The sequence below is a fragment of the Asterias rubens genome, chromosome 14 (assembly GCF_902459465.1).
Source record: "Asterias rubens chromosome 14, eAstRub1.3, whole genome shotgun sequence".
NCBI classification, from domain to species: Eukaryota; Metazoa; Echinodermata; class Asteroidea; order Forcipulatida; family Asteriidae; genus Asterias; species Asterias rubens.
The window spans coordinates 2,926,470-3,070,648 of NC_047075.1; the positions used below are offsets into that span (position 1 = coordinate 2,926,470).

At 39.2% G+C, this 144,179-nt stretch overlaps 7 protein-coding genes across 9 annotated transcripts; 1 reads left to right on the forward strand and 6 right to left on the reverse strand.

Annotated features, from left to right (window-relative positions):
- Positions 1-33,187: 33,187 nt before the first annotated feature.
- Positions 33,188-74,329, reverse strand: LOC117299602 (ligand of Numb protein X 2-like). The gene is made up of 12 exons (XM_033783150.1): positions 70,234-74,329; positions 65,688-66,063; positions 45,463-45,668; positions 43,106-43,215; positions 42,290-42,561; positions 41,568-41,598; positions 40,446-40,562; positions 39,473-39,643; positions 38,572-38,694; positions 37,211-37,398; positions 36,576-36,734; positions 33,188-36,034 (listed from the first exon to the last, which is right to left on the reverse strand). Exons 2-12 carry the CDS (start codon positions 65,969-65,971, stop codon positions 35,899-35,901), a joined length of 1,797 nt encoding a protein of 598 aa, XP_033639041.1. The 5' UTR covers positions 65,972-66,063; positions 70,234-74,329; the 3' UTR covers positions 33,188-35,898.
- A 1,596-nt stretch (positions 74,330-75,925) lies between these two features.
- LOC117299603 (integral membrane protein 2C-like) lies at positions 75,926-99,970 on the reverse strand. Its single transcript, XM_033783151.1, has 7 exons — positions 99,524-99,970; positions 82,863-83,030; positions 80,207-80,272; positions 79,565-79,684; positions 78,395-78,499; positions 77,653-77,902; positions 75,926-76,273 (listed from the first exon to the last, which is right to left on the reverse strand). Exons 1-7 carry the CDS (start codon positions 99,614-99,616, stop codon positions 76,137-76,139), a joined length of 939 nt encoding a protein of 312 aa, XP_033639042.1. The 5' UTR covers positions 99,617-99,970; the 3' UTR covers positions 75,926-76,136.
- Positions 99,971-106,398: 6,428 nt separating this feature from the next.
- LOC117299419 lies at positions 106,399-114,724 on the reverse strand. Its single transcript, XM_033782955.1, has 5 exons — positions 114,333-114,724; positions 111,653-111,829; positions 109,839-110,064; positions 109,190-109,248; positions 106,399-106,515 (listed from the first exon to the last, which is right to left on the reverse strand). The coding sequence occupies exons 1-5, from the start codon at positions 114,426-114,428 to the stop codon at positions 106,504-106,506; spliced, it is 570 nt and encodes a 189-aa protein (XP_033638846.1). The 5' UTR covers positions 114,429-114,724; the 3' UTR covers positions 106,399-106,503.
- A 1,619-nt stretch (positions 114,725-116,343) lies between these two features.
- Positions 116,344-120,561, reverse strand: LOC117299593. The gene is made up of 4 exons (XM_033783141.1): positions 120,457-120,561; positions 119,692-119,865; positions 118,723-118,774; positions 116,344-117,170 (listed from the first exon to the last, which is right to left on the reverse strand). The coding sequence occupies exons 1-4, from the start codon at positions 120,529-120,531 to the stop codon at positions 117,133-117,135; spliced, it is 339 nt and encodes a 112-aa protein (XP_033639032.1). The 5' UTR covers positions 120,532-120,561; the 3' UTR covers positions 116,344-117,132.
- Positions 120,562-122,440: 1,879 nt separating this feature from the next.
- Positions 122,441-125,299, forward strand: LOC117299288 (ficolin-2-like). The gene has a single exon (XM_033782776.1). It carries the CDS (start codon positions 124,116-124,118, stop codon positions 125,229-125,231), a length of 1,116 nt encoding a protein of 371 aa, XP_033638667.1. The 5' UTR covers positions 122,441-124,115; the 3' UTR covers positions 125,232-125,299.
- Positions 125,300-125,589: 290 nt separating this feature from the next.
- On the reverse strand, positions 125,590-131,687 carry LOC117299289 (TATA-binding protein-associated factor 2N-like). 3 transcript variants are annotated; one of them, XM_033782780.1, is made up of 4 exons: positions 131,450-131,687; positions 128,854-128,997; positions 127,219-127,516; positions 125,590-126,659 (listed from the first exon to the last, which is right to left on the reverse strand). In XM_033782780.1, the coding sequence occupies exons 1-4, from the start codon at positions 131,537-131,539 to the stop codon at positions 126,625-126,627; spliced, it is 567 nt and encodes a 188-aa protein (XP_033638671.1). In that variant the 5' UTR covers positions 131,540-131,687; the 3' UTR covers positions 125,590-126,624. The 3 variants fall into 3 exon arrangements, with proteins under 3 accessions (XP_033638671.1, XP_033638669.1, XP_033638668.1); XM_033782778.1 differs by having other exon boundaries at positions 127,219-127,513; positions 128,854-129,000; XM_033782777.1 differs by having other exon boundaries at positions 128,854-129,000; positions 131,450-131,682.
- A 4,245-nt stretch (positions 131,688-135,932) lies between these two features.
- LOC117299362 lies at positions 135,933-142,531 on the reverse strand. The gene is made up of 4 exons (XM_033782892.1): positions 142,209-142,531; positions 139,518-139,715; positions 138,656-138,875; positions 135,933-136,225 (listed from the first exon to the last, which is right to left on the reverse strand). Exons 1-4 carry the CDS (start codon positions 142,293-142,295, stop codon positions 136,173-136,175), a joined length of 558 nt encoding a protein of 185 aa, XP_033638783.1. The 5' UTR covers positions 142,296-142,531; the 3' UTR covers positions 135,933-136,172.
- Between the last annotated feature and the right edge of the window lie 1,648 nt (positions 142,532-144,179).

The following is a 144,179-nucleotide window of genomic DNA, read 5'->3' on the forward strand; positions in this document are numbered from 1 at the left end:
TACGCATGACGTACTTCCTGAACAAGAATCTGTGCAAGCGATTAGCCCATCCCAGCGGTCCTGGATTGACTGGCCGCTGGGGCCGAGCGAAAATGCCACCGTGCCCTCAGAAAAGTTCACGTACATTTATACTTTCTTCATAGAAGTGCCCCTTACCAGAACAAAATTTGTGTGCCCCTTGAAGAGCGAGCCCCTTTAAGGCCTGAATAACATCATAACTGAACAAATAGGAGACTTTCCAACGCTAGGTGGCAGCAGACATACCGGGTAAATTTCCATTGTTTACGTAGTTCTGAACATGCGCATAATTCTGAGAACAATGGATTTACCCGGTAAGTCTGCTGCCCTCTATCGTCCCAGAAAGTCTCCCATTGCGACATCCTGAGATGGTTCATTTGTTTCAGTGGTTATAATCACACAACACACGAACAGCGGAAACTGAAACTCCCTCTTTTGTCTTTTCTCCATAGGGTTATTATACTTCAGAGTAAATGAAACGAACATGAAATGCTATGAACTGAAAAGAAACAACTCTCGGTGACTAATATTGTCATTTCTGTCAACCATGCAGTGTATAATACCTTTAAAATATTACTTTAATATGATAGTCATCAGACGAAGCTCTCTGCTAAATCGTTTTGGAATAATTCAAGAGTTTTGGTGATTTACGGAAGTCAGTGAACATCAGAATGATAATAGCGCGGAAACCGATTGCCTTTAAAGGGTTCCCGAGGGGCGTTGACATTGCATAAGCGCCACATTTAATAAAAGCATCTCAATTACAATATTGTAGATCAATTCCATCCTCTTATCACAGGAAACATTATCATGAAGGCCTTGCTAGGAGTGGTACATCATTTCTTTTGTGTGTGAGTGAGAGAGAGTGAGACATGGAGAGAGAGGGGGAGGGGGGGGAGTACACCCTTCCAATCCTAACAAATATTACAAAGGAATACATCAATGTTTTTGGGGAGATTCATTCCAATCCTCTAGCTTTCAAGGCCTTGCCAGGAGTGGTACATCATTTCTTTTGTGTGTGTGAGTGAGAGAGAGTGAGACAAGGAGAGAGAGGGGGGGGGGAGTACACCCTTCCAATCCTAACAAATATTACAAAGGAATACATCAATGTTTTTGGGGAGATTCATTCCAATCCTCTAGCTTTCAAGGCCTTGCTAGGAGTGGTACATCATTTCTTTTGTGTGTGAGTGAGAGAGAGTGAGACAGGGAGAGAGAGGGGGAGGGGGGGGGGGAGTACACCCTTCCAATCCTCCAGGAACAAATATTACAAAGGAATACATCAATATTTTTTGGGAGATTCATTCCAATCCTCTAGCTTTCAAGACAAAATTTATAAAGTGATGTTATACATCAATGTGTTTTTTTTAGACGAGTAGGCCTACATTCATTCTAGTCATCTAGTTTAAGATCCTTTGGTTTTTTGAAGAGTCAATTCATTAAAATCCTCGAGCTATCACAGAATCATATCTATAAAAGTGATGGCACATCATTGGTTTTTAGAATGGAACATTCATTCAAATCCTCTTGTTTTCAAGAAACATCATAAAGGGATGGTACATCATTGGTTTTTGGAAGAGTACATTCATTCCAATCCTCTAGTTTTCAAGAAACATATCATAAAGGGATGGTACATCATTGGTTTTTGGAAGAGTACATGCATTCCAATCCTCTAGTTTCCAAGAAACATATCATAAAGGGATGGTACATCATTGGTTTTTGGAAGAGTACATTCATTCCAATCCTCTAGTTTTCAAGAAACATCATAAAGGGATGGTACATCATTGGTTTTTGGAAGAGTACATTCATTCCAATCCTCTAGTTTTCAAGAAACATATCATAAAGGGATGGTACATCATTGGTTTTTGGAAGAGTACATTCATTCCAATCCTCTAGTTTTCAAGAAACATATCATAAAGGGATGGTGCCTCATTGGTTTTTGGAAGAGTACATTCATTCAAATCCTCTAGTTTTCAAGAAAAGTATCATAAAGGGATGGTACAACATTGGTTTTGGAAGAGAACATGCATTCCAATCATCTAGTTTTTGAAAAACATACATCCTACGGTAAGGTAAATAGAGAGCGTCTGTTTACATTTTACAGCTGAATTCACATGATCGAAATTATTATATTATTCCTATAGTCAGTACAGACTCAGAAACATCTTGCATAAAGAGGCTGGTCACACATTATTTCGAGTAGGGAAAACAAATTCATTCCACGTCTCTAATCAAGCTAACCGCTAATGGGAAAGACTGGCGACTGAATAATTAAGCGGCAATCGTGTGTCTGTATACGCACAGACGATATTTTGTAAGAAAAGGAATACAACTATTTAGACAAGAAGTGTAATGAGATGGAAGAATAAAAGGAATTGTACTATTGTATTAAATTTTAGTCTGAAAGCTTTCTAATTATGAAGTTCATAATAGAACCATTTTTATATGTGATTTAAAAATACACTGTTTTATCTGGGAAAAACAAATTCACTGCATAGCGGTAAACGTGTGTCTGTACACACACAGACAACACTTTGTAAGAAATGGATAGATAAAAGGTGTAATGAAAGAGGTTTGCCACACGATAGCCAGACCACTCTGGCCAATCAACAATTCCAAACACACAACAAACATCGGCAGAGCAATTAAAGGTATTATACTAGTATATTCAATCTCGGTCTGAAAGCTTTCTGATAATGAACCATTTTAACTGTGAAATATTTTCCTCCGAAATGATGATGTAGAAACACATTGTTTTGTCCGGGGAAAATGCATTCATGGCGACTGCATAAGCGTAAACGTGTGATTGTAAGCAAATAAGAAAAGGAATAACAATAACTAGACAAGAAGTGTAATGAAAGAGGTTTACCATCCAGACGATGGCCAGACCACCATGGCCAATCAAGCAATACCACACCCACAACAAACATTGAGCTGTATTTGAATTATATAAAGACAACATCGTGGAGCAAGGCATTACGAAATTTGTGATTTTAATTGATATTAAAGTACACTGTTTTGCTTGGGAAAACAAATTCATGGCGACTGCATATTCAACTGTAAACTTGTTTTCGATACACACAGACAAATAGTTCGAAGAAATGGAATAATAATAAACTAGACAAGAATTGCAGGGACAGAAATCTGTCAGACGTGGACAGACTATTCTGGTTAATCGAGCAATACAACAGAATCGGCAGAGCTCTTTGGAATTATACGAAGACATCATGGAACAAGGCATTAGGATTTGGCTTTTTGAGTTATTTGAAGACAACATCAAACAGGGCATTAAGAAATTTGTGATTTTAATTTGATCAGTGCGGGGAACATTCTGTGGATGCCATTCGCAATAGTTCAATTAAGATTCATTTTGATTTTCTGATTAAATTTTCTGTCCATGGATGAAAACGTCGAGACATGGCAAGATTACTTGAAGACTACATGAATTCATTTAAGCATTAATAAAAGCAAGTAAATGAATCAGACATATATAGAAATGCCGGTAAACAAATCAAATATACTTGTATTACGAAATTAATTAGTTATTTTTATTATGCATTTCTAATAATAAAACCAAGGATACCTCATAAGTCAACTTAATCACTGTAGCTCGCAAGCCTGGGGAAAACATGTTTTGTAAACAAGGGTGTTTGTTTATGTCAACCAGAAACACCAGGGTTAACCCCAACTCTTTCACTGTTATAGCTTGCAAGCCTGAGGAAACCTGTAAACAAGGGTGCTTGCTATGTGAACCAGAAACACCGGGGTTAACCCCTACTCTTTCACTGTAGCCCGCAAGCCTGAGGAAACTTTTAAACACGGGTGCTTGCTATGTGAACCAGAAACACCAGGGTTAACCCCCTACCCTCACACTGTAGCTTGCAAGCCTGAGGAAACCTGTAAACAAGGGTGCTTGCTATGTGAACCAGAAACACCAGGGTTAACCCCTACTCTTTCACTGTAGCTCGCAAGCCTGATGAAACCTGTAAACAAGGGTGCTTGCTATGTGAACCAGAAACACCGGGGTTAACCCCTACTCTTTCACTGTAGCTCGCAAGCCTGAGGAAACCTGTAAACAAGGGTGCTTGCTATGTGAACCAGAAACACCGGGGTTAACCCCTACTCTTTCACTGTAGCCCGCAAGCCTGAGGAAACTTTTAAACACGGGTGCTTGCTATGTGAACCAGAAACACCAGGGTTAACCCCCTACCCTCACACTGTAGCTTGCAAGCCTGAGGAAACCTGTAAACAAGGGTGCTTGCTATGTGAACCAGAAACACCAGGGTTAACCCCTACTCTTTCACTGTAGCTCGCAAGCCTGATGAAACCTGTAAACAAGGGTGCTTGCTATGTGAACCAGAAACACAAGGGTTAACCCCTACTCTTTCACTGTAGCTCGCAAGCCTGAGGAAACTTTTAAACACGGGTGCTTGCTATGTATATTGCATTATTTGTATATAGGACTAGTCCTAAGTTAGGACTAGTCCTATGAACCCTTTGTGAAATCGACCCCTGGGTTCTTGTACGTGCACTACAAATCCTATTACATGGGACCTAAGTCTTAATGTCCATCCAAAGGAAAAAGCATGGTAACATTGTTGACAAAATTTAACAGTTTTGCAAACTTTCACTAAAATAAAATGTTTCCCATGATTTCCAACGAGTCCAACACTATGTTTGAATAGTTGGGTGACATAGTTACAAAAAATGTGGCAATCTGTTATTGTTTTGCATTTATGGCGTTCCATAGTTTTCCAACCTCGGTTGGTAAAAACTCGGGATGTGCATTGCAAAAGACGAACGCAAGGCTTTCCGCATGCGCAGTGATTGGAGGGTTTTACTTTGGATCAGTCTCGGGCAGGGAGATGACTTTTGAGAGATTGGAGATAAACAGAAGCAGACAAGATGGATCAACAATAAATCCCAGCAAACTATAGTTCAGCAAATGACCTTCTATCATCATGGCACCATGCCTGACATGTCCCCCGACTGCATCAATAGAGAAGGACACTTAATCTAATCACATCAAAATGGGTACAGACTGATTTGCTCGACGATTGGAGTTAAACAGAAGCAGACAAGATGGATCAACAATCAATCCCAGCAAACTGAGTTCAGACTCTTTCCATAAACCCATCCTAGAAGAAGTAATCGCCCGCCCGAACAGTGGGGCAAATGACCTTATTATCATTGCACCATGTCTATCAGGTACCCTGACTGCATATATAGAGAAGGACACTGAATATAATCACATCAAAAAGGGTGAAGATTAATTTGCTCTTTGAACAAGTTGAGTTTGGTTGACGCTGAATGAAGTGAATGAAATAAAACCCGTCATGTACCCCGACTGCATCCACATAAATAAACATTGGACCTATGTCACATCAAAAAGATTACAGACTAATTTGTTCTTCAAATAAGCTGAGTTGGTTTACGCTGAATGGAATGACAAATGAACACCGTCATGTAGCCTGACTGCATCACCAGAGAAGGACACTGAATCTAATCACATCAAAAAGGGTGCTAACTAATTTGACCTTTGAACAACTAGACGGTGAATGAAATGACAAATAATCCCGTCATGTACCCCGACTGCATCGACAGAGAAGCGACACTGAATATATTCACATCAAAATGGGGTACAGACTAATTGTTATTTGAACAAGTTGGGTTTGGTTTACGCTGAATTGAATGAGCAATAAACCCTGTCATGTACCCCGACTGCATCGACAGATATGGACACTGAATATAATCACATCAAAAAGGGTACAGACTGATTGTTATCCGAAAAGTTGGGTTTGGTTTACGCTGAATTGATTGAGGAACAAACCCCTCAGTTTAGGTCTCGAATTCAATTCAAAAATTTGAGTGAGAAATTACTTCTTTCTAAAAACATTACGTTACTTCAGAGGGGGTCGTTTATTACAATGTTACATACTATCAACATCTCTTCGTTGCTCGTTACCATGTAAGTTTTCATGCTAACAATTATTTTGAGTACTTACCAATAGTGTCCAGTGCCTTTAATTGTAATAAGTAAAGCAAATAATCAAATGACCTTTATATAGAGCTTGAAACAAAGTCAATCTGCGGTCAATGATTACCAATGAAGTACGTTTTGTCTTTAACGATTACGAGACGATTATCAACAGATCTTCCAGACCAATCAACCAACCAAGCCCAAATGTTCACAGGTTTGTTACTTTATACATATTTTGAGACACACCAAGTGAGAATACTGGACAATTGCCACAAGAGTCCATAATAGTGCCTTTAATAATCAGAGAAGCAAATGACCCTGTCCAACATGAAACATAGTCAATCTGCTGTCGACGGTTCTAAATGAAGTACGTTTTGTCTTTTACGATTACTATAGAAGTGACTCGACCTGTCCCAACTCGAAGATTATCAACAGATCTTCCAGACCAATCGACCAATCAACCAACCAAGCCCAAATGTTCTCAGGTTTGTTATTTTATACATATTTTGAGACACACCAAGTGAGAATACTGGTCTTTGACAATTGCCAGAAGAGTCCATAGTGCCTTTATTAATCAGAGAAGCAAATGACCCTGTCCAACATGAAACATAGTCAATCTGCTGTCGACGGTTCTAAATGAAGTACGTTTTTGTCTTTTACGATTACTATAGAAGTGACTCGACCTGCCCCAACTCAAAGACTATCGACCGATCTTCCTAAAGCCATCTGGTTGTCATCACGCTCGGAGAGGTATTTTGATGGCCGACCCAGATCTTCAGAGGAGAAATATTTCTGGAAGCGTTTGATCAAAACATTTCCTCGAAGAACACATTTATCATCTGGAGTTGTGTGGTTAAAATAAACAGTAAATCAAAAGTAGATAACAATAAAAAATTACAAATGAAAAAACTCAGTGCATTTCAAGGAGGCGATCGAAGGAATCTACGAAATGTTCAGTGTTGACCGGGAAGGATGGTTATCACTCTTAAAATAATTGGCAATAAAAACTATTGTTCGAAGCCTACAGCATTATGGGATTTGAGGCATTGCATGTTTGGGTATCAATATATATTTGGGTTTTTTTTTGCGGTAAAACCATGTGTGTATCTTGCTTGGTTGGTTATGATCTTTTAAGAACGTGTTATAGCAGAATAGAGTTTTGGAATTCGGGAGACTTCTCACTTCTGAAAACAACTGCAGCAGTTTTTGACATAATAAAGCATGTTGAGAAACATTTCAGAATAAAAATCCACACCATTGGGTGTTATAAAAATAACAATAAATTATGCCAAACAACTACTTGACTGAAACGTATCTGAATGAGACAAAATACATCATGTGTGCACTAGAGCGAAACAGATTGTAATTAATAGCTTAAAGGAACACGTTGCCTTGGATCGGTCGAGTTGGTCTTTGAAAAGCGTTTGTAACCGTTTGTTAAAAAATACATATGATTAGAAAGATAATTTACAAGTAGAATACAATGATCCACACAAGTTTGCCTCGAAATTGCGTGGTTTTCTTTTTACTTTGCGAACTAACGGGTCGGCCATTTATGGGAGTCAACAATTTGACTCCCATAAATGGCCGACCGTGTCAGTCGACGAGGTAAAAGGAAAACCACGCAATTTCGAGTGATACTTGTGTGGATCATTATATTCTACTTTTAAAATATCTTTCTCAACCATATGCATTTTATAACAAACGGTTACCAACGCTTTTCAAAGACCAACTCGACCGATCCAAGGCAACGTGTTCCTTTAAAGAAACCCTATGCTAAAGAGAACGTGTGTGAACTTGAATTCGTGATAATGAATTAAATTGAATGACTTTTTGCCGAAATTGGCTGGAAAACCTTTAGCAGGCAGAGTAACACCCAACAACAATATCCCTGACCAAACTTCGAGAAGGTGACCTTTTTAAAGTGATGAACGTACTCTCAGGTTGTTTGGTTTGGTCCAGGAATCAATATGAGCTCCAAAGAAACCCAATGATCAGCAAGCCCATTAATTCAGCAAAACAGGCCTATACTTACCAAGGTGGGATATGAATATTAATGGATACTAAGAAAGTGTGATAAAATGTAGGGTCGTAAAAATCGACCGAGGATCGGGAAAGAGATATTCATTATGTATGAACCTGACTTCGATCAGAGAAAGAAAAACAACTTCGGGAAGTGTTTTTCTTTGGATCGCAAACTCTAAATTAAACTGGCATACGATTGATTTGTCTGTGCCTTTCTGTTTCTCTGTCAAATATAAATAAACACACTTGTTTTTCTGATTAGTACACGCGCTGCATTTCTTTATTTGGTTTATGGAACAGTTCGATTGTTTTAATCCTAAATGTCGGATGTCACCATTAAACCCTTGATGTTTTTCTTTAAAAATCTCAAAATTCTCTTGTACTTTGACTTTAAAGGATGTGGGTACTTTTTGTAACACAAAACACAATGTCCACAGATTTACATTAAATATTTCAAATATTTTAGTAAGCAGTTACGATGTTACTTCAGAGGGGGCCGTTTCGCACAATGTTTATACCATCAACCTCTCCCCATTACTCGTTACCAAGTAAGGTTTTATGCTAATAATTATTTTGAGTAATAACCAATAGTGTTCTGTGCCTGTAAGGAACTTGAAATAAAAAAATGTATAATTTATTTTTCGACCTTCGATGGTGAAGAAAAAGGTGACTAACCGTTCGTTTAAATTCGTGGGTGTTAGAGCTCCGGATAACGGTACACCGTGTCGCACGGACTGTGGTCAGCCCGGTAAATTTGATTAACTAGCCAAATGCAATTAGTTTCACAAAACTCCTTCGGGGACTATCCCACTGCAGTTGACACAATTTGTTAAATTGTGAGAGAATTGGATGAATACAAAGAGCTTAACTTTTTTCTGTCATCCCCTTTTTGCCACGACTCACTCATCAGAGTGTTGTTGTTAGATCTAATCTGGGTAGGATTTAGAGTTTGACTTGTGGAGAGTAAATCGAAAGATTCGTGAGGTCTGTGCAAGTGGACACTATTGGTAATTAATCAAAATAGTTATTAGCATAAAACCTTTCTTGATACGAGTAATGGGGAGAGGTTGATAGTATAAAACAATGTGAGAAACAGCTCCCTCTGAAGTGACGTAGTTTTCGAGAAAAAAGTAATTTTCATCGAATTTGATTTCGAGACCTCAAGTTTAGAGTTTGAGGTCTCGAAATCAAGCATCTAAAAGCACACAACTTCGTGTGACAAGGGTGTTTTTTCTTTCATCTCGCCACTCCGACGACCAATCGAGCTCAAATTTTCACAGGTTTGTTACTTTATGCATATTTTGATATACACCAAGTGAGAAGACTGGTCCTTGACAATTACCAATAGTGGCCACTGTCTTTAAAATAAAAAGAAATGATTGCTGAAGAACAAATGGACACATTTTCGTAATTGACGGAATTTTAGAATGTTTTATCGTCTACAAAAACTTGGGGTCTTAAAATTGATACCATATGTCCCAAGAGATAATCAAATTTTGACATGATTATATGGTGTTAACATAACATTAATGTAATTAATGTTGGCAGATATATAAGAGTTCATTTTACACCCAATAATATTGAGGTTGATTTATTCATCATTAACGAAGCGATTGTTAATAAATACATAAGTAACATTAAGTGCTACATTAAGTGCTACAAACTGTTGTTCGTAAAAATGGACATGAAGAAAATGTGTACCAATTATTGTAATGTGACTCTCTTCTACTAACATCAAACTAACTTTTATGCTAACAATTATTTTGAGTAATTACCAAAAGTTTCCAGTGCCTTTAAACTGTTGTTCAGTAAGTGGACACGAACAAAATGTGTACCCATGACTGTGGCTGTGCATAGCTGTAAATTACGAAGATTTTCAAGATCGTTTGCCATTTTTGTTCAACTTCAAACAATGTTAAACCACTAGAGTCCCCTTTTATAAGTAGCTATTTTTAACTCCACAGGGAAACCTCAGAAGACATCACGAGACACACAACCCCTATAGGGTCTGTATAAAAACATCTCAGAATAACAGGGATACAGAAAACACACATCGAGTAAAGCACACTTTTGACTGCAGGCGAAGAGATTCGAGATATAATACGAACCGAAGATGGAGTTCAGTTGCAACAACTACTTAAAGGAACACGTTGCCTTGGATCGTTCGAGTTGGTCTATCAAAAAACGTTTGTAAACGTTTTTTATACAATGCATATGGTTGGAAAGGTGTTTTAAAAGAGGAATACAATGATCCACTTAAATTTGACTCAAAATTGCGTGGTTTTCCTTTTACTGTGCGAACTAACACGGTCGGCCATTTATGGGAGTCAAAAATTTGACTCCCATAATGGCCGACCGCGTGTTAGTCGACGAGGTAAAAGGAAAACCGTGCAATTTAGAGGCATGTTTGTGTGGATCATTGTATTCTACTTTTACAGCATCTTTCTACCCATATGCATTTTATATAAATAAAAAAAACGGTTACAAACGCTTTTCAAAGACCAACTCGACCGATCCAAGGCAACGTGTTCCTTTAAAACAATTGAACAGTATCACAAAACAAATGTAGACTTTGTCTTTAAGGTTTCTAATGCAAAACATACACCCGCAGGTGACGTACAATGCATCATGAGTTTGCTGGCGACATCTGACCTCTAATTACGAGGCATCTGCCACCGTAATTTCTGAGCGCGCATTCGCAGGAAACCACAGAGCACATGAGCAGCACGTATTAGCGGCGCGAAGAAACGTAGTCTGTGTCTAATTTTGTCCGTTTTGGATTGGCTGGAGACCTAGGATCGTGTTTGTTTCTAGCCTCTCTCACGTGCGCTGTAAAGCAATATTGTTTTCGACGTGCTTTGAGTTTTGGGTTCGGATACAAGTTGCATAGACTCTTTGCATGGTTTGGTTTAAAGGGAAGGTATATACGTTTGGTAATAATTGCAGTGAAAACTCCTAGTTAGAAGCCTACAGCATAGTTTTTCCTTAGAAAGCATTTTGAGAAACATTTCTTGCAGAAAAAGATGTAACTTTTCGTTAGCCTCTATCATGTGTGTTGTAAAGCGATATTGTTTTCGATGCTTAGAGTTTTAGGTTCGGATACAAGTTGAATGGACTTTTTGCATGGTTGTTTTAATGGGAAGGTATATACGTTTGGTAATAATTGCAATGAAAACTCCTGGTTATAAGCCTATAGCAGCAGCTAGTCGTTAGAAAGCATTTTGAGAAACATTTCACTTCAAAGTAGGCTTGCTACGGGTATGGAACAAGATGACACTTTTTCCAGCCTCTATCACGTGCGTTGTAAAACGATATTGTTTTCGTGGATTTGGGTTTTAGGTTCGGAACAAATTGCCTAGACTCTACATGGATTGGTTTAAAGGGAAGATGTACGTTTGGTACTCACCCTTGAAAACGAATGGCAATAAAGACTAAGTATTGTTTGAAGCTTTGCATGTTGTGGATAAATAGAAAGACACTATAAATAAGTAGTAAACGTGCGGGTACACTGAAAAAACTGGGGTGTTAAATTGATTCTCTTGGTATCTATGTGACAACACCGACACGGTGTTAATTTCACCAACGGTGAAGTAATGGGGGTACATAACATGTTGGTGTTGTCACATATATTATATCAGGAAGAATCAATTTAAAGACAGTGGACACTATTGGTAATTGTCAAAGACCAGTCTTCTCACTTGGTGTATCTCAACATATGCATACAATAACAAACTTGTGAAAATTTGAGCTTAATCGGTCATCGAAGTTGCGAGATAATAATGAAAGAAAAAAAACACCCTTGTCATACGAAGTTGTGTGCTTTCTGATGCTTGATTTCGAGACCTCAAATTCTAAATCTGAGGTCTCGAAATCAAATTCGTGGAAATTTACTTCTTTCTCGAAAGCTACGTTACTTCAGAGGGAGCCATTTCTCGCAATGTTTTATACTATCAACCTCTTCCCATTACTCGTTACCAAGAAAGGTTTTATGCTAATAATTATTTTGAGTATTTACCAATAGTGTCCACTGCCTTTAACACCCCAGTTTTTGCAGTGTACAACCATGTTTGAATTTATGTTGTGTGAGTGTTGGCTCTTATTCATTTCTCCAGAAGACGAGCAGAGTAAACGGTTCGAAACGTCGAGACCACAATGTTGTGCATTTATTTTTTTTCTAATTGCAATGTACTTTTTTGAAGGTTTCGTGTAATTATTTTAATTCTGTACAGTGGCAAACAAATTGCATGCGTTTTTAAATGATAAATAAGTAAATTGAATTGAAGTTGATTAGATTTTAATTGCATTACGTTTGAAAAGCAGGGTATACCTTTGGCAATTTCGTAGAAGACAAGCATCTTCACTTGTTCTATCCCAAAATAATACGTAACAAAACAAATTTTGTGCAAACTTGGGATAAATTGTGTATCAAAATATAGCAAGAGAAAAAGCAAAGAAAAAAACACCCCATGTTGCATAGAATAATTGTCTGCTTTCAGATGCCTGAGAACAGATTCACCAGGCCTGAAGCCTTTCTTGGATTAAAACTTGAAAAGTTACCTGTTTAGTCTTTCTCTAAAACTACATTACTTTAAAGGGGGTCTTTTCACACAAAGTTTTAAAATATTAACAGCTCTCCAGTGCTCTTTACCAATACTTTACTTTTTATTTTATGGTCATTAACTTATAGAGTAACTAACAAAAGCAAAAGATGCCTTTAATAAACGAAGCACGGCGTTCCTGACTCTCAACATTTTTTTTAGAGTCTGGCAGAGTTGACTCTCACGAGAATGCCCCAAGATATTAACTCACCGTCTGAAATTATCCCATGTGTGCTTGAATTGTGTAATTTAATTTGGTAAGATATTTTATTTGTTTTACCTCGCTGGATAAATAAAAAACAAACGATCGAAGGTTTAAGAAGGAGGGTGATGGGTCGATAAAGGTTTTTGGTTTGCCGTGTGCCATGATGCAGATGTAACGTTGGTCGATGTTATAGCGCGTGGTGTATTGGATACCATTCTTAAAAAAAAGAATCTTTCCCGACGTTTCAATTAATAGCCGAGTCTGGTCTTCAGCAAAATAAACTTACATAAATTCCAAAGGTATTTATACCGGATTGGTTGACCTGACTGACAAAATAGTCGTAGACAGTGTCCATGTTTTGTGTGATCAACCATTTACATGAAATAACAAACCTGTGAACATTAAAGCTTCATCCGTTATGCGAGTCAGGACTGAAAAAAACATGCACAATTTTCAGCTTAATAAATACATTGTCCTTAATTTTGGTTGCAACAGCCGAAATCAGTTTGTAGGTTTTTGCATATTATAGTTTTCTCGAATATGACTTCAATTTAGAGGGAAATATTTTACACTCCCGCAAAATGGTTCCAGTATGAACTTCCTAATCAGTAAGCTACTCCAATTAATGATAAGTTTCCACACTAACATTTCCAACAACACCGCAGGCTAATTTTGTACCATGCTCTTGTATACACACGCCTTTCTCTATAGTTGAAACGAACACTCAAATGCAAACATACCATTAGAACAAACGTTTTCGATCTAAAGTCTATTGACATTTCACACGTGTTAGTTTGTACGGTTTTTTTTCTCCTGGACTTGGAGAATAATTTATTGCAGCAGCTTTGTTTGTATTTAGTTTAATGATGACTGGATGGTCGCAAAGTGGTTGGGGTGTGGGTTTGAATTTGTGTCATGACACGAATGTGCCCTTAAATAAATGGGAACCTGTGATGGAATACAGATGGTTCTTGTGATTGATTTACCCGAGTGTGCCATGCTTGGCACCACCGGCTGTATACTCTCATAGGCCAAGTGTGTCAAACAATTTGTGATTTCTTACACGACAGACCAAGGCTCGTTTGTGTACGAGTCAGTGGAAATTCCCTTTGAGATAGCGGACTAGCCTATGTTGTTAAAAATCCAGCGTATAAACGACCTTGCCACGGCCACCCAAATGTTACATAACGAATATTCCTAGAAAGTCAGTGAAATTGGATTTGAACTAAAATTAATACGCAGAGTAATTAATTGGGGGTGAGAGGGGAGGATGAGGACCGGTTCTTTTTTTAAGGACACAAATATTTGTGTATAAGAGTCAATGTAGGAGTTCTATTTAAACAGCGGACTAGTCTATCTTGTTAAAAATCCAGCCGGTAAACGACCCTACCCTTGCCACTCAAACTTTGTTTCTCAAACGTGTTCTCTTATAAGTCAGGGAATTGAACTAAATTCATTAATAATTTATGAGTGGAGGGGAGAGGGAGGGAAGGGGAGTAGGAGAAGTTTCCTGCTGAAGGATAAGCATTCATCACTTAAAAATCTCCTCAACTAATGCGTTCCTAAAAATACAGCTGAAGAGCACTAACAACCCCAAATAGTACAGTATTCCATGGTATACAACGTGGAGCTATCAAAGGTCAACACATCGCATTTCAAAGTTACAAATGGCTCGATCCATCAACAACACAAATCACTGCAACTTTTTCATTTGCAGTTTGCAGTTTGCTGCAGCACAGAATGGACGAGATGAAGACGTGAGACATGACATTCATTGAATTGATGCATTCGGTAAACTGACTGTTATTAAAAAAAAAAACGAGATGTAATAAACCCATCTCACTCAGGGTTTTCAATCAAACTATCCCTTCCAGAAGTGTTACTATAATACTGGAAAGTACAAGGAAAACGCTGTACAATAATGAAAAATATTGGACAATACCATAAAATACCAATCAATACCGGGAAACACCGAACAATTCCAGAAAATACCGAACAATACCGAGTACTAATACCGAACAATACCGGGAAATACCGAACATACAGGAAAATACCAATCCACACCAGAAAAACTTTTAGTTAGAAATGAATGTTATAATACAATTCAGCTCACAAGAGGGTGCACTTCTCAGGACACTTTGAATCAAATTAGCAGGGCATTGGTAGTACACCTTTAAGCTTAACTCGACTCATTATCCCTGAACTGTGTGTAACATTCTGTATAACTACTCCAGGCTAAATACAATATTAAAGCAAACTCAACAAGAGCCTGTTATTAAAGGCACTGGACACTTTTGGTAATTGCTCAAAATATATTTTAGTGTAACAACTTTATCTTGGTAACGAGCAAAGTAACGCTGGATAGAAACGACTCCCTCTGGAGTAACGTAGTTTTTTAGAAAGAGAGAATTTCCCACTAAAATATTTGAATCTGAAAAGACTTCAGGCCTGATGCAATTTTCAGGCAATTGAAATCACCCACATTATCGTGCATAAAGGGTGTTTTCATTCCTTATTCTCCTTCAACTTGACCAATTGAGTAACTGTTTTCATATAGGTTTGTTATTTTGTGCATATGTTGAGATACACCAAGTGAGAAGACTGGTCTTGACAATTACCAATAGTGTTCAGTGTCTTTAAACACATTATCAAAGCGTACTCAACAAGGCCCCTATAATAATCCCCTTTGAGATGTGTGGGACACTTTCGTGTAAAGTTTGGGTAAATTTGTCTGTATACACCCAAATCAAACAGTGCAGAACTGAATTGGCCACCATATCTCAAAAGGGCTTACTAGCGTTGTTTGATAAAATAAAATAAAAAATAGACTCACCCCAAGTCGCTATGTTGTCAATAAATTAGTCACTTCCGGGCTCTAGATGTATCCCGGTGCTAAATTTCACCCTGTCGTTGAAACATTCATTGTGACGCCATAAAGTCACACGGGAGACTCAGCAGAAATTGACGGCATATAGTTTTCAATTTCACGATGAAGTGACAGCAGAAACACTTTGCTGGTGGGGGTGGGTATTATGCTCAGCTAATACGGTGCTCCACTTTTTTTTATATGGATTGGGTAGGTGCGTGTCCTGCATTGGTAAGAAGGGGAATAATGGGTGAATACAGAACGGTTGTGACGGTGTCATTTTCTGATCGTGAGTTCTAATTCAGGTCCTCAATCATTAGATAGTAACATTGACAGTGTATGTCCTATCTTGTGCAGTGTGCTCTTGAGGGAAATCGGATAGCGGCACCGTAATTGTGTTCTATTTTGTGTCATGTGTTCTATTTAGTGTTCTAGTTTTCCCAAGTGTTCAACTGTCAAAACTTACTGAAAGGGTGTCTAAAATTTGGAGTATGAGACTATTTGAAGAAAAAAAAGCAAGATGTTAAAACAAATATTCTGTTCTATTTTTTGTTCTATTTTGTGTTCTAAATGTCAAATTTGGTAAAAGTGAGTCTGAATATTTACAGTACGGGTTTAATTTGGAGAAGAAAAACACAGTTGTTGAAAACCGTTATTGTGTTTTATTTGTGCTTTATTTTGTGTTTTAATTTCCCGCGTGGTACAGGTGTTCAAGCCTTGGTAAAATGGTGTCTAAAATTTGTAGTATGAGACTTTTTGAAAAACGAAAAAAAAAAAGTTGTGTGCGTTTAGATGGTTGGTTTCGAGACCTTAAGTTCTAAATCTGAGGTCTCGAAATCAAATTCGTGGAAAATTACTTCTTTCTCAAAAACTATGGCACTTCAGAGGGAGCTGTTTCTATAACAAGGTTTTATACCATCAACCTCTCCCCATTACTCGTTACCAGGTAAGGTTTTATGCTAACCATTATTTTGAGTGATTACCAATAGTGTCCACTGCCTTTAAAGGATGTTTTCGAATGATCATTTTGCTGCAGACATTTCAGCAGTTTAAAACTATTGGAATAGGCCTACTGTTTTTAGGTAAACACAGACACCGCACAAACAGCAACCCGTGATTAAAATGCAAATACCTCGCCAGCCGGCGACACAAATATACTTAGGACTATTTACCATCAAATTCTGAGTTATCACTTGGAGACTATAAATAATATAATGCATGTGGCATGAATATCAATGCAACTGGCATTGCAAAATAGTTGTATTATAACTTGTCTGAAAGACAATGGACACGATTGGTAATATTGTCAAAGACCAGTCTCCTCACTTAGTGTTTCTCAACATATGCATAAAATAACAAACCTGTGAAAATTTGAGCTCAATTGGTCGTCGAAGTTGCGAGATAATGATGAAAGAAAAAACATCTTCGTCACACGAAGTTGAGTGTATTCAGATGCTTGATTTCGAGACCTTAAATTCTAAATCCGAGGTCTCGAAATTAAATTCGTGGAAAATTCTTCTCTCTCGAAAACTACGTCACTTCAGAGGGAGCCGTTTCTCACAATGTTTTATACTTTCAACCTCTCCCCGTTACTCGTTACCAAGTAAGGTTTTATGCTGATAATTATTTTACATAATTACCAATAGTGTCCACTGCCTTTAAAGACAGGATATACTTTTGTATCCTCTCTTGGTGTATCCCAACATTACGCACAAAATTTGTGAAAGTGTTTTCTCAGTTGGTCAACGAGGTTGCAAAAAAATAACATCGCTGAGAAAGACTTCATACCTGAAAACTTACTCAGAGTTTGTGAAAAGTTACCTTTTTTCTAGAACTACACATGACTTCAAAGGGGGGAGGGTCATTTCAATTTTATAACAAAGTTTTATAAAATCAACAACTATCCAGTGCTTTTCATCAAGTGTTTTTTATGATCATTAATCTCTCGAGTAATTGCCAAAGGCATACCCTCCCATTAAAGTATGTAAATAAACAGCAGTTTACCAAAAACAGCAGAATAACCAAAATCATTGTTTTATAGTGATGCAGATCAGCACTGCGTTTCTCTAATCTCAGCCTACAAGCCTACAATCACAATACGTCATCACTGACGTCAGAACACCCCTACACATAAATCCACTCACCTGCCGCAGCCCGTCTCCTGGAGATCGATCGCTTTCAGGTTTTTGGCGCCAAACAAAATGTCGTCTGCTCCAAGCTGTAAACTGCACACTATAAACTCCGCGCAATAAATCCCAACCGAAAAAAAATCCCCACACACTCTTCTTGATAAATCCTACACGAGGTCTGTAGAGCACTCTTAAGAAATTCCACACGCTAAAATGTTTTCAAGACATAAAATATCAGGATCACTCTTTCAAAAACTATTCGTTCGTTATCAAGTGGCACTTTTAGCCCACACGTGTTGAGTGTCTGATACAAGGGCCGACAGCGTTGCTATCGGCATGAGATAGCAAAGTAGTTTCTATGAAGAGCTTTGGGCAGATTCGGGCATTAAATGTATGCGTTGGAGGTGTCTTAAAATACAGTTATATGTACATATTTATGTACATTATGTATTAGATTTGCTGGCGTTAAACTCATTTGCAGTAACAAACAATGCAGCAGCAAACTTTAAGTGACCTTAACATGAAGTTTGTCTATAAACAGTGATTTGTTGAACACAGTGGATATACACTTAGCTGTTCATTAAACTTCACGCAAGAGAAGTTACCTTAACATGAAGTTGGTCTATCAACAGTGTTTTGTTAAATACGGTGGATATAAAGTTAGCTGATCAAACAAACAAGGCATCAAACTTCAAGCAAGAGAAGTGACCTAAAGACGTTGGGCTACAGACAGTGCTTCGTGGAATACAGTTGCTATATGGAGTTAGCTGTGCCTCGTTGATACGACATTTGCATCTGCTTGATGCATAAAATATCCACTAAATCGTACATGATATCGTCTGTGAACTCCATGTACATGATATTCAGATGATAATCGCTCAATTAAGATCCGTTCACAGACACAACAACTAGAAGGTTTTAAAGACGCACCCAAATGCTTCTTTTGTTTACACAAAAGAGATGCGACGATAGAATGCTCCAGAGAGACACGGCAACGGCAGATTTCGATCCTCAGTTATCCAGTCAGCGGCAGTTATACATCACATCCTTTTACAGTTATGGGAATTACTGATATTCGCAAGTGGTTTTCTGTTCACTTCTGCATAAAACACGCTGGCTGTTTAACAACGCCGGCTACTAATGTAGTACACTCGTTGCTCGATGCTTGTTTTTTTATATTATCGTCCGCGAAGCTTGAAGCCGTTTATATCCGTGAGTTTGCCACGGTGCCCCAACGACATTACATCTTTTAATCACTGATATTTATTTGCAAGGGGTTTTCACTTCGGTTGGTCATATCGACGTCGGTTGTATAACGATGTTAGCTGTATAACGGTGATAGCTGTATAACGATGGATAGACACTGATGTAGTACACTGCTCGTAGCTTGAAGCTTGTTGTCGATTATCGTCCGTGAAGCTTGAAGCCGTTTATATACGTGAGTTTACCACTGTGCCGCAAAAACGGCCTTAACCGCATACAAAACTGCGGCTTAGTTGTTCCAAGTCCACGGGTATAGAATAAAGTACCTCCCCCAGTTGACAGATGTGCCCACAGATGTACGAGGACGAAATGTCTCAATCGGAGTGGCGACCTTCGCCTCCACACCGGTGATTCGCGCTCCGAACACCGTACAAATCAACTGCGATTTGTCGCCTATTCTCGGAGTGGCTTTACTACTCTCGAAGTACACGCACACTTCTGTTGAGCTGCTGATCGTCAGTCACGCTAGACTTGACTCACGTCCTAATCCCGTGCCATGCCTGCATGCTGGCGAGTTACATGTGTGCTGTAGAGATCTCGCATGAGAAAGAGCTTGAACCAAGTCTACATGCTGCCTATTTATGAAGTGTACGCGATGTATTGATAAACACGAAGATGCGGTGCTGGAAAAGATGAACAAGATGAAAGTTTGCCACTCATAGATGGTAGTTCATGCTCAACTCGGTGGGGTAGAACTTAGCAAGAGGTAATGATCCAAATCTGGTGTGACGTCATGCTCCAAGTACACGTTGTTTAATAAACATCTGCTGATGTAAAAGGTGAACAAGATGAAAGTTTGCCACTCACAGACCACTCTTCAGTTGATGCTTTCTCGGTGAGGTAGAACTTAAAAAGAGGTTATGATCCAAAGTGGTGTGACGTCATGCTCCAAGTACACGTTCTTAAAAAAACTCTTCTACTGACTATAGTTGGTGCTGCCAGTTCACACTGACTGCAAGTTTGCCTAGGTTTAATTAAGCATTGTTAGCCCAAAGGTCGTCGGTTCGAATCCCATGCTGTCAAAAGTACTAAAGTGCTATTGTGGAGATTATTTCTGAATCAGTAACTGGTGAGTTGGCAATGCCGATTTATGACCAATGTGAAGCTCTTAAAGTCAGGTTAGTTGAGAACGATTAGCCCAAAGGTCGTCGGTTCGAATCCCATGCTGTCAAAAGTACTAAAGCGCTATTATGGAGATTATTTCTGAATCAGTAACTGGTGAGTTGGCAATGCCGATTTATGACCAATGTGAAGCTCTTAAAGTCAGGTTAGTTAAGAACGATTAGCCCAAAGGTCGTCGGTTCGAATCCCATGCTGTCAAAAGTACTAAAGTGCTATTGTGGAGATTATTTCTGAATCAGTAACTGGTGAGTTGGCAATGCCGATTTATGACCAATGTGAAGCTCTTAAAGTCAGGTTAGTTAAGAACGATTAGCCCAAAGGTCGTCGGTTCGAATCCCATGCTGTCAAAAGTACTAAAGTGCTATTGTGGAGATTATTTCTGAATCAGTAACTGGTGAGTTGGCAATGCCGATTTATGACCAATGTGAAGCTCTTAAAGTCAGGTTAGTTAAGAACGATTAGCCCAAAGGTCGTCGGTTCGAATCCCATGCTGTCAAAAGTACTAAAGTGCTATTGTGGAGATTATTTCTGAATCAGTAACTGGTGAGTTGGCAATGCCGATTTATGACCAATGTGAAGCTCTTAAAGTTGAAATAGTTAAGCAATGTTAAACCAAAAGGTCGTGGGTTCGAATCCCAAGCTGCCAATAGTGCTCAAGTGCTGTTGTGGAGATATTTTCTGAATCAGTAACATGTGAGTGGGCACTGCCGGTTCATAACCAATGTCGGTTCATGACCAAGCTCGTAAAGTTGTGCTCAGTTTAGCATTGCAAACCAAAGGTCGTGGGTTCGAACCCCATGTGCCAAAAGTACACAGTCCTTTATTTGGAAATACACATGTGCTGTTATGAAGATCGTTTCTAAGAATGTTGAAAGCCGAAGGAAGGGTTCACGGACTTAGTGTAAACACACACTAGCCCACACACAGTGCCCGCGAGATACAAAGCGTCAAGTCAAACGTACAGTCACACGAAGTTACTAGAGAATTAATGGCTTAAAAGATCAAAAATTGACCGAGCATTAAAAGTTCACTGGCAAACTCTCACGAACATCGGCCGTGAATTCATAATTACAGCCCGGCAACTTAGACAACACCGGAGTGGCCACAGGTCTGTTGGGACTGAAGACAACCTCAGACTACCCACGGCGGGCGCTTCTTTCAAGACTACCCTGGAATGGCTCAAGATACGCATGAAGCCGCGAGCATTATTTCCTTTATCCACACGGGCTCGATCACCCCTACTCACAGAATGTAGAGGCGATTTCAGCTGTTGGTGATCAACCACAGCGAGCGCGAAAAAAAGACGGAAAACAAAAAACTCAGTCTCTAAATCTGCTAATGCCGTTTGTGATCGTTCCCCGGGGGGGGGCTCCCCCGCCTATCTCTACTGTTGGACAACTCGCTACGGCCCGCCATCAATCAACATTGACTCGCAAGGGGGTTACTGTTCGATTGTGGAAAGCCATTATTACAAGACCAAGTAGATACTTGTAGCAATGTTTATACACAATTTGTTCAAACGTAGTGATTAATTTGTTGGAAACGAAACAACCAGTCATGGGAGATAGAAAATTTTGTCAGGTTTGTTATTTTATGCATATGTTGAGACGCACCAAGTGAGAAGACTGGTCTTTGAAAATAGTGTCCAGTGTCTTTAAACATAGAGTTGAATTTGTTGGAAACAAAACATCCAACACAACAGATTTTCTAATCGGTGAACCCGTAGTTGAGGGTTTGGCTACTTTCATTGCATTACATTACAGACAGTCTATACAAAAATAAAATAAAAAAATAAAAAAGTGTTTTGTTTTTAAAAACAAAATAATGTTCAAGTGGAAGATAAGAGTGAGTCCGTCACTCATTGCAAACCACTTCGGGGTAAATGCTAAACTGCAGAGTGAAGGACACACACAATGTGTGCATTAAAATACATTGCCGACGGGCACATCACCGGTCGTATACTATAAAGAACGAAGTACCAACAAAAAAACAGTTTAGCTTTCAAGGAACAAGCCCCCACCAAACTCATCACCATACTTTAAAGTTGCAATGCCTGATTTGTGTAACCTTAGAGGAACATTACAGAATTGTTTTTTGCTAACAAAACAGTTGCTGGCAGTGTAAGCACTTTATGTAATCCACCATACATAAACTGACAAACCTGTAGAAGTTTGAGATTGATCGGCCCTCCGGGTCACGGGAAAATAGTGAAAAACCGATTACAAATTTTGCATTGCATCGATGCCAAAATAAAAATGAATAGAACGCTCACTGATGAGCGATAAACTCCAAACGCGAAGTTAGATTATTTATTTCTCATCAAATATCACATTTCAGAATTTCAAGGGATATTTTCAACTAGCATCATCATTAGACAGTGTAAGTTTCATGTAACTCTGTGATCTTCACGATTGTTGTTTCTTACCAGTTCTGTAATTCTCCTTTAAGACCGCCCACACAAATGTTTTTGACAGATGGTGCGTTTTCAAAACGGAAACAACTAACTTATGTCAAGCAAAATAATAAAACCCTTAATATCATGCATTGGTTAACGACAGTGGACGCTATTGGTAATTGTCAAAGACTAGTCTCCACAGTTGGTGTATCTCAACAAATGCATAAAATAACAAACCTGTGAAAATTTGAGCTCAATCGGTCGTCGAATTTGCGAGATCAAAATGAAAGAAAAAAAAACCTTGTGTCACGAAGTTGTGTGCTTTCTGATGATGCTTGATTTCGAGACCTCAAATTCTAAACTTGAGGTCTCGAAATCAAATTCGTGAAAAAATACTTCTTTCTCAGAAACTACTCCACTTCAGAGGGAGCCTTTTCTCACAATGTTTTATACCATCAACCTTGTCCCAATTACTCATTACCAACTCATTAGAGATAGTCATTACGTGGTGTCACAGCAAACCTTTCCATATCGTATTTCCATCATGCAAAGTTTCAAATCGAACTTACTTGATATAAACCAACTAATCATTATTATGTTAAACCATTTTGGCACAAGACAGGCGGTGTATCTTTTTATAGGTTTCCGTTTCCAAAGAAGAAAAATCACTTCTCACCAAAATGTTTGGGGAAGATATCAACATTCAACAAGCAGGAACCTTTAGCTGTTAATTCTGTTTTCTCTTCTCTCCAATTTTTAAATTTCGGCACTTTTTTCACTAAAACGTTTTGGGAAATTGTTTGAGGAGAATTTCAACGAGGAGGAAAGAACCTTTTGGCTGTTACGACTACTCGTATTCTGTTTTCTCTACTTTTTTTTTTTTTTTTTTTTTTTTTACTTTAGATACTCGAATAAAAAGAAGCGGTGACATTTCGCTCCGGTAGGATCGGATCCGGTGATACCCTCAGAGATTGCAGTTGCACGGCGCAGTGCCATAAATCCTCGTTGCCCTTTTACCTGAGTCTACTGCTCGCACTAGTATTGGCTTCGCTCCGGCCGGATCGGATCCGGTGATACCCTCAGAGATTGCAGTTGCACGGCGCAGTGCCAATAAATCCTTGTTGCCCTTTTCAGGATCCGTCGTATTAGTTTTGCTCCGGCAATAAAACTTCATTATTACCGGAGGCTCCGGCAACTCTGCCCTAATACACGGCCCGTACAAATGAGTTATGGATATATGAAATAGTAGACTAGCTACCAAGTCGAGAGGGCGGGTTAATTTACTCAAAACCACTCGCCTTGATTATGGCTTTTGGCCGGGTTGTATATGAATAGAAGAAATTGACCCAATTTCACCCAACGTTATCACTTGCGACAACTATTGGTTGCGCCATCTTGGGAGTTGTGCTACAATTAACCTCGTTCCCAGTGGGGTGACCGATCTCAGTGCGCCATTTCTGCCCAGAATGCCCTTTTTGAGGCATTGATAACGGCGTGCTGCCCATGGTAGCGAGGTTGTTGTTTCACAGTGTGTATACCTGGCAGTGCACCTTACAGGCAGTGGACTCTTATTGGTAACTACTCAAAATAATTATTAGCATAAAACCTTAGTTGGTAACAAGTAATGGGGAGAGGTTGATAGTATAAAACAGTGTGAGAAACGGCTCCCTCTGAAGTAATGTAGTTTTCGAGAAAGAAGTAATTTTCCACGAATTTGATTTAGAGACCTCAGATTTTGAATTCTGAAAGCACACAACTTCTTGTGACAAGGTTTTTTTTTTTCTGTCACAGGTGACTTCGACGACCTATTATAGCTCAAATTTTCACAGGTTCGTTATTGTATGCATATGTTGGGATACACCAAGTGAGAAGACTGGTCTTTAACAATAACCAATAGTGTCCAGGGTCTTTAAGCGTGTGCGGTAACATGGTACACTTTCCTCATATGAAGTGCACATTGAGGAAAAAGCTGTGTCCCTCCAAGAGAAGTTGAAGGCCTGGGGTCGATTTCACTAACGCGTTTTGGTCATCGCAAACGCCGAAATCGATCACTAAATCTAAAATCCATCGCAACTTAGCGATGGATTTTTAGCCGACGATTTCACTAAAACTTAACGATGAATATACTCGCCGCAAAGTTTTATTTAGCGATGACAATCTTGCGATGACATGTTAGTGGTCGCAAAGTAAAAGTAAAATTGCGCCATTATGTGCTTATAGCTATAGCGGTGTACGTTTTGACTGTCCGTGATTTAGAGTAAAATGAGTGGCGCTACATTATTTTAGTCTTGCGGTCTTTTACCTGGTAGACTCAGATTGCCGATGACAACTTCAGCGACGCAACTGCAGCAAAGAGTCCCTTAATATCGGTAAAAAGGAGATACTATATAGGTTCGATTATTTTAACCATCATTTTTAGAAATAATGTGTAATGTATTGGCAAATTGACAGTGTGAAGCTTAGTATTATTAGACAGATATGTCAGTATTTTCATCAATCCCACCGTTACAACAGATTTACGAAAACTGTTTATTAAAATCTAAAATTATAATAGAGGCCATAGGCCTATAAATGCTTTAACCCTTTGTAAATGAGTGCCTAAACATCGTCCACAATAGTTCGTATGCGCCAACATGACAACGATTTACATATAAACTGCACAATGCCATTTCATTTCGAGCGACGACCGACGATTTTGTCGCGGGATGTCAAAGGTAACTACTTTTAGCCTCGTACAAAAACTTTATTTCCCTTTTAAAGTCATCGCAATTGCGATGACTTTAGTGAAACGCAGAATTAGCGACATCGCAATTGCGACGGATTTGAGGATTGCGATCTCATCGCAAGTGTGTTAGCGATGATCGCAAACATAGACGTTAGTGAAATCGGCCCCTGCACTGTATCTGTATTAAATTCAGCCGACACTCACATGTGACTTTTAGCGTATCTTTCTCGTATAAATTTGCCTATAAATCAGACTTTAATCCGCGGACAAAAAAAACAAACATTTTATATCCCGACCTTTAAAAACTTGAGCATGCTTCGGCAGTTTAATGAATCCACGCGTGATTTGCAACGTACTCTCGGGAGGTTAGAAAGCAAAGTGCACTTAGGCAGTCAACAACACACAGGGGTATACACGTACTTGACTTTACAACATTGAAAGATGTTTGATAAAGTTATCATATACGACACGATAAGTCAAAATGAAGGCTTATTAATGTCAGACTTCTCTGATTACGTTCATACTAATTTTGTGCCAATAATCATTCAGAGAAAATGCTTCCGTCTGAAACACTGTTCGATCAGGTGGAAAATAAGTGTTGAATGTGCACAAACACAAAGTATTCCGTTTTTCAACAATGTTAAATTTTGGTCGGGGTTTATAAGGACATACGACAACATCTAAACGCTAATGATAGAGTTGATTTGCTGTGCTTTTATATATAAAAGACGAGGTTCATTATGCTAAAATATTCTCGTATGAAAGGGATTTTGTTAAGGAGTTTGCGGGAAAATAAATGCGGTGAAGTGAACAAACATTTTCGGCTCTGCACAGAAACCTTTTCATTCAATCGCACTAAGAAAATTAAAAGTGTCCTGTCCCACACCCTTAGGCTTCAAATCCCCCTCCCCCACCCTCCTCCCCTCCCCCACACTCCTCCCCTCCCGAACTAAATGGCTCAAACTCCATAAGTGCAAAAATCCTGTTGACTCTATTAGCTACTGTTCGAGATGAAACTCTATCGCCGAGGATTAATATTCACAAAGTTCAAAGCAGGCTAAATTGCCGCGGGTCAAAAAAATACCCATCCAATCTCCGCCGGTGATCTGAAGCGAGCGTGATCAAAGGACTAATCCACCGGGCTCAAGCCTCGCTGTAACCGCCTAGCATACCTGGATCGACCCGCTCGATTATCGTCCCCCGGACCCAGTCGGACATCCAATTATGAAGTTGTTATTCTAAGGTCGGCGCAGTTCATCGGTGAAGAGCATTTCTAATAAAGCGCAATTATTGTAAACTCTAATGGAACTTTTCTAGTGTGAAATGACGATACGCATGGAAGTTCTATGGTGGACTTTGGAACGCTAGGTGACAGCAGACTTGCCAGGTAAATTGCAATTGTTTAGAGGATGCCCACATTACCGAGAACAATGAATTTAACTGCTTACACTAAGCTTCCAAAAGTCCCTAAATTGCCTAAATCGGGGTCCGTAAATAAAGTGTGATGCTATAATATTATTATGTCAATAATGTGCCAAAATTGACCAAGTGAAAACTGCAGTTTATACACCACTTGCTTTGCAGGTGATAAGCAGTGAACAGGGATAGACAAAACTAAACAATGAGGGCGCTGTACAACGAAATCACAATTAATTTGTAACGTCACTTGTACAAGATGAAATTGTTTAATAAAACAAACCAAAATTTTGAAATTAGAAAAGAAAAGGGAAACAACATGCTGAGCTTTTGCCGGGTAAAATGCAAAGAAAAGGGCCACGGCCCCTGACATGAAAAAAAGAGAACATTACCATACAGGGTAAACTAATTATTGAAAAACTACATGAATAAAATACATTAATAACTAAACAAAATGCATTTGTAGGCCTTTAAGTGCCCGAACATCCCATTAATTTTGTGTTCATTAATTTTGTGAGACTGTGGGTTTAATTGACTCTTAAAAAAACGCTACTTGGACTCATGTAGCTAGAATTACAACGACACTTTGGCCTGGGTCCAATTTCATAGAGTTGCTTTAAAGGCATGGTGTGCTTTTGGTAACCTTATCCACAAATTATTTGGTGAGCTGTTGATTTTTGTTAACCTTAAAACCCGGGCACTTGGACCGAGGAGCTAGAATTACAATGATATTAGCATGGTTCCAATTTCATAGAGCTGCTTTAAAGCCAGCCAGTGTGTGCTTTTGGTAATAATAACTACACAAAATATTGTGCATTTCTAGGATTTAAAGAAGGTGATGATTTCTTAGACTCATGGTTAAACCGGGCACTTTGACTAATGCTTACAAAGACAATGGACTGGGTCCAATTTCATAGAGCTGCTTTAAAGGCAGGGTGTGCTTTTGGTAATATTCCACAAGTTATATTGGAGAGCTGTTGATGTTTTACAACATTTTTATCAGAAAAGGTTCCCTTTGAAGTATTGTAGTTTTTGAGAAATATATAAATTTTCACCCTCAACATTTGACTCTTGAGAAAGGCTTCAGGGCAGGAATCAGACTCTGCCAACGGTGACTCGGATCTCGGACTGGACAACAGGAATTCGAATACAGCACTGAAACTTTCCCATTTTCCTTATACTTTACCTACAATAAGCAATTATACTAAATTGTTTGATAATGGTGCTTTTAAAGTTAAAAATATTTAAACTTTATAGTTTTTATATGACCTGGTCCCCCAAAGTTCAATACCATACAGGTCAATCTATTGCTCTAAACCCCTCATGGAAAAAAAGCAAGGTTTGTGACCATTCAACTCACAATAAAATATGAGCAAGTAACAAGTAATAGGCCTATGTATTCTTAATGAAGTACAACGTATGCATGCAATCAGACAATGAGGACGCTGCTAGATACTTGCAGACTGTCGCAATTATTTAATAATTTTATAAATTCGGTTTGCTGCAATGAGCTTAATTATGTAAGATCAGTCAATGCAATAGCATTAGACAGAACCTCAGAAGAAGAGATTTATTTAATTTACCGTATTTTGACCGCACGAGGGCGCTTTACACTGTTAATTTCCTTGCACATGACAACGATACAGTTTCAGTATCTTATTTTGACTGCCTGTACCTTAATTTCATTCATCACTGGCCATGTAATATTAATCATAGATCAAAGTCAGTGAAGGTAAAATCACTATCACAAGTGCACATGAAAGTGAAATTGTATGTAGTGTTGCTCTTCAGTGTAAATTTTAAGCCCTGCAGGGTGATGCACACTTTTGCACAGTGAAATTAGAACTATGTTTTTGTCAACTAGAAACGAGAAGAACTGCACAGTACAAGGTTTGAGCAAATTGACAAAAGTTGCAAGTTGTAATTTTGTCTCTACTATAGAACTTTTTTGTAAAAAGCAGATCCCGGTTTCCAGGCACCAACATTATTGTCAAGAAAGATTTGACATTCATCGAAAATTTTATGTTTTTGTCAACCATGAAACAAGAAGAACTGCAGTAAATTGCAAATTGTTATTTTGTTTCAAGCAACAGAAAAGTTTGCAAAAAGCAGACTCACAGTTCTTGCAAGGCACAAGTCACATCATCACAATACAAACAAGAAAGAGTTGACAATCAAAGACATGATTTTTAGTTTTTGTCAACCATGACAAGAAGAACTGTACAGTACATTGTTTAAAGAATTTACACAGATTGCAATTTGTAATTTTGTTTTAAACAACAGCACAACTGCCAGAAAGCAGACTCACAGTTACAAACAAGGCACCAAAACCCATCACAACATTGTCAAGTTGACATTCAACGACAATGATTGGAAATAAGATTACAGAAATCGATAAGGACAGTTAAAAATAAACTACATACTTCACACAAGGTCTGCATCATAGAATATTAACTCTTCAAAAACATTTGCAAGGCTTGACGGTTAAATCAATATGACATTACAGCAAACAGGCATCAAAGTGCTCTAATATGGAAGGAAATACACAAGACCAAGTTTTGTATTTCCTGCATTAAAGTGCAAGACTGCATCAGCAAGATTAATATTGGTCCTTGAAAAAACTACGGAAATTTGAGTACTTGGGGCTATTTGGGAAAATTTTGGGTCGAATAAAGATAAATTGACTCAGGTTGGACTTGAACCTGTGAGTGACCTCTAAATAATGGTCTCTACCATCATAACACATCAACTCTTCAGAAACATTTGCTATACTTGACGCTAAATCAATATGACATTTTATCTTCAAGTACGTGCTCATCCTCCAATCAGATTCGCAGAATGGAGTGGTGATAAAAACCTATAGGATATTGCACGGCTAATATCACTACCATGCGTCTTGTGTGTTCTAAGTCACGCGCCAAGTTTCCTTCGGCCTCGTTGGATATGGGATGCAGAAGCGCTATATTTTTCCGTATTCCACTCGCGCTTGTGTGATAACATATAGTAACATTACAGCAAACAGGCATCAAGACTTAAAATGTGGGTGGAAATCCACATGACTGCAGGGCTGGAAGCTCAAACTATTTACTGGACTCATATTGTGTACAATGCCAGAATTGAAATGAGAAGTGCAAAACATTCTTACAAAGTTTAACAATTTAACTGATTGAGTTTTAAAAAGCCCTAACTAAAAGAAGATTTATCTCATTGGTTAAAATTATTGGTTCTTCAATAGTCAATAATAATGTGGTCGTCTAGTTTAACTTCAAAGCACAACACACAAAAGGTGGAGACAGAAACCAGCTTTAATAGTCCCACTAGTGTGTAGACTTGATGACAAGTCGTTAGGCGCAGCCTATTTGTCTGCCGTTCATGCAACAGTCACAGTGCGATGATTGTATGCAACGGTCATGGGTAGCGCGTGGCAATTGCCACTGACTCACACACACATACTGGGATCGAGGATAAGTGTACCGTCCCCGTAGCTACGCTACACCGCGCTGTAACTACACCGCGCTTAACGATTACCGTCTTGACTTCAAGACTAACTATTAAACTAGTGTGCGGCATAGCACTAATGCCAGTGTTGGCACTTCTGCTACTACTGCTAGCGTGGCACTTGGCCACACTAGACTAGTACAATTGGTAATAGCCCACTCTACTTACTAGAGTGGGCTATTTACAGTGTAGCCAAGACATTGGACAATTTAGTACACTACAAAAATTTAGTACACTACAAAAATATGCTACTGGTGCAGTGGCACCAGTGGTGCTAGTACAATGGAACAGCGCTACTGTCTACACTAGCATGACTAGTGTAGTGTGGCCAAGCCAAGTGTCACTTGGCAATTATTAGACTAGGGTTAGTGGTTGAGTAATGGCTAATATTCATCCATGGTATAACCAGTGAGGAAGAAATAGAGGATAACTTTCCGTATGGCGCCACCACTTTTTCACTCATTTTTACAAAAAGGGATATCTCATTGAGGTAAATTAGATACTATATTATTTCATATCGAATGAAAAAGTGGTGGCGCCATACGGAAACTTTTCCGAAATGGACTACAGAGCAACCATTGTACCACCATTCTCAACCATAAAATAGTTGAAAATGGCACTGGTACCTTGCTGTAAGAGTGTTTCAAATAGTACCACATGTGTGCGGTACCAATGCAACTGGTCAGTGTTTGGAACGGTATGATGGTACGGTCAGATATCCAAAATTGCCAACAACTGCAGCCTAAAAAGACAGGCTTGGAAAGTCAAAATAAATCATAAAACGACTCACCGAATGCCAACACTTTCAACCAGGGTAGTCCATGGAATATACATGTAGTTGCACTTGGAAACTTAGCTGGCCATCCTCAACAATTTCAAGTTCTTTTGGACCATCCTCGAGAGACATTCTTCCTTTTTCCCGACTCGAAGTGCAGCATGACTGAAACTGTGGAGTCGAGACTGGTGCACTTCTGCGCACATTGTTTTTCAGCATACGGACAAAGATGGTGGGCGTTTCACGCACGGTCAATCGACGTGTTGCCATTTTTGAAATAGGAATGTTGTCAAGTTTTTTAAGAACAGACAAATGTACACTATACTTGACTTAATCCAATTTACCACCCGAAGAGTGTTTAACGTGCCCCTCTATTTATTGTCTTTTTTTATTGTAACAGCTATTTATTTATTTTTGATAGCAAGCACTCAATTTCCAGTGTGCTGTACGTATCGAACGCGTGCTCAAAATACGTCCCTGTGATTGGCCAGTTTTTTCCCCGCTCAAAACTTGCAAACTATCATAAAAATGTGTGTAGCGCTATTTCGAGACAAAACTTAATTTTTATTGAACACATTATAGCGTTGAGGAAAAAACCCTGAAACTCACACAATTCATTTTACATATCTGTACACAAAAATGCAAAAGGCTTTATTTACAAACTTCACAGTGATTTGTCCTATAAACATTACTGGAAATAAATATTGAATGTCTTGTTTAATCGACAAAGATATACCGACTGGACAAGTATAAAGAATTTGTGTTCTTTTAATATAAATAATATTGAATGAAGTTAGAATACAAACAAGAGCCCTCCAGAAAATAAGCCTCAAATTTGCTAAACGCTTTTCTTAAATTACCTGGGGCCCAATTTGATCAATCCTGTAGGCACAGAAACTTGCTAACTACAGACAAGTATTGCTTAAAAGAAATTGGTAACCAGCCAAAATTGCATTCAGCTAAGTTAACATTGTTGCAACTGGTGTCCCCTCAATTTGTTGCAAGCAGTAATTTCTGCTGAACAGCTTTTTGAAATTGGGCACTAGTTGAGACGAAGACTACCACAGAGTGAGTCGCAACTATTGACAACACTTGGACCCAGTTTCAAAAGGGTGTAACCCTTGCAAAGCTTACTAAGCATCAACAAATCTTGCTGAGCAAAAAATAGGTTACCAGCCAACTCTGTACATTGTTGCGACTGGTGCCCTCCACTCAATTGCTTAGCAAAGAAAGTGGCTTAGCTTTGCCTCAAAGCAAATTACTTCTTTAAGTGTGCATGTTGAATCTTTGTGTCTAGCCACCTTTTATGGGAACTGGGGCCAATTTCACAAAGAGTTAAGACTAGTCCTCACTTAGGACTAGTCCTAGGAGATATTAAAAACTTAAGGCTTGTCCTAAGTTAGGACGAGTAACTCGTCCTAACTCGGGATAATACTAGTCTTAACTCTTTGTGAAATCTACCCCTGGTCTCGTTTTACTGAAAGTATACATCTATGAAAGTTGAAAGAGAAAATGTAAATTACATACATAAAGAAGGATGACAAAATTCATGGTTCTATACAGTTTAGAAGTGAAGGCTAATATTGCAAAATGTCAGCCGTGAAACATCACACTGAAAAACATACCGTACAATTCTCCCGAACTAAAAGGATTGAAATGAATGTGCAGTTTCCAAAACAAATAACAATTTTTCCTTTAGAAAGGAACTGTGCAACAATGACAACATGTAACCTTATAATTTAAATCAGTACTGAATATCTACTGAATATAAATATTGTCACACATACCAAATAAAATATTTCGTTAATATTCCATTTTTCAAATAAATTACTAACAAAGTGTAGGATTAAACACACTGTCCTTAAAGACACACTATTGGTAATTGTCAAAGACCAGTCTTCTCACTTAGTGTATCTCAACATATGCATAAAATAACAAACCTGTGAAAGTTTGAGCTCAATCGGTCATCAAAGTTGCGAGATAATTATGAAAGAAAAAACACCCTCGTCACACGAAGTTGTGTGCTTTCATATGCTTGATTTTGAGACCTCAAATTCTAAATCTGGGGTGTCGAAATCAAAATTCGAGGAAATTTACTTCTTTCTCAAAAACTCCGTTACTTCAGAGGGAGCCGCTTCTCACAATGTTTTATACTGTCAATAGCTCCCCATTACTTATACTACCAAGTAAGTTTTTATGGCAATAGTTATTTTGAGTAATTACCAATAGTGTCCACTGCCTTTAAACACACTGTGGGTTGTCACACCCCAAATCAACTGTTGCACATACTTCGGCTTTCAAATAGTTTTCTCAAATATGACTTCATACCCGAAAGACTAAAATTAAGCAATGTTTTTTCCCTACCAAAACTGTATAAGACTTGATGTCAACTTACTCCATGACGGAGAAAGATCGGACATTTTTGCTAAGCTGATAAGTAAAAGGACAATTTGCATCCAAATAATTCATATCAATATCAATAGTGTACAATCCAATATGAGTGCATTGATGCAGTCATTAATATTAGCACAGAAAACATAGACATGAATATTCATGAAAATAATAACATTAACATTCATAAAAATTAATTCAGTTATTCATCAGAGTACTCTTTTTACAGATATTCAATATTTTCAGCGGAGAAAGAATTGCAAATACATCTTTTTATACAGAACAAAACTGGACGAAGAAAGCTCAGAATCGTCAACAATAAATACAGAGTTTTTTACACAGAGAAAAAAAATCTCATTTTGAAAGTAATAGCAACTGATTTCATCAGTCGGCAAACAGCACAGAGTTTTCACCCGGGAAGAAACTTTGTGGCATATTAAAATTATTTAAATCAGTGAAACCATCAACATTACACAGGTTTTTTTCCCATTAGGAAAAACTATGAATATTCAGTAAAAAAATATGCAAATAATAAAATAATTTGCATATTCAAATTTTGTTCTTTCAGATTTAGGCATGTTTGGCATAATTAGGGTTCCTTTATGTGCGAAAATAAGTTACTGTTGTAGAAGAATAATTTTTTTATTTGGGAGTATGAAAGGCTATGGTCCATTGCAGGCGTTAAGAGTGCGAGTTTCTTGACCACAGGAAGCACTACTTGGGTTTCGGAAGGGGGAACTGGGCTAAACCTGCAGATACATTACATGCACACTGGGGTAAACTGGGTGCCATTGGGTGGGATTGTGTGTCCTCCTTGGGAATCACCGGGTGCCAACATGAGGCGCAACTAGGAGAACCACATTTTGTCCTTGGACCATGCTGGATGGCATCTGGGCTAATCTAGCTTCCCTTGGGTGTGTCCTCCTTTTACAGGGTGCCAATCCGGGAACCATGAGACACAACTAGGAGAACCACATTTGTCCTTGGGACATACTGGATAACACCTGGGCTAATCTAGCTTCCCTTGGGTGTGTCCTCCTTTTACAGGGTGCCAATCCGGGAACCATGAGACACAACTAGGAGCACCACATTTGTCCTTGGGACATACTGGATAACATCTGGGCTAATCTAGCTTCCCTTGGGTGTGTCCTCCTTTTACAGGGTGCCAATCCGGGAACCATGAGACACAACTAGGAGAACCACATTTGTCCTTGGGACATGCTGGATGGTATCTGGGCTAATCTAGCTTCCCTTGGGTGTGTCCTCCTTTTACAGGGTGCCAATCTGCATGAGGCGCAACAAAGATAACCACATTTGTCCTTGGGCCATGCTGGATGACATCTGGGCTAAACTAGGTGCCATCAAGGAGGGGTGTGTATTCTCCTCTCACACAGGGATCCAATCGGGGAAACATAAGGTGCCTTTAAAGCAACACATGATGTCTCCATAGGATAGGCTGGGATACATTTCGGGTAAACTAGGCGTCACAAAGGAGAACAAAGCGCACCATCGGGGTAAACAGGTCGCCTCCAGGGGCATGCTGTTTTTTTTTAGGAAGAAGAGGTTTAACACAAGATGTAATCTGGGGAACAGCGTGCCACTGCAGGGACACACATTTCTGGGAGACATTGGGTACCATCAGGGAAGACATACTAGGTACCTTAAGAAAGGATAAAGGGTACAACAAGGGAGCCCATAAATGTAGTCTCAGGGTGATCAGGGCGACTACAGGGTGCCTCTGGGTGCCATCAGGTGTACAGTCTCACTGTGTGGTGAAAGATAGTTCTAGCTCCTTGCGCATAATCTCTGCTTGATGGATGTCATTAGAGTCATACTAGGAACAATCAGAGGTCCTGTGTGTAGGCCGACAAGAACCCATTCTGGGTGCCACGTCGGTACCATCAAGAGGTACACATACGTATAGAAGTGAACAGGGGTGGGGGAAAGCGCAGGGGTGGTTCAAAAGGGTAACACAGGGTCCGACCGGGAAGAACATCACCTTTGGAAAACCATTGCAGAACTGAGGGCATCCGAGTACAGTGTACACAAATGTAGGTACAGGTACATACAATAAACTAAACCTCAGTGATATCTGTTCGTCAACCACTGCCCTCGGGTGGCGAAAGATAGTTTTAGCTCTCTGCGCAAAATCTCTGCTTGATGGATTTCAGGGTACCAGACAAATGTTGAAACATGTTCAAATACATTCCTGCTGTGACGAGAGAGCGATTTGTTTCAAAATCAGTCTGTAAAAAGACTGGTGCCTTTTCTATACATTGTTCATCCCTCAACTGTCAGGCGGGTTACCAAACAAACATGGACTAAATTTTATCGATCTATGGCTGTGTCCGAAATTAGCGGCTACAGATATGGCTGCGGCTAGATTTCTGCATCACCATGCATTGAAGTATAGGACGTCCTTGGCAACACACAGTCATAGCCATAGCTAGGATATGCCCTAAGGAGGTTAAACAAAGACTAAGAACTGCGATTTGTCAGACGGCCGTTCCGGGCCACGACACCACCGTGAGATGTACCCTGCCGGGCGTGTTCTTGAGGATGGACACTGCCTTCGTGTGGTTGATATTGGTCAGGCACTCGTTGTTCACTTTCAGGATTTGGTCGCCGCATCTGGAGTGAGAGCAAAAATGATAGGAGAATATTGGAGAATGGAGGATGTATATAATTAAAGCTACTGGTTGATAACAAATGATCTTTGTGCTTAAGATTGAGTGCTTTTGTAAAAGACCCTTTGCACAACTTGGAGTGCACTCACACAAGCTTATCCCGTCCCCAATTTTGAGAGTCAAAATCGTGCGCAAACATGCACAAAAGATTCAACTAAAAAAATGATGGAAATGAGAGATGCGCAATGCGCGGAGGTGCTTCCATATTGTGTGAGAAGTCTATAGAAATCAATAGATCCCCTTGCATAACGAGAAATGCTACGGGGTATGCCGAGGTCATGCGCAAGTTTTTATGCACAACGAACAGGTATTGTCAAACGATCTGCCTCCTTTTGGCCTCGAAGATGGCACTTTTTGAGAGTGTGATGTCATATGCAAGGGGTCTACATGCGACAGAAGGTCATCAATGGTAAGAAAGAGGCGGTTTGAACGCAGCCCACAAAAGCACTGGTAAGGAAGATAAAAGACATGGTTGGACAACTTACTTGAGGCTTCCACTGCGTCCAGCCGCACCATTGGGCACCAGGGTCTTGACGAAGATGGGCTGGTTGCCATGGGTGCAGTCACATCCCCCGACGACGCTGAACCCTAGACTCGGTGAGGAGTCTTTCTCCAGAGAGAGTTTACTCTGAATCTGGCAAAACCTTCACAAAACGAACGAACAAACCGAAATATTTTAAAGGTATCATACAGGATTAGTCAGGATAAAAAACATCATTGCTTAATTTCAGGCAGAGAGCTTCAAATTGTAACAAGATAGGAAACTTTTACAAATCAAACCACCAGTCAAAAACTTTAAAAAGTAAAGAATATACAATTCACACAATAAATGTATGAATCAAAGCACACACTGTTTTAAAGGTCTATAGTTATATTCAGCATTTAACAAGATAAGTCTTAGGACCTGTGGGGCCTTTCTCAAACCTCGGCTTGGGTTCCGGGTCAGCCTTTGGCTCCGCGTGCTGCGTTTGCAGCTCAGCTTTTAACCTGCATTTTTGCGTACTGCGTCAGGAGACGGAGCCGGGAGCCTACATGTAAGCCTAAGCCGGGTTCGATAAAGGTCCATGGTTCAAAAACAGCTACGGAGTTTAAATAATCAACCTCAGAATGATCTACTTACTGAGGAAGAGTGAGCCACGTTAACCATGACGGGGAGTAACGAGTCGAGCCGTCTAGTGCCCTGTCTCCCTCTAGCACTTTGAGTGTGATTGCTTTGGAATTGGCATTAGCTTTCAGGTTGTTGACTGCGTCCGTGTGGGACATGTTCCATAGACTGGTGCCGTTCACTGTCAGGATAATGTCTCCTTTCTGAAAATAAATCACCCAAGAGAAACAAATGACCACCGAGAAATAAATGGCCAATGGGAAATAAATGACCGACTGGATATCAACAAGACACACAACCCAGGGCGCAATTTCGTAGAGCTGTTTAAGCACAAAGACAGCAAATCACAACAAAAATATTCTTGGCACCAGTCAAAGTACCATGTCACATGTCTCTGAGGATGGTATCCTGCATATTTGTGCTCAGCATTAAGTTTAAGCAATATTTGGGGTTTGAAACTTTGCAAGATAGAGATACAATCTAGTAAGGTTTGCAGTAACAAATTGACATGAGTAGGATTTGAAACTTTGCATGGTGGAGATAAAATCTAGTAAGATTTGCATTAACACCCTGTACATGGGAAGGATTTGAAACTTTGCATGGTGGAGATACAATCTACATGTAGTAAGGTTTGCAGTAACACCATGTACATGAGTAGGATTTGAAACTTTGCATGGTGGAGATACAATCTAGTAAGGTTTGCAGTAACACCATGCACTGAGTAGGATTTTAAACTTTGCATGGTGGAGATACAATCTAGTAAGGTTTGCAGTAACACCATGTACATGAGTAGGATTTGAAACTTTGCATGGTGGAGATAAAATCTAGTAAGATTTGCAGTAACACCATGTACATGGGAAGGATTTGCAACTTTGCATGGTGGAGATACAATCTAGTAAGGTTTGCAGTAACACCATGTACATGAGTAGGATTTGAAACTTTGCATGGTGGAGATACAATCTAGTAAGGTTTGCAGTAACACCATGTACATGGGAAGGATTTGAAACTTTGCATGGTGGAGATACAATCTAGTAAGGTTTGCAGTAACACCATGTACATGAGTAGGATTTGAAACTTTGCATGGTGGAGAAACAATCTAGTAAGGTTTGCAGTAACACCATGCACTGAGTAGGATTTTAAACTTTGCATGGTGGAGAAACAATCTAGTAAGATTTGCAGTAACACCATGTACTGTACATGAGCTGCAGTGGTTCTGAAACAAAACAAACCGTTGGTGTGACAACTCAATGTTTCAACCACGCAATTTCTTCATCTTGAAAAAACTAATCGGAAAATAAAAAGTTTTTGCATTCAAATTCCTTAGTAGTGATTTTACTATGCAAGTTGTCATCAACTATTTTGCTTAAAATTGTTACCTTCAACTGTCCCTGGCGACCAACACATCCATCTGCTTGTACATTGGTGACGAATACCGGTACGTCCCCTCTGGGTCCCCCTCTTCCCCCGCTGACGCTGATCCCAAGGCTCTCTTTGCTCCCCTGTAGAAGGTTAACACAAAGATAATATTAATACTGGGTTCTTATGTAGCGCTGTGATACACCTTTGGGTTAGGGTTTAGGTACGTCCCCTCTGGGTTCCCCTCTGCCCCCGCTGACACTGATCCCAAGGCTCTCTTTGCTCCCCTGTAGAAGGTTAACACAAGGATAATAATAATACTGGGTTCTTATGTAGCGCTTTGATACACCTATTGGGTTAGGGTTAGAGTACGTCCCCTCTGGGTCCTCCTCTACCCCCGCTGACACTGATCCCAAGTTAGGAGTTAAGACTAGTCTAGTCTCGAGATAGGTTACTCCTCCTAACTGAGGACCAGCCTGAAGTTTTTTAAAATTCCTAGAACTATCTTTGGTGGGGTGTCGTGGCCGAGCGGATAAGATTACCGAATTCAAGCTCTGGTGATTCTGTTCAGCGGAGTGTGGGTTCGAATCCCGGTCGTGACACTTGTGTCCCTGAGCAAGATACTTAACTTTAATTGCTTCTCTCCACCCAGGGGTAAATGGGTACCTGTGAGGGCAGAGATGGTTCTTGTGATTGATTTAGTCAAGTAGCGCATATTTATGTTGCACAGGCTGCATACTCCCCACCAGGGAGCTGAGAGTGTTTAAGGAGTGATTTAAGGCCCAGTGACCAAGGGTAATAGTGTGAAGCGCTTTGGGATGCCCTCCGGGTGTGAAAAGCGCTATATAAAAACGGGTTATTATTATTATTATTATTATTATTATTATTATTATTATTATTTAACCCTTGGTGCATTTGTACCTTTTTGATATTGATGAGTTTCTCCTGCCGTGTCTTGAGCGCTGAGGACTCGCGTGAGATTGCTTCTGAGGGGAACTCATTGAGCAAGGCTTGCATGGCCTCAGAGTCTTGGGAATCCTCAGGGGGTCTGGCGTGACGAAGGATCACCAACTTAATGCGGTCACCTGCATCCTGAAAAACAAGATAAGAAAATGGAATCGATCCATTACATACCGACCACCACACTTATAGTAATAATAAACAATTTTTATATTTTAATTGTAGTTTTTACCCTTTCACCGATGTGAGTAAGCACTGTATTGACCCAATTCACCTGACGTCCCGATCAGAATAATCTTGCATGCGCCATATAAGTGGGCAATGTCATTGTGTGTTTTTAAGTAAAGTGCACATTTTAGGCGACGCAGCGTTTACACATGAACCTATTGCCAACCAAAATGGTGAACGTGGCACAGTCGAGTCCTGTGAAAAAAAATCACAGAACTCGGGAAAGTACTGAGTATACAGTGCAAACACACACATCTGTGTATGGGTAAAACCAAAATTAATATTCTTTATCCCCGATGCATGTTTGAAGACACGGGACACCTTTGGTAATTTTCAAAGACCAGTCTTCTCATTTGGTGAACCCCAACATATGCATTAAAGTAACAAACCTGTGAAAATTTTTACTCAATTGCTCATCGAAGTTGCAGAAGAATAAAGAAAGAAAAAAACACCCTTTTTGCACAACTTTGTGTGTTTTAATAAAAGGTACATGCCTAATGCTGTAACTTTTTAAATACCTTTAAAAAAAAAAATGCCTAATAAAAGGCTTCAGGACAGAAGTCTTTTTTTATTTGAGTGGGAATTTACCCCATTCTTAAATACTACGTTACTTCAGAGTAAGCCGTTTCTCACAATGTTTTATACAATCAACAGCTCTCCATTTCTTGTTTACCAAGTAAGCTTTTAAGGTTGATAATGTGCTTACATTGATAGCGTGTGCCGCTCTGTCCGGTGTAGCCTGTCTGAGGTCCTGACCGTTGACCTCTACCACGAGGTCATCTGCTTTCAGTCGTCTGTCACACCACGCTACACTGTCCTCCAGCTAGAGTACAGAGACAAGAAGAAAACAAGGTTGAAAGTTTTGGTACTCTCACACCAATGTGTGATAAGAACTGGGCCCAATATACATGTAATGGCTCTGCTTACCGCCAAATTCTGCGCTTACGATCACGATTCCCCGCTTACTCGCAAGTGCGGAATTTCTGCGCTACCCTTGTAAGCGTAGAATGCCAAGTAACGCGGAATATGCAGGTGCAGAAGCCAAATTTTGCAGCTAACCTGTGAACTGAGTTTGCTGTAAGCTGTAAGAATTCCCTGCTTCCGTAAGCGCCGATTCTGTGCTTACAGTAAGCAGAGCTATGACATTGGACCCTGTAGGCAGACACTACTCAGGGATTAAATACCCACGATCCCTGGGCCCAATTTCATAGAGCTGCTAAGCACTAAAATTTGCTTTGCATGAAATTTTTGCCTTGATAAAAACAGGATTACCAACCAAATTTCCACATGATTTTCAGGTTAACCAAACAACAGCTGAATACCAGTAACAAGCAATATGTAACAAATGGAAATTTGGGAGGTAAACCTGTTTTTTTAAAGGCAGAAAATTTATGCTAAGCAAATTTGTGTGCTTAATTAGCAGCTCTATGAAATTGGGCCCAGGTCCCTGCATTGTGGTGTGTTGTGGCCGAGCAGTCTAGTTCATCGGACCTAAGTTCTGGGACTTATTGCATGGCTCTGCTTACTGCTAAATTCTGCACTCGCCATGATCATTCTCCACTGACCGTGCAAGTGCTGAATTTCTCCACTAGCTGAGTAAGTGAAGAATGTTTAGTAATGTGGAGTACGCATGAGCACAAGCAAACATTATCTGCTAACCTATGAAATACAAAGGGCGAAATTCCTGTGAGCGCCAAATCTTTGCTTACGGTAAGCAGAGCCATGAAATTGGGCCCAAACGTCATTGGTACATCCCACTCCCCCCCCCCCCAAAAAAAAAAAAAAAAAAAAACAACAACGACACCAAAACAACCCCCTTTATACTTACCACTTCCACAACATAAACACCCAGTTCGTTCCTAGAAAAAAAAGAGACAAGTTCAAATTTTGTTAAATAAGATCTGTTTGCATCAAGGTTTGCATTTAACCATGTTAACCCTTTACCACTCGTGCATTATGAAAATAGCTGCAGCATCATCACTCCTTACCGCACCACAGAAATTCACATGATTTTTGGAATCTTAAGAAGTCCTAAGAAATCCTGTTCGCTGTTTTTATTTTCTTGTCGTACAAGATCCGTCTATTTTGAAGAGGATGAGTTTTTCTCTTAAGTGATTTTCACAGTTGTTTTGTTTGCTTCAACAAATTGAAGCTTTGAGGTTGGAAACATAAGAGAGATCAACAAAAATTAAGTAATTAAGTAAAAATTTGTTCCATGGAAAATCGTGCACACAAGTTCCCTCAACTGTACTGACAGCTCAAAGGAAAACAAAGCTACAAAAGTGATTCAAAATAATCACACTAAACACACCGTGGACTATAACTGCTTCTCTCAACCCAGGGGTAAATGGGTACCTGTGAGGGCAGAGTTGGTTCTTGTGATTGATTTAAGGCCCAGTGACCAGGGGGTAATAATGTTGAAGCGCCATGAGCATCACTGCGTGACGAACCTGAGCGCTATATAAGAAGCCACTATTATTAAGAGAAAAAAGAGATATAACTTCTGTACCTAAAGCACTTTGTAAAATCCTTTCAAATCATGACTCCTACCTTTTTGCAGCTATCTTGATGCCCAGTGGAACGCCAGGCACTTTGGTCAGGTTGATCTTAAACATCTCCAGCTGACTAGTATTCTCCGCTTTCTCCCTGTAGATGGTGAGACGTACCGGGGACCTGGCTCGATGGAGTGCCATGCGGGCGACTTGATGGCTGACGTCCTTCAGGTCAACGTCGTTGACCTGGACTATTTGATCGCCCGCTGCTATCCGCCCATCTCTGGCTACGATGCCGCCTGCTGTGACTTCTTGAATGACAATACCAATCTGAAAACAAATATCATTGTTAACAATTAGTCTTTTTAATTGTGTGTCAAACTGTTAAAGGTGCTGGACACATTTGGTCAATGACCAGTCACTAATCAAAAGACGACAACAAACAACGAGACAACAATAGAACAGTAACAGAACACAAAACATTTCCAACAACAAACAGGTGAACATGAAAATACTTCACGAAATTGGGCCCCGGTACTAACCTGCATTCACGTACTGAAACCAACCCGCAGAAATATGAGAAAAACGACTCATGCATGTAAACAGCTAGGCTGTCACATAAATCGGGACAAGCTTTTTGACATTTAAGTGCATGTACTGCAGTTTTACGTGATGACATGGCGAACACAATGACACAATACTGAAATAAAGGTGTACTTTGGCACGGTATCAGGGTTCGCTCATAGCCTGAACATCTGACGACACACTTTGAGGCTTGTGATTAACACCAGAGCCTCGAAGTTTGAGGTCAGATCTTCAGGCTAGGGACCAGTCTAGTTAGGAGTTTGATGTACAAAACCATATCTCCACTCACCAGTGGTGTCTCATTCCCCCCAACGATGCTGATCCCAAGCTCCTCCTCCCTCCGTCTTAAGATCTCGATGGTTGTGAGTGTGCCGTCCTTAATCGGTACACCTACAGGAACTGGAAAGAAGGGAATCAAAAATAAAAACGGTTAAAAAACTACTATGAAGATCTGTACCACAGCATGGATTTCCTCTGTCTTTAAAAACCTTTCAACAAAAAACTTGTTTAGATTTGTGTGTACTCTCCAAACACACAGTTAAAGGAACACGCTGCCTTGGAATCAATCAAGTTGGTCTTTGAAAAGCGTTTGTAACCGTTTGTTATAGAATGCACATGGTTTAGAAAGATGTTTTAAAAGTAGAATACAATATTCAACACAAATTTGCCTTGAAAATGCGTGGTTTGACTTTTACTTTGCAAACTAACACGGTCAGCCATTTATGGGAGTCAAAAATTTGACCCCATAAATGGCCGACTGTGGTAGTCAACGAGGTAAAAGGAAAACCACGAAATTTCGAGCGATATTTGTGTGGATCATTATATTCTACTTTTAAAATATCTTTTTATTCATATGCATTTTATAACAAACGGTTGCAAACGCTTTTCAAAGACCAACTCGAACGATCCACGGCAACGTGTTCCTTTAAGAGGACGATACCCATGCGTAATATATGGACAATCCTTTATGAACTGTGAAGCCGTTACCCTGTTTCAACCCTGGGAATAGGTTTCTCCCTTAGCACTTGTCCACTAGCCAGAAAAAGCAGTTAAGGACCTAAATTCTGTCCAACTCGTCCCGCAGGCTAGTTTTAGAAGCATGCCTACAGTGTGAAAAAGGACTCTATGAAAAAGCTGGCACACAATAATAATAATAATAATAATAATAATAATAATAATAAGACATTTGTAAAGCGCCTAATGCAAAAGCCTCTAAGCGCATTAAAGAAACAATAAAATAAACAATTAGAGAATGATACAAGATACAAATAGGCAAATTACAAAAAAGAAGCTTTAAACAAATGACTTTTCAACAAGGACTTAAAACATTGTAAAGTATTAGCTTGGCGAATATGCACAGGAAGACTATTCCAAAGAAACGGTGCGGCGTAAGAAAAAGATCTGTGGCCATAATTAATGGAAAAAGCAAATGAAATTGGTCCTGCAAACGCTGTCTCACTTTCCCCAATGACAATATCATGTGGAATAACTTAAAGTTGCCTGGAACTGGTTGGACTGGGCTTTTCAAGATTGCCTGGAACTGGTAAGACCGGGCCCCTGTCTTTATCCACAAGGATAAAGACAGATACCTGCTACTCAGATCTAATGATTCCATTAGATGCAATGCTATCATTGGATAAACGTGCAGTGGCATGAGCTTTCCTGTCTTTATCCACAAGGATAAAGACAGGTACCTGCTACTCAGATCTAATGATTCCATTAGATGCAATGCTATCATTGGATAAACGTGCAGTGGCATGAGCTTTCCTGTCTTTATCCACAAGGATAAAGACAGGTACCTGCTACTCAGATCTAATGATTCCATTAGATGCAATGCTATCATTGGATAAACGTGCAGTGGCATGAGCTTTCCTGTCTTTATCCACAAGGATAAAGACAGGTACCTGCTACTCAGATCTAATGATTCCATTAGATGCAATGCTATCATTGGATAAACGTGCAGTGACATGAGCTTTCCTGTCTTTATCCACAAGGATAAAGACAGGTACCTGCTACTCAGATCTAATGATTCCATTAGATGCAATGCTATCATTGGATAAACGTGCAGTGACATGAGCTTTCCTGTCTTTATCCACAAGGATAAAGACAGGTACCTGCTACTCAGATCTAATGATTCCATTAGATGCAATGCTATCATTGGATAAACGTGCAGTGACATGAGCTTTCCTGTCTTTATCCACAAGGATAAAGACAGGTACCTGCTACTCAGATCTAATGATTCCATTAGATGCAATGCTATCATTGGATAAACGTGCAGTAACATGAGCTTTCCATAGATGCCCAAACAGTACACTCCTGTCACGTCCACCTTAGAATTTGACTGCGTAACTCTATGTGAAATTAATGTTGGTCAAATGCGGATGTACACGTCGGCTGGAGGCTGGTCTCTGGCGTTCGTCACGAGCCTCGAAGTGCGACGTCAGATATTCAGGCTAAGAACTTGTTACCTAATGGGGGACTTTTGGGATGTGGGTGGCAGCAGACTCACCAGGTAAATCCATTGTTCTAGGTAATTGAACATGCTTAGAACGTCATCGACAATGGAAATTTACCCAGTCTGCTGCATTCAAAAGCCTCCCATTGCCCTGTGTGACACATCATAGACTTCTGAGATTTTGCTCTCACCTGGCCTGGATCTGTAGGGGCACTCCCATACATGTGTTTCCTTAGCCTCTGCCGGCCCATGCCACGTACATCCCTGGGCTTCCTTGGAGCAGTGCGCTGCGTTCCCTGGGCAGCGACTCGTTAGGTGGGGTTCCAACTCGCACCGTGGCATGGTGGCGCTGCAGTAACTTGTGTTGGGACAGACGACGAGAAGGCGGTCTAACATTCTGGAAAACATAACAGAAATAAAAACATTATTTATTTTATTTATTTGTTTATTGTTTATCCAGAAGAAGCCTTTCGATGACAGATTGTTTCAAAGGTGCCCAACAATTACAACAATTATCAATATTAAAACTGGAAAATTGTTTGAGACAATACGCATAAATACCTAAGACAGTTTAATCCATTCTGATTGGTCGAGAGGGCATCACGTGGGGGTGTTTGAACGGACAATATAACACCAGTAAAAAGTGTTGAAACATTTGTACATTATACCACTACTACTACTACACTACACGGTTTTTATATAGCGCTTTTTCACGGGGTGTCTCAAAGCGCTTCCGACATTATTACCCCTGGTCACCCATGTACATGTATACATGTTCATACAGTGTACATGAATGTCATGCATTTCTTGTGTTAACTTATGTGAAGACAGTTCATTACTGTCGTGGCCGAGTGGATAAGAACACCAAACTCAAGCTCTGGTGCTTCTGTTCAGCAGAGTGTGGGTTCGAATCCCAGTCGTGAAACTTGTGTCCCTGAGCAAGACACTTAACTATAATTGCTTCTCTCCACCCAGGGGTAAATGGGTACCTGCGAGGGCAGAGATGGTTCTTGTGATTGATTTAGCAGAGTAGCGCATTATATTAATGTTGCACAAGGCTGTATACTCCCCACGGAGCTGAGATGGTTTAAGGAGTGATTTAAGGCCCAGTGACCAGGGGTAATAATGTGAAGCGCTTTGGGACGCCCTCCGGGTGTGAAAAGCGCCATATAAAAACGGGTTATTATTATTATTATTATTATTATTATTATTATTATTATTATTATTACCACCCCAGTCTACTCAATTAAAGAATACTCTACAACTAAAGAATTTACAAACAACTTTTCTAATGAATGTGGGCCTCTTGCCACACATTTCATATGCTAAATCTCCATTTCGTTAGAATGGCAACTAAATCCAAACATTGCAACATATACTGGTGCGAGTGTTTCTTCTAATATTATGCCAACAATCCATCAAACACACTCAGCCAACCCACGAAATCTACGCCTTAAAAATAAACTACTTTTGTCAATCTCCTGCCACGCATTCCATAATGCTAATCGAATTACATTCTACATTCTTCCAGCAGGAGGAATTGCAAACGAACTGTCACAAACGTAGAGTGTTTCAGAGATGCATCAAGCGGGGGATCTGGCGTTATGTGAGAGCGCATTTAGAGACCACAAAATTTACGCCTCGAAAAAAATAGACTACATGTACTTTTCAAATGAATGTCAACCTTCTGCCTGCATTACATAATGCTAATCTAATTTCATTCTACATTCTTCCAACAGGAGGAATTGGAAACGAACTGTCACAAACGTAGAGTGTTTCAGAGATGCATCAAGCGGGGGATCTGGCGTTATGTGAGAGCGCATTTTTTTATAGACCACAAAATTTACGCCTCGAAAAAAATAGACTACTTTTCAAATGAATGTCAACCTTCTGCCTGCATTACATAATGCTAATCTAATTACATTCTACATTCTTCCAACAGTAGAAATTGGAAACGAACTGTCACAAACGTAGAGTGTTTCAGAGATGCATCAAGCGGGGAACTGGCGTTTCGTAAGAGCTCACTCAGACTACGAAATCTACGCCTCAAAAATAAAACTGCTACATGTGTATTCTAATGAATGTCAAGCTCCTGCAACGCATTTCATAATGCTAATCGAATTAAGTTCACATTTTTTCAGCGGATTGGAGCAAACGTACACAGAGTGTGTCAATGAAAGAATCAAGCGGGGAATTCTGCCGTTTCGTGAGAGCGTCGTAGTCAGACCACGTGCCGGGTCCCCAGCCTGTCTCCCTCTACCCTCCCCTGGGGTACTTATTAATGCATGGTAATATTGTCGGCTCGCCTGCCAATTGTCCAATTAGGAGATTAGAAACATGAGCCGAGTGGTGGATGGTAGGCATTTACAATGGTATGAGTAAAATGTAAAAATTGTATTGGAACTTTGGTAAGGGCACCACAGTAAAGGCAGTGTAGGCACAGGGCACCAAGGCGATTGCTGTGGGTGCCGTTGGTTATTTCAAGTCATCTACATGTAGTTATGATGGTGTCATACAGTATTGTAAATACCACTTCATGGTTGAGAACAAAAATACAAATATGTATTCAAAAGAAATGTGAGAGTAATAATTGTTTGGAAAGCTTGTTGTACTGATACACATGCTGGCAGTCTCTATATGTTTTCAATAGCTTCATTCTGGGGTGCCAGTCAGACATGTCAGAAACCAAACAACTGTGACAACCCAACGTAATGTAAAGTTATGTTAAAATCATAGAGCTATTATATTGACTAGAGCACTAACACCCGTTATACATGTACACGCACTAAAGTTTTGAAGCCGCGTGGGCGCATCCATGTTTACATGTATGTACAAACCAATACAAAAGCAAGATAATTTGTGCAGCAATTGTACGGCTATTTGCATGATAGTGCGTTTGTTCTTTTCTATGTGTCATCAAACCAAAAAATTCAGCAAATGTAAACGCACAATCTGCTGATGAGCGTACAAACTGGGAGCGTCGTGTGCGTCATGTTTAAAAAGCGCGCATACTTTTTTAACTACGTCAATCAAGTCGCACTTACGGTTTTCGTAGCGCGGACAGACGCGAATGGGCAGTCGCGTACGTAAGCGCATATGGCGAATGTAAAAAAAAAAAACACCCGCCAATGTGAATTCAAATCGTTCCGTAGTCACGCAACACATCAAACATGTCTGCGCCCAGGGTGGCTTCAAAACGCAGAGCAAGTTAGCGCTCTAGTCAATATATAGCTCTACGGTGACAATCTGTGTACATTACAGTATGTTTTCAATCTTACAATGCTATTCATGCTCGATGACAGCCCATTGGGGAACTTACCATTGACGGAATTCCCTTTACAAGAATGAATTATTATTAATATTACATTACAAGTACTGTTCACACAATCCTACAATGTATTCCTACATGTACAACTGTAAATTAAGCTTGGGCGATATCGATTTATTTTATTCACGATATATCGCCGACAATATATATCGCGATATTCGATATAATCGTGATTAATGAAATTTGACATCATCAGTCTTAAAACTCCAAGTGAAAGTTGTAGAAGAGACAGTCATAGCTTAAGAGAGGTGTTCTAATGACCTATTCTTCTGGTTTTACTCCAAACCTATGGGGTGCAAGATGTCTCAGCTAGCAAATACATCGCGATATTTAATCGATACATCGATATATCCATCCGATATCGAAATCGTGTCCAAATTAATATCGCGATATTCGATAATATCGTGATATCGCCCAAGCTTAATGTAAATAACAATGTACTTGTACATGTATGTACCATCTTAAATGTTTCATGGCAAAAAAAGGAGAGGAAAATATCCGAGGGCGAGTTCCATTCATGAATCATAGTCAGCATGTGTTTCTGTTTTTCTATTGTGTGCCCCGAGAAAAACATGTGGCTTGGCAACAAAGGAAAATAGATGAGTCATTGGGTGATTGGGACCACATTCTTGTGATCTTGTCATGTCTGTGTGTCATTATCAAAGTTCAAATATAAAACTTTATTGACTTGATTTGAAAGTGTAAATAACATCGTAAGATTGAAAAATATGTTCACAGATTACACAATAATTTAAAGGCAGTGTGGACACTATTGGTAATTACTCAAAATAATTATTAGCATAAAACCTTACTTGGTAACGAGTAATGGGGAGAGATTGATAGTACAAAACATTGTGAGAAACGGCTCCCTCTGAAGTGACGTAGTTTGTGAGAAAGAAGTAATTTTCCACAAATTTAATTTTGAGACCTCAGAATTAGATTTTGTATTATTTCATTAGTATTTTAAAAGCATTTTGAGAATTATTTCACTTTGAGCGAGTAAGTTTTTATGACCCTAAGTTTGAATCCGAGAAGTGTTAATGTCATCAACACCCACTCTGTTGGACTCCCATTATCTTATGATTCCAAATTGCTTGTGCCACCCATCCACACATTCACACAAACTGTTCACTACATCATTATTCAGAATAGATTGCCATTCAAGGATGTTATGGTTTGACTGAGACTTGATTGATGACAATGACAATGAACGAGGGTCTGATGACAATGATGACTAAGACAGACCAGATACTGTCAGAAATGATTCCGATGATTGGAAGGTGGGAGGGGGGAAGGGAAACTACGACTGTTTCAAAGGGCAGAGGTAAGACACTTGCAAGAACAAGTTCAACATCAACATCATGGTATCTCAACACCTGTACACTGTTGAAATCACTGCCAAATTGCTAGAACCACACATACATGTAACAACTTCACAGAATGGACAATAAACTGTTCACTCCATCATCATTCAGAATTTGTTACAACTCAAGGAATTTACAGTTTGATTGAGATTTGATGATGACAATGACAGTGAAAGAGGGCCTGATGACAAATGATGAGTAAGACAGACCAGACACTGTCAGAAATGATTACGGTGATCAGAAGGTGGGAGGGAAGAAGATGGAGGACAGTGGCCCTGTGGAATGGCAGAACTGGTTGGAAGGTTAATTTTCTGTAATATTGTATAAAAAAAACCTCTGCACAGGATGTGTATGCTCTCTGCGTATACACACCGACATGGAGAACTTTTTTTCTATTCCGGGCCCAATTTCATGGCTCTGCTTACCGTAAGCACAGAATCGACGCTTACGGAAGCAGCGAATTCTGTGCTTACAGCAAGCGTATTTCACGGGTTAGCGGCGAATTTGTGCTTCTGCGCGTGCGTACTTCACGCTACTCGGCATTAAACGCTTACAAGGCTAGCATGTAAGCGGAGAAGCGCGATCGTAAGCGCAGAATTCGGCGGTAAGCAGAGCCATGAAATTGGGCCCTGATCAGCAGTATGTGAAGACAATGATTGGCCTACCATACAACCACATTGGTAATTTTCCGATTTGACTGTTGTACACAATTATCAAAAAATAAATAAACAAAAACAGTACTCCCACTTGGTGAATTCCAAATGTATGCATGAAATAATAAATCTGTGACAAATCTGACTCGGTAGTCGAAGTCACAAGAAATTATGGAAAGAAAAATCCCCCTTGTTGCACTAAGTTGGATACCTACAGATGCCTGAGAAAGGCTTTACTAAGTCCTGAAGTCTTTCTCAGATTTAAATGTAAATATTTGAGTGAACAATTACTTCGTTCTCAAAAACTACGTTACTTCAGAGGGAGCCATTTTTCACGATGTTTTTTTCTTATCAACAGCTCTCCATTGCTCACTACCAGGTAAGTTTTTATGCAAATGTATATTAAAGACAGTGGACACTATTGGTAATTGTCAAAGACCAGTCTTCTCACTTGGTGTATCTTATCATATACATAAAATAACAAACCTGTGAAAATTTGAGCTCAATCGGTAGTCGGAGTTGCAAGTTAATAATGAAAGAAAAAACACCCTCGTCACACAAAGCTGTGTGCTTTCACTGCTTGATTTCGAGACCTCAAATTCTAAACTTGAGGTCCCGAAGTCAAATTCGTGGAAAATTACTTCTTTCTCGAAAACTACGTCCCTTCAGAGGGAGCCGTTTCTCACAATGTCTTATACTATCAACCTCTCCCCATTACTCGTTTCCAAGTGAGGTTTTATGCTGATAATTATTTTGAGTAATTACCAATGGTGTCTAGTGCCTTTCCAAGTTCTAAATGAAAGCCTGAAGCTGGACGGGGGGATTACACCAGATGGCCTCATCAGCTACAATGTGAAAAATCAATTGTTCTCGGAAATGTGGGCTCGCCCCATGCCTGTAAATTTACATTTTATGTGAATACGCCTCCATGCCTCCTGGCCATTGCCTTGGTGCCCCTTCAATTGAAATGTCCCAGAACAAATGCCCTAATCTTAAGAGTGAGACAACCGACAAACAGGTCATAAATTTTGTATCTGAAGTGCAGTTAAAGGAACACGTTGCCTTGGATCGGTCGAGTTGGTCTTTGAAAAGCGTTCTGTAACCGTTCGTTGCATTAGGCGCTTTACAAATGTCTTATTATTATTATTATTATGGATTACTTGGACCCCAATTTCAAACCTGTTCTAAAGTGAAAATCCATCGCACATAAAATGAGCAACCTCAAAGTGCTCCACACACGCACAAGGCATTTACTACTCAGACAAAAGCTCTCTGAAAGCTAACTTTATTGTTTCTAATCTTTGCCATGAAAGAGGTATTGAGCTACAACATAAAAGCCCGGGGTTGATTTCTTCCCAAATTTCAACCCTTCAAGCAGTGGAAATCCATCGCGCCCAAAATGAGCAACCTCAAAGTGGTGCAAACACGCACAATTGTGCCATGTGCACTTGCGGCATTACTACTCAGACTACCACTACAGGCCTGATTCTTCCGGGAGGCAACAAAGATGATTGCCTCCGTGCCCTCAGATCATTGCCTTGGTGCCCTGGAAATGCTCACAGTAAAACTTCACAATTTCCTCATAGAGTGCCCTTAACCAAATAGAAAATGCCTTGGTGCCCTTGCCTTATTCAAAATCGAAGGCCTGCCACTAGATACACTTCATTTACTAATTGAAGCCTGCACCATCACCAACAACGCACCCTTGTCACAATAATTTCTCCATCACAAAAAAAAATTCATGTCATTAGAGACTGGTTTGTTGTCGAGTCTACAATCCCAGTGACTCACCGAATCAATATTCTCACACGTCGGTCGAACAGCGGCCAACGATTTTTCATTTTCTATCCACCCTCGTGTTTCCAATCCCTTGATGGGTTGAAACAATAGATATTTGACGGCCCTGAGCACTATCAGGCGTCGACGCTGCCACGCCCATAGGCGTCGGCCCCGGGAAAACCAAAACAAGAAGGCGACATCGGATATCGAGTTAAGTCCTCTAGGTGAGCGCGTAAATACTGAAGGGCTCCCCCAGGGGGAGCTCGTAAAAGTTGTTCGTTTAGCTGGTTTTGTACGTGTACAATAACACGTGTAATGGATAATAACTGGACATGAAGGGAAAAGGTAGAGAGTCCACTGGCAAGAGTGCATTGACCTCACTCATGTCGGTATAAAATGTACTGAAGGGACAGTGATTGCTGTACACAGTATGTATTCTGCCACCCTTATTTTCCAATCCGAAAACCACCTTACAAGTACACAAATAATTGACATGCTATAGGTTTAGGGTTACGGTTAGAAAAAGAACACAGGGGTGTCAGAACATACATTGTGTACGTATGTAGGGGTGTCGAAACATCTATAGGGGTGTAAGAAAATAGGTGTGTACCCGAACTTTGGGAACGTCATCCAGTAGGCCTAAACTCACACTCTGCTGAAGTCCAGTGACGTACACACAAAGGCCTTGTACTTTTAGCTTTCTGTCAAGTCATGAAAGTAGCCTACCGGGCTAGTCAACTGTGGATTCCACAGAAAGTTTTAGTAGCCCAGATATGAAACATGTAGGCCTATTTCATAAATGTTGTATACAATATTAATGGTTGTACAGCACTATTTGGATGTCCTTTGTTAGTGACCCTCTTCTACGGTCTTTTCTTGTCCAGTAGGAATTTATTTTGAGCTACAATTGTACAAGCCCTGCTTACATAAGGACCAACCAAAGTCTAGTGAAAAGCCACATTTTCCCCCACTTTTTTGGGGGTGTCCCCCTTTTTTAGTTTTTCCTCTTTTGGGATATCTACAGTCTGTTTGGATGCCTACTTTTTCCATATATGCCCTCTCTTGCCTTAATGTATTTTGGGGGATTTAGGAGACATACATCTTTTGGCAATAGTTATTTTTTTTTTACTTTTATGCTCTCCTGGGCACCCCACTGTTGTTTTACTTTGTTTTCTTAAATATTTTTAATGTATGTACATGTGCTTGTAAATGTGATTGCCCAAATAAATATTATTATTATTATTATTATTATTATTACTTAGTAAGCTTGGGCGATATCGATTTATTTTATTCACGATATATCGCCGACAATATATCACGATATTCGATATAATCGCGATTAATTAAATTTGACATCATCAGTCTTCAAGCTCCAAGTGAAAGTTGTAGAAGAGACAGTCATAGCATAAGAGAGGTGTTCTAATGACCTATTTGTCTGGTTTTACTCCAAACCTATGGGGTGCAAGATGTCTCAGCTAGCAAATACATCGCGATATTTAATTTATCGCGATATATCGATATTTTGATTAAAACCAAATCCATCCGATAGCGAAATCGTTTTCAAATTAATATCGCGATATTCGATAATATTGTGATATCGCCCAAGCTTATTACTTAGGGGGCTACCCTCTTTTGGGTATGTTTCTCTATTTTTGGGTGTACATTTCTATTTGTTTGTCCTTTTTAGGGTGACCCTCTTTTTTAGTCCTTTTTGGACCAGTAATAATTTTGAGCGACAAACCTTGCGGCCCTTCACCCCAAATTCAAGCCCTGATACGGAAGCCCCCTGCTGACTGGTAATTATACATGTAGACAGTCAGGAATCAAAATCGCCCTACAATTTCTCAGGCCTAGAGACACACAGGGCACCCACAGCAACAATCTGGTGTGCCCTGAGCTTTTGCTGAGGGCACCCACAGCAACAATCTGGTGTGCCCTGAGCTTTTGCTGAGGGCACCCACAGCAACACTCGGGTGTGCCCTGAGCTTTTGCTGAGGGCACCCACAGCAACACTCGGGTGTGCCCTGAGCTTTTGCTGAGGGCACCCACAGCAACAATCTGGTGTGCCCTGAGCTTTTGCTGAGGGCACCCACAGCAACAATCTGGTGTGCCCTGAGCTTTTGCTGAGGGCACCCACAGCAACACTCGGGTGTGCCCTGAGCTTTTGCTGAGGGCACCCACAGCAACAATCTGGTGTGCCCTGAGCTTTTGCTGAGGGCACCCACAGCAACACTCGGGTGTGCCCTGAGCTTTTGCTGAGGGCACCCACAGCAACAATCTGGTGTGCCCTGAGCTTTTGCTGAGGGCACCCACAGCAACAATCTGGTGTGCCCTGAGCTTTTGCTGAGGGCACCCACAGCAACAATCTGGTGTGCCCTGAGCTTTTGCTGAGGGCACCCACAGCAACAATCTGGTGTGCCCTGAGCTTTTGCTGTTGTGCCCTTTGCAAAGTTCCAATACATATATTAATAACTTCCACATTAAGAACTTTAGAAGAGCCCCTTTTTACCAGAGGAAAGTCATTGTGGCACTTCAAGAGCGAATTTCAATCATGGCCGGATTTCTACGCAATTTGGGTTTTGCGAGTAATATGCCCCGATTTTTTTCACCGAACTCTGCAAAGTACTGAGTATACAGTGCTCGTGCTACACATGTACCTGTATAAACACACATCAGTGTAACGGGTAAAACCAAAATTAATATTCTATCCCCGATGCAATTTAACATCTACATGTATTAGATTTTGGTTGGTTTAGATTTGTTTTTAGAGTTGGTACATCATGTACATGTTCACATGTGTAGTTGACAGCGAATTGAAGAAACCAAGCGTCAACTTTGACCGGCCTCGGAGCACAACAGACACAGGACATAGAGGTAATTCCCTGGTGTTTGTGTAGCTGTAAAGGTGTCTGGTCTGGTCCCCATATCTAGAGCTCCGTTCCCATTGTTGTTGTGTCAGGGTTTTTGTAGTCGAGGGGGGGGGGGAATTATACTAAAAGGGATTTAAAGGCACTGGGGTGGATTTCACAAAGAGTTAGGACTAGTCCTAACTTAGGACTAGTCACAGTAGTCCTAGGAGAACAAATTGCATCCTGGATAGTCCTAAGTTAGGACGAGTAACTGGTCCTACATGTAACTCGAGATAAGACTAGTCCTAACTCTTTGTGAAATCCACCCCTGGACACTTCGGTAAACTGTCAAAGACCAGTATTCTCACTTGGTGTATCTCAACATATGTATAAAATAACAAACCTGTGAAAATTTGAACTCAATTTGTCGTTGAAGTTGCGAGAGCAGAAGGGGAAGAAGGAAAAAAACCTTGTCGCAAAAGATGTGTGCTTTCAGATGCTGGAATTCGAGACCTCAGCTGAGGTCTAAAATTTAACTCAAATATTTTGGTGAGAAATTACTTCCTTCTCAAAAAATATAATGTTACTTCAGAGGTAGCCGTTTCTCGCAATGTTTTAGACAATGTACCATCAACAGCTCTCCATTACTCGTTACCAAATAAGTTTTTATGCTAACAGTTATTTCAAGTAATTTTCTGAAATTTTCTATAATTTTCTTTGATCAAGTTCCGATGCTTCTTCTCATTGAACCCAAGTCCTGACACTCATGGGGAGACAGGTCTTTTTCTTCAGCTGCGCCACACATCTGGAACTCTCGACCACTTAATCTTGGATCTTGTCTTTGTACCACAACATTCAAATCTCTTCTCAAAACTTGTCTTATGTCACAGGTTTTCAAGACTAATTTTGTTGTGTCTGTTTTTTTCTTTGTTCTGTATTGTTTTGTTTGTTGTTGGTTTGGTTTGTTGTTGGAACACCCAGCAGGGTGGATACGTGCGCATTACAAGTCTTATTATTATTATTGGTTTTTTTTTTGGTTTTTTTTACCCATATACACCGATGTAGCACTATATACTCAGTACTTTCACGAGTCCTGTGAAAAAAAATCACAGGCATTTTACTCGAGTGGGATTCGAACCCACGACCTTTGCAATTCTAGAGCAGTGTCTTACCAACTAGACCGCCGAGATTGCCCGGTAGCTAGAGGCAGTTCAAATCCCTTATCTCCGATGCAAATTTAACATCTATTAAATATTATTATTTTGTACTTGTTTAGTGTCCAGTGCCTTTAAAACTTGAATGGCTCAAAGAATTTGTAGTGGGGGGGGGGGGCTGGGTGTACTAAAATGGATTTTATGCCACAGGGCTTTGGAGTGAATTGGATTGGGGGATTTGATTATGATTGGAGCTGATTGTTGGTGGGATTTTGAGAATGAATGTGAAGGAATGTGTGCCCGATGACGTGACCTCACACATAATGTGTATCAAATCAAAATATGTAAAAGACATATTTGGTGCTTGGTGATGCTGAAATAAAAACTACAATGTAATTTTCCTATTCTAATAGGCCCATAATGTTACTTTGATACTAGGCCTATAAAAACAAAAGTTGAACAGGGTCGAAATAGGCTGGGACTAATACTTTAGCTAAATACATCATGTAGGATCGTGATTAACTGTACTACCGCGGAGTCAGTTCTTAAATTGGTCTCAACGATTCGACTAGCTTGCCCTAGTCATTGTCAGGAGACTGTAATACATGTCCCAGCCTATTTTCTATACCATCCGCCCGGGTAATAGTTAAAAAGCAGGACAGTTCTTTTCAGAACTGAGAAGTCTCCCGAACCCCCGAACATCTACTCCGCGGTAGTAGAATAAAGCAAGACAGTTCTCTGAGAACAAACTCTACCTGGCAAGTAGATACACGCATGGTGTTACCGCAAACCAAATGTACAACAATCAGGAAGATATTTAGAGCTAACATTCAAAATATACAAAGGCTCAATTCCCTCTTGCACATTGTCACCGCACACCTCACTAGATTGAACAACAGAAACTAACTGTTTGATAGGGCCTCAGTTTAAATAGTTTTTTAATTGTTACCATAAAAATGGCAAAACAAAATCTGGCATTGCATCTTAGGCTGACTCTACTTCAAAGCTGAGATGAATAGATTTTGGCTATTTCATGCAAATTTGACGTCGCAATTTTCAAGTGATTGTCTTGCAAGAGTCAAGCACATTTCAACTAGAGCAAAGCATTCGTTGTAAATTTTTAGTAGAGCCTAGATCCAAAAGTATTAAACCAAGGTCTTTATTGTACAGTGTACACATTGATATTTTATCCAAATGAATGTTATTGTTTGAGAATTTCAGGGTCATTCTTGGTCAATTTATCAGATCCTGTGTTTATTCAGTCAAGTGATTCTCTTTGGAAATAATCGACTAAAGAAAAGCAAATCCCGCGATCAGAGCTTATGAAACGGGTTTCCACAACAATGGAGACCTCCAGGGTTCAATTTCATCAGTTCATAGAGCTGCTGAAACGGAAATATTGCTTACAATTGTTTGCTAAGCAGAAATGAGCAGGATACCAGTTCAAATTGTACGCAAAAGGGTATTTTGGCTGGTAACCTTATTCCGACTATAGCATTAGCACAAATACTAGTCTAAGCAGAACAAAAATGTGCTTACCCGAATAAGATTACCAGCCAAAATATCATGCCACATGCAAAATTTGTGACTTGTATCTTGCTCGTTTCTGCTAAGCAGAAAATTGGTAAGCAAAATTTTCCGCTTTTGAAGCATCTCTATGAAATTGGGCCAGGAACTTGATAAGCAAAGAAAAGTATGCTTACATAAATTAGGTTACCAGCCCAAATTACATTAAGTTTACATCATTGTGACTACTGTTCCAATCAGTTTTTGCTTAGTGGAGAAGATTGGCAAGCATGGATTGACAGTTCCCTAAGAACAACTCTACCTGGCAAGTAGATACACACATGGTGTTACCGCAAACCAAATATAGTGTACATTGATACCTCACCATGCAATGCCTCAAATCCTATATTAAGATTGGCAAGCATACAATTTCCTGCTTAGCAGAAATGAGCAGGTAACCAAGTACAAATTGTACATGTGACATGGTACTTTGGCTGGAAACCTTAGTCTTGTAAGCACAATGTTTAATGTGCTTACTTTGTTGTGTGCTTTTAAAAGCAGCTCTATGAAATTGGGCAGTTGCAGGTGTTAACGACCAGTGCTCATTTATCTGCATGGATGAAGGGCTTTGTCAACTGTGCACTCTCCAGCTGTGTGACCTCGCTGAAGGCCAGTCGGGGAGGGCGTGTCATTTCTCATTTAGAATAATAATGAAAACTAAAAATGGATGCAGGGCTTGGGTTCTTACGCTGGACATTGCGGACATTGGGTATAACTCAGACAAGGAGTCAAATTGACCCTTAAACCGAGCACTAAAACCGAGCAATAAGGTTTTAGCCAGGACTTGGTAAAAGGGTTTTGACTCGACGTTGCTGAGTGCATGCATCTTCATTTAGAACAATAATGAAAACTAAGAATGGATGCGGGCTTGGGTTATTACTCTGGACATTGCGAACATTGGGTTCACTCAGACAAGGAGTCAAATTGACCCTTAAACCGAGCACTAAAACCGAGCAATAAGGTTTTAGCAAAGATTTGATAAGGGTTTCAAAATTTGCTTCCATGGTGAATGGTGTCCATTCTGTTCACGTACATCTTACATAAATACATGATGTGTATTGACAGATAAAACAGGGTTAAATTTAAAACAGGTTGTCTAAAAGACACCCAGACTCCCCTCTGGCTTTAACACACAAGACGCCCATCAGAGTGTGGAGTTAATTTGACCCTCAAAAAAACGAGCACCAATGACCAATGATTTTGTAAATTATGTGTTTCCAAATTTGCTGGGTGTCCAAATTGGTCACTTACACAGTAAATGACCAATAAAATAGGTTTTCCAAATTTGAAACAGGCCTGGTGTCCAAAAGACACCCAGAAACCCCTCTGGCCTAACACTTTGCCTATCAGACCAGGGAGTTAAATTGACCCTGAAACTGAGCACCAAGGTTTTTGAGCCAGGATTTAGAATTTATAAGGGTTTCCAAATTTTTTGTGTCCAATTTGTTCACTTACATTACAATACGCGTGTAATGACAGGTAAAACAGGGTTTTCCAAATTTAGAACAGGGCATCCAAATTTAAAACAGCCTGTCCAAATTTTGAAACAGTCAGGGTAATGGGCAAAAGACACTACATGGTTGGCCATTACCCTGGTTGTCCACAACATACTGGACAGATATTTTTGTTTGTTTTCAAGACGAAAATCAAGATAAAAAAAAACTTTATGCACAGCTTAAAGGGAAGGTACACGTTTGGTTATTGTCAAATACGTACCAGTGTTCTCACTTGGGGTATCCCATCATAACCATAAAATAACAAGCCTGTGAAAATTTAGGCTCAATCGGTCATTGAAGTTGCGAGAAAATGATGACAGAAAAAACACCCTTGTTGGACGAATTTGTGTGCTTTCAGATAGGAATAAAAGACTTCTAGCTAAAAAGTCTTTTATTATTTGAGTGAGAAATTACCTCTTTCTCAAAACTACATTACTTCAGAGGGAGCCGTTTCTCACAATGTTTTATACTATCAACAGCTCTCCAATCCTCAATACCAAGTCAGTTTTTTAAGTTAATATGTGTTCTGAGTAACTACCAAACGTGTACCTTCCCTTTAATCAGCACTGTATGATGTGTTTATGTATATTTTATATATATTTTTTTCTGTTATTTGAACAAGTTAGAGAAGTTTACATGTATCTGATTAGTCTCAATATGGAAAGATTATCCTGACTCAAAAGTCAACATTTGCATGGTACAATCATATAATCTATATTGTACGTATTCACAAATACCCCAGACAGTTTCTCTACGCCTATTGTTGGAGAGCGCGTCACGTGGGGGTGTTTAAACAGTTGATAATGACCAGTGTTTATAACCAGCTGGCTCCCGCGAGTCAGGCGCGCAAGATTATCACGGGGAACGCAATTCATAGCTATTAGTAACAGCGCGTAATCTACTTCTAAGCGCGCGCGCATAAACACAACCCACGCGCAACAGAGCGTCAAAGTGTCTGTAATTGTATTTTTTTTAACGTTTTTTAACAAAAGGGCATATTTTATGAATGGGAATAAAAGAGTTGTGACTCGTTCTTACACGTCCGTTTAAAACCTTGCCGTGTAAGAACTCGTCGCTACCCTTTTATTCCCTTAGTAATGTAAAGTTTGCTTTTGTTTATAAAGTACAGTACTTTGGGATATCGTGGCCGAGCAGATGAGAGCACTGAATTCAAGCTCTGGTGATTCTGTTCAGCAGAGTGTGAGTTCTCATTCCGGTCGTGACACCAGTGTCCCTGAGCAAGACAACAATTATTTTGTGACTTGTTTTTCTCATTTCTCAAAACCTATCAGCACCTCAGTAAGTAATGTAATATTTGAAGGGAAGCTTTCTACTATCATTATCTTCAAACCGTGTAAGTTTTAATGTAAATCTGTGGACATGTTGAAAAAGTACCCGAATCCTTTAAAATAGAAAAAGCTCTGTCTTTCTCGTTCTGTTCTCAACAAGGGAATAATCGACCCACTCCAGCCCGTTCACAATCCCATCAAAGTCTCTGGCCTTTTCTTCTCCACACAACAATGACTCATTCTATAACCATCGTGTAATTCCTCATTCACGCATCCCCAATGTTCTTACAAAAGCACTCTCCTCGGCGTCTTTTTACAATCACCAGGGGTAGGATTGTGTTTCGTCGCCGGACCGACTGTCGGCAAGGAAACCACACAAAAAATGAAGCTGAAAAAACATAGTCGGTTTGGATTCTTAGTTTACTGTCTGTTCGTGTCTGTGTGTGTGTGTGTGTGTGTTTTTGTTGGATGTCAGCGGACATTTAGTGCAGGTTATTAAGTGATTGGAATCGCTTTGCTCTGTTTTTCTACATCAATCTGTGCAAATATTGTACATGATGCATCTTACTATTAGCATGAAGGCTGCGTGTGTGGAATATTGAGTTATTGGGAGACAAATATAATGTCTGTGTTTCTAATTATATACCACCATGGTTTTAGTGACTGGCCAGCAAGAAAATACTGTAGATTGTCATTTCACTATTCCATCTGCTTTTCAACTACATGTACCATTATTATTTCATATGAAACAGGGATGCCTTTTCAACACTGAACAAACCTGTCAGACCACTTTGAATTGAATTTTGGCTAATAATGTTTGTGAGAACTCTTACTAGAGGACCGAAACGTCAGACTATTTTTTTGGATTATACCATCTACATGTTCCTCTTGGTTGGTAAGCAGTTGGCAATCAGCTAATCCTATTTTCTCATACAGCGTAGAGCAGCACATCCAATCCAATGAGAACTCTTATTCTGTTCTGTTCTCAACAAGATTCACTTCGCCCCAATATAATAAGGACAGCTGTGTATAGCCATCCTCCTCCTAAATGGATCCGCACAGAGTTTTTAAAGCATCAGGGAAATTGAATTGGACCATGAAACTAGATCAATAGCAGGTGTAAATCTGTCCTAAACATGATGATCCCCAACACTTAACCCATTAGATAAAGGATTACCAGACAATAAACTTCCATCAAAGAGAATGTTACTGTCCCACTTTAAACGCGATTTAGATTTGTAAATTTGTGTTATAAATTATTTGATTTCGTTACTTTTTTTGAGTGTAAAGTTTAGTTCAGAGAAACAGCTGGGCCCAATTTCACAGAGCTGCTAAGCACAAAAATTTGCTTAGCATGAAATTTCTTCCTTGATAAAAACAGGATTACCAACCAAATTTCCATGTAATTTTGAGGATTAGCAAACAACAGCCGAATGCAAGTAAACATGCAATATGCAACAAATGGAAATTTGTTGGTAATCATGTTTTTCTCAAGGATAAATTTCATGCTAAACAAATTTTTGTGCTTAGCAGCTCCATGAAATTGGGCCCAGCTAATAAAGAGCTTCCTCATAATAATAAGGAAAGAGCTGTTTATAAATTACAGCTAAGGGAATCAATGTGTGGTGACGAGGTTTTCAACTAGTGGTTTAAACCCGCGCCGAGGCCTGGACTTGATAATTTTACCGAGATGAAGTAAAGGTAAATTATCAAGAAAACCGATTCAACACACTTTGATTCCCATTCATACCTTTTCGGTCAAAAACTATCAACACTTTTTGGTCAAAAGGTAAAATAAATGCAAAAATGATAATTATTCAATGATTTCTTTCAACACAACACCCCTCCAGCTAGGAAATGGTTAGGCCCTCGGCCCGATCGGGTAAACAACTCCTTATTAAGGGAATGATAAGGGCGCACTGTGTATCGCATGATCTGGCACAACTGTCCCGGCCGTTGCTCTCGACCAATAGGAATGAAGAAACTGTCTTATACGCACAGGTGCAAGCGTGCGTGTCATGCCCATGTTATAACACTTTTTACTGGTGTTATATCATCCGTTCAAACAACACCTTGTGATGCCCTTTAGACCAATCAGAATGGATAAACTGTCTTAGGTATTTATGAATGTATACTCATCTCCTCCTAAATGGATCTGCGAAGAGCCCCAAGGAGCCCATGATCACTGGACCAAGAAACAAGATCAATAGTAATGTGTTAATCCATCCTACACATGATGATGATCCCCATTAAAACCCATTAGCCAAAGGGATTAGCAAACAATCAACTTATTAAAGGCAGTGGACACTATTGGTATACTCAAAATATTTATTAGCATAAAACCTTTCTTGGGGACGAGTAACGGGGAGAGGTTGATGGCATAAAACATTGTTAGAAACGGCTCCCTCTGAAGTGCCATAGTTTTTGAGAACGAAGTAATTTTCCACGAATTTGATTTCGAGACCTCAGATTTAGAACTTGAGGTCTCGAAATCAACCATCTAAACGCACACAACTTCGTGTGACAAGGGTGTTTTCTTCTTTCATTATTATCTCGCAACTGTGATGACCGATTGAGCTAAAATTTTCACAGATTAGTTATTTTATGCATATATGTTGAGATACACCAACTGTGAAGGCTAGTCTTTGACATTTACCAATAGTGTCCACTGCCGTTAAAATCCATTAGCCAAAGGGATTAGCAAACAATCAACTTATTAAGATCCAAGAGAATATATTACTGTCCCACTTCATGGGTTTCCAACAGTAATACATATCTGCCAAGCACACCAGCCCTATGCAATATGAACATGTAGCCTGTTCTTGTTTAAACACATACATGTATTCATAATTGCCCCAGACAGTTTCTCTACTCCTATTGGTGGAGAGCGCGTCACGTGGGGGTGTTTAAACGGTTGATAATGACCAGTGTTTATACATGTACATGTAACCGACTGGCTTCCGCGTGTCAGGCGTGCAAGATTATCACGCGGAGTGCACTTCATATTAGTAACAGCGCGTAATCTACTTCCAGGAACCTTGTTTCAATGCTGCCTCCAGGCAAAACTTCAACAATATTGGTCCAGAATGCCCCACAATTAAAAAAAAAAATCAGGAGAGAACCACGATGAATGCACACAACAAAAGCTCTTGTCAGAGCCAATCTCTTTCAAAAAGGAAAACTGTGCAATTTTGGGGCGTGTTTGTATTCTACTATATTACAAAATCTTCCTACCGATGCATTTTATTAAAAACGGTACAAACGCTTTTCAAAGACCAACTCGACCGATCCAAGGCAAAGTGTTCCTTTAAATGCCTTTAAATCCTAAAACAAAAAATCGAACACTCTTCTCTATTTATAATAATTCATCTCATACTGCAAAACTCATGCATAGCAAGAAAAAAAACGATGCCCTGAAACGGCACACAATATTCTCTCCACATCAGTGATTACCGGTCAAACCCTAGGGCTGCATGTTTAAATGTTTTTTATGCGTAATGGTATTCAGACTTGAAGCAAGAGACGGTGGTTGTAGGAGCTGAGTAGTCCTGCGGGAGATGCCTTGGGATTCTTTTTATGGCAATGGTGAAGGACAAACTATCAATCTTGAAGGAATTATATTCAGATCTCAAGAAAGCAAATCTAATTTATGTGTAGGGGGGAACATGTATCGTGTATTATGCACGTATCCTATGTATGTTAAGTGCAGTGGAATATTTTGTATCCTTTAGGATACATCCTGCATGTTAAGCTTGGGCGATATCACGATATTATCGAATATCGCGATATTAATTTGGAAACAATTGCGATATCGGATGGATTTGGTTTTAATCGAAATATCGATATATCGCGATATATCGCGATAATCGCGATAATCGCGATATATCGCAATATCGATTAAATATCGCGATGTATTTGCTAGCTGAGACATCTTGTACCCCATAGGTTTGGAGTAAAACCAGAAGAATAGGTCATTAGAACACCTCTCATAAGCCATGACTGTCTCTTCTACAACTTTCACTTGGAGTTTGAAGACTGATGATGTCGAATTTCATTAATCGCGATTATATCGAATATCGCGATATATTGTCGGCGATATATCGTGAATAAAATAAATCGATATCGCCCAAGCTTACTGCATGTCGTGCAGTCTTGTGTTTTTCAGTTGAAAAAACTGTTGTAATACATGTTGGAGCAGAAAGAAGTTATATTCGAATGTTGACTTTGAGTCTGGTTTAAAGGCAGTGGGCAGTGTCGGTAATTACACGTACTCAAAATAATTATCAGCATGAAACCTTACTTGGTGACGAGTAATGGGGAGAGGTTAATAGTAAACATTGTGAGAAACGGCTCCCTCTGAAGTAATGTAGTTTTCGAGAAAGAAGTAATTTTCCACAAATTTGATTTCGAGACCTCAAATTTAAAATTTATCCCCAATAAGCTAACTTGTACATGGAGCCCAAGCCAGGACAAAGTGTAAGTCAAATTGTGATTAAATAAAAATAATATTCGAGTTTATTCACTCCCGAATGGGCGTCTCAAAGCCCTTCAAATTATTACCCCTGGTCACTGGGCCTTAATTCACTCCTTAAACCATTTCAGCTCCCTGGGGAGTATACAGCCTCGTGCAACAAATGCGCTACTCGGCTATTACAATCACAAGAACCATCTCTGCCCTCACAGGTCCCCATTTACCCCTGGGTCGAGAGAAGCAATTATGGTTAAGTGTCTTGCTCAGGGACACAAGTGTCACGACCGGGATTCGAACCCACACACTGCTGAACAGAATCAGCAGAGCTTGAATTCGGTGCTCTTAACCGCTCGGCCACGACACCCCACAATTAAAAAGACAAGTGCCCCAAAAAAAAGGGAATGGCCAGACGTTTCGACCCTAGCAGAGTCTTTCTCAAAGGCTAAAAAACTAAAAACAGGACCAACCTTTTGACGATGAAACTGGATGGTCTGCAATCCTGACTCGTCAACGGCTTCCTGTCAATGGGGCACATCTTGTGGATGCGCACCGTACTGCGGATGCACTTAATACAGAACGTGTGCCCGCAGATCGTATCCGTTGGGCTGACCAACGGCTGCAGGCAAATATTACACGTCAACTCCTCGTCGACGCTCTCACAGTAGTCGTACAGGTGGTTGCCGTGTGCCTCGTGGACCTGCCCGCAGGTCTTGCAGAGGATTTCAGCGCGATGGCGCGACCGGGTGCTCATTTTGTTACCCTGCCGATGATGTCAGTCCTTTAGTGGGCGAGTTGTTGCCGGTAGATGGGGTCCTCTAGGAAAGTTTGTTTTCCACGACGCATCTGCAGAGACAACAAGGTACAAAATTAGTAGGTCATGGGTTCGAATCCAAGCCGAGTAATATGCCTGCAATTTTTTTCACAGAACTCGAAGTACTGAGTATACAGTGTGTATATGGGTTAGGGTATAAACTAAAATTAATATTCTTTATTCCCGATGCAATCTTGACATATAAATCGTTTGCAGTACCCGCTGCTAATCATAGGATTCGCACTGCCTCTAGCCACCTGGCAATCTCAGTGGTCTAGTTGGTAAAACACTGCTCTAGAATTGCAAAGGTCGTGGGTTCAAATCCCACAGAACTCGGGTAAGTACTGAATATACAGTGCTAACACACATCGGTGTATGGGTAAAAAACCAAAAATTGTCAACATTAAAAGAACTTTTATTTTTATAATAATCTGTTCACCCACTCCAAAAATGGATCTTTAGTATCAAGGGACATCACTTCGGTCATTTAAAAATACAGATTTATTTTTCTCAATTACAATCCTCATCTACTTCTGAATGTACACAGACATAAAAGGATCCAGTACACACTTCATTTTGTTATTTTGTTGTGAACCCCCCACTCCCCCCCCCCCCCAAAAAAAAAATATATTTAAGAGCACGCAATTTGTGTGTGTATCTGTCTGATAAATGTACACGCTATGTAGCTTACGCCAAGGGGAGAATCCAGAGTGCCCTTTTAAGGGGCCTTGAGTGTTCAGAATGTAATCAATGTTAAACAAATTAAATATTTAAAAAATTCAATATTTTTTTCAAACTTGATTTCACAATTTCACCCAGTGCCCAAGTTCATCATGATGTTGATAGCAGAAAATTCTGCTTCGCAAATTTCTTTGCTGAGCAAAAAATATTAAAGGGGAACAAGTTTTTGTACTTTATAAAAGGTTTTAGAAAATAGGCCCTGGTCCGCTACAAATGTAACTGCAGTTAAAGGAACGTTACAGAATTGGTAAAAAAATTAAAAATGATGATGAAAGTTGAAAACATCCCTTGAAATATTTCTGTCTGAAATTTCATATTTGATGAGAAGTAAATAATCAAATTTCGCATTTGGAGTTTATCGCTCAGTGATTTTTCACTATTCTCTCTATGACCTAGATGGCCGATCGATGTCCAACTTCAACAGGTTTGTCAGTAATGTAATCTAATATGGTGGATTACATAAAGTGCTTACACTGCCAGCAATTGTTTTGCAAGTAAAACCAACTCTGTAAGTGTATGCCCTACATGTACAATGTACTTGTGTTCACCGATGATTCAAAAGATGCTGGCATGGCAGCTAAGCTTAGGCGATATCACGATATTATCGAATATCGCGATATTAATTTGGACACGATTTTGATATCGGATGGATTTGGTATTAATCGAAATATCGATATATCGCGATATATCGCGATAATCGCTATATATCGATATATCGATTAAATATCGCGATGTATTTGCTAGCTGAGACATCTTGCACCCCATAGGTTTGGAGTAAAACCAGAAGAATAGGTCATTAAAACACCTCTCTTATGCTAGGACTGTCTCTTCTACAAAAAGTTCTTTCACTTGGAGTTTTAAGACTGATGATGTCAAGTTTCATTAATCGCGATTATATCGAATATCGCGATATATTGTCGGCGATATATCGTGAATAAAATAAATCGATATCGCCCAAGCTTAATGGCAGCCATTCACCCCACTGTTAAAAACTTGAAACGTGTTGTGACACGCTATACAAACACACACAGCCAATGAGTTTGCACTGCATTGACAGACACTAACTGCATAAATCTCCTGATACACTACACTCAACTCAACTGTCATATTAGGCAAAGTCAACAAACAGACTGTCATCATAATGCACGCTAAACTGGACTTGAGACTTGAGACTCCCCACTATTTACTTCAGTGTTGACAGATATATGAGGACCTTACATATATGTACAGTGTGTATGTAACACTAACGGGGATTTCCCTTCACTTTTTCTTCTCTGCAGTCCTCAACCCAACTATTACATTCAGTTCAATTCAATTCAATTCAATTCAATATACATTTATTTCCACAAAACATTTCCACAATATTATAGTAAATACATACAGGTATAATGATAGAACAAAAAAATACTACACTGGCGGAAAACGCGTGGAGGCAAGGCCCAAAATAAGCCAGGTAGCTTGTAGCGGCTTGCCTTTACATAACAAAATAGATAAACTACATGCTTAGGACAAAACACAGTAAAACAGACAGACAGACAGACAGACCATCAGACAAACAGACTGACAGACATACATACGAACGAACCACTGGAGAAAATGACAATGACAAAGTTAGCAAAAACTACAATGAGAATATAGGTATAAAAACTATGTCACATACTGGGAAATAAGGAACTTTTTATAAGATATTTTGAACCTTGCCACAGAGGATGAGGTTTGGATGGTCTGGTCAACCGAATTCACAGTGAACCAGGGCCCAAATGCTTACACTGTAGTGCCAGACAAATTTTGCCAAGGTGTACTTGTGTATTTCACAGGTTAGCAAGAAAATTAGGCGGCCATCATGCACATTCACCATTCACCAGGGTGTTTTTTTCTTTCATACATGTAGTTATCTCGCAACTCCAACGACCAATCGAGCTCAAATTTTCACAGGTTTGTTATTTTATGCATATGTTGAGATACACCAAGTGAGAAGACTGATATTTGACATAGTGTCAAGTGTCTTTAATTGCGTATAATAAATCGCCTTCACAGTTGGTGTATCTCAACATGCATAAAATAACAAACCTGTGAAAATTTGAGCTCAATCGGTCATCGAACTTGCGAGATAATAATGAAAGAAAAAATAACCAGAGTCACACAAAGTTGTGTGCTTAGTTGATTTCAAGACCTCAAATTCTAAATCTGAGGTCTTGAAATCAAATTCGTGGAAAAAAATACTTCTTTCTCGAAAACTATGTCGCTTCAGAGGGAGCTATTTCTCACAATATTTTATACTATCAACCTCTCCTCATTACTCGTTACCAAGTAAGATTTTATGCTAATAATTATTTTGAGTAATTACCAATAGTGTCCACTGCCTTTAACGTATTAAGCACATTTCTGTGCTAACAAATTTTGCTTAAGTTGTACTTACTGTACAATGTATTTCACAGGTTAGCAAGAAAATTAGGCGACCATCTTGCACATTCAACATGGATTTGAAGGTGGAAATTTAGAGCATTGTTTCTGAACTAATGACCCTTAACATTGAAAGAGTTGTGTTTCAGAAATTGTCAGGCCTAATACTTCACGGAGGCAACAAAGGCGATTGCCTCCATGCCCCCTGGTCAGGAAATCTTTTTACTTTTTGTGCATTGTCCGCGTGTCAAACAAATAATGTTTGTATTTAATTTTAATGTTTTTCTTTTTCTTTTTAAAATTCAGCAATCTGTCAACATTTGGAAAAGTTTCCGTATGGCGCCACCACTTTTTCATTCGATATTAAATAATATAGTATCTAATTAACCTCAATGAGATATCCCTTTTTGTAAAAATGAGTGAAAAGGTGGTGGCGCCATACGGAAAGTTATCCCAACATTTATTCAGATGAGAAAAAAAAACTAAAATGTTTTTGGGAAAAGTTCCGTATGGCGCCACCACTTTTTCATTTGATATGAAATAATATAGTATCTAATTCTAATTTACCTCAATAAGATATCCCTATTTGTAAAAATTAGTGAAAAAGGGGTGGCGCCATGCGGAGAGTTATCCTGTTTTTTAATAAACCAACCAACGTCAACAAACTAACTCAAATCTTCTCTTGCATAAAAATGTAAATTAAAGTTTAATAATAATATTAACATTGAAATATAAAAAGCCAGCTGTCCAACTGTGTGTAGTTAGACCATAGATAGAATACCAATCATGTTCCCCCACACCATGCAAAACCACCACCGCACACCAAATCAATGCATGTTTGGACTGCAAACTTATAAAGTTACATTACAAAAATCAATACGGATTCCAAAATACAATACGTTTTTTTTGTACACGTTTGTGGGCCCTAATGGGTCTATGCTACATGTATGCGACGAACGGATAGTCAAATTTTCTAAACTATCTCCGCTTTTATTCATTAAAAATCACAACTACCTACGCCAAAAACACAAATTAAAGAATGAAATATGTACACTTACCAGTCATCTGTTACCCAAACCATTTCGAGCCTCCTAAAACAGCAAAACAGCAAAATAAACACCAAATTCCTTCACAGATATTTCCCGTGAAGTGTTGCAATAATCCCTTGCTTTATGAATGAGAAATTTTAACTTCAAAACGTGTACTTGGTGTCAGTAACAAGTTATCAAATTAAACATGAGGTTATCGTTAGAGGCGATAGTAAACACTTCAAATACCCTTTTGCTGATCTTTGAAGTGATCATTTCAAAGATAAATTGAATTGTTTTTTAAAATGTTGATGCATTTTTTAAAAACATCAGCTGCACGTCAACAAATTAGGCTTTGTTTTTCTAAACGAAAACAAAACCCCCGCATACCTTTTACAAGAGAGGGCGCTAGTCAAAACCAACGGTCAACTTTTGCAGATTCTTTTTACACGTCTCTCAACTATCCATACGAAAAACTAAGCCCCAAACCTCAAGATTTTGGAGGGCATGTAGGCCTACATTGTACTTCTAGAAACTATAAGGCTCACCGTGAAATTTTCTAGAAGTAGAGGGCATGCATCTAATAGATTTCGTGCATCATACCCAAGCCTGGCGGACGTTGTACATAGTTCAAATTTCGAGGAGATTTGATGAAATTATTAGGCGCTAATGTGGTTGGCTTGGGAATTTAAGGAGTGGCTCATAAAAACTGGCAGCAAGTCGGTTTGGTAACCAAAAAACAACATTTTTCGGGTGTTTTCTTTCGATATTTAGAATTCTGCTGACCTGCCAAAAAAAATGAAAAGAAACTGATTGGAAAGACAGTTGTCTGTGAAAGGAGGCCTAACTATTTGATTGACTTCCAAGAGCTGAGGCCGAGAGACTTCAATATTACTTTTTTTTGAGTACTTTTTAATTTTTACCAATTAGCATCTGTGTTACGCGCCCGTGTAGGGATTATCATGATCACCACATCGCCGGACCGTATCATATTATATCCATCCCTTCTTCAAGAAACTATAAGGCTCACGGGGGAGCCTTATAGTTTCTAGAAGTAATCCCTCCCTCCCTGGTAAAAACAGAAACACTCTCATCAATGACGATAGAACGTGGACCAGTACAAGAAAATCATTTAATATTCCGAATATAATTTCAAACACTTTTTAACAACAAACTACGTGCAAAATCTATGGTGGGAATTATAGTTTCTTTAAAAAAAAGTTTACTTGCAAAATTCAACACAACATCGAACCTATAGTACTCAATGGACAAAAGTATGGTTTTGATAGAGCCTTTACCACAAACGTGGATAGCAGAGAAAACTCTTGCTTAGCAAAATTGATACAGTTACCATGCAGTTTGTATTTGACGTTTAACGATAATAAGTTCACCATAAACACCATACTTTTCAAAACTTGCTAACTTTGAAAATCAGAATGTGAAATGATTCTGAGGTCCTTTTTCATTTTTCATTCAAAGTTTAGGATACTATTAGACATGTATAAAGCGAGGAACAAACTTCTGATAATTTATGCATTGAAATAATATTAAGCTCATTTTAGCATTTAACATAGGTGTACAATTTCTCGACTGAATTTGCACATTGACTTCTGAACTTTCGGTTCTAAAACTTTTTTATCGCCTTTTCCGGCTACAAAATTGGCAATTGTTTTTCTCTGAGGGTCCCCAACGAAAACCAGAAAATAATAAGATTTGAAGAACATCATGCCATTATATCAATGATAGAAGTTATCATTTTTGTTGTCCCCTGTGGTTATTTTTATTTCCCCAGAGTGGGATAATAAAGTTCTTATCTTACCATCTTACCATCTTACATTTTCCAAATAATTTTTTTTAATAGAAAGTACTTTTACTTGGTATTATTTCTGTCTTTATTTCAATGGTTGTACATTGTTGAGATGTTGTTTCTATTGCCATTTAAAATAACAAACTTACTTATTCTGTCTTCCTCTTTCTTGCAATAGATACATCAACCGAATATTTTTTTCCTAGACAATTGAAACAAGTTCCAACGATCGATTCGCGGCCAACCCTAGCCTAGACTTGATTAACGTCCCTATATCACGCCAACTTACAATCCAACAGTACAGTGAGCATCACAGAACAGTAGTTTTCTGGGGATGGCATGGGATTGGGACTTGAATCAAGTCTAACCCTCTTCCTCTGTGTTGTATAATACGAAAGTGTAAGGCCGCCAGGGCTATAATTATGCCAACCATACTAATTCCTTTAGGAAACAACTTACATAAATTTAAAATGTTAACATGAAGAAAAAACACAAAGTCCACAAAAAATATGGTGACGATTACCAAGTTTTCCTCACACAAAAATCTACCCATAAACTACACTTTTATTAAACTTTTTACTTTGCAAGTGTAATAAATATATACAACAGCCAGGACATGGGCCCAATTTCATAGAGCTGCTTAAGCACAAAAAAGAAGCTAAACACAATGCTTACCAGAACAGGGTTACCAGCCACAATACCGTGTTAAACGTACACTTTATGACTGGTTTACTGCTCATTTCTGCTAAGCAGAGAATTATTAAGGAATATTTTCTGCTTAAGTAATTACTCTATGAAATTGGGCACAGACGGATACAAAAACTTGAAAGGACTAAACAGGGTAGGGTGGGGTGGGGTGGGGTGAGGGTAGGGTAGGAGTGGGGTGGGGTTGGAGTAGGGGTGGGCTTAGGGTGGGCTGGGGGTGGGGGTAGTGACGTCATCGAATGCTTATGGACATCATTTTCATTTACAGTTAATGCCTACCATAGTACTAGGAAAAAATATACTCTATTTATACGTATACACGGGGGCCTTATGGGCGAGTCCAAACGGCTTAAGGCCAAATAAAAATAAAACATGTTTAGTGTCCAGCCTTTTTGAAAAAAAAGGAGGGAGGAGGGCCCTTTTTTTATTTAATTTTTGTTCAAAATGGCCGCCGACACACTTTTTAAGGAAACCGGTTGGCCTTAAAAAAAAAAAAAATTGAATAGTTATAAATTTTTATGGGGAAATAAAGGAGGCGGCCTCTAAAACGGAAGCGGGCTTGGACGCTAAACAAGTTTTGTTTTATTTGGCCTAATGAATAATCATGACATGTAAACATGACAAGTTTTGACCAATGGCATGAATGGTACGTCTAGGACCGCCCGGAATACATATTCATAATCTATCGTTGTATATTCATAAGTGCATTGTTATGACTGTTATCTTTATTAGGAAATCTACATTACAGTATACAAAGTGCTACCAAAAGTTAACACCAGTTCTTTAACACAAACTGGTAAAAAAACAGCTTTCGCAAGTGCCCAAAGTGTTTAGTTGTGCTTACATCCCAATTTGCAGTACTGTCTTTTATTTTTTTACACAACAGTTTTAAAATAGTTGGGTACTACACAACACTTACTACAGATATAGAAATTAAATGTGAAAAAAACAATTTCTTTGTTTCTAAAAAAAAAAAAAAATGCAGAGCAACATATTGGACCCCCAGTTTTTAACTTTTCAGGAAATGTTAACACCTTTTCACCAAGCCCTGTCTAGAAATTTGAATGCATAGCCAGCCCACAACCAAAAATCACTGCAATTTAAAGTATATATCTGGAATATGAGCACCCTAAAAAAAAAATCCTAGTTAAATAAAGCTTATACAAAGGGCAACAAATATATAAGACTTCCGAGAAGCCCCAAATAACCTCAGCATCGGGCAATTTTATTTCTGTCAGAGAGAGCCTTCAGTTTACAGCATGCCATCTTAATTGCTCTCCGAATCTCCATGGTAACGATCTAATTAACTCCCCAAAAACAACCAACAGCATCAAGAGAAGATGTCGTTGTCGGCACATGCTGACTTATTGTTAATAGTATTTCCCTTTAATGTCTTAAAGTCAAATAAAAGCACTTAAATTTATGCAGGCATAACCTGGGCATGCAAACAAAGTACTAGATAAAGAAATCGCTGAGAATTAGACAAAACAAACCCTTGAATAAATAAAGAAAATTCACCATGTGCCGACAACATACCAGATTTAAAGGAACACGTTGCCTTGGATCGGTCGAGTTGGTCTTTGAAAAGCGTTTTGTAACCGTTTGTTATAAAATGCATATGATTAGAAAGATGCTGTAAAAGTAGAATACAATGATCTACACAAATATGCCTCAAAAATTGCGTGGTTTTCGTTTTACCTCGTCGACTAACACGGTCGGCCATTTATGGGAGTCAAAAAGTTGACTCCCATAAATGGCCGACCGTGTTAATTCGCGACGTAAAATGAAAACCGTGCAATTTTGAGTGATACTTGTGTGGATCATTATATTCTACTTTTAAAACATCTTTCCAACCATATACATTTCATAACAAACGGTTTCAAACGCTTTTCTATAGACCAACTCAGTGTTCCTTTAAGTTTGTCGCAATTATATTTGATACTAAAATATTTATCGCCCAGACATAAACATTTCTGATTAAGGACTACTTTCTCTGATTAATATAATATTCCTTTGCTTTCGAAAAAGCAAATAAAGATTAATGGTTGAAAATAATATAATAACACAACAAAACTGAAGATTGCTAGTGAAGGTCTGTGTTGCACTTTTGCCTTTTAGTACGGTCCCTTTTCAGGAAAACAAAAGAAGAGCAAAGCCATTCCATGGCAAAATGGCCTAATTTGAAAAAAATTAAATTTTGAGCAAAGCAAGTGCAGAGATAATCAATTTTGCCATAAAAACACGATGAAAGTGTTAAAAGAGGTCGATATAGGAAATGTTATAAAATGATTCACATCCATACAAAGTATATCGTTGAAACTTTGAAATGAAAAAAAAAAAACACGAACGCACTCAGTTTACCCAGAACTAATCTTACAATAAGTAACCAACAATTTCAAGTAAAGCCTGGGGTCGATTTCACAAAGAGTTAGGACTCGTCTTATCTCGAGTTAGGACGAGTAACTCGTCCTAACTTAGGATTAATCTTAAGGTCTGCATGCTACAGTGCAGGGTTGGGACTCGTCCTAAGTCCTAAGATTAGTCTTAAGTTAGGAAGAGTTTTGTGAAATCGATGGCTGGTTCATACTTCCTACAAATGCGAATGCGAAATTTGGCGATGCAATAATCGGTTAGCACTTTTTCCCCTCTTGTGACGCAAGAAACGCCGCTTCACACAAAGTATACACAGGAAGTATGAACCCGGCTTTAGGCTGTTTAGTTTTTCCATTCTGACAAATGTTTCCTTTAAAGAATTGGGGTACTTTTTGTAACACAAAAGACAATATCACAGCTATACATTAAACTAACTACGCTTGAAGATAGTGATAGCAGAAAGCTAACCTTAAAATATTACTAGCTAAGGTGCTGTAGTTTTTAAGAAATGAGTAAAACAATGTCACAATACATTTCACATGCTCAAATAGTTTTCGTCTTTGAAGAGAAAACTTATTTTTGAGACTTGTCTTACTCACTTCTCAAAAACAACAGCACCTCAGCAAGTGATATTTGAAGAGAAGCTTTCTACCATCATTATCTTCATACTGTGTGCGTTTGCTGTAAATCTGTGGACATTGTGTTTTATGTCCTACAAAAACGCACCCAGACCTTTTAACGCTCAGGGGCCAATTTCATAGAGCTGCTTAAGCAAAAAAATTTGCTTCCGCACGAAAATAGCTTGCTTACTTTACACATGTTACTGGCCAAATGTCATGGCATATATATTGCTTGTGACTGGTATTTAGCTGTTGTTTGCTTAGCATAACAATTGTGTGGAGTCTTGGCCGGTACCCTGATTTTACTTAGCAAGGAAGTTTCCGCTTAAGCAATTTTTTTTGGCTTAAGCAGCTCTATGAAATTGGCCCCTGATGTTTACAACAGTGCTCTGGAAACTTAGCTCTTGAATTAGTTCTTGTGAGGCATCTTAGGCCTTCAGTTTCCCCAACTCCTTCATCATTTGAACTGCCTGGGGGTTGAAGATGCGAACTTTCTCCACGATCTTGCCGGCGAAAGATGTGACCATGGTGCCCAAGCTCTTAATTCCTACACCAGCTTCTGCGGCTGTGAAGAAAAAAAACAAGAAGAAAATAGAATTAGCTGTTGCATATACGGCTTACCAAACCAAAAGGATTAATAGTAATATACAAAACAATAGTTAATGACATGACGTTTAATGTCAGTTTTGCTTATCGGACGAGACTTGACAGCTGCTAACTTAACTTAACTTAAAGGAACGTTACAGAATTTGTAAGAAACAAAAATCGTGAAGATCACAGACTTACATAAAACTTACACGGTCTAATGACGATGATAGTTGAAAACATCCCTTGAAATATTTCTGTATGAAATTTCATATTTGATGAGAAATAAATAATCTAACTTAGCGTTTAGAGTTTATCGCTCAGTGAGCGTTTTATTCATTTTTGTTTTGGCATCGATGCAATGCAAAATTTGTAATCGGTTGTTCACTATTCTCTCGTGACCAAGATGGCCGATCGATCTCAAACTTCTACAGGTTTGTCAGTTTATGTACATGGTTGATTACATAAAGTGCTTACACTGCCAACAACTGTTTTGTTAGCAAAAACCAATTCTGTAATGTTCCTTTAACTTAAATGCATTTATAACGCCCTGTAACAAAGTTTCAAAGCGCCGTACAGTAAAGAAAAACATTAAAATGCAGGATGAAAAAACACGAGCAGAAATAGCAATACAATTTTACATATACACAACAGTTAAAAAAGAAGCAAAAATTTAGTAAAAAATTGCATTTACAAACATTCATATTATACAGAATAAAATACAAAAATAGGCGTCAGGTGGACCCAGAGTAAATCAACACTATTTCTGATAAAAAAGGAGACAAAATTGAAAAAAGGGTAAGTTCTCCTATACACAACGTACACTTTAAAAGTTAACATGACAAAGGGTAAAATATACCAAACCAGTGAATTGTAGTCAAGAAAGTTGATACCAGCATTAGTAAATCTGACTCAAAAACCCTATAAAACCGGCCCAGAACATGAGTAATATAGGCATTATTAAAAAACAGAGTCATGCTGAAGAATGTCCATAAAGTGGAAATCAGAGTGCTCTGGTGTATAAAACAGATTAATTGGGAGAGGCATGTCACAAACCTGGAGCTCTACGGTGGACTACCGAGAGTTAGCACCAAGATTAGGACGAGAAGGCTGAGATTAGCAGGTCGCTGCTTCAGACATACTGAGCTGGCAGTGAGCAGGCTGGTGCTATGGGCCCCCTGTTTAACAGGGACACTGTTTCCGTGGCAGACCACAAACCACCTACGTGGACACCTTGTGCCAGGACTCTGAACTGATCGGGAAGAGCTGCGAATAGCAATGGAGGACCAACAAGTTTGGAGGGCCATCATCCGATGCTATGCATCAATTGAATGAATGAACACAACACACAGGACCTACCTCGACGACGGCGAAGCTCTGGGATGCCTTCATATTCATCATCAGCCTCGGCCGCGTCATAACGCTCCCAGAACGCTTCCCAGTCAGCCAACTCATCGGCCGGTATCTTCTCGATCCAGTAGGTGTCAACGAGCTGGCAGAGGAGTGGGATGTAGTCACCAAAGCCGTACGCCAAGGAGTCCAACTCCGGCAGGACGGCACGGTAGGTCTCGTAGACCGACTCGTAGTGCTCGCTCAGGAAATCTGGGTTCTAATGAAGAAAAATACATAAAGGATATCAAATTGTAAAATTTCACCCGATATGCAAACAAAATAATAATAGTAAAAATCATAAAAATAAAATATGTCCGTGAGAAAACAACAAAATAGTAAAAATGCACAAAAATAATCAAGAGAAAACCATATACATGGACAATACTCCAGATAGCTGCACATAAGGACTTAACCAATATAAAATATATTATAACTATAATGAATATTAATTTGGGTTTTTACCCATACACCGATGTGTGTTAGCACTGTATACTCAGTACTTTCCTGAGTCCTGTGAAAAAAATATCACAGGCGTGTTACTCGGGTGGGATATGAACCCACGACCCTTGCAATTCTAGAGCAGTGTCTTACCAACTAGACTACCGAGATCGCCCGGTAGCTAGAGGCAGTTCGAATCCTATGTTTTGGCAGCGGTTACCACTTAAGGAAGCCCCTCCCCCTTCCCCATATCATTTGCATGCATAATTACCTCTTCGGCTCTTCTGATGAACTCGCTGGGGCCCATTACAATGTCCATATCCAACCATGTGATGTAGCACACCTCGGACCTCCAGAGTCTGTAGGCAGTCATGTTCTGTGTGACAGTATGCAAATGAGTATGCCAATTATTCAAATGAGTATGTTAATTATGCAAATGAGTATGTTAATTATGAAAATCACTTATTGAATTGTTTTTTTCTGTCTGCTGACTACAGCTGGTGTTAAGGGGTCTGGGTACTTTTTGTAGGACACAAAACACACAATGTCCACAGATTTACGACAAACTCACTAAGTTTGAAGAGTCTTTCAACTATCATTATCTTCAAACGGTGTAAGTTTAATGTAAATTTGTGGACATCGTAACAGAAAGTACCCAAATCCTTTAAACAAGAAAATTTCTGGTTCAGTAAATATTTTGAGCTACACAAGCCCTTCAATCTTGTGGATTTTCCCCAAAATAATTCAAGCGTTTTGCAACCCATCAATTGAAGCTGCGTGCATCGCAACCCTCGGTCAATGCTACAATACCTTTTTGTGTGCTTGTGGTTAGCAGCCCTATGAAATAGAAACTCATGACAGTTAGCACAAAATCGGCCGTTAAGCGGCTCTATAAAATTGGGCCCTGGATCCACCCTATGTTTTTCAGGCCTGGAATTTCATCAACGAGAGGGCAAGGCTGTTTTCAATTTGTAAAGGGCACTTCCATCGGAAAACCTTAAGAGTTTTTTGAAGGGGCACCAAAGCCAAGACCAGGGCAACAGAAGCCATGGCCCTCCGTGAAATTTCAGGCCTGATCTTGACCCCTGGATCCACTCCACGTGAGGGCGCTCTCAAACATATTTGTATCACTTACGCGGGGGGGGGGGGTATATTCATTCATACCGAAACAATTAATAGACTAGAACATTACCACTGCGGGTGAGCCCCTGACCAGAGATAATCGACGATCACTCGCACTCTTGTGGTGTTGTCATGCACCTGGGGCCAGCCCCAAAGTGACCCACTCCACAAGCAGGGCACTGGGGGCTGACCCGGGTGAGCCCCTGGAATGACATCAAAGCTATTCGAACGTACCGGGGGCAGACAGGGGTCGACCCAGGGAAGCTAATCGAACGCACCCATTATTATTATTATTGCTCCACCCTGTATGGATTCTTACCACAGTGAAGTCATGTAGGATAGTCAGCTTCTCCACTTCGTGTTGTTCTGGTATCTCGATTCTCTCATAGTGCTTGGCTGTGTCGACCTCTATGTCCTCATTCACTGAATTCTGGCCTGCCTGTTGACCCCCGACAAGAAAAATAATATTGAAACAAGTTTATATTTAGTCTAGTAAGTTTTGAGTCTAGTAAGTTTTTAGACTAGTAAGTTTTGTGGTTACAGCCAAAGCAAAGGAGTGTCAGGAGTCTTTTGGACACCATGTTTTTAAACTTGCACACCCTGTTTTATCCGTCGTTCATAAATACACCAGACAGTTTCGCTACTCCTATTGGTGGAGAGCGCGGCATGTGAGGGTGTTTAAACGGTTGATAATGACAAGCTGGAGCTGTTTCTAACCGGCCAGCTTCCGGGTGTCAGGCGAGTAAGGTCATGTACGCCAATTTTATTAGGCGGAACGCAATTCACAGCTAATAGTAGCAAAGCGTAATCTATATTCTATACGTGCGAGTTCTTTGCAAACTGTTGTGTGCACTGCAGCCAAAAACTCCACACAGAACATGCCTTTTATTTTACCAAGACAATTTTAAAGCACTAAACATCAACTATTTGAGAAAACATTGACGGAACTGGGCATGCTCACCATATAAGCATCACTCCTGTCATAGTCGGGGTAGTCTTCGTATGTTACACCACATCTGAAAGAGTACTGCAATAGATTGAAGTGAATACAAATCATTAGCATATTCAACATTTGCATATTCATGTATGGAGGTGAATACAAGGTAGATCTAGGTACATTTGCATATCCATTATTTGCATATTCATGAAATGGCACTGAATAAAGGTGCATTGAGGTATATTTGCATTTTCATTATTGCATCATGTATGGAGGTGAAAACAAGGTACACATTAGCACTTTCATTATTTGCATATTCATAAAATGGAAGTGAATATAAGACATTTGCATTTTCATTATTTGCATATGAGTACAAGATACTGTAAGATGCTATGTCAGATTTTTTGACCCAAACATTAAAAAATAGTTTTTTCTTTAGTGAATGGTATTTCAAAGAGTATCACCTGCTCTAACGAAAAAAGGTCAGGAACCATGACAAAAAATTAAAACGTTTCTTATAAAACACATAAGAATTTGTCACGTGATATATTTTCGGGATCCCGACAAAAACTAATTTTGAGCACTTTATTTCACTGCTACATGTACTAATAATTGGCGGACTTTCTCAAGCAATGGCTCAAATGAAAGCTTGTGACTTTCTCGAACCCCATCAAAATACCTGTTGAATTTTAAATCAAAAATTTTGGGTCAAATCGGCCAAAAATCTGACATAGCATCTCTAAGGTACATTTACAAATGTATACATTAGCATTTTCAATATTTGAATACCCATGAAATGGTAGTGAATACAAGGTACACATTTGAATTCTTATTATTTACATATTCATGCATGGAAGTAAACACAAAGTACATTTAGGTACATTAGATCTTTTATTGTTTGCATATTCATGACATAGGAGTGAATACAATGACAATTTATGTACATTTCCACTTCCATTATTTGAATATTCATGAAATGGAAGTGAGTACAAATACGATTTTTTTTTTTAATGCAAGTTGCCCAACACACAAGGCCTGTAGGCCACTTCAAGATGTGGGCTACAATCAATTTTTTACCAGGGTCCGTTGCCACCTACTCCTGGGGCTGAAACAGGGTTACCCCCTTCACAGTCCATACGGATAGGCTTGGGTACCATCCATCAGACGCCTGGCTGGTAGAGCACTGAAAGCACTACCTCCCCCAAACTTTACAAAGCAATTATGGTGAAGTGTCTTGCTAACTCTTTGGCGCAAAAGGCGGTCCCTAGTGACCACCAAAAACACACCAAATTGAACTTTGATAAACGGTCATAACTTAATAACAACACCTATATACACTACCCTCTCTCGGCCAATTAGAGCAAATGTTGAGCGTTCGTTGGATTTGATGTTCAACAGGGGGCGCTATTGAAAAGTTTTGAGAAAAACAGTCAAAATTTTTGTTCTTTATTCAAGTTTTTATTTAATCTGTGTCACCAAAGGGTCAAGGACATAAGCGTCACGACCGGGACTCGAACCCAAACTCTGCTGATCAAACACCAGAGTTTGAATCCGGTGCTCCTAACCGCTCGGCCACGACTGATCGCCACAAAAAAATGCGCTATACGAACTCCATGTAGTTTTTTTTATTATTATTATTACAAACCCATACATGTGCCGTGTTTCTGTGTTGCCCGATAAGTAGCGCCATCTAGACCCCGAGGATCAGCACAACAATGTGGACACAAGTGTCACTGTCATGACCGGGATTTGAACCCACACACTCCGATGACTTAACCACCATGAGCTTGAATTCGCTTCTCTAAACCACCCAGCCACACCCCATTACACGCCGCACACAGCCGGGTATACATGTATACATGTATACAGGGATGGCCGAGTGGTTAATGGACAGTGGACACTATTGGTAATTGTCAAAGACCAGTCTTCTCACTTGGTGTATCTCAACATATGCATAAAATAACAAACCTGTAAAAATTTGAGCTCGACGAATTTGCGAGATAATAATGAAAGAAAAAACACCCTTGTCACACGAAGTTGTGTGCTTTCTGATGCTTGATTTCGAGACCTTAAATTCTAAACTTGAGGTCTCAAAATCAAATTTGTGGAAATTAGGCCTACTTTCTCGAAAACTACCTCACTTCAGAGGGAGCCGTTTCTCACAATTTTTATACCATCAACCTCTCCCCATTACTCGTAATCAAGAAAGGTTTTATGGTGATAATTATTTTGAGTAATTACCAATAGTGTCCACTGCCTTTAAGGGCATCAAATTCAAGTTCTCCTGGTCATCAGAGTGTCGGTTCGAATCCCGGTCGTGACACTTGTGTCCTTGAGAAAGTACCTTCACTATAATTGCTTCTCTCCACCCAGGAGTATAAATGGTTACCTGCATGGGGCAGAGATGGTTCTTGTGATTGATTTGCCGAGCAGCACTTATTAATGCTGCACAGGCTGTATACTCCCCAGGTAGCTGAGATGGTTTTTAAGGAACGAATTAAGGCCCATTGACCAGGGGTAATAATGTTGGAGCGCCATGAGCGTCACTGCGTGACGGACATGAGTGCTATAAGAAGCCATTATTATTATTATTATTATTAGAGGTTGATAATGTGTATGAAAAAGCCTTTGGAGCGCCGTTTAACCCCATGACTTGCCAGATATTACGAAGTATACATACCCTGTCTCCATGATGTCCCATGAATAGCGCCATTCCGACACCGAGGATCAGCACAATGACTACGACTGTAGAGATGCAGAGACACAGGCTCATCTTGGCCTTTCTGCGGATGGGGACGGCAACCACATCGGCCGGGTCCTGTTTCTGGAAAGGCTCCTCGCATGTCAACTGCAGTAAGATTGTAAAAAAAAAGAAGAAAAATTACGCAAATATACATTACTGGCCTGTATGCTTTGTTTTTGAAAGAGCAAGGGCACCGAGATGGAAGTGTCGTGGCCGAGCGGTTAAGATCACCGAAATCAAACTCTGGTGTTTCTAATCAGCAGCGTGTGGGTTTGAATCCCCAGCCGTGACACTTGTGTCCTTAAGCAAGACACTTAACCATTGCTCCTTCCGGATGGGACGTAAAGCCGTTGGTCCCATGTGTTGTGTAGCGCATGTAAAAGAACCCAGTGCACTAATCGAAAAGAGAAGGGGGTTCGCCCCGGTATTGTTGGCTGTGGCTGCTGTAGCACCTTGTTATCCCTTATAAGGTGCTAACTAATTGGGTCTCAACATTCATCACTCCAATAACTTTCTGAAAGTTTGTATCTCAGCGCCTTGAGTACCTTGTTTGGTAGATACGTGCGCTATATAAGACTTTGATATTATATTATTATTATTATTCACTCCTTGGTTTAAGGCACCCTAGAGGGAAAGTGTAAATTTCTTCTGAAGCATTTCAAGGGCACCAAGGCAATGACTATGGGGCATGGAGGCTGTGAAGTATCAGGGCTGTACATATTTATAATAAGAATAATGAGGCTTAGTGCCGTTGTGCCAGGGAATTCTGTCAGCCGGAGATTCATTCCCCATATAGAAATTTAACATGGGCTGGAGGAGGATATTCAACAGAGGGCGCTAGCAGAAGTAGTTATTAACACAGTTCACCATATACATGTAGGGGATAGAATCTCCTGCCACACCGCATGGACGCACCATGATAAATGTCTATTGTTCTATAGACCGTATTGAACAACCACTTTTTTTGCTATGAAAGTCGCCATCTTGTAGGGCAAACCGTATGCGCGTCCAAACGCGTACATCAATGAAGCACGCAACACGCAGCATTCCTGATTTGACTTCTACAGCACATGCACGCACACACCCACGCACACGCGCACAGACGCCATCTTGCGGGGCATATATTTGAACAGTGACGTCCCAGATGTGGGGCAACAGATCTACGGATCATAGTATGTATTTGCTTTTGTTGTCCCTTGCCCATCTTGGGCTAAAATGTTGTCAATGTATTTTGTTTTGTACTGTTATGGTGAATAAAATAATAATAATAATAATAATAAAATATTCAATACGGTCTATTGGTTTCCAATAAATTCAATAGTTTTGTTGAATATTTGTGAAACATTGAAACAGACAGTAGCTTTCAGTTTTTGCTTTGCTTTTTTTGGCTACCAATAGTTTTCCAACCTCAGTTGGCCAAAACTTGGGCTTTGACGTTGCAATAGAAAGGTCTAGAATAATACCATAAAGCCCGGTTCATACTTCCTGCGAAAGTGAATGCGTTTCAAATGTTGATGTCACAAATTCGCAACAAATAACTCGCAGCAGAGTTGAGCTGTGCTCAACTCTTGCGAATATTCGCAGCCAAAACAGAGTTGTGACGACAAATTCATGTCAATTCGTTTCGCAGGAAGTATGAACCGGGCTTAAGACTTTTGTAAAAACTTGGGCTGTGACGTTGCAGTAAAAGGTCTATCTCTGTTTTTATCACTGTCAGATACATTAGTACGACAGTAAAGGCACTTAATATCTGCTTCAGTTTGTTGTCAGAGAATTCTCTCGCGGGCTGTTTGTCTGTTTGTGTACAGCCCTAATGGCCGACGTACATGTAACGACCTACGTAACAATCGCCATGGTGATTTAATGACATTATTGTCCACAGTAATCAAACCAACATCAATAAAATCTATCAGGTTTGACAGACAAACAAAAATTGTTTTGCTGATAACAAAAAAATTAAAGAAAAAAACATAAAAATTGGGACAAAGTTGCAACAAGTTAAAAAAAAAACACATCAGGCAATTACATGTCTACAGGTAATTTGTTGTGCACACTCTAGAGCTTTATTTCCTAATTTAGCTAAATCAGTCATGCGAGGTATGATTAATTTCATCCATTCAGACAGGTCTGGCATTTTATCTTTGAACATGTTGAAAAGGCAAGGCCATAAATTTACAAAGGGCACTTACATTGCGCAACGTTTATGGCGCAACTTACACCATAAACGATGCGCAAGTGGACTTACGCAGTTGCGTAACGTTTCATGAAAACAGCTGCTGTATGCATTATTTTGAAAGTGCAAGGGCACCAAGGCATTTTCTCCTTGGTAAAGCGCATCCTATGAGGAAATTGCAAAGTGCTACTGTAGCGCGTAGAGCATTTCAAGGGCACCAAGGGGGCATGGAGGCAATCACCATCGTTGCCTCCGTGAAGTACATGTACTATGTATCAGTCCGGCCTTAAAGTCAATGGGAAACTTTTGATGGGCACCAAGGCCAAGACCAGCGGCAACGGAGGCAATGGCAACCGAGGCCTGCTGTAATTCCAGACCTGTTCAGATTATTTTCTACCAAATAGATTTGTATTGTATTTTGGAGGTCATAAGTCTGACTGCTCATTAGATGACCTGATATCTGAATAAATAAATGCCATATTATGTAATACTGGCGGTCCACTGGTTTGATAATCCATTAGACCTATGGGTTATTACACAATGTTCTCATTTTGGCCAAAAGGACTGCCGAACTAAATGGGGCATCAAACAAAATGAGCTGCTGCAACAAAATGAGCTACCATGGGCTGTGAAAAAAAAAAACGGCTGCTGAGAACATACATGTAAGGGGCTGTCAAATGAAAAGGGGCCATCAACCAAATACGTTGCCGAACACTAGGGGCTGTATGAAGAACAAAATGGGCTGACTTCTAACAAAATGAGCAGTAATCAACAAAACGAGCTTCCGAACAAAATGGGCTGCAAATCAATGATATGGGCCGCAGAACAATATGGGCTACAGAATGAAATGGGCTGCAAAACAATATGGGCTACAGAATGAAATGGGCTGCAAAACAATATGGGCTACAGAATGAAATGGGCTGCAAAACAATATGGGCTACAGAATGAAATGGGCTGCAAAGCAATATGGGCTACAGAATGAAATGGGCTGCAAAACAATATGGGCTACAGAATGAAATGGGCTGCAAAACAAAAATGAGCTGCCAAACCAAGTGGGCTGTAAGCTTGGGCGATATCACGATATTATTGAATATCGCGATATTAATTTGGATACGATTTCGATATCGAATGGATTTGGTTTTAATCGAAATATCGATATATCGCGATATATCGCGATAATCGCTATATATATCGATATATCGATTAAATATCGCGATGTATTTGCTAGCTGAGACATCTTGCACCCCATAGGTTTGGAGTAAAACCAGAAGAATAGGTCATTAGAACACCTCTCTTATGCTAGGACTGTCTCTTCTACAACTTTCACTTGGACATGTTGGAGTTTGAAGACTGATGATGTCAAATTTCATTAATCGCGATTATATCGAATATCGCGATATATTGTCGGCGATATATCGTGAATAAATTAAATCGATATCGCCCAAGCTTAGTGGGCTGCAGAACAAAAATGGGCTTAGGAATGAAATGGCTGAACATATTGGACTGTGGAAAAAAATGGGCAGCTGAAAAAGAAAATAATAATACATTGTACGTACATGTACGTGTAGCCTGGGCATTGTACATTTTGTGTCATAATTTCCACATAAGTTACATGATGGATAGGAATGACAAACATACCCGCAGAGAGACTAGACTGTGTTTCGTTTGTAAATCTGTGATGTCACAAGTCACACCGTAGTAACCGGGATCCCATGACTAATGCAGTTTCATCATGCCGATTTCTTTGTCATGGGTTGTATATTGGTTGTCGTGACAACGTAACCAACCTATTCAGTTACAACATTCGCTTTAATATATGGTTTCCCATTCAACGTAGGGCAGATAATTTTCTATAGCTTCGCACTGTGCGACTAATTAATTATAACAGTGGCTTCTTACATGTACATGTAGTGCAGAAAACCTTCAGGCAGTGAGGCCCCATGGCCTCAACAATAAGCAATTAGCGAGACGCTGAAAAAAATACTAATTCCAAACGCTCATGCGGAATGATCTTCCAATGGGAGACTTTTGGAACGCTTGGTGGCAGCAGACTTACCAGGTCAAATCCATTGTTCTCGGTCATGTGTGCACGCTCAGAACTACGTAAACAATGGAAATTTCCTGGTAAGTCTGCTGCCACCTAGCGTCCCAAAGTCTCCAATTGACAATAACATTTGCCAGCCATTGCGCGCCACTGGGGTCGCTTTCGCAAAGCAGTAAAAACCATCGTAAGACAAACTGTAAGTATCACCATAGTGATTTCTATTGTGAAATCACACTTTACTAAGCAACTACGATTGATTTGTACTTTCGATCAATCTTAGCTCTTTAAGAAATTGGCCCCAGCTGGACACCTTAGGTAATTGTCAAAGACCAGTATTCTCACTTGGTGTAAAGGCCTATGTATGCATAAATTAACAAATTGTGAAAATTTTGCGATACATCGGCAAGGTTGTTTGTCAGATTTTCAGTATTTCGCTTTCTGCTTAATTTTGAAATATTTATCAAGAATTGTAACATCATGCAGTCATATCAGGGAAATTTCATAGATTGTTGAGGAAGACATTCAATTCCCATAAAAAGTGAACAGAAAAACGATTTTCTTGTGTCTTTGTGCACAAAATTAGGCACAAGTACACCGCAGTAGTGGTTTAAACTCGCCGAGGCCTGGTTCTTGATAATTTTACCGAGACGAACAGTGGCGCGCAGCGCCGCCCAGCACTTGCGCGTCTGGATTGTCGTATACCAGACTGTGTGGATATTGTTATGCAGTCTGATGCAGTAGATCATTGGACCATTTTTATTAACATAGATTGAAAGGGCACATTACATTTATCAGCTCTACGGTCAGGCCTATCATGCACCTTGCAAAGGACTGGTATAGCTAGTCTAAACCAATCGGCATGATCGAGTAGTGGACGTGACTGTGCATGTTTTATCTCGATTAAATTTAGAGCCTCGTCGCAAATGAGCAAAAATAGCTAGATTACAGGTTGATATATACGAAAGTCTAATCCCTAGAACGAATAGCAGGCCTGACACTTTACATAGGCAATGAAGGCGATTGCCCCCCCCCCCCCTGGTCATCGCCTTGGTGCCCTAACAAATGTACAATTTCCTCACAGGGTGCCCTTTGGAGAAAATCATTCACAGATATTTCCTGTGTCAGTCCCCGGAAATATTAGTAAATTGTGAATTTCCCAAACAGGATTACTGCACAAACCTTTTAGAAATCAACATCACATACATAAAAATACAAAATAGGCGAGCTTCAAATAATTTTTCCCTCATCATTTATTTTCCAATTATCAATAAACTATTTTTTTTCAACAACTCATGTAAAATCATTAGCAGATATTTCCTATAAATGTGAGTAAATTGGATTTGCCCAAACAGATCCACCGAAACTATTGCACTACAGGCCTGATACTTCACGGAGGCAACGTAGGCGATTGCCTCCGTGTCCCCTGGTCATTGCCTTGGTGCCCTTGAAATGCTCCAGTACAAATTTGCGATTTCATCATAGGGTACCCTTTACCAAGAAGAAACTGCCTGCGTGCCCTTGCCCTTTCAAAAACGAAGCATACAGCCCTGGCACTTAACCCTATAGAAACAGCTACATGTTGTACATTACGAAATAAAGTGAGCTTCAAACCATTCTTGCCCAAAATCATTTTTTTTTCCGGCAACTCCTGTGAAATCATTCACTGATACTTCCTATGCCAGTCCCTTAAGGGATTTGCCCAAACAAATACACCGAGATTATTGCAGCAAACCTCATCTATAGAAATCAACATCAAATGATAGGCTACAAAATAAGTGAGCTTCAAATAATTTTTCCAAAATCGTTTATTTTCAAGCATTTATTTTCGCCAATGACTCACGTAAAATCATTCCCAGATATTTCAAAGCCAATCATTGTAAATGTGAGAAGATTATGGATTTGCCCAAACAGATCAACCGAAACTAACTAAGCCCTATAATAAGGGGGCTCAAATAATTCTCTCCCAAAACCATTTACATGTATTTCGGCAACTCATGTAAAATCATTCACAGATATTTCCTATGCCAGTCCCTGTAACTGTGAGTAAATTGTGGATTTACCAAACAGATCCACTGAGATTACCTCCGCATCCCTTATGAAAATCAACCTCGCATAATAAGATATAAACCTCAAGGTTAAAAGCCACGCCTCACCAGAGTGTAATTATCATACCTTACAAAACCAAGCACCCCCCCCCCCCCCTTCCCAACATATTCGCAATTAAATGAGCACGCGTGACTGGAATACACATCTTATAGGTAGGATGGCGAGGTAATCTGATTTAATTCCAACTCTCAAGTTGTGAATGAGATATCATGGGATGGTACGTACATCATTGGTTTTTAAAACAGATTGTTCATTCAAATCCTCTAGTTTGCAGAAATGTGTCATTACAGCGTTGGTGATTTGGAAGAGCACGTTCATTCCAATCCTTTAGTTTTAGAGAAACGTGTTTCATGAGATGGTACATATTACATACATCATTGGTTTTTAGAAGAGTACAATCATTCCAATCATCTAGTTTTTAAGAAACATATCATAAAGGGATGGTACATCATTGGTTAGTGGAAGAGTACATTCATTCCAATCTTCTAGTTTTCAAGAAACATATCATAAAGGGATGGTACATCATTGGTTATTGGAAGAGTAGATTCATTCCAATCCTCTAGTTTTAGAGAAACATGTTTCATGAGATGGTACATATTACATACATCATTGGTTTTTAGAAGAGTACATTCATTCATGTTTTCAAGAAACATATCATAAAGGGATGGTACATCATTGGTTTTTGGAAGAGTACATTCATTCCAATCCTCTAGTTTTCAAGAAACATCATAAAGGGATGGTACATCATTGGTTTTTGGAGTATACATTCATTTTATTTTTTTTAAGCATTCATTCAAATTCTCTAGTCTTCAAGAAACATGCACAGAGGGATGATCAAATTGTTTTTTAATGCACACATTTTGCTTTAGAGGAACACATTGCCTGGATCGGTCGAGTTGGTCTTTGAAAAGCGTTTGAAACCGTTTGTTATAAAATGCATAATATAATGGTTAGAAAGATGAATTAAAAGTAGAATACAATGATCATCACAAATTTGCCTCGAAATTGCGTGGTTTTCCTTTTACTCTGCGAACTAACACGGTCGGCCATTTATGGGAGTAAAAAATTTGACTCCCATAAATGGCCGACCGCGTTAATCGACGAGGTAAAAGGAAAACCACGCAATTTCGAGTGATACTTGTGTGGATCATTATATTCTACTTTTAAAATATCTTTCTAATCATATGCATTTTATAACAAACGGTTACAAAACGCTTTTCAAAGACCAACTTGACCGATCCAAGGCAACGTGTTCCTTTAAATTGAAAGCCAATCCTTGATTTAGAAAGAGCAAATATTCCCCATCCTCCTTTTTTTCATTCAGCAACCACTGAAAATCAGATTAGGTGGTCCTTCGAGACAAATAGAGGTTTATGTTTCGCTCGAAGAGGAGGAGGCAGTGATGTTTTGCTCGAAGAGGAGGAGGCAGTGTGTGGGAGGGGGGAGGGGGGGGAGGGGGGGGGGAGCCTACCCAGTGAAACTAAGGACTTGAACAAAAGGGATCTATGTACAAGACTGACAGGATGTCTCTAAAAAAACAATTAAGTCAGAACTATGGGAGAACAACGAGAAGTCCTTAATTTAAGGTGTCAACAGTTTTACTTATTTTGAGTTACCTTTAAACTAAAATATTGAGTGTGTGGGGAAAATCAGCAAATGGCAATATTCCTAATTGAAACATAAAAGATTGTTGGTAAAACAACGAGTAAATGCCAAAATTTCAATCCAATGCAGTTAAAAAAAATTATCATAAATAACAAAAAAATTGATCAAACCTATTCCTAAATTGCAATTGAGAACTGTTGAAACAGTAAAAAAAAAAAAAAAAACAGAATTTAACAAAAACCAGGTTTGGATAATAAAAAAAGCAGCGGCGCAACAAACTCCAAAATCCAAATTGAGGACAGTGTTATGTTTTCTTTATAAATTAATCATGAAAGGTTTACCACATAAAAAAACGTGTTGTTCCCACCAAAAACAAATATTCATAAATACCCCAGACAGTTTTTCTACTCCTACTGGTGGAGAGCGCGTCACGTTGGGGTGTTTAAACGGTTGCTAATGACCAGTGTTTATAACCAGCTGGCTTCCGCGTGTCAGGATTATCATGCTGAACGCAATTCATAGCTATTAGTAACAGCGCGTAATCTACTTCCAAGCACGTGCACGTAATCTATTTCTACAGACTCTTAACAAAGTTTTTGAAAAAAATATTTCAACCCTCAAGTTTTCAACTGTCAAAGTGTCTGTTATTGTATTTTTGTTCCTGTTTTTTTAACAAAAAGGCATTTATGAATGGGAATAAAAAAGTAGTGACTCATTTTGAAACGTCCGTTTAAAACCTTGCAGGGTCGTTGTTGTGCTAAAGGTCCCCGCCGATCGCACGGCAATTCGACCCTGCCGGCTTTAAATGGCTGTGTAAGAACTCAACGCCCGGTGCTGAGGACCCTTACCCCCCCCCCCACCCCGATCCCTAAAATAAAAAGACCCCCTGCAGTAATTCTATTTTTTCTCAACCCCACCCTTCACCACCGCATCCCCCCCTCCCTTCTCAAATGAAAATATCTAGTCATGCCACTTATGAACTGGGTTTGAGAGCCGACTCCTGTTGCTAGGTAACAAAACAATAACAATACCATTGGGAGTCTGTCCCTGACCCCCCTCTTCAGCGAGGACGGATTCTCAACGAGAATTAATCAGAGAACGCCTCCTTCCCCCTCCACATCCATAGAAAGAAAATTGCGGTATTCCCGTCCAATCTCGTGGATCTCGTTGGGTTTGAAATTAAGTCAGTCGTTCAATGGGTGAGACCTTTTTTGTATGTTTTAACGTTTACGGGTCAGGATGCAAGTGACTCTAGGATCACACCTCCGGGTTCTTGGAAATCTCATACGTAATATAGCGTGTTTTCTGACGGATACAATTTACTGCCGCTCTCTACCCTTCACTACACTGGACTCATTTAAAACCGCTCTCAAGACACACTTATTAAAAGGAAGTGGACACTATTGGTAATTACTCAAAATAATAATTAGCATAAAACCTTACTTGGACACGAGTAATGGGGAGAGGTTGATAGTATAAAACATTGTGAGAAACGGCTCACTCTGAAGTAGTTTCCGAAAAGAAGAAAAAAGAAGTAATTTTACACAAATTTGATTTCGAGACCTCGGATTTAGAATTTGAGGTCTCGAAATCAAGCATCTGAAAGCACACTACTTCGTGTGACAAGGGTGTTTTTTTCTTTCATTATTATCTCACAACTTCGACGACCAATTGAGCTCAAATTTTCACAGGTTTGTTATTTTATGCATATGTTGAGATACACCAACTGTGAAGGCTAGTCTTTGACAATTACCAATAGTGTCCACTGCCTTTAAACCACTGGTTGAAAACATCTTCACCACACATTGATTGAAGAGAAGACTGGTCTTTGACGAATTCCAATAGTGTCAAGTGTCTTTAAATTCATTCCAGATTGGAGTATTTTAGTGAGATATTACCTCTTTCTCAAAATGTACAGTATTTCAGAGGGAACAGTTTCTCACAATGTTTTTTTGATTACTTTCAGCAGCTCTCCATTGCTCCTATTTAGTACTGCCCCCTCCGCACAATCATGCCACATTTGATCCGTACGATCTAATCACATGAACGAACATCAAAACAAAAAATGTTAATGCGAGCTGGCTATAGCGATGGTGTTTAAAGGTACTGAACACTGAAACAGTTGTATTTACTCAAAATAATTGTTTTGCATACGTTTGGTTATGAGCAATGGAGAGCTGTTGATAGTATGAAACATTGTGATAAACAGCTCCCTCTGAAGTAACATACATGTAGTTTTCAAGAATGAGGTGATTTCGCATTCAAATATTAAAATACTTTGAAGGCCTGAAGCCTTTTATTAGGCATCTGAAATAATATGTCTACCAAGGGTGTACTTTCTTCCATTATTCTCTTGCAGGGCTGTATGCTTCCTTTTTGAAAGGGCAAGGGCACCAAGGCATTTTGGCTCCTTGGTAAAGGGCACCCTATGAGGAAATTTTAAATTTCTACTTTGAGCATTTCAAGGGCACCAAGGCAATGACCAGGGGAAACGGAGGCAATCTCCTTTGTCGCCTTCGTAAAGTATCTGGCCTCAACTTGGATATCCCAATTGAGTCAAAATGTTCACAGGCTTGTTATTTTATGCATTATGTTGGGGATACCCCAAGTGAGAGCACTGGTCTTTGACAATTACCAAAGGTGTCCAGTGATTTCTCCGTTAGCGCATAACGCTGAATCATTTCTTGGCACTCTGTACCGTAGATAAATATTGTTGCTGTTTGTGCACCTGGTTTGCAGGAAGAGCAAATACACTAAATGAACATTGGCCGATTCATCGAAAATGAATGTTGTCTTTTCGTCATTGTGTATTTAAGCACTTCACATTGTAATACATAATACTACATGGACAAAATTAAAGATGCTTGGTTGGATTTTAGGTTGATTTGTTCTGAATTATGATTATTTTTTTTAAAGGCACATTATACCTCTGGTTTTTGAAAACGTTCAATTGTTTCAATCATGTTATTACGTATAACTAACATGCTGTGAAAATTTGACTACAAATACTGGTCGCGTTTTTTTTAATAGATATCAACGAAAATCAGGAGCAAACAAAAAAATTTAGATTTATTATTTTATTTATTTATTTGCAACCACAGGAAAATACAAAGTATGGTTGGATTAAAATACACCATTCTAAAAACATGTAGGCGCTTACAATACAGAAATGCATTCTACCATAAACACATTACTAAAACCTAAATTAAGGCAAGCATTAGAGAAAAGGGAAGAGCCAATAAAACTACATAACAGAAAACATGATGGACAAAATACACAACACACCACCAAAACATAAACAATACAAATTTGGGACTACAATATATTGTACAAGCTTAGTTTAAATGGGTTTAAAATATGTCCACACAGAAAGAATAATCCCTACTATGATCTCGGATTCAAATTTTTGGGGCATAAAACTTATCTTTTTGCATTAAAGACACCGGACACTATTGGTAATTGTCATAGACTAGTCTTCAAAGTTGGTGACTCTCAACATAATGCACAAAATAACAAACCTGCGAAAATTTGAGCTCGATCAGTCGTCGAAGTTGCGAGATATTAATGAAAGAAAAAAACACCCTTGTTGCACCATGGTCACACGAAGTTGTGTGCTTTTAGATGCTTGATTTCGAAACCTCAAATTCTAAATCTGAGGTCTCGAAATCAACTTTGTGGAAAATTACTTCTTTCTCGAAAACTACATCACTTCAGAGGGAGCTGTTTTTCACAATGTTTTACACTATCAACCTCTCCCATTACTTGTAATCAAGAAAAGTTTTATGCTAATAATTATTTTGAGTAATTACCAACAGTGTCCACTGCCTTTAAAGGGACACAACATTGTACTTTGATGTGAAATGCCTACAAATGCTTTTAAACGAAAGCTTCTAACCAAAGTATATTGTCACTCATTTTCACATGTAATCTCAAAATGGCGGGTTGATGACGTCAATGCATTTTAACGTCCATTGAATCAAATTTTGGGTGTGGTCCAAGTTGTACATTACATTGAACAGTTGAAAACATGACATTATGGGTACCAGGCGAATCAACTAATGTGTTATGCACAGTCTAAAAGTCACGATACAAAACCGACTCAACAGTTGTCTGGTTTTACACAATGCTTGTACAAAACCAAACAAATAAATTGTATTGAATACCATCATAAAATGTTATAAGTTTCCAGCGAAGGTTTCAATAGGTGTGTGCCTTTAGACGATGTGACCTTTGACATCATGTTGTCAAAAGAGCCACAGAGACTGAGACTTCCTGCAGGTGCATTGTACAATACTCAGCTCAATGAAAAAAAAAACCATGAAATCTGATATTATGTGGAGATTGCAATCATGTCTGATTTTTATAAACTTTTGATTTTTGGTTTTTATACCGAATAGCATGAACCCGGATGCATACAACTTACATACTGTTATGAAGGATGGTGTTTTCAATGAAAAAACAGACAAAAACATTGAATACAAGAAAACCAGGATACACCAGGGGTGGGTGGAGTCACTGCTCACAAACAAGTCTGAAACTATGATCCAGATCTTAGGTGTTAGGCCAAGTAAAACAAATTTGATCGTCCAAGTAAAACAAAAAAAGGGGAAGATGAGGGCATTTTTAATGTACAATATACAATTTTAAGATTTAATGTGTTTGTAGTCGCTGGGCACCTCTGAAACACAGTGTTTTTACTGAGAGGTTTCCCAAGGGTTAATAAGAAATAAATAAATAAATAAACTGCAACTGTGAAATATTAGTTTTATATTGAAACAAAAGGTTATTTTTAATCTCTGCAAACTTAGTTTCAACATGTGACTGATCAGGTGACTTTCTATTTTTGGGGGTGGAACTAAATTTGCAAGAATGTTAAAGGCAGAGGACACTATCGGTAATTGTCAAAGAATAGCCTTCACAGTTGATGTATCTCAACATATGCATAAAATAACAAACCTGTGAAAATTTGAGCTCAATCGGTCATCGAACTTGCGAGATAATAATGAAAGAAAAAACACCCTCGTCACACGAAGTTGTGTGCGCTTAGAAAGTTCTAAATCTGAGGTCTCGAAATCAAATCCGTGGAAAATTACGTCTTTCGTTTAAAAAACTATGGCACTTCAGAGGGAGCCGTTTCTCACAATGTTTGATACCATCAACCTCTCCCCATTACTCATCACCCAGTAAGGTGTTATGCCAATAATTATTTTGAGTAATTACCAATAGTGTCCACAAAACAAAAGCTCGAGGCCCCTATGACAAAACCAACTTTTGTTTGATGATCTTTTGATGCACTGCACAAAGTACTTCCTTGTACATGATCACGAGGTTTCTGTTTTCCTTGTTCGACAAACTAGTTTCATTACTAAATCTCATGAATGGGGAAATCATGTGTCATAAAATAAACAATGATGAGTGCATTTTTTAACTGAAACGTTGTTGTTTATTCTTTTGTAATATAAAATATTTTCTTTTATACAAGATTTTCTTAAAACTTCACTTCCCAAAAACCGTAAAAGAAGAAGTTTCTAGGGGATGGCACAAGATTGTTTTTCTTGAATTAAGATTGCTTTCTTATTTCAAAAATACATTTTTGAGTAGCGCTTTGTTTGCACCTTCCAGGGCCTTTCTGATAGGCCAGATACCTAAACTGTAACGTCCATACAAATTTAAGAGTTGTAAAAAAAAACAGCTGAATAAGTTTTCAGCTGTTTTTATAACTCTTAAATTTGTATGTAAATTATGGTTCAAGATGTCATAATTCCCACATGACCAGTGTACATTGGTATCTTGCATTATAAGAAAGGCCCTGGAAGGTGCAAATAAAGCGCTGCTAAAAAAATCTTGGTAGTCTAGTTGGTAAGACACCTGAAATTGCAAACGTGGGTTTGAATCCCACCCGAGTAATATGCAGTGATATTTTGTTCACAGGACTCAAGGAAAGTACTGAGTATACAGTGCTAACACACTTCGGTCTAGGGTAAAAAAGAAAATTAATACTGTATGGCTTCTGACTGGCACCCCCGTACAAAGCTATTGACAAAATAGGGACATCGCCAATATATGGCTAGATAGCTCAGTTGGTAGAGCGCTGGCACGTTAATCCGGAGGTCATTGGTTCGAATCCCACTCTAGTCAATTCTTTGTTCAACCCGAAAAATCACTGTCAAAAGTTGTTAAAAATCCACCAGCTTTAAAGGAACACGTTGCCTTGGTTCGGTCGAGTTGGTCTTTGAAAAGCGTTTGTAACCGTTTGTTATAAAATGCATTTGGTTAGAAAGATGTTTAAAACTAGAATACAATGATCCACACATATTTGCCTCAAAATTGCGTGGTTTTCATTTTACTTTGCAAACTAACACGGTCGGCCATTTATGGGAGTCAAAAATTTGACTCCCATAAATGGCCGACTGTGTTTGTCGACAAGGTAAAAGGAAAACCACGCGTTTTCGATAGATACTTGTGTGGATCATTATATTCTACTTTTTTTTTAGAATATCTTTCTAACCATATGCATTTTATAACAAACGGTTACATGCGCTATTCAAAGACCAACTCGACCGATCCAAGGCAACGTGTTCCTTTAAATCCTTATTAAAAAAAAACCCATCAGGCTACATAATGTATGCCTGCAGGAAGTCCAGGCTCTGTGGCTCTTTTGTACAGTAAAGGCCTACATGTAACTTGTCATAAGTCTACTGACCCTTACAAAATGCATTCGTTGAAAAAAACAACAACAGACAAACGTCAAGGGCCGGATATACAATCCATCAAGAGGTGGAGAGCCTGGTTGCAATTACATCATAGTCTATTAATAAAGCGGTGTGGCGTAGTAGTAGAATTATTCATTGTGTTGTAAAAAAAAAAAAAATTGCAATGCCTGAATAATTTTTGTTGTAAACACCATGACAAGTGATTTTTTGCAAAGTGTATTCGACAATAACTGATATAATTTTAAATTGAAAAAAAAAAAAAAAAAAAATAGATTTTCCTAATGTGGGCCTACTTTAAAAACATCTTTCCTTGATCATATGTTTCTTGAAAAATAGAGGTTGGAATGAATGTAATGTACACTCTAAAAACAAATGATGTACACTGTACTGTCTACAATCCCTTTAACATATTTCTTGAAAACTATAGGACTACTGTATGTTGGAAAATAATTATGCACAAGTTTGATTTTTTTCTAAGGTAAAAGTTCTTAGCCAAAAATTCTCCTTGAAAGCTCAATGTTCAGCCTGCTACATTGCTACGATTCCTCTTACAAAGAGGAATATTCTAAAAGGGAGATCAAGTCAAAAAAATAAATCTCTCAGAAAATGGCTGCTGGGTTCGAAATGTTTCACTGAGGGCCCACTTTCAAAAAAGTTATAAAATAAAAGGCCTAGATAGAACAGATTTTAACAGCTAAAGCCCCGTTCAAACTTCCAACGAATGCGAATGCGATCTGCGAATTTGACATGAATTTGGCGTCACAACTCTGTTTTCGCTGCGATATTAACAGGAGAGTTGCAGAGAGTATGACCCGGGCTTTCTTGTTGATACATGAACTGGAATGAGAGGGCAAAGCACTTTTTCTTTGGATCAGCAAGGACGACTCTTTCGTGAGTACAACTTGCAATATACAACTTGTACCGGAACCTTGTTCAAAGGAGCACTGAGAAAACGACCTGAGGGTCGAGTATGGATCTGTCTTTTGATCTATAGGAAAGTCTATCCTCCCTGCTAACTCCCACATGAATAATCAATAGTTTAAACAAGGCGATGTCCTGTCACCACTTTTTCATTCCTTTAGGAATTAAATAAGTATCTGATTTACTCGAATGTGTGGGGTAAAATTAGTGGAAAAGTAGTTGAAAGATACAGAGATTTTTCCTTGAAAAAGTGTCTATATCTTTCCACCACTTTTTCATTTATGAATTAAATTGGTGTAAATCAGTACGTATATTTATTTGAATGACAAAGTTTCCTTTTGGTAAAAATAAGTGCAAGCAATTTGTGGCAGGAAACTGACTTGAAAATTACAAAACAAACTTTCAGATAACAATTACAAGTAAACAAGCTGCAATTTTGTTTAAGGAGATTGTCAAAATTGCTCACTTTTTACACTGTAAACATGGTAAATGACAGTTTCAAACAGGTTTTCAAAATGTAAAACAGGGTGTCAACACCCAAACACTGTTGTGGCTAACATACAATAAACACTGCCACATGACTGTAGTGTGTAGGGATCGACGACAAGGCAAAATACCTATTTTTGTAACTCGTGAACAAAAAACATCAAACAAATTTTTGTTTTACTCATTTCTCAAAAACTACAGCACCTCAGTAAGTAAAACTTCAAGGGAAGCTTTCTACTATCATAATCTTCAAACTGTGTAAGTTTAATTTAAATCTGTGGACATTGTGTTTTTTGTTAGGAAAAAGTACATAGCCCCTTTAAATACTTTCTTTTACATGTTTTAGGTTCTTCTTCTTTCTTCCATTAAAATATTAAACAATTACCGACCCAAAACAATGATACATAAATATATTGTGCGCTCTTAAAGTACTGCCAGGTCAAAAATACAACCCATCGCCATTTATATGCCATCGAGTGGTGGTTAAGAATTAAATCCACGGCCCATTTGGCTCTGAAAAGGAACTAAATGTCAAATAAAAACGACTTACCGGTATGACGGCAAAAGCAGCAAGGCCACTTTCCTTCCCTTTCTGATTCTCCTTTTTCAATCCTCCATCGGGATTAATGGTTGGCTTAACCATGGTTGTTTCTTCAGTTCAGCACTGGTTCACGGGGTATTAAAAACAACAACACTGTCTAGTACGACACAGCAGCGGGTTAATCAGTGACACAGGCTGCCGTGGAATTCGCTTAGTTGACGGGGAGAGTGTTGTGACGACGATCGGTGGGCACGAGAAGTTCCCGTGGTCTATTCCTGTTGCTTGCTGAATCTATTATGAAACTTCACACATATAGTCAGAGATCGTCTCTGGGGCTTACCAAGGCTGGATATGTAACAATTGCTTTTGTAAACAGTTCCGCATTCATTTGCTACACGAACACACCGAATGCACGTCAATAATTTTCCCGCACATCCATTACAATGCAGAAAAATGTGTACCTTTGACGTTTCTTCTTCAAGAACTGTCAAGGGGTTAGACTTGATATAGTCCCGTGATCATTCACTTCGCAGTATGGGCAAACATTTTGTTGTGATGAAACCATAATGCTTTATTAGTAAACTTAAAGGCAGTGGACACTATTGGTAATTACTTAAAATAATTATTAGCATAAAACCTTACTTGGTAACGAGTAATAGGGAGAGGTTGATGGTATAAAACATTGTGAGAAACGGCTCCCTCTGAAGTGACGTAGTTTTGGAGAACGAAGTAATGTTCCACGAATTTGATTTCGAGACCTCGAGTTTAGAACTTGAGGTCTCGAAATCAAGCATCTGAAAGCACACAACTTCGTGTGACAAGGGTGTTTTTTCTTTTCATAGTTATCTCGCAACTCCGACGACCGACCGTGCTCAAATTTTCGCAAGGTTTGTTATTTTATGCATACGTTGAGATACACCAAGTGAGAAGACTAGTCTTTGACAATTATCAATAGTGTCCACTGGCTTTAATCACTCGCTGTAGCTCGCAAGCTCACCTTTAGTCAAGGCGCACGCGGTACACCGGATGGCACGCACAACCCCAAAAATGTAACGCACGAAAAAATACTATCACCGCGAGCGGCGAAGCCGCGAAGCGCCTTTACCAACTCGTTTTGGAGGCCTTATGTTTTTCTTTACATTTGCCAACGATTTTGGTGGGAGAAAATGTAATGCATAATGCATTAGCATGGTGAGTTGCTTGCCAATAAGAAGGCACAATTACTTGCATGACGTCACAAGTTCGTTCGATGCAAATTCGTTACATTTTCTCCCACCAAAATCGTTGGCAAATGTAAAGAAAAACATAAGGCCCCCAAACGAGTTGGTAAAGGCGCTTCGCCGCTCGCGATGATAGTATTTTTTCGTGCGTTACATTTTTGGGGCTGTGCGTGCTATCCGGTGTGCCGCGTGCGCCTTGACTAAAGGCTACTCGCAAGCCTGAGAAAACCTGTAAACAGGGGTTCTTGTTATAAATGTGAACCAGAAATACTGGGGTTAACACCCGTACCCTTCCATGATAACTGTTCTGGGTTATTGTGCGCTCACTACCAATCCCACCGTGGGACATGGGACCATGGAGAAAAAAATATCAATACATCGCCTAATGCAAAAAGCTTTAATCTAAGCGCTAAAGAGAAATCAAAACCAAATTACAAAGCCCAATCTGAAGGAAAAGCCATTGTAAAATATCTTGCTCAAGTACACAAGTGTCACAACTGGGACTCGTACCCACACTCTGCTGATCAGACACACCCACAATAATTATTGTACAACTAGACATGCCCTTTAAGCCATTATTGGACGTGGACAATCTCCACTGGAAGGACTGTTACAAGTTTGTGCGCATTGAAATGCGAGCTAGAACATGTAGTTCATTTTTGTTTTGCCGCATCATGATCAATATTAAAGCAAGATAATGTTTCTAGCCTAGGCGCAGTTACATGTACTCGAGCAGTCAGGTCGCACATTATATTGATTCAGACGTGAACATTATTTTCCAAACAAAACATGTTAATGTTACGTCAGTTTTGTTGTAGTGGCTGTTTCATGTCGACGAATAAGCTATAGGCATCAGCCGTAGGCATATTGTGTTACATTATTTTCCAGAAAATGACGGCTGTTTTACGTCGAATTAGTTTGAATTAATCAGAAACCATCATGTCCAATCCCAATTCACAGAAATGATGAATCTTGAACATTGTGTGGTGTGTTGTAGCTCTATTCTTAGTATATCGCGTTAAAAATGCTCCATATATTAATATTATTATTCTAAAAAATATTGATTCACTCGAAAAATAAAACAAAAGGATGGTAAAACAACTTCTTAAAAAGAAAAGGTATTTTTTAGAAAGTTGTGCAACCCTGTTTTGTTTGGTGTTTATCATGAAAGAAAACTTTCAAAAAGTTATATACCGCCTGATGCTTCGTTTTTGAAAGGGCAAGGGCACCAATGAGGAAAGTGTATATTTTTATATTGGAACATTTTAAGGGGCTCCAAGGCAATAACCAGGGGCACACCTCCAACAAAGGGTCCTATAAAGCCTGGGTGTCTACAACCATCACTTGCAAACTTTTTTTAAGACTGAGACCTTCTTCATTTCAGGGGTCAGGTTTTTTTGATATATCGCCGAAAGTCCGAAGCAATTATGTCCATGCAGGAAGAATAATTCCCAACAGGTAATACACCATCTCAGAAACGTATCTGCCAGAAATGCATCTCAGATTAAAAAATTTGAGCATAAAAACGGATAAATTTTTGCATAACCACATTACGTGTCTAACAGTAACCTTCTGAGATTCAAATTGATGGCGCATATAAAAACTGATTTATCTTTACATAACCACATTCTCTGAATATCTTCTGTCCTCACTACTTTACTCCTATTGGTTCATAGCCACCAATTGTTTCTGAAATAGAAACTTTGATTGGCTATAATTTTTCCCGCTTTTTCCTGGATCCTTCCCTTAATCCCTTTCCCCTCCTTTTTTTCTATGAATGGATATATGTATTTGTTTGTACTTGTTTTATGCCTCTGAAGAAGGTCGGTTTGGATCGAAAGCTAAGGCCATCTACCCTACTAATTATTTTACATTTATACAAAGTGAAATGGAAACGTCTCTCAATTAAAGGAACACGATGCCTTGGATCGGACGAGTTGGTCTATAAAAAGCGTTTGAAACCGTTTGTGATGAAATGCATATGGTTAGCAAGATGTTTTAAAAGTAGAATATAATGATCCACACAAGTTTCACTCAAAATTGCACGGTTCTCATTTAACGTCGCGAACTAACACTGTCGGCCAATTATGGGAGTCAAAAATTTGACTCCCATAAATGGCCGACCGTGTTAATCGACGAGGTAAAAAGAAAACCGTGCAATTTCGAGTCATATTTGTGTAGATCATTGTATTCTACTTTTACAGCATCTTTCTAACCATATCGATTTTATAACAAACGCTTTTCAAAGACCAACTCGACCGATCCAAGGCAACGTGTTCCTTTAAGGCTTCTACTACCACAAGAGTGATTACCTAACCTATGCCTTCCCTATAAGATAATGAGCCACAAATGAAACCACAAACAAAATTTATGACTTCTGAGTATAAAGATGGATTTATTAATGAGATGAGGAGTGAAAAAAAATAACCGAAGGATATTGGGAGTCATGGCAACGCCTCCCGGAAGAGTTGCGGCGGTACTAAATAGTGAACAGGTGTTGCAGCAACGTTTCGATCAGTGCTGTAGAGTGGTCTTCAGGGAAATGAAGATGTAAAGTATAGTGCGACTACACCCTTAGGCAATGCATTATATGCTGTCGACATTTTCACTAGATTCCCCTAAACAGAATCTGAATAGCACAATGGATTTTAAAGGCACTGCTGCCGATTTCACCAAACTCTTCCTAACTTAGGATTACTCTTAGGACTTAGGACGAGTTAAGTTCCGTATACGAAGACGTTAGGACGCATTGAACCCATCCTATGTTAGGGTGAGTTACTCGTCCTAACTAGGACGAGTTACTCGAGATAGGATTATTCTTTGAGCAAGTTCGAGTGTGCACAATGGCTCATCGACCATTGGTTGACTACTGTGGTCGACCATTTGGAACCAGCCTCGAGCCCATGGTTTCTTCACCGGTCCAAACAGCATGTTTCATTCTAACATGTGTAAAGCAGAGAGGGGGACCAGTGACACTATAGCGAACAGGTAGACAGTTGACTAGACAAAAAGTAACCAAATGAGTCGTTTAAGTGAGTGCGTCACTGCGCATGTCGTTGCTGGTCAGTAGTCAAACACGGGTCGACTAAATGTGCCACTCGAACTTGCTCCTAGCGTTTCGTGAAATCGGCTGCTGGACACCTTTGATAATTGTCAAAGACCAGTACATTGTGTATTCTCATTTGGTGTATCCCAACACTATGCATCATAAAACAAATCTCTGAAAATTTACCACTCTACAAAACTATGGGGGGGGGTGGGAATTGACCCAGATTCGTTTCCCAGGGACCCTGACTCATTATGGGTCAGGCCGACCTCAGAAACTGGTTTTAAAAAAATGCTTTTTAGCTTGGCTTCTACATCAGTTTTAACCATTTCAGTGTTACTTTGATACAGCTTCTGGGTATGGTTGACCCAAAATGAGTCAGGCCCAAGGACCAAAACAGAGTAAATTCTTGTTCTTAGAGGGTCTGGATACTTTTTTAAGGACACAAAACACAATGTCCACAGATTTACATTGAACTCAGATAGTTTGAAGATAATGATGGTAGAAAGCTGCTCTTAAAATATTACTTGCTGAGGTGCTGTAGTTTTTTAAAAATTAGCAAAACGATAATTGTCGTCTCAGTGAGCCTACATTATTTTAGCACGTAAAACGTATTTTTGTGACATTGTTTTACTCTTTTCTCAAAAACTACAGCACCTCAGCAAGTAATTTAAGGTAAGCTTTCTACTATCATTAATTGTATCTTCAAACGGTGTAAGTTTAATGTAAATCTGTGGACATTGTGTTTTACATGTAGTTACAAAAAGTAACCAAATCCATTAATATGGGAATATATTAATAGATAATGAAAGACAATGGATAATTATATAGTTTTAAACATAATAATAGTTAAAGAGTTAAAATAACTTGTCAAAGCTTGTAAGTTTGATAGACTAACAAGTGATGGCAGCCATTTTTTTTTTTTTTAACGTCCTTCTAAAATTATGGAGGTCTACCTCCTTGTTATAGTTATATTTAAGCCTTTATTTCTTTTTAAAGGACAAGTCTTTGACGGCTCGACAGCTAGACTGTTGGACAAGTCGTTAAATGGTCTGCCGCGGCGAGTATTCGAGTTGTGGCGGTGCTCTCGCGAGATCACTCCTATCACGCGAACTGCTGGTTGCTGACTTCTACTCCCATTTAAATGGGACCGTAGTCGTGAGAGCAGTCTCGCGGGGCCAGCAGTCTCGCGAGAATACCGCGGGAATCGCAGGGAGATTCGGAACGCTATCACCGCGACAGACATTTAATGACTTGTCCACAAGTCTACTCTACAGCCACATGTCTTTTTCATGACGTACTCTTGACTGTGTATCAAATTTTCGTACCAAGCAAGTCACAAGTAAAAATGGTCTTTGCTTTTGCCATTTACAATGACAAAAAACAGAGATTTTATAGAGAATATAGTAGTAAGTATAGGATCCAATCCTAAATAAGCTCTAACATATATATACTTTGACTATTAAGTGTAGAAAAAATAGACTGCGCAAGTCTCGCGCGTATACAAAACGAGAAAACTCCGTGACCGAAGACTATATTTTTCCATGAAATCAAATCTTCTGTATAAATTATATTTGAACAACATGATATAATTTTTATAGCCATTTAAAAGCTAAAATATTTGAAAAAGCAGAATTGCGAACACTTGATATGGTTGGGACCAACTTGGTCCAAGAAGTTTGAATATCCGAGAGACTTGCACAGTCTATTAACCGTATTGAATAACCCCTTTGTTGTTATGAAAGTCGCCAACTTGAAGGCGAGACATCAATGAAGCACCCAGCATGCAGCGTTCCCGGTTTGATTTCTATGGCACACACACGCACACACACACACACGCACATGCTCACAGATGCCATGTTTGTAGGGCTGGGTTTTTGAATGGTGACGTCATGTTCAATACGGTCTATACTTTAAGAGGTAAAATACTCAATGAACGCTAAAAGTTTAAAACTCACTCACGGTCATAGAATCTTATGCTGATTAATAAGGCCTCTGTATCATATAAAAAACTCTGCACTAATTTAAAATCGCAAGAAGAACTTTCAATTTGAAAGACGTTTCTTAATTTGTTTGTGTGTTATACTCTTTTTGACGACGATTATCGGCAAAACCAATTTCAGTTGTCTTCAATGATAGACAACTCCGCATAATCACTAGGTCAAAGAGCGCCCTCACTGCGGTCAATCAAGACCAACCATTGGCTGAAAGTTGAAACTTACACTCTCAAAACTCCCGATCAGAATTACCCAAATTTGGGCGCCATCGGAGCTGACCCCTTCTTGGGTCATTATGACCCGACAATCTGTGTCAAAATAACACAGAAATGATGCATGAAATAAAATTGATATAATTATAAAAAAAACTATAATATATAATTCGTAACACACCGCTGCTGATGATTATGTTTTAAATGTGGGTTTTTTCATAAGCCTTTCTGAGGTATGGCGGACGTGATTCGCGCGCGTCACACTCCGCGACTGATGCCAGGCTCACCATGTCGGTGGTCATTTATGTTTACGTGTAAACGCCGCGTCGCCTAACATGCGCACTTCACTGAACAACATACGTTCTATTTCTATGGTCAATACGCACAAATTTACCACAACTTTACAGTGTTGTAGTATTGTGTCCGCCATACCTCAAAAAGGCTTATGGAGGAGCACCCGTTGAGTTGTACGGCGGAAGACTGCTACTGTGGGGCTGTGATCCTCCAGCAGACTCTAGTAGTCATCCTGAGTAACGAAAGACACATAATGAATAATGATAATAACATGCATTTACATTGCGCTTAGTACATGGTTTCTAAGCGCTGTAACATAAAAGTATTGAAATAAGGGAATCAATGTGTGGTGAAGAGGTTTTCAACTAGTGGTTTAATCCCAACGAGGCCTGGTTCTTGATAATTTTGCCGAGACGAAGTCGAGGTAAATTATCAAGAACCAGGCGGGTTTAAATCACTAGTTGAAAACCGATTCAACACACTTTGATTCCCATTCATAAATACCTTTTCGGTCAGAAAAATTAACACTTTTTGGTCAAAATGTTAAATAAATGCAAATTTTTCATTGTTCAATTATTTCTTTCAACACAACACCCCTCCAGCTATGAAATGGTAAAGCCCTCCGCCGCCCTCGGGTAAACAACTCCTTATAAGGGAATGCTGCGCGCGTCGCGCGTATGGCGTGATGTGACACAATTGTTTCAGCCGTTGCTCTCGACCAATAGGAATGAAGAAACTGTCTTATAATAACAGGTGCAAGCTCGCGTGTCACGCCCATGTTTCATAACTTTTTACTGGTCATAAACAAAGGTTTATACACACCCACGTGACGCGCTCTCCACCAATAGGAATAGAGGTATTTATGAATACTCGATAAAATGACCATAACAAAGTAAGTGTACAAAAACACAAAATGACATAATGATTGAGAGAAGCACATTTTAACTGGTGCATATAATAAACTGCGACTTCAAAGAATACAAATCCATCTTTAGATTATTCTGATCCCTGACAGTTAAAGGGAAGGTTAACGTTTGGTAATTATTCAAAACAAATACTAACTTAAAAACTGGCTCGGTAACAAGCATTGGAGAGCTGTTGATAGTATAAACATTGCGGGAAACGACTCCCTCTGAAGTAACAAAGTTTTTGAGAAAGAGGTAATTTCTCACTAAAATAATAAAAGACTTCTAGCTAGAAGTCTTGTATTCCTATCTGAAAGCACACAAAATTTGTGAAACGAGGGTGTTGTTTCTTTCATCATTTTCTCGATCAACTTTGATGACCGATTGAGCTAAAATTTTCACAGGCGTGTTATTTTATGCTTATGATGGAATACACCAAGTGAGAATACTGGTCTTTACCCAAACTACCAATAGTGTCCAGTGTCTTTAAACCCCTATGTTTAGTTTTAGATACCCCTACGTTCTAACACCCATTGGGTGTTAGTTCCCATCCCTTACCCTCACCATACTCCTAACCCTAGCGTGTTAAATCCTGGGTTTTTTTTAAATAGAGTTTTCAGAACATAGAGTTTTCAAAACAAAGGGGTGCCAGAATATAGAGCAGTAACCCTCCACCCCCCACCCCTCCCCCACCTAAAAATAATTCAAACTGCTTTTATTTCTTTGCTTTTTTCTTTTTCTTTGTTCAAAATAAAAAAGGGTAGACCCTTTTTTTAATACGGATTATTCTGAATCCACTTTCAAGGAATTCAAATTGCCTTTTATTTCTGGCTCCAGTTGGTTCAAAAAGGCCAGGTGAATAGTTGAAACAGGCCAGGTGAACGACTACACAATCCTGGCAACCTTTTCGGGGAACCCCCTTTTAAACCCAAGAAGAACACTGCTTCAAAACAAATTTTGAGTAGACATTTTCTTCATACGATTATTCAGAATCCACTTTCAAAGAAAACAAACTGCCTTTTTATTTCTGGCCGCTCCAGTTAGTTCAAAAGGGCCAGGTGATATGATTGCACAATCCTGGCAACCTTTTCGGGGAAACCCCTTATAAACCCAAGAAGAACTTTTCAGGGAAGAATGCTTTCCTCAACACAAAGACATCATTGTTGGAAATTTCAATCACACAAGGCTAACAGTGAGGAGACAACATCCTGCTGAACTGCTGAATGTAGGTCCATTAGGTCCGTTAGGGGTTTACTAAATTCGTTGCAATTTAAAACCTGGTCTTTGGATAAAAAGTTTGGACAAGTCCTAAGTTCTTAGTGAAAGTGACCCCATGAGAGCTATTGATATTATAAACATTGTTGGAAAGAACCCCTTTGAAGTATTAGTTTAAAGGCAGTGGACACTATTGGTAATTACTCAAAATAATTATTAGCATAAAACCTTACTTGGTAACGAGTAAGTTGACAGTATAAAGCATTGTGAGAAACAGCTCCCTCTGAAGTGAAGTAGTTTTCGAGAAAGAAGTAATTTTCCACAAATTTTATTTCAAGACCTCAGATTTAGAATTTGAGGTCTCGAAATCAAGCATCTGAAAGCACACAACTTCGTGTGACAAGGGTGTTTTTTCTTTCATTATTATCTTGCAGCTTCGATGACCGAGTGAGTTCAAATTTTCACAGGTTTGTTATTTTATGCATATGTTGAGATACACCAAGTGAGAAGACTTGTCTTTGACAATTACCAATAGTGTCCATTGTCTTTAAAAAAAGTTTGGACTACTCCTTATGTGAAATCGACCCCCTGGAGAGCTGTTGATATAATAAAACATTGTTAGAAAGGACTGTAGCTTAAAAAAACGGGTAATTTTTCACCAACAAAAATAGAATCTGAGAAAGGCTTCACGCATGAAGCCTTTTGCTCATAATGAGGCCTCAGGCAGATGAAAACACACAATTCTATGCAACAACGTTTTTTTCTTTCTTTCATCTTGCTACTTACCTGTACTGGAGCATCAGGAGGTGGAACAGGTCGTTCTTCAGGATGGTCGTCAGCATGCTCTGAAACACGGGAAAGTAGAGAGCAAACAAAGTGTAAAAGAAGTTGGGTTGGTAAATTGTGGTTGCGTTCGATAAGCTTCCCTGGGTCAACCCTGCAGTGCTCACTCGGGTGAGCCCCTGACAAGAGCTAATCGAACGATCACACTCGCCCTCTCTAGTGACGTCATGCATCTCGGGTCACCCCCAGGCGACCCACTCCACGAGCGGGACACTAGGGGCTGACCCGGTTGAGCCCCTGGAATGACGTCAAAGCTATTCGTGCATACCGAGGGCAGACCGGGGTTGACCCAAGGAAGCTAATCGAACGCATGCATTTATGGAAAATGGGGGAGACGAAGTGCGCCCTCAATAGTCCTGAAACTTGTAATGGCACATTTACAATTAGACACAGTCGCCCTGCCGTCGAGTTCACCAACTCTTCCTAACTTAGGGTTAATCTTAGGGCTTAAGATGAGTTAAGTTCGGTAATCAAAGACGTTAGGACGCATTGAACCCATCCTAAGGTAGAGCGAAATACTCGTCCAACTCAAGAAAAGATTAATCTTAGCGTTTCATGAAACGACTGCGGGCCTATACAACAGGGTTCTCACCGTGGTGTCGTTCGTGGACGGACCCACGTTCTTCTTCTGATGAAGAGGAGGAAGAGTGGCCTCCATGACGATCGCCATCAGGGTGGCGGGTGTCTGGTTGGTGGTCACCGTCTCCACCGTGATGGGGGCCATGGTGGCGACCGTGCGACCCGTGCCTTTCCTGCGAGTTATCATCGCCGCTTTGTGGCTCCATACTGGGCCCATCATAGTGCTCTGCAGGCGGCACCTGAGTCAAGAAAAAAACAAAAATACCCAAACTGTACGCCAACTCTTCAAAAATGTACAACAACAAAAAGATTACTTTTTTTCTTTCTTTCACTTAAAGCCATTGGACCCTTTCGGTAAACAGTATTGTCCAAGGCGATACACTTCGTGTATCACAACTTCTATATCAAATAACAAACCTGTGAAAATTTAGGCTCAATCAGTCATCGAAGTCGGGAGAAAATAACGGGACAACCCACCCTTTAGTAAATTTGTTGACAATTTAAAACCTGGGTATCCAAAGTTTGGACTAGTCCTAAGTTCTTTGTGAAATTGACCCCTGGGAGCTGTTGATATAATAATTGTTGTTAGAAACGACCCCTTTGAAGTATTAGTTTAAAGGCAGTGGACTATTGGTAATTACTCAAAATAATTATTTAGCATAAAACCTTACTTGGTAATGAGTAATGGGGAGAGGTTGATAGTATAAAGCATTGTGAGAAACAGCTCCCTCTGAAGTGGAGTAGTTTTCGAGAAGGAAGTAACTTTCCACAAATTTGATTTCAAGACCTCAGATTTAGAATTTGAGGTCTCGAAATCAAGCATCTGAAAGCACACAACTTTGTGTGACGAGGGTGTTTTTTCTTTCATTATTACCTTGCAACTTCAATGACCGATTGAGCTCAAATTTACACAGGCTTGTTATTTTATGCATATGTTGAGATACACCAAGTGAGAAGACTTGTCTTTGACATTTACCAATAGTGTCCACTGTCCTTAAAGGACCATTACAGAATTGGTTTTTGCTAACAAAACAGATGCTGGCAGTGTAAGCACTTAATGTAATCCACCATATACATGAACTGACAAACCTGTAGAAGTTTGAGATCGATCGGCCATCTGGGTCACGAGAGAATAGTGAAAAACCGATTACAAATTTTGCATTGCATCGATGCCAAAATAACAATGAATAAAACGCTCACTGAGCGATAAACTCCAAACGTGAAGTTAGATTATTTATTTCCCATCATATGACATTTCAGGCAGAAATGAACTATCATCATCATTAGACTATGTAAATCTGTGATCTTCATGATTTTTGTTTCTTACCAATTCTGTACTGTTCCTTTAATAATAATAATAATAATAACTGTGTTTATAATGCCCCTTTTGCCAAAGGATACAAAGCGCCAGGTATTATTACTGCAAGGAAGAGGACGAAGTTTGCAAGACCTAATCCTTCGCACCATGTAATGGTTTACAAGGTGCTGATGGCGCAATATGCTGCCAATCCAGCCAGGAACACCGGGACGAACCCCTTCCCTTTTCGATAAGTGTACTCGGTTCTTTTAATGCGTTTACAGAACACATGGGACCAACGGCTTTACATCCCATCCGTAGGAGGAAGCAATGGTTAAAAGTCTTGGTTAAGGACACAAGTGTCACGGCTGGGGATTCGAACCGACACTCTGCTGATCAGAAACAAAAGAGTTTGAATTCGGTGCTCTCAACCGTTCGGCTACGACACTTCCAGTTTAAATTTCAGTTTAAATTTAGTTCACTTATTTTCAAATTAAAGCAGTATAATGGAGAAGTCATAATACACATACCGGTGGTCCCTTCATTTCACAATTGGGACCCCAGTCATGGCATCGTGGCGTACGGTGAGCATGGCTCAAGTGGAATCCCAGTAAAGCACCAACGGCCAGAATAGTCAAGAAAACAAGGAGCGAACAAATAGTGCCCTTTGTCCAGAACGGTCGACGAACCACGACTTCTTTCTCCAGCTGTAGGAAAATAATTTCAGGTTCAGAAAAATTTAAGCTTCAAGAGAATAATGAAAGAAATAATGCCTTTAACAATGGTCTGCTGGCCAAATGCCAATTCAAGGGGTTGGGTACTGTTTTGTATGACACAAAACACAAACGTTCACAGATTTACATGAAACTGAACACGGTTTGAAGATAAGAATGGTGGAAAGCTTCCCTTAAGCTTTCCTGACACAAAAATAGTTTTGTTTTCAACGAGAACATTGCTCTTTGATTTTCAGTTCTTTTAAAAAACTTCAGAACTAATGAAGCTGAAACTTCTTTAAAAAGGTAAATTATTATTAAAAACATCTTCATTTACAGTGTGTAAAACAACAACATACGTATCAAATCCCTTTAAAGGCACTGCAGCCGATTTCACAAAACGCTAGGATTAATCCTAGTTAGGGCGAGTAACTCAGCCGAACTTAGGATGGGTTCAATGCGTCCTAACGTCTATGAATACGGAACACAACTCACTCTAAGTCCTAAGATTATCCCTCAGTTAAGGAAGAGTTTGGTGAAATCGTTGGCTGGAAGAGTTTGGTGAAATCGTTGTCTGGACATGTATGGTAATTGTCACAGACCAGGGCCCAATGGCTCTGCTTACCGTAAGCACCGAATCGGCGCTTACAGTAGCAGAGAATTCTGTGCTTACGGCAAGCGTATTTCACGGGTAAGCGGCGAATTTGGGCTTCTGCGCGTGCGTACTCCACGTTACTAGGCATTCTACGCTTACAAGGCTAGCGCAGAAATACGGCGCTTGCACGTAAGCTGGGAATCGCGATCGTAAGCGCAGAATTCAGCGGTAAGCAGAGCCATGAAACTGGGCCCTGTATGTTTACTGGGTGTATCTCAACATTTCATAAAATAAAACCTGTGAAAATTTGGGCTCAATTGGTCATCGAATTTGCAATAGAACAATGAAGAAAAAACAACCTTGTTGCATTACATGTATACTTTGTGTGTTTTCAGATGCACAACAAAAGGCTTTGACAGCTGAAGTCTTTTAATACTCGAGTGAGAAATTATGTCTTTCTCGAAAACTATGTTACTTCAGAGGGAGCTGAGAACCAGTCAGAATTCACCCAGCTTTAAAGTTCAACCTCCCCCCTCCTCTGATCTTATTGCATTACTCCCACGCTTTTCCGGGCAAACATGGGTAGGCCTAATTGTTCTAATTAGAGTCAATTAAACAGATGCTGGTATTAGGCGGCTGCAAATGTCAAAAAACCATTAGCTTAATTGTGTTGTCCATCCTCGTTCTTTATATACAGTCTTATCATCTCAAACAAAGAAGGCACATAAATCATCAGAACCATGGAGGAAAAAAATTACTAGAACCAATAAGGCCAAATAAAAAAAAATACCAGTTGATTGTCCAGACTTTTCAAAAAAGAGGAGGATGAGGGCCTTAATTACTATTTACTATTTTTTTTCAAGATGGCCGCTAAGTTTCAAATCAAAAACATAACTTTTTTTTTTTTTTAATACAAAAATCGAAAAATAGTAAATAGTCAAAAAAAGATGCGGGCGGGGACGATCAACTGATATTTTTTTTTAATTGGCCTAACTTATATTGTACATGTATTGACCCAATTCACCCGACGTCATCATCAGAATAATCTTGGTTTTTGGATGGGCCATTTTGGGGGTCAAATGTCACTGTGCGCTCTTCAGTGAAGTGCGCATTTTAGGCGACGCAGAATTAACACATAAACCTATTGACCCATTTCACCTGACGTCATCATCAGAATAATCTTGGATGCGCCATTTTGGTGGTCAATGTCAACGTGTGTTATTCAGTGAAGTGCGCATTTTTAGTTAGGTGACGCGGCGTTTACACGTAAACCTATTATTGACCACCAACGTGGTGAGCGTGGCATCAGTCGCAGCGTGTGACGCGCGTGCAAGGGGTCAATTGACCAACTGTCTTAGTTTGGTATATAAATAGACCAGACCAGAAACTTGGGGCTCTACTGTGTACTCATTTAGGAAAAGATTCTGTATTGCGCCACCACTCAGTCATACAGAAAGTTAGTTATCCCTCACTTTTTTAAGTTGTTGACAACGTAATGCAAATGTCAAAATTTAGGTTAGAGCCTAAGTTCAAGTTGTTACTCACCCTGGGTATTCTAGTTTTTGGAAAAGTCTCCGTATGGCGCCACCACTTTTTCATTTGATATTAAATAATATAGTATCTAATTAACCTCATTGAGATATCCCTTTTTGTAAAAATGAGTGAAAAGGTGGTGGCGCCATACGGAAAGTTATCCCTAGTTTTTTAGTAGCTACTTAATCAGGTTAAATATAGAGTAGGTAGTCAGAAATAATAATTAATTTCCAATTTAAATACTTATTATTATAAATTAATAAAAGATCATGGATTAAGAATAGATGCATGCTGTATAAGTAAGGCCTACAGTGTAACTTTTTGTTTCTAAATTCTACCTCCATGGTTTTAATAAACGTGAGTACTTACGGGAATTTCGACAACGCTACATGGTATTGGTGGTAGTTTCTTCCCGGTGTCCTTAGCGTAGAGCTCCGGAGGAGGTGCTACCGTCAATTTCACCATTTTCACACCCGTCAAGTTGTTCCAAATTGCCCCCTCGATCCCGGAACTACGAAAGCAACGTCTTCAAGATTTTTTTTTTCGGAACTCTCAATCAAAATAGATGAAACCGGATCTATCATTTACACTTCACATGTGAACTCTGCAGTTGATAATTTGCTTTTTAAAGGGCAGAAAATGACAGCTCAGCTCAGCGTGTTTATGTGCGTGTGTGTGTACACTCCATGGTACACAACAGCACGGATGTGGTGATGATGCGTGTACTTTTTTTCGGGTTACATTCCAGTCCGGAAACCGCCTCTACACTTTGAGTCCGTTTATCACGTAATGGGATCATTTCTGATTGGGCTTGGCAGCCAGACTGCATTTAGCAGAAGGCTCAATAATTATGCAAATGACCACCATTTTTTGATTGATCGCCAAGAATAATGATGTCATAAAATAAACTTGCGACCTCGATTTTTGTCATGACAGTCGCACTAGCTAGTGTCAATATTATAGGTAGTTGGGCTGGCAATAGGTTTAAAGGCAGTGGACACTATATTTGTAATTGTCAAAGACTAGCCTTCACAGTTGGTGTATCTCAACATATGCATAAAATAACAAACCTGTGAAAATTTGAGCTCAATCCGTCATCAAAGTTGCGAGATAATAATGAAAGAAAAAAACACCCTTGTCAAACGAAGCTGTGTGCGTTTAGATGGTTGATTTCGAGACCTCAAGTTCTAAATTATGAGGTCTCGAAATCAAATTCGTGGAAAATTACTTCCTTCTCGAAAACTATGGCACTTCAGAGGGAGCCGGCGTTTCTCACAATGTTTTATAACATCAACCTCTCCCCATTACTCGTCACCAAGAAAGGTTTTATGCTATAATTATCTTGAGTAATTACCAATAGTGTCCACTGCCTTTAATGCGGATTTCGCAGTCAATAAAAAACCCTGCCAATTGTTTATTTTGAATATGACTCGAAAAAAGAATTGGAGTTTAGTTGTTTGCAACTGCTTTTACAACCAAAAAAGTCCCTCAAACAAATTGGCCTAAGTTAACTGAGTTTCGACCCTAGCACTCGAGTCTTTCTCGAAGGCTACAACAACAACAACAACAACAACAACAACAACAACAACAACAACAACAACAACAACAACAGCAACAACAACAGCAACAACAACAACAACAACAACAGCAACAACAACAACAACAACAGCAACAACAGCAACAACAACAACAGCAACAACAACAACAACAACAACAACAACAACAACAACAACAACAACAACAACAACAACAACAACAACAACAACAACAACAACAACAACAACAACAACAACAACAACAACAACAGCAACAGCAACAACAACAACAACAGCAACAGCAACAACAACAACAACAACACCAACACCAACAATAACAACAACAACAACAACAACAACAACAACAACAACAACAACAACAACAACAACAACAACAACAACAACAACAACAACAACAACAACAACAACAACAACAACAACAACAACAACAGCAACAACAACAACAACAACAACAGCAACAGCAACAACAACAACAACAACAACAACAACAACAACAACAACAACAACAACACCAACACCAACAACAACAACAACAACAACAACAACAACAACAACAACAACAACAACAACAACAACAACAACAACAGCAACAGCAACAACAACAACAACAACAACAACAACAACAACAACAACAACAACAACAACAACAACAACAACAACAACAACAACAACAACAACAACAACATTTGTTTTGCAGTTTTGTGTAATAACAGATGGTGCCTATGAAGGTTTATATTGTCGTGACCTTTAGAAGTGATTCTTTTCGATTTTGATATCCGCATGAATTGTTCCCTTAGCCTATTGTTAATTCTGTAAGTAATAGTGCCTGCCTAGAAATAAACAAATAGCAAAAAAATAAGACGTGTTCTATTGCAAATGGTATGAAATCATTTTATACTATTTCAGATCATACTTTTTTGAGTCATTTTAATCAAATAGTGTAAATTCAGAAAATATCATTCAAAACTGCTTACCACCGTCATGGCTACTAAATGTACCGTACAAATTTGCTGAGTGACCTGACCGATCGAAAAACGAATGGTACAATTGGTAAAGGGTGCATTTATTCTAACCCTCTAGTTGCCAAGAAACACAACATTAATCATAAAATGCTCGTTTTCGGAAATTAATTTCAATAAAGTCATCAGGAAAAAATATACTCATTGTTAAACTTTTAAAGTTTGACATTTTGTTACGAAGAATTTTTGTATTCATAATACACAGTTTCTGTTGATTATATGCAAAATTTGAATATCTTACGAATACATTTGAATACATTTACTTCGCGAACTTTTTTTTACGAATACAAAATTAATCAGATTTAAAAACATGCGTGTCAAAATACTTAGATAACAGAAAAGAAAATAATATGTAGTTTAAAACCAATTCTCCATACACATAAACAGTACACACAAAAAATCCAGCATTGCCAAGAAGACAAGTAATATATGACTGTATCCTATTTCACGTTTAGAGTTACTCTTTGGAGGTAAAGGTTTAATATTTAAAAAATAACGAGACAAGACAAAAAACTGTCCACAATAAACTACTGGACAGCGGTTACACCTTTTTTTTTTTTATTTAAGGACGGCCACGTGAGAATCTTGCCCAGTTTACGGACGCCCATCTGGGTAATGATGCCCCTCGTTCCCTGTACATTTGTTGACAAGTAAAAAAAGTTTAAAATAAAAGATCAGTATGTATAGCCACAATGTTAAGGGTCAGGGTATTATGACAAAGTGAAATTGTTCATAAAATTGTAATAGGCCTTTTGAACTGTATGAAATCATAATTCACTAGGCCTGAGCCAAAATAATTTATTACAAACTTTCCCAATAAACACTATAATTGTTTCCCAAGTTCCCACCCTAATTCCAATCCCATAATATTCAAGAATGGTGCAATTGGCTTTTCGAAGATTACATTTGTTTCATTCCAATCGCTGTAGTTTTCAAGAAACACACCATTAAGGGCAGTGGACACTATTGGTAATTGTCAAAGACTAGCCTTCACAGTTGATGTACCTCAACATATGCATAAAATAACAAACCTGTGAAAATTTGAGCTCAATCGGTCATCAAAGTTGCGAGATAATAATGAAAGAAGAAAACACCCTTGTCACACGATGTTGTGTGCGTTTATAGATGGTTGATTTCGAGACCTCAAGTTCTAAACTTGAGGTCTCGAAATCAAATTCGTGGACGATTACTTCTTTCTCCAAAACTATGGCACTTCAGAGGGAGCGGTTTCTCACAATGTTTTATACCACCAACCTCTCCCCATTACTTTTCACCAAGAAAGGTTTTATGCGAATAATTATTTTGAGTAATTACCAATAGTGTCCACCGCCTTTAAGGGATGACACACAGTTATTTTCGGTTAGAGCCCATTCATTCCAATCCTCCATGTTTTGAGAAACATCATCAGTTTGTTGTGAAAGAAAAGACACATCATCATAAGGAACGGCCTAACATCACTCGTTTTCGGAATATTGTAAGAGACCAGGCTGCGCTGGGCCCAATTTCATAGCGCTGCTTAACGGTAAGCAAATTTGCGTGCTTACTGTAGCAGAACAACTTGCTTAAGCCTTAGCGTATTTCACAGGTTAGCAGAAAAATTTGGCGGCCGTATTGCGTGTTTACCGTGGATTTGCATTGTGACGTCATTTATTTTCGTCCGGTAAGCACCGGAAGGTTAGCATGCCTTTTCGTGTGCTTACGGTTAGCAGCGCTATGAAATAGAAATTGCAAAGTATAAGCACAAAATCGGCCGCTAAGCAACGCTATGAAACTGGGCCCAGGGGTGGATTTCACAAAGAGTTAGGACTAGTCCTAACTTAGAACTAGTCCGCTAGGAGATATACAAATAGGAGACTTTCCAACGCTAGGTGGCAGCAGACATACCGGGTAAATTTCCATTGTTTACGTAGTTCTGAACATGCGCATAATTCTGAGAACAATAGATTTACCCGGTAAGTCTGCTGCCCTCTATCGTCCCAGAAAGTCTCCCATTGCATGGATAGTCCTAAGTTAGGACGAGTAACTGGTCCTATACAACTCTAGATAAGACTATGAAATTGGACCCTGGCGTTAACTTTACTCGTACTACTTTTGCACCAGACAGGCCTAACTACCAAATATTTTTTATTGTACTGTATATTTTCAAATACATCGTTATTTTTCAATGGATACCGTAAAACTTACCATGATGCTGGCCACTCGCATCGGTCCAGTCACCCGGTGTAGTTGATTCATTCTGCCGAAAAAAAGGACAATATTTTGCGAATTATTACATTTATTTTTATGGATCCATGTATAATTATGTAATGTAGTGATTCATGAGTATGGTTCCCCTGTGCACAGCATACGTGTTCAAAAAAATTGTGTTTTAAGACGGGGCCAGTCTGTGTTTAACCCAGTCTCTATATTGCGAAAGCGTGTTACATACAATTGCCAAACTGTCACGAAAAATACGTCGAGCAAAAAATATCAAAATTTACACTATGTGTTAAAATAAAACACCATTAAAAGATAAGATGTACAAACATTCTGCAAATATTGTGTGCCTTCCGATACTTGATTTTGAGACCCCATATTCTAATTCTGAGGTAACACAATCTAGGTCGGGGAAAATTAATTCTTCCTCGAAAACTACGTTACTCCTTTCAGGAAGCCGTTTCTCACAATGTTTTAATCAACAGCTCCCCATTACTCGTTATCAAGTAAGGTTTATGCTAACAACTATAAAGGGTAATTACCAACAGTGTCCACTGTATTTAAAGGCAGTGGACACTATTGGGAATTACTCAAAATAATTGTTAGCATAAAACCTAACTTGGTGACGAGTAATGGGGAGAGATTGATAGTATAAAACATTGTGAGAAACGACTCCCTCTGAAGTAACGTAGTTTTCGAGAAAGAAGTAATTTTCCACGAATTTCATTTCAAGACCTCAGATTTAGAATTTGAGGTCTCGAAATCAAGCATCTGAAAGCACACAACATCGTGTGACAAAGGTGTTTTTCTTCCATTATTGTCTCGCAACTTCGACGACCAATCGAGCTCAATTTTTCACATGTTTGTTATTTTGTTTGTATGTTGATATACACCAAGAGAGAAGACTGGTCTTTGACAATTACCGATAGTGTCCAGTGTCTTTAAGTAGCGACTTACCAGGCAATCTGAACCGAAGAACTGATGGAATTTTGATATCATAACAATGAGTAACAAAGCTCCCATAGCGAGTATGAAGATCAGTGTAATGGAAGGTATCACGCTTCGGTAGCGGGGAAGACTGTGAAGTCTCACGGTCAGCTTCGGTTTGCTCTTCTTCTGTTCTTCCACTTCCTTTGAAACAAAAAGAAAGAGCGAAGCTCATTGTAATAAAACATAATAACAATCCAAGCATTCCTAAATACCTCAGACACAGTTTCGCTATTCCTGTTGGTGGAGTACGCGTCACGTGGGTGTGTATAAACCTTTGTTTATGACCAGTACAAATTGTTGAAACATGGGCGTGACACGCGAGCTTGCACCCGTTCTTATATATAGCTGCTTCGGATAGTAACAAATGCAATTTTAGAAACACTTCACTCGAAGTTGTTTTGAATAAATAATAAATCACCTTTTATCCCCAAAATAAACAAATTTATATAAAAAAATCCAAAAGGGATATTAATTATTTCTGCGTGGAAACAGGCTGGTATAAAGGGACATAAACTCGGAGCTGGTAACAGCCAAATCTTTCTCATAATAACATTGGTTTAACATGCTATATGGTTATGAATCGCACATAATTATCATTAAAAGGTTATTCCTCAGTGGCTATTAGCCTATATGCGAGTACCAGTTTCTAAACACGGATGGCTGCAAACATACGCATTTCTAAAAGTAGTCGTAAAAAACACACACATTTTTTTACAAATATTTAGTACTTACCGGAATGAGCATTTCTGACATTTCAAACTGTTTATTCGTTGTGTCCTTCGGGTTCTCAACAGTTACAAGCACCATTTTGGAAGCCTCACCGTCTAAAAAAATGATTGAAATACTCCCGACTGGATGTATGTTTCGGCCAAAGTCCGAAGACTAAATTAATAATTGCGTAGTTTAATAGATGTTCCAATGCAAAGAAGTGGATGAGAATTTGGGCTACTGCGCATTTACTTTGTTGTCGAGAATTTTCGTTTGGTGTTCGGCATTGTTAATAATTAACGTGGGACAAGTGCCTCTTGTCAATGTTGGCATGCAATCTTTTGTCACCGGGGCCCATTTATTAATCCTTTAAAGACACTGGACACTATTGGTAATTGTCAAATATCAGTCTTCTCACTTGCTGTATCTCAACATATGCACAAAATAACAAACCTGTGAAAATTTGAGCCCAACCGATCATCAAAGTTGGGAGATAACGATGAAAGAAAAAACACCCTTATCACACGGAGTTGTGTGTTTCAGATGCTTGATTTCGAGACCGTAAATTCTAAATCTGAGGTCTCGAAATCAAACTCGATGAAAATTACTTCCTCGTAAACTACGTCACTTCAGAAGGAGCTGTTTCTCACAATGCTTTATACTTATCTATCAACCTCTCCTCATTACTCGTTACCAAGTAAGGTTTTGTGCTGATAATTATTTTGAGTAATTACCAATAGTGTCCACTGCCTTTAATTACTACTCCTTTGTTTTGTCTTTATTTTGTTTTCACATTTAAAACAACAACATTTTGCTACGTCATTTTTTAAGTCCAGTCTTTGTCAATTTTGTCTGGAGAAATTCCTCAGCAGGAGGGCCTTTTTGTTAAACATAGGCCCTTTTCGAAACCATGGATTCGGCTTTGGATTCTGCTTGAGGCTCCGTTCTCTCGTCTGAAGCCCGGAGTGTGTATACCCAAAGCACGCGCAATCGTCAAAACAACCGGCAGGGCCAAGCTAGCCTGAGCCGAATCTAAAGCCGAAGCGGTGGTTTCGAAAAGGGCCATAATCTCGGCGCTACCCGACGACCGATTGCTTTAGTACAAAACGGATTTGGGAAGTGTATGTACATCCTGTGTTAGGATGCTGATAATCATTGACCCGAGATGTCATCGAATGTGACGTAGTTTGCACAATGTTATCGAGAGGTTGTAGACTTGGAATTTTTCCAAACTCAAATGAGGACCCCATAACTATTGGAAAATAAGTACATTTGTTAATTTGAATTTGGCATTTCCCTTCCTCTATCAGGTCAAGGGTCTAGCTATTATTGCTTCTCTCCACCCAGGGGTAAATGGGGACCTGTGAGGGCAGAGATGGTTCTTGTGATTGATTTAGCCGAGTAGCGCATTTGTTGCACGAGGCTGTATACTCCCCAGGGAGCTGAGATGGTTTAAGGAGTGAATTAAGGCCCAGTGACTAGGGGTAATAATTTAAAGCGCTTTGAGACACCCGTTCGGGAGTGAAACAGCGCTATAAAAACTCAAAATATTATTATTATTATTATTACTATTATTAAGGGTCAATACAGTGTGGAGAGAAGCCACAAACTTACATAAAAATTAAGAATTGTAATAATTGGAAAAGAGTCTCTTCAACATGTCTAAGATTTTTTTAAATTTATGTTCTTCATACCACTCTGAAAACGCCCTAGTTATGATAATTTACAAGATATCAATATTTGCGGGTCTTTGTTCAAGTGGGGTCTATCTGTGTGGCAATATTTATCATTCTATAAACGTGCTCTCAAACCGATTGTTTGTTTAGGGTCTGCTAATAGGTACTTTTGGTAATTGTCAAAGACAAAGTCTTCTCACTTGGTGTATCTCAACATGCACAAAATAACAAACCTGTGAAAATTTGGGTTCATTTGGTCTTTGAAGTTGCAAGAGTATAATGAAAGGGAACACACCCTTGTTGCACAACATGTAGATGTTTTGAGTACCATAATAAAAGGCTTCAGACCTGTGGTATTTTATTATTTAAGTGAGAAATGTCCTCTTTCTCAAAAACTACGTTACTTCGTAGGGAGCTGTTTCCGGCTCTCCATTTGCTCGTTACCAAGTAAGTTTTTATGCTTACAATTATTATTTTAAGTATTACCAATAGTATGTCCAGTGCCTTTAATATAACTCGGTTACAAAAATATGAGTCGGAATTCACTTTGGGTGACAGCTCCATTTGAAACAGGCAAGGTTTTGTGTTCTACAAAAAAATATGTGTATCTAACAAAGTACGTCACTTCGGAGCTGACCAATCATAACGCAGAATTGGACGCTTACGTCACTGCAAAGTTTATCAAATGGCATCTATTGTGCCCGAAAACCAGTGCATGTGCATATTCTTTACATTACATTTAAGACAGGGGACCAGGTCTCCATTTACCTCATCATTCAAGGCGCTGTTTTGGGGTCTTGTGACGTCACGTCAAAACGTGTTTACAGGCTTGTTTTTGCATGGGTTCCCACAGTTATTGCCATTAATAAATACCGTCAACGAGAAAACGCATGGTATGCGCGCGTTAGGTACAATTTGCAATTATTTCTTTGCAATTACCAGAGATGGGAAATTCGTCACACAAAAACTTTGGCCTTGTTTAATTAGAGTCCAATGCAGTTCTTGTCGGCGCGGAAAAGACACTTTTGTGTTTGCTTTGAAGAAAACAAGTCACAATCAACAATCGCGCCGGACTAGTACATGTGCTAGTTCATTACCGCCTATTCTGGTCACAGTGTTTTGTTCAATGAGAGAAGTGACAATGTCTACAAATGATGCATGACGTTCATCATGAATTCATTATGAGGTAGTGTAGAGGATCAACCAATGAGCAGAGTGTTCGTGGGAAGGCTGAACCAATCACAAGAAAGGACACCTTTTTTTTATTGATTTGGAAAACAAATCACAACAAAGAATCTCACCGGACTTGTTTCATGTACTTGCCCAGTTCATTACTGCCTATTCTGATGGTTTGTTTTGGTCAATGAGAAGTGACAATGTCTCTTAATGAACGACGTGCATCATGAATTATTCATGACGTAGTAGAGACTATCAACCAACGAGGAGAGTTTACGTGTAAGGCTGAACCAATCACAAGGGAGACAACTTTCACGCCGGACTTGTTGCAGTACACGTCCCAGTTTATTGCAACCTATTCTGATAGGGTTTTTGTTCAATGAGAGAAGTGACAGTGTCTCTTAATAAACGACGTGCATCATGAATTATTCATGATGACGTAGAAGAGATGATCAACCAATGTAATGTACTGTACATGGTAACTTGGTAAGGCTGAACCCATCATCAGCGAGTTATCCATCGCCGTTTTTAGTCTGGATGCCGTGCTGGTTTGATGCAGATTTCGGAGGCTACCATAATCTCTCCCGTTTCACCTGACACACATTATTGCTCAGTTATCATACCACTCAATCACTCACGATCACCCACTCACTCGACCACAGGCGGGCTTGGGAATGGCTTCTCCAAGGAATTATGTCTTGCATGAGGGTGGCCAGTTCTCAGGTTGATTCTACAGCGGTGTCATTTTGAAGCACCCCGGTGTATTAAGACATTGTTGATCTTCTTCGTCCCCGGTGTCCGTGAGTTTTTGTTTTTAGAGAATGACTTTGTATGCCTCCACATTCTAGGCATATCGGCTTGGCTTATTATACCGATTTTCTGCTCATTAATCAGTTCAAAATGAAGAGTGTATCAACTGAAACGCTGGTCCCTCTTCTGGCTTTGATGTTTATGCAAATGAATGTTGTAACCACCACTCACTGCGGTTCAACCGCCCAGACCATGTACTCTGCCGAAAACCGGGCACTGATGACAAAGCACACCTACGAGACGAAGTTCTCCCCGAATCGTGTACGTTGCGCACGTGATTGCAGCGTAGACACACGCTGTAAATCGTTTAACTACGCCAAAGCCTCTGCTGTCTGCGAGTTGAACAATTCCACGCGTTCCGAGCATCCTGGTTACTTCACCGAGCATCAGAACAGCATGTACTTTGATCATGACGTGGCGACATCTCTATTCTCGTTGCCGATGGCTCGTTACAGTAGTTGCAGCATGATGTTGGACGCCGGTTACTACAAGACGAGCGGGGTGTATACGATCTACCCGGACGGCTTCTCCGGTGGTCCGCTCCGAGTTTACTGTGACTTGGAGAGCGACGGCGGAGGCTGGATCGTCGTTCAGAGGCGGCAGGACGGCAGCGTGGATTTCTACCAGGACTGGGCGCAGTACAAGTTCGGCTTCGGCGACATGTCGGGGGAGTTGTGGTTGGGCAATGACAACCTTTTGAAGCTGACCTCGTCATCAGGAGGAGACGACCTCACGTGGGAGCTACGCATGGAGCTTCAGGACAGGGACGGTAACTCGGCATTCGCAAAGTACACGGACTTCAAGATATCAGGCGAGAATTACACTCTTGATATCGGGGAATACGACGTCCGCAGCACGGCCGGAGATTCATTCGGATACCACCGGGGCAGACCCTTCTCGACTAAAGACAACGACAACGACGATTCGGAATTGGTCAACTGTGCCCAAGACCGCAAGGGGGCCTGGTGGTTCGGATCGTGTCTGCACTCTCATTTCAACGGAGAGCACATCGGAGTTGGGCAAGAATCCACAGTTGGGCTCTATCAGGTGAAGAAGGGCATCGTGTGGTATAACTGGCTGGAGCAATGTGCACCCGTTCAGAAATGCACCATGAAAATACGGCAAAAGTTTTTCTAAGAGGAGCGTACATTGCATAATATGACGTCAGGAGACCCAAACAGCGCCCTCACGTGGGTGAATGAGGACCAATCATTGACTCAGCCTGACTAATTATCACACCTCGAGGTTGTTTAATAAACGCCTAGATGCCAGCCTTACCGGATGCTCGGATATTAACAAATGTATCTTTGACCTCGCATCTCCACCAGTAGGAGTAGCGAAACTGTCTCAGGTATTTATGAATAATATATAATAGTAGAATATTATAATATAATAGTATAACAGTAGAATAAAATGTTGTTTAATAAACAGCAAAATATTTTATTTAAAATAAACGACGAAGATAAATGTTTAACATTAAAACAACGACAGCAAAAAGGGATTTTAGAGCAAACATTTTTATTATCTAAGTTTTTAAGAATAATAAGCAGTGTTGGAGCGTGCACAATTTGTAATGAACCTATATTGCTACGTTCTAACTTCTGGATGAGTTGACCAATCAGGGCCTTGATTATTTGCACGTGAACACGTGTGAGTGTAGTGGGCGGGGCTTGCACTTACTTCTGGATGAAACTGACCAATCACAGCCATGGTTACGTGCACGTTAGCACACGTGGTTGTAGAGGGCGGGGCTTGCATGAATAGTAATTGATTATCAAGAGCTTTATATTTCGTTCATTCTACCTGCCCAAATTAGTCCGTGTACACAGAAGCACACGATGCATGCATTACGTTTGATGGAACAATAATCTCAAAGCAAATTCTTTTCTTCAAAAGGTTATTCCAACATGCGGACAGGACAAGTTAACAATTTTACAAAAAGCAAAGATTTTAATACAAGCAATGTGTTGCATCCGAATAGAAACTATGAAGTCAGTTTCCAGGCACGTTGTTTGTTCGCTGACTGCTTTTAAAATTTGTTTATTTGGTAATAAAATATGATTACTTGTTGTCTAAAATTTAATTGAATACCTTTGTGGTCAATGTAATTGATTTGATCTCGTATCAATTATATCTACTATTCCTTGCAACAATAAGACTATTTACAACAGTAAAAACATATCCCCGAACAACTGGAGAGCGCATGTCATGAGTTTCCAATACCAGCCTCGGTCAATTCCAATGCATTTTGTTGTTCTAAAGCCCCTTTCACACGAGAGCAATTTTGCAAAGGTCCCTTGGTAAATGGTAGGATGATTGTGAAAAAAAATCCAAAATGTACACCGTGTGAAAAGACAACAAATTACTGTTTCCACTGTCCAGGTTTTCTTGCAAAAGCGAAACACTGCTAAAACCATGCTAAAATTCAGCAAGGAACCCCAGTTAAATTGCCGACATGATTGTGAAGAGCACGTTATCCGACAGGTTGCCACTTCAGTGAACCATCAGTGGCTGAACTCTAGAAGGCGCTCTAATATGATGGTGGAGCGGGGGGAGGTGGACCTCCTAAATTACAAAAAGACACAAAAGGAAAAGCCAATAATTATTAGGAGATAAATACAACTGTTATTATCTTCAGTATGGACAACTACCAGTGCTCATAGCGCTGCTTAATGGTAAGCAAAAACTGTGTGCTTACTGTAGCAGACAAATTTGCTAAGGTGCAAGCGTATTTGACAGGTAAGCAGAACAACTTAAAGACCATTGCACATTCACCGTGTTTTTGTTTGTTACGTTATTTAATTTAGTGCAGTAAGCACCGGAAGGTCATGTTCAGCAGCGAAATGGAAATCGCACAGTAGTAAGTACAAATCGGCCGCTAAGCAGCTCTATGAAATAAGCCACCGACTTTACTTTTAAGCAAAGATACTAGCGAATTGACTTGAACAAAAAAATGACACAAAAAAATGATTTCTGAAAGTTTGTATATTATACTCAGCGCCTTGAGTACCTTGTTTGGTAGATACGTGCGCTATATATAAGACTTTGATATTATTATTATTATTATTATTATTATTATTATTATTATTATTATCATCTGGTTACAACACTGGCAACTACTCACCGTCGTGATGACTACCGTCGTGGTCACCGCCTCGTCGACCACCATCATGGTCGCCATCAGGGCCGCCACTTTGGCCGCCACTATGGCCGCCACTATGGCCGCCACTATGGCCACCACCATGACCGCCGCGGCGGCTGCCATCTTGGTCGTGGCCATCCCGATCCATATCGCCGTCTGGGTGGTGGCGACCGTCACGCTGGTCGTCGGGGCTCATGCCGAAATCGTGGTCTCCGTCCAAGCCGTCAGCCCAGTCGCCACCGTACAACTTGTCGATTAACCCACCATCGTCAATACGCTGCTGTGAAGCAAAATAATGGTAAATTCTGTTAGTTGAGACTAAGCTCGGTTCTGAAAAGGTTGCGGGTTCCAATCATAGAGCTATATGCTCTATGGTTCGAATCAATTTGACTCCCATAAATGGCCGACCGTGTTTGTCGACAAGGTAAAAAGAAAACCACGCAATTTCGAGTGATACTTGTGTGGATCATTATATTCTACTTTTAACAGATCTTTCTAATCATATGTATTTTATAACAAACGGTTACAAACGCTTTTCAAAGACTAACTCGACCGATCCAAGGCAACGTGTTCCTTCACGACTCAACAATTCAATCAGTAGGCCCAATTTTATAGAACTGCTTAAGCACAACATTTTGCTTAAGCGAAAAAATCCTTGCTTTTTAATAGTAAAATCACTGATTCCCGGCCAAGACTCCACTCAATTCTTATGCTTAGTAAACAAAAGCTAAATACCAGTCACAAGCAATGTATATGGCATGACATTTCTGCCAGTAATATGTGTAAAATAAGCAAGATATTTTCGTGCTTAAGCAATTTTTTTCTTAAGCAGCTCTATGAAATTGGCCCCTGGTCGTCTTCAGGAGAATTCTGGACTCTTTTGCTGGATGCTGCTTATAAGTACTTGACTCAATGTTCTTCTAGTTTTTTAAATTTGAGCTCGACTGGTCGTCGGAGTTGCGAGATATGATGAAAAGAAAAAAAAACACCATTATCACACGAAGTTGTGTGCTTTCAGATGCTTGATTCAAATTCTAAATCTGAGGTCTCGAAATCAAATTCGTGGAAAATTACTTCTTTCTCGAAATCTACTTCACTTCAGAGGGAGATGTTTCTCACAATGTTTTATACTATAAACCTCTCCCCATTACTCGTTACCAAGTGAGGTTTTATGCTGATAATTATTTTGAGTAATTACCAATGCCTCAATTCTTGATTTGTGCAATTCATAATCATAGACGTTAAAGGCACTGGACACCTTTGATTGTCAAAGACCATGCCGTCTTCTCATTTGGTGTATCTCAACATTATTGTATGCATAAAATAACAAACCTGTGAAAATGAAGAGCTTAATTTGTCGTCGAAGTTGCGAGAGAATAATGGAAGAAAAACAACCTCGTCACACAAGTTGTGTGATTTCAGCTGAGGTCTCGAATTCAATTCAAGTATTTTTGTGAAAAATGCCTTTTTTCCTTTCTCAAAAACTACGTTACTTCAGAGGGAGCCGTTTCTCACAATGTTTTACACTACCAACAGCTCTCCGTTGCTCTTCAGTAACTACCAGTAGTGTCCCAAAAAATATACATCTGAAATGTGATCAATGCTTCAATTACTTACCCTGGTGTCACAACCGTAACGGCGATACAAGCGGAACCCCACAAGGCAACCAAGGATTGCCAGAGTACCAACGAAACACACGACAACCACCGAGATCTTGACTCGCCTAGTGCAGCATGATGACTTGGCCCGGGGCGGTGCCGTCTGCTGTGAAAAAAAGGACGGTGCAGTATTTTACTAAAATTGTTCAATAACAACTGTTTTCATGCAAAAAAGTAGTTAATGGCTTGACGTTTCGACCCTAGCAGAGTCTTTTTAGAAGTGTTTTAAATACCAAATTATAAAACCACAAAGTAACACTTTTGTTCACCAGAATTTTTTTTTTAAATATCATTTTCCTCGTTCATGGTATTGAATACATCATACAAAGACGAGTTCTGAGAACTTTTTTTTAAACAGCTACCTGAGCGGAATGCTTTCAACAGAAATGGTATTTTTACTTGTTTATAATGCACTTGTTCACCATTTTAATGTAATTTTGACATGTGTACACTTCTGAACTTTTCGTAATTATCGATGAAAAAATCAGGCCCCTACCTAAAGGTTTTTTGAAAAACTAAAAACACTTCTGCCGTTGAGAGCGGGCGTCAAAGGACAGTGCCGCTGACGTCATTTGGGGGAGTTTGCTTTGTTATACATCCACGCTGCAACAAAGCGGCTTTATCTACTTATGACGTTTTGAGAGTGATTACGTAACGGGGCTTTTCGCAAATCTCGCAGAAAAGCTCTGGACAAGGGCATACAAAATGATTGTTTTTTTTTACACTATTGAAACCTATTTATAATCATATGACTCGATTTCCTAATTCATCGAAAACATTTAAAGTGGAATTCAGCAAAGTTCACGACTTGACATTTTCGTTCAAGCAGGTCTTTAACATTAACAATAGGCCTAAAGATATATAAAAAATAATACAAACAAATTATACAAAACTTGAAGGTCTATAGATACCTTATTTCATTGATACACAGAAAACCCAAACATTTGGCCCTGGTCACGACTCAAATTAATTTCTATATTCATTTAGTAAGCCTAGTTGAAGATTTTTAGGAATGATATTTCGGCCATTGGAAAGAAGCAAGAAAAACATCATTATTGGGAACAGGGGATAACCTACATGAGGTTTTTCCTGAGCAGAAAACAATCAGACTACATTAGGAAAAATATCATGGGAAAATTAAATTTAAAACAAGAAATTGTATATAGTTTACTCAAAATGTGATAATGGTAAAAATCTGAGAAATTACTGAGGGCAGAAACAACATCAGAAATTAGACTAAAGATAGAACAAATATCTTGCCTGTATTTTAACAGGTTTTTTTTTTAAAGGCAGTGGACAATATTGGTAATTGTCAGAGACTAGCCTTCACAGTTGGTGTATCTCAACATACGCATAAAATAACAAACCTGTGAAAATTTGAGCTCAATCGGTCATCAAAGTTGCGAGATAATAATGAAAGAAGAAAACACCCTTGTCACACAAGGTTGTGTGCGTTTAGATGGTTGATTTCGAGACCTCAAGTTCTAAACTTGATGTCTCGAAATCAAATTCGTCGAAAATTACTTCTTTCTCGAAAACTATTGAGTGATAGCGATAGCATGATTGATACATGTAGGCTTTACATTGTAAAGGCATTAGGAAAAGGGAAGGTACACGTTTGGTAATTACTCGAAACAAATATTAACTTAAAAATTGATTTGGTAACGAGCAATGGAGAGCTGTTGGTAGTATACAACTTTGTGAGAAACGGCTGCCTCTGAAGTAATGTAGTTTTTTGAGAAAGAGGTAATTTCTCACTAAAATAATAAAAGACTTTTAGAAGTATTGTATTCCTATCTGAAAGCACACAAATTCGTCCATTAAGGGTGTTTTTTTCTTACATCATTTTCTCGCAACTTCGATGACCGACTGAGCCCAAATTTTCACAGGCTTGTTATTTTATGCTTATGATGGGATACACCAAGTGAGAACACTGGTCGTTGACGATTACCAAACGTGTACAGTGCCTTTAAACGCGGATCAAGCTATTTAATAACAATTTTCCAGATCATTTCTGAGGACAGAACAAAGAAATCAGAAACTAAAGTAGGATGAATGTTACAGCATTTTAAAAATTGTTTTTACATGACTTTGCAATTAAAGGGTCTATGTAATTTTTGTAGGACAAAATATCCACATATTTACACTAAACTTACACATTATAAAGATAATCATAGCAGAAAGCTTCCCTGAAAATATTACGTGCTGAGGTGCTGTAGTTTGGGGGAAATGAGTAACACGACGTCATGAAGGAAAAAAATTCGTCTCATGAGACGAAAATTATTTTAATCATTTACAAACGTAGTTTCATGACATTGTTTTACTCATTTCTCAAAAACTATAGCACCTCAGTTAGTAATATTTGAAGGGATTCTTTCCACTATCATAATCTTCAAACCCTGTAAGTTTAATGTAAATCTAGGGACATTTTGAAAAGGTAACCAAATCCTTTAAAATGGACTCGGTAAGACTAAATAACACCTATAGTTATATTCATAATCAAAAATAGCAATAATGCAGATTATAAATCCACACTTTCACAGCTTTACACTTACCGGTAGCACAACAACAGTACTCGGTGCTTCTGCGATCGGTTTCTGGTCTAGATGGTCCTTTGGATTATCTGATACTTTTAACTGCACCATCTTGCCTAGCTCTGATAGTCAGAGTTTAAACACAAGCAAGCAAGCAAGCAAAACAGAGAAGAACTGAACGATTTGAGCAGCGGTGAAGTAAAGAGACTGTACAGCGATAATATAACTGCGTGATCAGTTTATATAATTATGGCATCGGCAGATCAGGGTGAATTCAACTATGGTAAATAATTATAATAATAATAGCGTGACGTCATGTACTCATTTGCATATTTCCTTTTTTAATGACAATACGTGCCGAGTGCGGCCAGGTACGTTTTCACATGATGAGAGATGTTGTACGGATCGCTGGTTTCGTACAATAGTGTCTCACTCTATTATAATGTAAAAAATACATAGACTCGCTCAGTCAGTTCAGTTTAGTTAAAATAACAATAACAATACTGACGATGACTGTAGAGCAAGCTAGTCGAAACGTTGAGACCAATTCAAGAACTGACTCCGCGGTAGTGCAGTTAATTACGATCCTAAGCTAAAGTAGTAGTCCCAGCCAATTTTCTATGCCTTCCGCCCGGGTAGAAGTTAAAAAGCACAGTTCTTTTCAGAACTGATAAGTCTCCCTAAGATCCGATAAATCTATTCTGCGGTAGTAGAATAAATAAAGAAATACATTTCTCTAACAACAAACTCTACCTGGCAAGTATAAATACACACATTATGTATAAGGACACGTTTTTTTGTTCAACACACACTATGCAAGTTATATAAGTGCTTTTCTATTTTTCCCCACACACTATATGCAAGTTGTAAACACAAACTTCCAGTCACCTTACATAAAGGTTGGATACCAATACAGGTATAGAGGATTACATGCATGTCGATGGAGGCCCTCAAAAAGTATTGCCTGTTTGGCAAGGACCCCGGGACAAAAACTTAAGCGAACAATGGAGTGTTTGTTAACAGGTGGGACAGAAACCAACAGATGACACCATGAGAAAATGTCATTCAAATTCAGTTAACTCGGCAGTCTCCTGACGATGACTCGAGTCAGTTAACTCGGCAGTCTCCTGACGATGACTCGAGCAAGCTAGTCGAAACGTTGAGACCAATTTCAGAACTGACTCCGTGAATAATAATATTCACATGGTGTTACTTTAAAAAAAAACTCTTGTTTGAGTGTTGATTCTGGAAAGAACCAGTGGTTAAAGGCAGTAGACACTATTGGTAATTGTCAAACTTCACAGTTGGTGTATCTCAACATATGCATAAAATAACAAACCTGTGAAAATTTGAGCTCAATCGGTCATCCAAGTTGCGAGATAATAATGAAAGAATAATAACCCTTCTCACACGAAGTTGTGTGCGTTTAGATGGTTGATTTCGAGACCTCAAGTTCTAAACTTGAGGTCTCGAAATCAAATTCGTGGAAAATTACTTCTTTCTCGAAAACTATGGCACTTCAGAGGGAGCCGTTTCTCATAATGTTTTATACTATCAACCTCTCCCCATTACTTGTAATCAAGACAGGTTTTATGATAATAATTATTTTCAGAAATTACCAATAGTGTCCACTGCCTTTAACGACAAAACGTTTTGATCAGTACGCTCTGATCGTCTTCAGGAGCATGTTGACACAAAACTAATATGACCCTACCTTCCAACTAAAACTTTCAATACATGAAAATAACCTATTGTTCGCCGTGCCGGCCGGTAGCAGCTACCAATATAAGCGCCAACAATAACATTGTCAAAAACTAAATTGAGAATAGACAACCACAGGATAACAACATCAACAATGAAAGATTTAACAAACCTTGATTGGTTGCGTGCCCCAAGGTTTAGTGATTGGTCCACTCACTTTTAATAACGATGTAGACGGTGTTTACACAAAATCCCAGACTCTCACTGCAAGGCAAACAGTCATTGACAATTTTCTGGTCAAATGACTTCAATTATTTCCGCTTATGAAACCTGTGTTTACAAGGGAATAAGGTAAACATATCCTTATGTAATTTTTTAAAGTCTTACTGATTTTGAAGGTAATCTCTCTTAATATAAAAAAAAAAGGTGAACAAAAAAACACTCGTTTTGCTCGCCATATCACTCTTGCGAAGAGCCATTGGTATAAATAAAACTCGTTTTAAAGTGACTTTAAAAGACGGGCACTTTCAACTCGATTTAGAGTTAAGTTCGTTCCAACTTCACTCAAACAAATGGACAAAGATTTACTTTCTATCTTAAACTGACACCACTCAGACAAGAGAGTGAAATATTCAATTGTTTACAGAATAAATTATGCTACGAAATATTCCCTTCTGAAATGTAGTCATATTCGAGACAAATTGTGTGGAATTATTAATGAACGCCAAAAATTATGTCACAAGATTTTATATAATAAAACACAGCAAAACATCACATTGTCTTCTCAAAATCATTTATTTATAAATCATATAATTATTTTATACACTAATTTTATAAATTGACCTGGTTTAAACTCTTTGTAAAAATTTTTATGGCACCATTTTTGACGTGACTTTTTTATCAGTGGCATTGCCTTTAAGGCCGAGATAGTGACACTCATCAAGGCGCTTTAAAGACACTGCACACTATTGGTAACTGTCAAAGACCAGTCTTCTCACTTAGTGTTTCTTGACATATATGTGCATAAAATAACAAACCTGTGAAAATTTGAGCTCAATTGGTCGTCCAGGTTGCGAGATAACTATGAAAGCAAAGAACACCCTGGTCACACGAAGTTGTGTGCTTTCAGATGCTTGATTTCGAGACCTCAAATTCTAAATCTGAGTTCTCGAAACCAAATTCGTGGAAAATTACTTCTTTCTCTCGAAACTACTTCACTTCAGAGGGAGCCGTTTCTCACAATGTTTTATAATATCATCCTCTCCCCATTACTCGTTACAAAGTAATTAAGGTTTTATGCTATTAAATATTTTGAGTAATTACCAATAGTGTCCACTGCCTTTAACATTCAGTATTTTCCGCAAGGTATGTGGGACTACGTTTGCATTATGAGACCTGATCCTTTTACATAGCACCATGTCATGGTTTACAAGTAGCCCTTATATAGGACTCTTCCTCTGTACACATTACGAAAGTGTAAGGCCGCCATGGCTAGGTTTACAAGGTGCTTTGGCGCAATTTGCAGCCAATCAAACCAGGAACACCAAGGCTAACCCCATTTCTTTTCGACAAGTGTTACGGGTTATTTTACGTACGTTAGACAACACACGGGACCAACGGCTTGACGTCCCCTTCGAAGGGCGAATCATTATGGTTAAGTGTCTTGCTTATAGGGATAAATGCATTGTTTTTTTACGTGCGTTACAATTCAGAAGAATTGACCAGGATTCAATACAAATTATTATTCTTGACTGTATACTTTGCACTCGTTGTGCAAACCATTTCTGGTCTATTTGCTATTTATACACTTCGAAAGACATAATTAATATTACTAAATTAATTGTCCGAATGGAAAAAAAAATACAATCTCGAGTGGACAATCTTTCCAAAGTTTAGCTCGGTTTGTCTTGTATTTTGTTTTCCCATTTGTATTAATAACACAGCTTGTGTCTATTTTTCTTTGTTCAACCCAAATTAGATTAAGTCAGATTCCCCTGTGGTTTATTACTTGGTATCTTACATTTAAAACTGTTAAAATGTATTTATTTATTATAGAGCATTTTTTTATACATAAAATTATACGCCATTAGGCTTAGCATCGTTTAAAAAAATCTAAAAAAAGGCAAAACAAACTTTAAAAAAAAAAATATTCGCTGTGCACAGACGTTGATGTGCACGACTGTTGTTTTTGGCCATTAAACAAACATTTTATTTCAGTTAAAGTCACCTGGAAACATTTTTGTTTTTCTTCTTCAAACATTAGATAATATGTTCCTGAACTAAAAAAGTTAAGCAATTGTTTTTAACGATTTATATGTTTAAAGAAATTACATAAGGTTGTGTGGGGGTGACTCCGTCTACCCCTTTTGTGACGTCAATCGAAGAAGACTTTGCCTCGATCGAACATCGAACACACGTACGTGCAAGTACATTCAAGTCCTAGTCGTGAGTTTGTACGTTTTGAAAAAAGGAATACACTACACATTTTGACATGAAGAGAACAGTTCTTTTCTAAAACATGACGCCATCCCAATAATTTTCCCAGGTAGTGGGGAAGTCGAATAAGGTACCTGAAAGACGTATAGAGCACTTGCCTAACGTGAACAAAAATCAGGTATTGTTTCACTTTGAGGGCATGTGTTGAGCTTGCGCCAAGCGTCACCGTCTGGTATTGGCGCTGCATGCGATTCATCGCGCCTCGGTTGACGTCACGAACAGCGCCCTCTCGGTCGGGCTTTTTTTCAAATTTGTAAATAACATGGAAACTATTTTTTTTTAACTTTACTTAATTGTTTATTCATATTCCACTCATCAAAACACATATTTTAGTGTCAAAAGCTTTGTTTGGACAAAATACCACTTCCAGGTGACTTTAAGATAATCCTACACGAAGAAACATACAACATGAAACAGCCGTTTGTGATTAAGTAACAAATCTTTCTTTTTTAACAGTTATCAAATCTCATATAAAAATAACATGCTACATGAAATAGCCGTTTGTGATGACGTTAATAACAAAGTACATGAAACAGTCGTTGGTATTTTATTCTACATAGTCGACTATCTGGGTCATCTCTGGCGGAACAACGATGATTCCTGGAAAAAGAAAAAAACACACAAACCAATCAATAAATTAATTTGCTTTTTGTTAAATGATGTATTCATAAATTCATACGTCATAGCTAATGACCCTTGACCTGTTAAGTTTATGAAAATACATGTCCCAACATGGTGACGTCCAATTAAAGCCATTATTCGGAACAGACATTTTTTTTTTTTAATTCACACAGATTTACAAATAACTTACAGGGTTTACAGAAGGTAATGGTGAAAGACTTCTCTTGAAATATTATTCCATGAAATGCTTTACTTTTTGAGAAAACATTAAAACAATATCAATTCTAGATATCGAGAATTACGGATTTTTTTTTTTAAACACATGTGTCATGACACGGCGAAACGTGCGAAACAAAATGTGGGTTTTCCCGTTATTTTCTCCCGCCTCCGATGACTGGTTGAGCCTAATTTTTCACAGGTTTGTTACTTATATTATACGTTGTGAAAGACGAAGTGTGGGCTTTGGTCAATACTGTTTACCGAAAGTGTCCAATGGCTTTAGGTGTTTTTTTTTCTTCAATTCAATTAGGTGTATTATTTAGGTGTATTATCTCAAACAATAGGCCTAAACGACAGAAGTTAACAAGACTTAAATTGACGTGTTTACACTGTTAACAAGTTCAACGTGTGTATTTGTCTTTGTCCAGACATGTTTCATCAAACGGAGTAAAAGTCAAACCAATTATTACTAAAGTTTTCTCGTTTATTCTGATCAAAACTATTTTGGTATGGACAAAATATCTTTGTTAAAAACAACAACTTAGATAAGTTCAATTACCAAATGGGATTCGTTTGTTTTGCTATGTACTATCCAACTAGATGCCACGCTTTTCATAAAATTTCCTGTTTTTGTCATTTGCCAATTAATTCTCTTTTCGTATCGTTCTAAATGTAGTTGGTTTTACCAGTAGTTTGCTTTGTACATTAAAAGTAACTTGAGAAAAAATTTCTCCTCCAATGGAAAAAAAAAATTGGGAAAAATAAATAAATAAAATGTTATGTTACTACAGTTTTCGGGGCACACTGCGCAAAATGACAATCCTACTGCACTATTTATACTGTAGAGCTGCAAGCAGAAAATCATTCCGGCAGTGGACACGTTTGGTAATTATTGTCAAAGACCAAGGGGCCAAATCACAAAGCAATACAACTCATCATAAGACCAAATTGTCAGTATCGCCATAGCAATTTGTATTGTGACATCACACTTTACTTAGCAACTAAGATTGATTTGCAGTTACAATCGATCTTAGATCGGCCCCTGGACACATTAGGTGCATGTGTAATAGTCAAAGACCAATCTTCTCACTTGGTGTATCTCAACGTATGCATAAAATAACAAATCTGTGCAAATTTGGGCTCAATTTGGTTGTCGAAGTTGCAAGAGACTAATGAATGGAAAAAACACCCTTCTTGTACAAATTGTTGTGTGCTTTCAGATGCCTAAAAAGGGCTCCAGTTTTTTTTAGTGAGAAATGACCTCTTTCCCAAAGACTGCGTTTTGAGTTCGATTTTTGTTTGTTTGGTTTCGTATTTCCAAATATCACAAATTAATAATCATAATAACAAACAAGCATTAGGTTACTTCAGATGGAGCTGTTCCTCACAATGTTTTGTACTAGCAATGGGTGCGTTCGTTTAGCTTCCCTGGGTCAACCCCGCGGTGCTCACTCGGGTGAGCCCCTGACAAGAGCTAATCGAACGATCACTCGCCCTCTCGTGGTGACGTCATGCACCTGTAGCCAGCCCCCAAGTGACCCACTCCACAAGCAGGGCACTGTGGGCTGACCCGGGTGAGCCCATGGAAGGCTGTCAAAGCTATTTGAACGCATCGGGGCAGACCGGGAATGACCCAGGGAAGCTAAACGAACGCACCCAATGTGCGCTCTCAATTGCTCGTTACTAAGTAATTGTGTATGCTAACAATAATTTCACATGGCGTTCTTGTTTAGGAGATTCCCAGTTAAATTCGACGTATATTTGTATATGTATAAAGCCAACTTGCGGATAAGGACAGTGGACCAGTTTAACATTAAGTAGGATTTGAAACTTTGCATGGTGGAAATACGAAATGGAAAGGTTTGCGGAAAAGCTTTCTCCAGAAGAGGAACAGAGCATAGGCCTATATACTGATCGAAACGTCGAGTTGAAACCAACGGTTCTCAGTGAACGATTTCCCTTGTATAGCAGTTGCTATTAAAAAAAAGATGCACTTTGGCACTTGCTACTCTATGACCATTCAGTACCTACAAATTTGTTCACAGTCAAAATATTTTGCTATGCAAAATTAAAATGCTGGATGAAATCGTTCCCTGGTTCTTTTCAGAACCACCCAAACTCCTTTGAAATAGAGGTAGTCATTTCATGGTGTTACCGCAAACCTTTCTATACAGTCTATCATTTACACACCTAAAGGTTGTCCGGGTACGTGCTCGCCGCTGGGGTCAACTTGTTGACTTCCCGCTTCACCAAGGGGGCCGCCATCTTGCCATTCCCCTTCATACTCATGTCCGCCATCTTGCCACTCCCCGTTCATGATGTTTTCAATAATAGTCACGCTTGATCCAGACGAACTATAATCAGATGATTGAATGACGACGTCATCATGATTCCACACTGAGAAATCACTCTGTCAGATCAAACGAAAAAAATATAAATTAATAATCACAGAATCACACTTTTTATACACTGAAGAATAAGTAGCCGACATCTTGGATTGAATTTCATAAGCTTCAAAGGACCTCTCAAAAATGGGAGACTTTGGAACGCTAGGTGGCAGCAGACTTACCAGGTAAATTTCCATTGTTTACGTAGTTCTGAGCATGCGCACTTTACCGAGAACGATGGATTTTACCTGGTAAGTCTGCTGCCACCAAGCGTCCCAAAAGTCTCTCATTGGAAGGCTATTTCCTGCGCAACCTAAATGTCATACCCTTCACAAGGTGAGCTCACCCAAGCATGAATTATTTACAGACTTCTTGGTGTCATATGAAAGTCGAGTCCATAAGGTATCCATACATCTAAAACTTCCCCCCAGAATCCTATACTTTTTATTCGGAGCAGCCATTTCAAAAGTGTATTTTTTGACACACCCTGTAGTGTCCAGTGCGCGTGCTTGTGTATATTACTCTAGTCTTGGTGCAAGACCTTTCTCGTTTCCCTTTCACGCACACCGGTGAGTCGGTGCGGGCGCTGTCGGTGAATTGGCGCGGCTGCGGTGTGCGTGAAAGGGAAACGAGAAACCTCTTGCACCAAGACTAGTATTACTCACGTCATAAACGATGTCGTCAGAAAAATCGAGGTAGTAAGGTTCGCACGGTCCCCAGTACGTGAGACATGAATCACGGCGGACGTAGAGGGCCAGCAGGACACAAGCGATCGTCATGGCCAACAGGAAACACGTCACAGATATGCAAATGATGACACGCCTCGTGCAACATGACTTTTTTGCCGTTGGTGGCGCTGTCGACTGCGGAGATATAAAGATAAAGGGTATGATACCTTTAAAATCAATTTTATTTTAGCCATGATATGAATTCCTACTCACGAAGATGCATGAAAAATAAGCTTGTAGAAGTTTCATCTTCATTAGTCGTCAAGATTTTAAGGAAAAGAAAGGTGAAAATCACAGCGAAATTGTTTACAGGAGTCGCATAAATCCGTTGTACATGCTGAAATATAAATTTTCGTTTCACACGTAAAACTTTTGTGAAATTGTACATTTCTCAAAAACTGCAACACCTCAGCAAGTAATATTTTAAGGTAAGCTGTTTACTATCATGATCTTCAAATGGTGTAAGTTTAATGTAAATCTGGGGACATTGTGTGTTGTGTTACGAAAAGTAGGCCAACCCAAATCATTTAAAGGTAAAAATATACGGTTTACTTGTTAAACTAATGCTGATAACGTAGAGAATAATCGGATACAAACATTAGGCAGACCAACTGTCGATAAAAACTCTTCAAAACCCGAAATTTCTTCATTGTCTTCTTTAACAAAAGTTGTCTTTGACATTTACCTAAAGTATACCATGCCGTTGAATATCTATTTGTCTGAATAACCCCCATTTCACACGACAGTGAATTTAGAAACCACTGAGTCAACCGACTACCTTTTAGCTTTCAAGGGAGGAAAGAAAGTCAGGTTGACTCAGCGGTTTCTGTCCCTGCCTTTCACCTCCGGGACCTTAAACTTGACCAAGTCCCAATCCCGTAAGAGTCCTTTTATTTCCAGTCACATTGCCTAACGTCGGGAAACTTGGCCGGTGTGGCAGGAGATTCGGTGTCCCCCCCCCTGTCCACTCCCATGGCGAACTATGTACAAACTTCTTCTGATAGCGCCCTCTTTTAACCCACGTTAATTTCCCATTATGGGGGACCGAATCTCCGGTGTCGCATGCAATTATGTCCTCTAGGAATGCTATCCGGAGGACATTATTGCATATGCAATAATGCAATAATGTCTGCCGGACGGTTTTGCATACGCAATCGTGTCCGCCCGGACGCTGGTGCATAATGCAATTGTGTCCGCCCCCGTGCAAAACCGTCCTTGCACTAAATTATTAAACGCCCTTGGTCGACGGAACACACTCGCCTTTTTTTTTTACAAGCGCATGTCATGAATGACATGGGAAATGTTCGGCCGTCGTGTATTCGCTGCAATCATAAAATACGTGAATATTCATGCTGCATACACGTAGGTTCAGTTCATGCACTCTCTCTTACGCGCGCACATGGGGGGGGGGGGTGATACAGCCATGCACATGTCCGCCGGACGGTTTTTGCTTAGTCCCGGACACGATTGCATGTGCAAAAGTGTCCGGAGCGGACAGTATTGCATGGCGGACACAAATGCATCTGACACCGGCATGCCGCAGGTTCTCAGGACCACTTTAGGCTAGCTACATTTGTGTTGTTGCTATTTGGCGCCGATACCCCCACACGAGAATGGGACTTGAATCAAGTCTGTGTGGACGACCGAAGCCCTTGCCGGATTTGGTTTGTTTTCAGGTACCGACTGCGTGGGTTCGTTCCCCTATTATTGGGTATTTCCTGTGTGACACAAATTGTGCTTATATGCTCTATGAATACGCAACACTTTGTCTTGCAAATGGAGTGAAAATCTACCTTTTCTTCTTGAGACTGTCGACTCTTTATTTAAAGAAGGTTTAATGAAATGAAATTAAATTTCCTTTACGGCATGGGGACAGAGAAATTACAATTCCCGTAAAGCATGGTGAAAGAAAAGTGAGCTCCTGAAAATTCGGCCAAATCTTGCACTGAAATTTCAGGGTTTCACAGCAAAGATAAAAAACTAATACCTAAATTAAGTCTAGAATATTTGTGAACACCATGCAGGAACATTTTCCAGGGCTAAATACTAAATTAGAAACATCCATGGGCTTAGTCATATGTTTTGTATAGTTGCACCCCTCTGTGACGTCACTCACATACAGTCTAATACTGTCTTAGTTAAATACCGTACCTATACTATCTCACTGTTCTTGTTAAAGGGAAGGTACACCTTTGGTAATTACTCAAAATCAATATTAACTTAAAAACTTACAAGGGTGTTTTCTCGCAACTTCGATGTCCAATTTAGCTCAAATTTCCACAGGCTTGTTATTTTATGCTTATGTTGGGATACACCAAGTGGGAAGACTGGTCATTGACAATTACCAAATGTGTACCTTTCCTTTAATGTTTATTAAATAGTCCAGTTTGTGTTGTTTTTCTAGGCATACCTGACACAAGCTGTGGCTTAAAAGTTGTAGCTTTTCTGGTTATATCCCCATTTCAAAGTCTCTATTAGTCTTTACCGATTTTTTTTAAACATATTTTAGTATCCAAACAGTGTAGGCGCATATAATTATAAAACAATGTTATTTTTGTTTTGATTCCTCTTGGAATAGAAATAAATGTCTAAGAAATGAAATGAAATACTGAGAAAAGATGAACTCACCTGCAAGACGACAACTGTGCTATCAGCGGGTGGAGGCAGTTTCAACGCCTTCTCTTTCGGATTATCTGTCACCCCTAATTGAACCATTTTCTCCCCCTAAATTTCTGTCTCTCTGCCGACGATATTACCGGACAAAATTACAAATTGAACTCAAAATCTAACTCGATCAGCCTGGTTGCAATCGTAGTCAAGAAACGCAGCATGCAAAGGCTTTGATAAGTAGCCCAGATGTAGATGTAAACAGACAACACTGATGTTTTATACTGGTTGCAATCGACAGGCCTGTGTCAAGGCTATGGTGATGTGCGCATTAATGAGGAGTGTGTGTTATCATTGAGATTCGACAGGAAGAAAAAATGTACGGACAGTACGACGTTAGCCTTTTGTCAAGGCTGTGTTTGCTAGGACAGCTTCACAGCGCTGCTATGATATATCCTATGAAGCGGCTCTACGGAGTTGTAGAACCCACGAAACCCTTGACACAAGGCTACGACGTCGACCGTGCCAGGTACGATCATATCATACACGGATGAGGGGTCGCGGGGTTGAGGAATATTAGACTCGCAAAGGAGTCGCTTCACATCACAGTTCCCCTCCGCTTCTAATTCTATTATATCAAGCGTTTTATATGCCTATAGATATTTCTTGCAAAGTCGAAAGCCCGAGTTTTTGCCAGCTGATGTTAAAAAACTATAGAAAGCCATCCCATATATGGAATTATATGCAAAAAAAAGCAATGTATATTGTGAAGTAGGATTTGAACCTTTGCATGGTGGAAATACGACATGGAAAGGTTTGCGGTAACACTAATGACTATCTGTAACTGGGGTTGTTCTAGAAAAGAACCGTTGGTTTCAACTCGACGTTTCGGTCAGTATGCTCTGATCGTCTTCTGGAGAAAGCTGATCTACTGTTTCTCACAATGTCCAACATAAAGTTGAATTTGTTGGAAATAAAGCAAACAATCATGTGAGGTATTATAATTAATTGAAAGTTTGTAGATAATGTTTAATTTTGTTAAAAACATCTGTGAACACCATTGAGTATTTTACTAAAATAAGAACCTATAGTATTTATCATAACCAGCGCGGTTTGTTTATCAACAATAGAAAGATCTAAGGCCAGGTATTCAAATTAATACCAAATAAATAAACAAAGTAGATTCGCACGAACTTCTGCAGAAGTTGCGTGCAGATTCGGAACAAACAAAAGTGAATTGTTCAAAGTGGACAAGGTCGATCTTTTCGACGAAAATAAAACAACAATATGGGCGTCATAACACACCTGTTATTCGTATCGAATACATGTTGGTAAACCATGGAGGTGTATAGAACTATTAAACTTATCAAAACACAGGCATCGATTATGCAAACAACACAGACCTAATTAATCCCTTTATTGCGAAAAACATACTTTTTAATTGTAGCAACCCTCTAGTTTTCAAGAATTATCATAAAGGGATGGCTCATCATTGGTGTCTGGAAGAGTAGATTCATTCCAATCCTCTAGTTTTCAAGAAACATACCATGAAGGGATGGTATATCATTGGTTTTTGGAAGAATACATTCATTCCAATCCTCTAGTTTTCAAGAAACATATCATAAAGGGATGGTACATCATTGGTTTTTGGAAGAGTACATTCATTCCAATCCTCTAGTTTTCAAGAAACATATCATAAAGGGATGGTTCATCATTGGTTATTGGAAGAGTACATTCGTTCCAATCCTCTAGTTTTCAAGAAACATATCATAAAGGGATGGTACATTATTGGTTATTGGAAGAGTAGATTCATTCCAATCCTCTAGTTTTCAAGAAACATATCATAAAGGGATGGTACATCATTGGTTAGTGGAAGAGTACATGCATTCCAATCCTTTAGTTTACAAGAAACATATCATAAAGGGATGGTACATCATTGGTTAGTGGAAGAGTACAGTCATTCCAATCCTTTAGTTTACAAGAAAAATATCA

What these genes read in the sequence shown, in the direction of transcription:
- LOC117299419 (XM_033782955.1), bottom strand. Translation starts at nt 114,428, where the DNA reads ATGGTGAAATTGACGGTAGCACCTCCTCCGGAGCTCTACGCTAAGGAC. An exon ending in GTAGCGTTGTCGAAATTCCC is followed by an intron (nt 111,830 to 114,332) that starts GTAAGTACTCAC and finishes ATTTTCCTACAG; the next exon opens with CTGGAGAAAGAAGTCGTGGT. An exon ending in CGTCCACGAACGACACCACG is followed by an intron (nt 109,249 to 109,838) that starts GTGAGAACCCTG and finishes CCCGTGTTTCAG; the next exon opens with AGCATGCTGACGACCATCCT.
- LOC117299593 (XM_033783141.1), bottom strand. Translation starts at nt 120,531, where the DNA reads ATGGTGCTTGTAACTGTTGAGAACCCGAAGGACACAACGAATAAACAG. An exon ending in TCTTCGGTTCAGATTGCCTG is followed by an intron (nt 118,775 to 119,691) that starts GTAAGTCGCTAC and finishes TTTTTTCGGCAG; the next exon opens with AATGAATCAACTACACCGGG. An exon ending in TGCGAGTGGCCAGCATCATG is followed by an intron (nt 117,171 to 118,722) that starts GTAAGTTTTACG and finishes ACAAATGTACAG; the next exon opens with GGAACGAGGGGCATCATTAC.
- LOC117299288 (XM_033782776.1), top strand. Translation starts at nt 124,116, where the DNA reads ATGCCTCCACATTCTAGGCATATCGGCTTGGCTTATTATACCGATTTT.
- LOC117299362 (XM_033782892.1), bottom strand. Translation starts at nt 142,295, where the DNA reads ATGGTTCAATTAGGGGTGACAGATAATCCGAAAGAGAAGGCGTTGAAA. An exon ending in CTGACGACATCGTTTATGAC is followed by an intron (nt 138,876 to 139,517) that starts GTGAGTAATACT and finishes TTGATCTGACAG; the next exon opens with AGTGATTTCTCAGTGTGGAA. An exon ending in CGTACCCGGACAACCTTTAG is followed by an intron (nt 136,226 to 138,655) that starts GTGTGTAAATGA and finishes TTCTTTTTCCAG; the next exon opens with GAATCATCGTTGTTCCGCCA.
- LOC117299289 (XM_033782777.1), bottom strand. Translation starts at nt 131,539, where the DNA reads ATGGTGCAGTTAAAAGTATCAGATAATCCAAAGGACCATCTAGACCAG. An exon ending in GTACTGTTGTTGTGCTACCG is followed by an intron (nt 129,001 to 131,449) that starts GTAAGTGTAAAG and finishes TTTTTTTCACAG; the next exon opens with CAGACGGCACCGCCCCGGGC. An exon ending in CGACGGTAGTCATCACGACG is followed by an intron (nt 126,660 to 127,218) that starts GTGAGTAGTTGC and finishes TTTGTAATTTAG; the next exon opens with GAGGTCCACCTCCCCCCGCT.
- LOC117299603 (XM_033783151.1), bottom strand. Translation starts at nt 99,616, where the DNA reads ATGGTTAAGCCAACCATTAATCCCGATGGAGGATTGAAAAAGGAGAAT. An exon ending in TCATCAGAAGAGCCGAAGAG is followed by an intron (nt 77,903 to 78,394) that starts GTAATTATGCAT and finishes TTTCTTCATTAG; the next exon opens with AACCCAGATTTCCTGAGCGA. An exon ending in AGAGCTTCGCCGTCGTCGAG is followed by an intron (nt 76,274 to 77,652) that starts GTAGGTCCTGTG and finishes TTTTCTTCACAG; the next exon opens with CCGCAGAAGCTGGTGTAGGA.
- LOC117299602 (XM_033783150.1), bottom strand. Translation starts at nt 65,971, where the DNA reads ATGAGCACCCGGTCGCGCCATCGCGCTGAAATCCTCTGCAAGACCTGC. An exon ending in CCCCTACAGATCCAGGCCAG is followed by an intron (nt 43,216 to 45,462) that starts GTGAGAGCAAAA and finishes CCTTCTTTCCAG; the next exon opens with TTCCTGTAGGTGTACCGATT. An exon ending in AACTCATCAATATCAAAAAG is followed by an intron (nt 38,695 to 39,472) that starts GTACAAATGCAC and finishes AACCTTCTACAG; the next exon opens with GGGAGCAAAGAGAGCCTTGG.